Genomic DNA, 105,787 nt, shown 5'->3' with positions numbered 1-105,787 from the left:
AAATTTGCAAATTTTGCTGGATTTCTCCAGAACTAAAGTGCTCAGAAGCTAGGTACTAACTAGTCCTTATAGCCTCAAAAGTCAGCTTTCATCTGATGCCCAGAGCCTGGGCAAATGACTTCTTTTTCCCCTGCAAAATGGCCCCTCTTTGGAGCCACTCGCCCTGGCCCCCCTGACCACCCAAGCTAGACATTTCCATCTCTCCAAAACTAAAGTGTTCAGAAACTAGGCCAATGCAAGTCCTTACGGCCCCAAACACCGCCTTTCATCTGATGCCCAGAGCCTAGGCAAATGACTTCTTTTTTCTCCTGGAAAATGGCCTCTGTTTACATCCACTTACCATGTCTTTCCCTGGCCACCCAAACTAGAAATTTGGAAATTTTGCTGGTATCACGCAACCTAAATCTGATAGAAACTAGGGACAAACTTTGCCTTACTGGCGCAAACGCCAGCAGTGAGCTGATATCCAGACCCTGGTGGAGTGACTTCTTTATCCCATGGAAATTGGCCTCCATTTTTCAGCCACTCGCAGTGGATGACGTTGGGTTGCCAAGCTGAATTTCTGCACGCTTTGCTGGATTTCTCCAAAACTAATGCTGACAGAAACTATGGCCCTTAATGCCCTTATTGCCCCAGGCACCAACTCTGAGCTGACACCTGTGGGAATCCTGAAAATTAGAGGCTTTTGCAAAGGCTGCAAAATGCAGGCCTCAGTGAGAGCAGAACTGCCATTAGAGCTAAGCAGCAGCCATAAGATTTTTCAGCAAAAAAATTATATACGAAGTAGAAAAGTAAGGACAAATAGAACAATGGTCTATGTCTTAATGCTTGACTACAATAACTCCCTAAGCTACAGAAAAGTATATCTAGAATGATTTTAGGAAGTCCAAAACAATAATAGAGCTCTACGTATTGTGTTTTAAGACTTGCAAGCAGGTATTTTATTCAAAATAAGAAAGCATTATTTTAACAAAAGCTATGTGTTGCCGAGCTGCTGTCCGAGTTTTTTCTCTACTCCCCCGAGCTGGGGAGGAGTCCGCACTGGCTGAACTGTGGCACAGCAGCTGACAGCAGGGGGGCACTGCCCAGATGCGCCGGGGGCGTCCGGGGAGCACCTCAGCAGGAGGCAGCAGTGAGCAGCAGGAAGGCGAAGAAAAGAGAGACTCCTCTCGGGGGCAAAGTCCAAAAGTTTAATGTCTCCAGGACAATCCAGCCAAGAAGGGACCACGAGGTGAGGGTACAGCCGATTATAAAGGGAGCGGAACATACAACACATCAACCAATGAGGGAGAACTTGGGAGGGAACGAACTCATGAGAAACATGCCGGCTAGCCAATAGGGAATGTGACAGGGAGGGACCCTTGTTCCCTATCCAATCACCCACCTAATAGGGGAGAACTTTCTGGAAAGAGGGAAGGGGACAGTGGGTGATGGACAGGAACTCAGGGAGGGATTGACAGAGGGTAACCAGGGGAACAGGGAGGAGGGGCACTCTCAAAAGGAGGGGTTGCCAGGGGAGGAGGGGCGGGGGGAACCCCAGGACCGAACCATTATAACTTTAGGGGGAAACAGAACAAACCAAATGAACCATGCACCACAACAATGTGTGCTTATAGTGTTTGGATAGATTTACTGTCAATATGTTTTTTGTTTGTGTGATTGGTCAAAAAACTTGCCAAGTAAGTTGTAACATTATGTTCTTGGTCTGCTGCTGGGGATGTGAGGTGTTGGCATTTTGCCATTTTCATAACCACGTAATGAGACTGATGCTAGACAATAAACAGCTTAAGATCCATTCCTCAGCAGTCCCATCCCATTCGTGGTTTGTACATAGACCCCCAGTTGGCAATAGGATTTCCTTGTTTCCTTTTCAGACATAAACCTCTGACACAGAGGATTAATTTTCCTAACAAAATGGGAGCTCATTCAGGATCCTTTTCACCACCCAGGGGCAGCAAGGGAAGCTGAAGGTGCCCCTCACTCAGTTTTGGTGATCTGTTCTTTTTGGTGGAGTCCAGCACTGGGCAATTGATTGGGTACCTGATAGTGTCCATTTGAGACAATTGATGGACCAGGGGCTCCATGAAGAGTTCACAGGGAAGAACCACTGAAAATCTCACCAGTCAATGGGATTTTCAGGAAGTAAAGCTGAGAGAGCACCCATGTAGAGTAGCACAGATAAAGCCAGGTCCTGGCAAAAGGTGTGTTGTTCCCAAAATATATCCAAAGAATTGTTTGGGAGAATATTGAAGAAGTTTGTACATTCTTGCAGAGGTAATTAAAGAAAATCCACACCCGGGGAGGCAATAAGGGGAGTAAAGAAGGGGTCTCTGCAACAGGGGTCAGATGGTCCTTGTATGTTGGGAAAAGATTGGTTGAAGTAGAATGGGTAGGAACATTGTTAAGGCAAGTAGCAGCAGAAGGCATTTATCCTCAAAATTTGCTAGCTGATCCAGGGCCAGCTGCAAGGGGGCCGTGTTTGGACACTGTGGCAGGATGGGGAGGAATGTCATCTGGAGGGTGAATCAGGACTTTCCCACCCCCCTTCTCAAGCAAGAGCACCTGAAGCCACTTCTCCATGATCATGCACAGAGGGCTATGGAATATGCCCAAGGATGGAGCCTCCATGGGCTCACTCAGTAGTCTCTGCTGGTGCTCGTCACACTTTACACTTCCCTTTTTCAACTGCAAAGGACCCTTGCCAGCCTGTCTCTCCAGCCTGCCTAGATCACTCACGGACAGCAGCACAACCCCTGGCCTAAGTGCTACTCTTCCAGTTTGCTGTCATGTGTCAATTTGCTGAGTATGTCCTCTGCCCCAGAAGACAGACCATTAGTTGAAGAAGATGTTAACGAGGATCAATCCCAGTGCTGATTCCTGGGAGACAGTGTTTGTTCCTGGCACCACAATAGACTTTGTGGCACTGAGCAGCACCCTTTGGGCCCAGCCATCTAGCCTTTTTGAGTCCCTGTCACTGTTGGCTTGTCCAATTCATGTCCTTTTGAGTGACTTGAACTCCACATTTAAAAAATAAGAGATTGCCAGTTGGGCACACGCAAGCATGCAGCTTTCAAAATCCCATTATACAAACATCCCACAGGGGGCATTTCCACTAATTGCCCCAAAACCTACAGAGAAGGAAACACCTTGTAAATTACACACACAAGACTAACAAGGGGTTTTAATTCTGGCTTTGTCTTTTCTGTCTGTTTGTTCCAAATTAGTGTTTTCTCCTCCTCTTTGCTGACTGGTGGTAGTCTGTGATCTCCACAAACCGTCTGCGGAGATTATAGCCCAGCTGTGGTGATCTTCCCTGCTCTCTTTGTCTTGGCAGATGTTGCACCCAAGTAGCACTGGGTACAGGAGCCCACTGACAGCTTCTGCTGAGGGGCCTTGAAGCTGTGCCATCCTTGACAGCATGGTCATGACCTGGAGGAGTACTTCTCTTTCTTTTCCTCCCTGCTGAGTTGGAGTCAGTGCTGTTCATGAACCAGCTACAGTGATCATTGCCCCACTGCAGGGATCTACTCTGGATGCTCTCCCTGGCACTTGTCCTCTGGCAGTGCATTGATATAGTCCTACCAGGTTGACCATATGTCCCTGCAGCCTGGTCATTGCTGGCCCCCCACTGACTGAGGAAGGAATGGGCATAGGATGGTGTCAGAGAGGAAGCCACCATTCCTCCCGTTTTCAAATCAGAGCATCTGGAGGGGAAAAAAGTGATCTCTGTTTAAGACATTCCTTGCAGGCTCCTCTGGGATTCGATCATTCTCTAGGAGTGGTTTCTACAGCAGAGAGAAGGTTTCACCAAGGTCACCAATGGAAAACTTGATGGGGGTCTTTTCACTAAGTCTGCCCCTGTCAGAACAAGTCCTTATCTCTATTCTTCCTACAGCCTCCATTTCACAGAATCCTAGAAAGGTTTGGGTTGGACTACCAAACCAAACTACCATCTAGTTCCACCTCCCCCTACCATGAGCAGGGACACCTACAGGTTGCTCCAGCCTCCATCCAGCCTGACCTTGAACACTTCCAGGAATGGGGTAGCCACACCTTAGAGAAGCTCGTAGACAACTTCTGCCAGTGCCTCAGCATCCTTGCATGCAATAATTTCTTTGTAATAACTAATCTAAATCTCTCTTTCACTTTGAAATGTCTGCCTCTTGTCCCATCACTGCATTCCTTGATAAAGAATCCCTCTCCATCTTTTCTGGAATCCCCTTTAAGTCCTCTCAACATCACTTAGTTTCAGAGAGCATACAAGGACACAAGGTGCAGCTTACACAGGCCAGCACCCTAAATCCCAGCAAGAGAAGGACTGATATGTAGTTCAGAATTGACAGCACTGAAGTAAGCAGGGAAGAATTGTCTCCTATGACAGAAACACCCACAAGGATGAGAAGACAAAGATCAAATCCAGGAAAAGGAAACATATTCTGAACACATGACCCTGGTTATTACCTGGCATAGAATAGCAAATAGGCTTGCTGCCTGAGAACTGCATGGATGCCACAATTATCCACAGACTCATCATCCATCTTGTACCATTGTCCATTGCTGGCCTGCAAAGAAGGTCATCCATTTCTGGAAAGAACTGCAGATTTTCTCCATAACACCAAAGAGAGAGACCAGCTGAACAAAGAGTACACCAAAAAAATCCAAATCAGCCCTAAAAAAGACCTTCTCTCCCAAAAGCCTTGAATACCTGTAACACTGACAAGGAAGTTTGTTTTCCCAGCACATGTTGCTTTATCAAGATAGAAGTTGCTCTTTACCTTTGTATAGCAGAAGAAGTGTCCATCAAGACAGGTGTCACCACTGTGCACCACAAGAGCATATAAGGAGTAGAGGAGGGGTTCTCCAGCTGTGTCAGACATGTATGGCCGAAGATCCAAGTACTCAGGATATTCAACAATCTACAGAAAGACCAAGTGGACTTTTATTATTATCCCTAACTACCCCATGGAATAGCCCTTCAGCACATAATGGTTTGGGCAGCAGGAAACTGTTCTCAGCCAAAGCAGCTCTGTTGGAGCAAAGTTCAGGTCTTCTCATAGGAATTCCCCTCTACCAGTAACAGAACACAAAAACTTCAACATGAGCAGCTTCTGAAAGAGTGTACTGCTTTGGGAAATCTCCTGCTTCAAAGGGAAAGTTGCACTGCAGTTGCATACGCACCTTGCTGATCTTTCTGCCTCTGTGATCGGCAGCCCTTTCCAGGCACACCGTGAAGACCTTGGGCACACGATGGACTGTAACCCTCTTAGAGGTGGTTACTTTCTTCTGACACCTTGAAACAAAACAGACTTAAGTGCTGAAATGCACCCTATCTTCGCCCAACAAGACCAGACAAGATTTGTGTCTCACATATCCTTAGAGTATTTCAAAGCTATTCCATGCCATAAGGTCACATAAAAAAAACCCATGTCTCATTATCGCGCTTTAAACCTTCATGAGAAGATGATTCTGCTCAATGACATACAGCTTTTTCCACACAGAATCAAGTGTTAATAAGTTGTTAGAAATCATCTTACCTGCTACATTTGAGGCAGTATTTTCCATCCAGATTCTTGGGTGTCACAAAGTTCTCCAGAGCTTTGGTGAGAGATGAGGGTGCCTGGAGAAGTGAGAAAGGAGCCACTGAGCTGTGGGAAATACCCATGCTTGATCATTTCCAAGGAGTCAACAAGAAGATCCAGGCAGCTGACGCTGAGGAGACACAACATGACCCTGGAGGGAAGAAAGGAGGAGGAAGAAAATGGAGGGGAGGGGAAGGGAGGGAGGGAGGGGAAGGAAGGAAGGCTGAACTAATTTTTTTTTTTTTGTCCCAGGAGCTGCTGGGACCATCCCAGAGCTTCCTCTGCAGAATGGAGAGATGGGTGCCATGGTCTCTGCAGAAGGCATTCTCCCAACCACCCACCACCAAGTTCCCTTGTGCTCACAGGATCCATTGTTAAGACAAATGCTTTGGATCAGGAAAACTACAGTGGCCTTGGGATGTCTTGAAGCACAACTGCAAGCCCTCTTACTTTGATATCCAAAAGGACATGCAGGAAAGCCTTGTAGGAATCAGAAACTGCTTGGCATCTCAAGCATGTGACTGGAAGGAAAATCAGAATGCTGAGTGAAGATGTTAAATTATGGTGACAGTTTATATGTGACAGCTCACGGTACCAATTATGCCAGTTATAGGACCAGCCATTTTTCACAGACAGACGGAAGGGTGAAAACAATGCCAAGGAGATCAATAGATGTGGAAACATTACCTCTGGATTTCAGAAAGCCCCCAAATATTTGATGGATGATAGTAGTTGTTTGAGAAGAGATGTCCACTCTAGAAATAAATGGCAAGGGAGAGTTATCCCCTCCTCCAAGAGTTTAACTTGGAAAGCCCTGGGCATAGGTTTTCCTTGATGGGAGCACATCCAAGAAGTCCAGTGGGCTTGGGAACATGAAAAAGGTATTTTACTTATGCTTACTCGCTGCTTCCATTCAGACAAGCTCTCTGCATGGCCTCAAGAGCACAGCGAGGGAGGGAGGGAGGGAGGAAAACTCCTCAGGTTAGCACATAATCCCTAGCATTGGGAAACCTAATGAAGATCTTGAAGTTCTAGGAATAAGTTCTCTTCTCCCAAGCTGATAATGTCACAGAATCATAGGGGCTTGGGAACATGAGAAAGGTATTTTACTTATGCTTACTCGCTGCTTCCATTCAGACAAGCTCTCTGCATGGCCTCAAGAGCACAGCGTAAGAACTCATAAGCATCTCCAGCCATGTCAGGTTCAAATTCTTCTCCTATGACTAAGAAAAAAGTTAGTAGTTCTCACCTACAAGAAAGGGAGAGAACCTATCAAAGCATCTGAAATTACTTACATTTGAGGTCCCTGACAACAGCCCTAGGCCAGATGACATTGGCTGAAGAGCACAGGACTTTCCTAACGTGTGCTTCCATGATGCACATCATGCAGAAGCCTTGCTGATGACCTCAACTAAACCATGGCACTGAGTACCACATCCAGTCTTTTTTTTTAACACATCCAGGAATGGTCAGTCCACCACCTCCCTGGGCAGACCATTCCCGATCACCCTTTCTGTAAAAAACTTTTTCGTAATATCCAGCCTATATTTACCTTAGTGCAGCTTGAGACTGTGTCCTCTGGTTCTGTCAGTTGTTGCCTGGTGAAAGAGACCAACCCCCACCTGACTACAACCACCTTTCAGGAAGTTGTAGAGAGTGATAAGATCACCTCTGAGTCTCCTTTTCTCCAGGCTAAACAACCCCAGCTCCCTCCATTGTTCCTCATAAGGCTTGTGTTCCAGATCCCTCACCAGCTTTGTTGTCCTTCTCTGGATGTGCTCAAGAGTCTCAACGTCCTTCCTAAACTGAGGGGCCCAGCACTGGACACAGCACTCAAGGTTTGGCCTCACCAGTGCCAAGTGCAGGGGAAAAATGACTCCCTGGTTCTGCTGGTCACACTATTCTTGATACAGGCAAGGATGCCGTTGGTCTTCTTGGTACAGTGCTGGCTCATGTTCAGCCGGCTGTCAACCAGTACCTCGAGGTCCCTTTCTGCCTGGGCACTGTCCAGCCACACCATCCCCAGCCTATAACATTGCAAGGGGTTATTGTGACCAAAATGCAGGACAGCACTTGGATTTATTAGACTTCATCTTATTGAACTCTGCCCACCTATCCAACTGTTCCAACTGTTTCTAACTATCCCAGGACATTTCAGTGTTGGGAAAACATTCTTCAGAAATTGTCACAAGTTTTTGGTTCAATAAGCCAAGAGGGTTTAACTTGCAGGGACAGAGATACCAAGCTTCCTTCCTGAAGTGCCTTCCTGAAGATGGACACACATCTTGTGTCGTCTGTGGACACATACAATGTCTTCTTCTTTGAACACAAGCTCATGGGGCTGACAAAGAAGGGTTTCTGTCCTCCTAAATACAGTTCCAGGTTCTGTAATCCTTAGGATGTGCTTAAGCGATTTACAAGGAAATATTCCTGAAAGTACTCACACAACTGGCTATGGTCACGAGAGAGCAAGTAGTTGGCCAGAGGGGGTGTGTATGTCAGGCACTGCAGGATGACATTGATGTAGCAAGTACTGCCCAGATTGCAAAGTCCTGCTCCAGGTCTCTGTCTTTGCTGCCAGTCCATGCAAATCTCCTCTGGGGGAAAGAGGATCCTTTGTGGCTGAGCCATTCCCTCAGCAATGCCTGTCACTGCAGAGAAATTATATTTGATGAGATATGACAATATTGTTGCTTGAAAGCACATTCAAATGTTGAGTTCTCTACAGGAGCACCAAGGACAACAGCTCTAACCGCCATCACAGAAACACTAGGGAAAGCCTAACAGCCCATTTACATCTACAGGAATATAAACAATTTTGGAAAACAGTCTGTCCCCCTGTTTTAGTCTGACAAAAGTCCAACAAACTCCCACTCTGATTTCTGGACCTCAGGCTACCTTTCTTCTCCTCTAGACCCTTGGATTGTCAATTCCTTTTTCCTCATTGTAATGTGAAAAGAACAAGTACCTATGGGTGTCAGGTCTTTCTATGAGCAATGTCCTTTTTCAAAGTCTTGTGCACTAGTGACAGAGTGACCAAATGCATTTTCCTGTGTCTAACCAAAATCACTTGGGTCAGTCTGGCTGTACTCAGGAAACACTAGTTTCACTCGTTTGTTAGCGCACTGACACTCAGGAATGAAGCACCAGCCACATTGTCTGTGGGCATTCACAAAGTTCCAGGCTGCTGACAAAACTGTTACAGAAATTATTTCCTGTTGCAGCCGTTGCTCCTCTCAGGAGCAAATAGAAAAGTTGTGGCTGACAAAGGATCCAGACCCTCCTCCAGAAAAATCAGATCAGAGCTCAACCAGTCTCCTGTTGAGAAAGAAAATAAATGTAGCTTGAAAATTAAAAAACCCAAAATGTGACCCACAGAACAGCTTTAACTGTCAGGATCATTTTGTTGGTGCTTGTAGACACTGCCAAAGACAGAGAATGCTTGAAAAAATGCAGACATGCAAGTAGCAAAGAAAGGAGCTGAGCTGTCCTGGAGACCAGCTCAATCTTTTCTGGTCTGCTCCTCAGGATACCAAGTATTGGGCAGGTGAGGTCACAATGGCTGGACAGGTGCCACATATCTGCCCCTTTGTGACACAAGGCTGCATGGGGACTTCTCCTGTTGTACCCACAGAACCCTGTGGCTACCACAACCCAGGCCCCTCTCACAAATGGAAGTCACTGGATTTCCCCTGGCAGAGTTCTCTCACCAGCCAAGCTCCTGTCTCTTCCTGGAGCTGCAGCACCTGGAGGAATTAAAGGATGCTGAGAGCTATGAGCCCAGTCACTGCTTTGGTTGGTACACTCACAGTGATGGGAGTTTCTTTTCCATTCTTCCCAGCTACTACAATGTGTCCATGTGACCTAGTAGCAAATCACCTAGACTCTTAGGATCCATTTCCAATTAATTTTCCCTGCCCTTAAGGTCAGCCTCAAGCTGACCCTGAACTGGAAATGCCAAATAAAAATCTTCAGAAACTGTGCTTGGGTGGACCTTCGATGGCTGCTAGGCACCCACCCAGCTTCTCTGCCACCCTGGCTCACTCATCCTCACTGGCTTTTTAGCACCAGAATTATTTGGAATCCACCTCTCAGGAGAGTGCATTAGAATCCAAAACCTCATTTTAGGCTCACTGAAGGCTCAAAGCCTTAGGTTCTTCATGCCAAAAGTCTCATTTGGAAACTAAACCAAATTATTTCTCGGGTGTAAAACCCCATTTTTAAGGTTATTCCTTTAGTATCTATATATTTTAATCTTGTTTTTAGGAACTACAATTTCATTTTCAGGGTCCAAAAGATTGTGGTTTAAGTCCAAACTGACCTTGTTTAGGCACAAACCCCATGACTCATGTAAAGGGCTCAGAGCATCATTTTGAAGGTTCCAAGTCATTTTTGGAAGGTCCAAAGCTTCATCTGGAGCATCCAGGGACTCATTTGTTTTAGTCCCAGAGAGGAGATCTGTGAAAGCTAAAAAGAGGGTTTGGACCCCAGAAAGACCTTTTGGACTTTCTAAAGAAGGCTTTGGACTCTACAGATGAGCCTTCACTCTACAAATGAAAATTTGAACCTTCCGAATCAGGTCCCACAGGCAATAAAAGGTAATATAAAACAGGTTGGAAGCTCAGAAATTATGGTTGTGACCCTAAAATGGAGGCTTTAGGCATGAAAAAAATTAATAGGTAAGATGGTACCAAAGACTCTTTATAACGTGGTTATACTTCTCCACCGCCAAGAAGTGAAGCTGTAGGCTGCCATGGGGAGCTACAGGCCAGCAATAGCTTTCTGTCCTGTTACCTTTTGTGTGGAAGCAATCCCTGAACATGTTCAGTTTTGGATGTGCTCTCTTAAAGGTGGACTGGGGCCTTTTAAGGTGGGTCTCTTGCTCTCTGAGGAGAGCATAGACTGCAGTTCCTCTTGCTCTCCTCTCTGAGGAGGGCAAGAGGAACTGCAGGCTATGCTCCAGGGCTATGGGATTCCCCACATCTCTGTGCAGATGAGGATATGGGTGTTTTCCTACCTACTACAGCAAGAGCTGTTGTTGGATGTAGCCAGACACTGCGTCCCAGCCAGCCATTCACTCTGGAAAGCAGAGGAAAGCCAGACTGTGCTCTGCATCTGTTGGCTCTCAACTCTCCCAAAACCCCTGGGCTGTGGGGCATTGGCAGATGTGCCACTGCTGTCTGCAGCCTTGGACGGAGACACTCACAGGACAGCTGCTGTGTCCCACAATGCTGCATGGGCCCTGGCAACAGTGCTGTGGTGTCTGCAGATGTCTGTACCTCAAGGGTGCTGTGCTGTTGTGGTGTGGTTTTTGTTTTATTAGTAGGTTTATTGTCTGATTTGTAATTTGGCATTTTCTGTGTGCTGTTTTCCTTTTTGTTCCTGCCTTTTCCCAGAACTTTCATCACTTTTCCTGTTATTAGATGCTAGTTTCTATTTCTCCAAACTAGTTTACTGAAAATGTTCTCCTCCCTTGAAAATTTGTATTGGTTTATACATATATACATACCCCGCCTGGTTTTTTACTCCCAATTCTCCTGACTTGTTAAAGATTGTACCCACCCCTGAGACTTTCCCCCACATATAAGCTCCTGTCTGTCCCCCGTTTGGGGTTTCAGGATGCAGAGGAGGGGAAGTTTTACCATCAAATAAAATTATCCTGGGACCAGTGTGTTGCTCTGTGTTTTATGCTGTGCTGTCACTGGTAGCTGGGATTCAACAGGGCTCAAGGGGGGAACTGCCGCCCCCTGCTCCGTCATCAGCTAGCCGGGAGAAACGGCACTGGGCATCATGAAGGTGGACTCCAGCCTCTTACAGAAGCCATCTAGGTCTGCCAAATGCTAGCGAGTTGATCCTCAGTGGAGAAACCCCTGGCAGCCTCTAAAATCTGCAGCTCCCTGTCTCAAGTGTCACAGCTGGTATGAAGAAATTTTTCAGCTTGCCCAAAAAGCTATTGAAGATGAGCCACCCGCGGACAGACAGTTGTAGCTGACATGCATCCCAGTGTTGTTAGCATTTAGAAACACATAATCACAGGGTGATTATATGCAGGTGCTTTTATTGAAGAGCTCTGGGTGTCAGGGGTACAGACCCAAATCTGACTCGGACCTGGGTTCGGGATGAATATGTTTTTATACCCTTATTGTTATATAACTACATATTAATTATTAAACTTATATTGTTCTATCGTATATCTTGATTTCATCCACGCATGGATTTTTTAATTTCCATCAAATCCCCGCAAACATCATTTCTCATTATTCTTGTAACGATTAAACAATAATTATATACAATTACCAAGCAATCATCACATTTAATAATCATATCATTTATCATAGTCATTAAATTATTATACAGGGGCAGTTTCGCATGATCCAGTAAAGCCTAACATTTTCCCAGGGCCTACCCTAACATTTTCCCAGGGCCTACCAGGCCCAACCTTTCTTTCCAATGCCCCCTGAATATCCCATAATTTTAGAAACATTTGATCCCTATACTATCAGAGTGACTCAGGGAACACCCACGCCATCACAGAGAAGGAAGGATGAGCACTGTCACCCCCTCCCTGCCCTCCCCTGCCCCATAGTGCCTTGGGACCTAATTTACTCATAATTACATGAGGAAATGAGTCTTTGAAATCTTAAAAGAAGGGCTGGAGATGGCCAAATTGCAGACTGAATTCTAAAGAGGGGCTTTGGTCCCAAACATTGAGGCTTTGGAAAACTAGAAAGGAAGGTTTGGGGGCAAAAATGAGCCTTTGAACTCAGAAATGAGGCTTTGGACCTTCAGCCTTAAAAATAATGCTTTGGAACCTCTAAATATGTCTTTGAACTCTAAAAGCATAGACTTTGGCAATTATTAATTGCTTTTTAGAAACTCAGCAAATTTTAGCAATCTTACAGTCTAAAAGTGTGGGGTTAGACTTTAAAATTACTATTTGTTCTCCCAAAACCAGGTTCTGATTATTTAAAATGTATGCAGTTCTCCCTCCTTGTGTGGATTGTGTCATAAAAATAGTGTTTGTATCTGAAAAACTCAGAGTTAAGTCTGAAAAACAATCAGACCTTGAAAATGTGGTGTGGGATCTAATTATTTCAATTTTTTTTTGTTTGTTCTTGGGATTCAGATTAAGATTCTGACACTAATAACAAGGGGGCTGTAACTAAAATATCCCTGTGCTATAAACCCTATTCTTAGCAAAAATCCAAAACATAGGCCCCATAAAAGGTATTATGAAGAAATTTAACTTAATTACATGCCAAACTAGTACATCTTAGGTTAGAAATAAGGATGTGTATCCTATTCCTATCTGTTAGGGGTGGGGTAGTTTTCTGTTAATTTCTGCTAATTAATTAACATGGTTCTGTTAATTGGGCAGTTTTCATTATCTCTTCTACAACTAATCCTCCCTCCAGGGAGATATCTGTTATTAGTCCATTGAGTCTCACTGCATGACTGATAAAATTACATCATCTCGTTGTGAGAAGCTCCACCCAGAAAAAGGAGCCAACCATTCCTACCTAGATATAATCAGAGATTTAGAAGACCATAAGCAGCCTTTTCCCACTAGATTCCCAAAAGAGCAGCTTTCTTCTCTACTGAATTCCCAGAGGAAGACCAGGCCCATCTAAACCACCACTAGACCTTCAGAAGAAAACTACAGCCTTCTACAGGATCACCCTTCAAGAGAACTACATCTGCCACTCCAGAAGGACTGTAGCCACCCTATAATAAGACTGTTACCAGCACTCTGACCTACAGGGTGTCAGGTCGTATTCTGACTCTGTCAGTGGTTTGTTTTTTGGGTGTTTTTTTTTTGTTTGTACTATTGAAATAGAAATTTTTGGAATACACTTGAGTTAACAAAATTAATTAAACATTTAAGTTTCGCTTGTAGAATTATGTGTTGAATTTTAACCTCTTACTTAAAAAACCTATGCTATGGTACAAAGGGCATAGGAAAATGCAAATTTCTGATGCTTTCTGCCTAAACAACTATACCAGAGGAGACCAAGGGATGCAAAGAACCCAGATAAAGACAGCTCCCCTGTCTCCAAGGTTATCAAGGCTGACAGACACACTCAGATAAGCACCAAAGGACCAAAAGTGCACGCATAAAGCAGAAAAGTTCAAAAGTTCAGTCATGAGGAAGACCACAATCTTCAGCCTCAGAGACCACCGAAAGACCCCCACATGACCACTGCAGCAAACCACGCATGCCCAGAAGAGCGTGGACCTATTTAGCATGCGAGTTGAGGACAGGCGGGGCCAGGGGTTGAATATGCATGAAAGGTTGTGCAATGTAATGCATATAGAACACTTGTGAATAAAGATGTAGGTCAGACTGCAGCTCGGGGCACAAGTTTTCACGAGAGCTATCTTGCTTGTGCCAGACGCTGATATACATACCCATTTCATAACTACATCAGGATGTGGAGTCTATTTATTCCATGTATCGCTTAAATATTGCTTTTTTTTTTTTAATTTTTCTAGTAAAGAACAGTTATTCCTATTCACATATCTTTGCCTGAGAGCTTTTTAATTTCAAAAGTATAACAATTCAGAGGAAGGGGATTAACATTTTCCATTTCAGGGGAGGCTCCTAGCTTCCTTAGCAGACACCTGTCTTTTCAAACCATAAACACAGTACTACTGTTCCCCATAATCCCTTAGGCCCCTTTAGGGAACTAATAGGACACACTTAGGGATGGATCTTGTTCACATAGGTTGCCAGCTGACAACTTCTGTTCTTTCCTCTGTAGCTAGTATGCAAAAGCTCCAGGTATGGGTTTAAGAATACATGCCACATACTCCACTCCCCTGCCTCCCCAAAATGTAAGAAATGATAGAACAGTGACAATCCAACTCTTCTGAGATAGGAACAAATTATAGCCTTATTTTTAATAATAAATACTTACTACACTGTGTACCTGTAGTTACCATAAATTGAGTGTTATGAATAAAAAAAGTTATCAATTATTTTAAGGTTGCAAAGTTAAAAAAAGTTGAACAAATTGCTGTTAAATTGAAGGTTACCTGCATGTTGCAGCCACCTATTGTTAACAATGAGTTCTTCTTCGATTACCTGTTAATGGTTGGTGATTAGCCATCCTCCCCTCTAATGCTTACCAGGGGTGATACCAGACCCTGCAGGCAGCAGGGGAAGGAGAGTGACGTCAGAGCTAGTATGCAAATGAGAATGCATTTCACCTGATGTTGTAACATTTCAGGAAAAGAAAACTCAAATTACGAGCCAACATGAAATTAAGAGACCTAAGTGACCTCTAAAGATGAGGAACTTAATCCAGTATCTGCTAAGATCCTTTTACTTCTCACCCTAACCTGGAAAGATCTTAACTAGAAAGAGGACCTGGAATGTTAGACTGAAAAAGCGGAATCTCCTAATCTCCCATGAGGATGAAGCCCCCAGCTCTGCCTGCAGACCAGCGGACAAAGCTGCATCACCCTCCTCCTCCGTGCCACTCCTGGGAGCACCAGCGGCATGGGCGCGACCCGTTGATTTCTCCCCACCTGAGCTGATTCTTTTTAATAAAGGCATTAAGAAGGAGAAAGATCTCCTGCCCTATTTATTTTAGGAGTAAAAGCAAACACAAACAATAAGCAATGTCTTCATGTAGAGTGTCCTGGGTAACCCAAAATGTTGTCGTCTGTATCGATCTGTGTCAAAAAATCACTACTGCTTCTTTAAGAGCCTGTAGGCTGGAGCAGGGGCTGGGGCTGGGCAGCACCTGGATAATTTAAAGTCGGAGCGCGCAGGAGGAGCTCTGTCTCTGGCCTCGTGGTTTGCTGCTTGGTTTTTTCCTGCTGCTTGTCAGTACTCGCAACAGTAGCAACTAAAGAAGCTCTGTTTCCCAATCAAAAAGTGTTTCAAAGTAAATTTTGCAACACTTGCCTGCAGTCGCAGCCCGTGCTCAGAGGAGTGGAGCGGCCCCTCTCTGTGCGGTCCACCGCAGCCTCCAGCAGCGTCCAGCCTACTCAAACAGACATAGAGAAGCACCAGCCCAGCTGCCTTGCCTTGCTGTGCTGTCTTCTGCTGACAGGAGAAATCCTTCCACAAGTTCTAGCTTTTGAGTATCAGCCACCAGAAGGTGTCAGCCACCTTCGCCAATGAGGCTGCTACTGCCGGAGAGATAAGGGGGGTGGCTGCCACCATTTTCCCTTTGTCTCCACACACATGGTCATTGTGGAGGCCACCAGCTGGGGCAAGGGATTACTCTGCCATGTTGAGTTCCTTTGGTTTTGAGAGTCCCTGAGACTTCAGCATCTTTTTAACTAGTGACTATTACTGTTAATTTTTGCCCATTGCTGTTTCGCCTGGTAGTAGACTGTTATTTTTTCACTTTGTGTACCTACTTGTATTCATTTCTGCTTATTGGTGGACAAGGATTTATGAAAACCCTAAGGGGAAGAAGACATTTGAGGCCATCCACCTCTTAAATTGTATTAAACCAAGACATAAAGGAAAGAGGATCTCCAACTTGGCTCTTAGAAAAATCAACCCCAAGAACAAACCCAATAGAATTGTGTGGAAAAATTCACAATGTCAGAGGTTTATGTCCAAAAAGGAGACAGAGGATTCCTGTAATTTTATTTGAATAAAGGGAGAGGCCATGAGGTATTTCCCTAGGGACTCTCAAATTACTGGAGGAGGAAGCCTCCTTTTAATCCTATTTTCCTGACCATATCATCCTCTCTCTTTCCACACTGGCTGTGGTAGTCAAGGAGTACAAATTTCTTGAATTGCTTACTTCAGGACCCCCTTAACATATTACACCATCCACCCCACACCCATTTCTTTTGTTTATCATCTTTAAATTCAGCAATTTAACATGGCCTTCGTTGAGCAATATTGCCTTGTAAACTGGTAACATTTCTTTCTTACCTATCAGTCTCTGGTTTTACCAACAAGCAGGCTTACACAGACTTATTAAAGACACACTCATTACTTTCAGAATCATCATAAAAGTCACAATTTTTAAAGTTTGAACCTCCTAAAAATTTAAGTTTTGAGAGGAAAGATGTGTGCTAATGTCTTTACAAATAGATTGGTGGGTGAAGGTTATGGGTGTTAATGTCTTTCAGATGAGTCCTAATGTTTCTACTGACTTTGGCAGGTTTGTTACCGGCCCCTGACAGTTTGGCTCCTGAATAGACAAGGGTCTGAACTTCTGAACTTTGGTGTAAAATTACAGGTTCAAGAGGAGATATGTGGCAGGCAGTTTGGGAAGGCTGTACCTTCCTAGTACCTCAGCCAATAGGGAAAGGAAGAGGGCAACAGGCAGCTGGGAGTTTAGGGAGAAAGGGAGGCTGCATCCTCTGAAACCTCGAGAGAGAAAAGATCCATGGGTGTGTGCCCCAGTGGCCTCTCTCCCTTTATTCAAAGAAAGTTGAAGGACTCCTCTATCTCTCTTCTGAACATAAACATCTGGTGTTTTTTGCATTCTCCTGACAACTGAGGGCTCAGTCCAGGATCCTTCCACTCTCTGGGTCCAGCACGTGACAAGAAGAGCTGGAGGCGTGCCTCACCCAGTTTTGGTGATCAGCTCCCTTTGGCACTAGCTAGCTGGCACCAGCTGGCCAGCACCAGACTGTAAAATCGTGTCTCAGATGGGCTGTTTGGGTCCACTTCGGCTACCTATTGACCCTTGCCCACACCATCTTACATAGACAAAAGCAAAAGATTGAGAAGCGCTCTTCTCCACATGGGAAATGTTCTCTCTTTATTCCAAGAGACACACCAGGTGGACAAACACATTGGAGAAAGAGGGCATTCCCCAGTGGCAGGGGACTTTTAACATGGGGGAATGGGTGGTGGAGGAAGAGGTCCACAGTCAATGGGATACCAGTGAGGAGTGGTGAGGGGAAGGGTAATCCCGGAAGAGACCACCAAGGGGTACTGGGGTGGGTGAGGGAAAGACCATGTGATGAGAGGAAGAACAAACCATGTGATATAACATCAACTATTCAGTGCAATATAAAGACTGCTCAGTGCAAACTCCTAATCACCCAGTGCAAAACAACAACTAAATAAACTATTTAGTGCAACACAACACTGGGCGATAGGTTAGGTACCCAAGATTGTCCATGAGACAGAAAAGAGACAGACCAGAGTGGCCCATGAAGGGGTCTTTAGGGAGAGGTTAACCAGGGAGGGTCCATGAAGAACCCATAAGAAATTTCATGGATGCCGGGATGCAGCAATAAAGGAAAGTTAAGAAGGGTCTTGGCAAATCTCACCAGTAGGTAGCATTTTGCGGTGTGATAAACACATATTACAGTTGTGGCTTTTGCTAATATTAAACTGAATGCTATATGCTGTGCATTATAATATAATGTTAACTTTTGCAGAAGTAGCTATATTTGTGAAACAATGTTATAAATTAGAAGCTTGACTAGGCCAATATTCAAGCAGCAATCAATTTATTAATTAATATGGTAAATCATGAACAATACAGCGCTGGATACAGTGGGGGAAATTTTCCCTCCAACTGCACGCCGATAGTTGAGGTTTACAGGTATTTATAGGGGTACTCATAAGCTTTCTCAGCAATTTCTATTTTTAATTTTTACTCACTCAGCAATTTCTATTCCCAATTTTTACGTCACAATTCTGTACACTATTGTGATTTAGTTTTTCTCAGGATGTATCCCAGAAAGGAGTATCCCCAGATGGTGGGGGTCCAGCTTCCAGAAAGAAGAAAGAAATTTCCCAGCTGGTGAGGTCCAGATTCCAGATGTGGGTCCACCTTTTAATTGCAAGGACTATAAAATCTCATAACAGTGATGTCCAGATTCCCTTGGTGGAAACTATCAATCCTTGAGTTGATGTGCATCTTACTTTCTCAAACTGCTTTTCACTGTTTTGTTAAGGCATCTAGATAAGCATGTTTCCTTTTGATATATTCTAAAGCTATAGTTTCAAAGATCCTTACTATAAGCAATATTCTAAAATTATACTTCAAAAAATTATTATTGCAAAAGTCTTTAAGGCTTAACACAGCTTTGTATTTCACAATAATAACTAATGCTTTTACTTTCATAACTAACTGACAATAATTAAAATAACCCAGACATATTTGTGAAGTTGATTTATATTTGTGATGTTGATTTAGAGTACTTGTGGTTAACTTGCAATGACTGAAATAGCTAAACTGTCTGCATGGTCAAATAACATTTGAAGAACGGGCACGATGAGGACCCCTGCTACTGACACTTCGACTAGCAATAGCTGTCACCTGCTGAAACCACAGAACAGGGGACCATTTTGAGGAGGTGACACACAACCATCAAAAACCACATCCAAGATTACTGCACATGATCTAAAACAGAGGATCAGAGGAAGGACCATGCTAAAAAATTCCTGGAACATGTAAATTAGTTCAAATAAATGTTTGAATATGTATAATCCTTTATGAATATGCATTTGACTGATGCAATAGAAAAAGTATATAAGAAGAGTTGTTATGGTTAGTCGGTGTGCCTCTGGCTACAGCTACACACCGAGCACTGCTATGTTTGATTTATTATTTTGTTCCCTATTGTCCTTTAATGGAAAGTTGAAAAAAGGGTCTTGACTATAGGGCTGAGAATCCCAAAATACTTCTGAAGGGTCCTTTAGGAGAATGTTGAGATGGTTTGCAGATTTTCCCCCAGAAGTAGCTATGGGGACATGGGCACCCAGAGTGAGTAATATGGAGTATGCCCAGAGGGGGCAATATGGGAAACATGGATGGCCAGAGGAGACAATAAGAGGCACCAAGAAAGGGTCTCAGCAACCCACACCCAGAGGGAGCAATACAATGTTAGTTTTGGAAAGGATTGGTTGAAGGGGAATGTGGAGAAATATGGTTAAGGTGAACAGCAGAGGGAGGCTGTGTGATAAGGAAAGAACAGTGAGGACTGGGAAGTTCCCTGCCATATCTTCAAAATCTGTGGTCTAATACAGGGCCAGCTACAAGTCGTTTTAATTTCCAGCTTCCAGGAGAGGGAAAGCAGGGCAGTATTGTCCCTACCCCACCCCTTCCCAGGTCATTATGGAGCCAGAGTGGAGGGTTTTGGTTTGTCTGCTTGCTATTCTGGACTTGAGATATTTTCTGTCCGAGGCTAGGTGTGACCAGCAATATGGGCTGGGGTCCTGCGGGGAAGGCATGAGACTGAGCTGAGGCTGTGGGACAGCTGGGGCTCAGCTCCAGGAGGTGCCCAAAGCCACCACCCCTCCAGGCAGCGACTGCAGTGAACCCCACGGGCCCACAAGGCTGCAGGACTCCCTGTGGTAGGGAAAGCCACTGTAAAATTGTTCCATTTTCTGGCTGCAGGGGAGCTTGTAGTGTCTGAAGGGGAGGAATAGGTGATGGAGAGAAAGGTTGAATGTTTAGGGCATATTTTGACTTAATGCTTGTGGTGTGTTGGCTCAGAGGGGGTTCAGGATTGCCCATGTGAGAAATGACACTCACTTTCAAAAAAATTTAAAAGGTTTGTTATGAATAGAAAATTGTAATTTTTTTAAGTTTCAGAGTTAAAAAAACCAAGCCAGACCGAGTCAGACTCCTTTAGGTTCCCTGCCGAAGAAAAGCCCTTAATCACCAGTTAATGGCGGGTGATTAACTGATTGTTTCCCTGATGCTAGCCGTATGCCAAGAAGATACCAAGGGAAACCCTCCAGGGTAAAGACAATGGGCAGTGACACCAGAGACAACATGCAAATAAGAAATGCAGTGCACCCTGGGTTTTTACCGTTTTCACAAGAAAAAACCCCTAAAATCACGAGCCAACAAGTGACTTAAGTGACGTCTAAGAATGGGAGCATAGTCCAGTACCTGCTTGGACCTTTTTATTTTCTCACCCTAACCTGAAAAGAAACTGATTAAAGAGACCCCCCGGGTTTGTAAACAAACAAACCAAGGACTCAACAACTGTCCCGTGAGGACAGAGTCCCCAGTTCTGTCTGCAGACCAGTGGACAAAACTGCATCATCCTCCTCCTTCGTGCCACGCCTGGTAGCAACGGCAGCGAGGGCGCAACCCGTCGATTTCTCCCCACCTGAGCTGATTCTTCTTAATAAAGGCATTAAAAAGGAGAAAGATCTCCTGCCCATTTATTTCAGGTTTATTAAAACCTGTTAAAGATATAGTTAGTAATTCATGCAGATAGAATTATATAAAAGGAGTATGTATAAAAGCACCTCTAATTTATAATTGTTATGAATAGAAAGTTGTATTTTTTTTTTTAGTTTCAGAGTTAAAAACAAGTCAGACCAGTCAGACCTCTTTAGTTTCACTGCCAAAGAAAAGCTCCTCAATTACCTGTTAATGGCTGGTGATTAACCATTGTCCCCCTGATGCTGGCTGCTTGCCAGAAACAAACACAGGGACAGACCCTCCAAGTACGAAGAAAGTAGCAGTGACACCAAAGCCAGTATGCAGATGAGAAATGCATTGCGCCCCGAATTTTTACAGTTTTACAGTTTTTACAAGAAAAACCCCTAAAATCACGAGCCAACAAGTGACTTAAGTGACGTCTAAGAATGGGAGCGTAGTCCAGTACCTGCTTGGATCCTTTTTGCTTCTCACCCTAACCTGAAAAGATGCTTATTAAAGAGACAACCTGGGGTGTTAGACAAACAAGTGAGGAATCTGCGACTCTCCCGTGACGACAGAATCCCCAGCTCTGCCTGCAGACCAGCGGACAAAGCTGCATCATCCTCCTTCTCCGTGCCACACCTGGGAGCAGCGGCGGCGTGGGCGCAACCCGTCGATTTCTCCCCACCTGAGCTGATTCTTCTTAATAAAGGCATTAAAAAGGAGAAAGATCTCCTGCCCATTTATTTCATCAACCATCGCATTACTCATCTATAATACCCAGGACTGAAGGGGAACTGTGACAATTTTTAGGATTATAGGGTATTGCAAGAAAATTAAAAGAAAGGCTGATTAATGCCCCAGCTTTAGCTCTCCCAGGCCCTGAAAAGGAATTGGAATTTTATATGGACTGGTTGAAAAGACAGATTTCTCCTATGTGAATTATTAATGAATGTGGAAATACTCTTTGGAAATACTGCTTTTCTTGAGGTCCCATGCCCAGACTTAGGGATGGTGAAGGAATATGCTGGGCAGAGAAAACGCATAGGCTATTTCTACTAAGTTTAGGTTATGCTAAAGGTACCCAGAATAATAGGCAGTGTGGTCCTCTGGTTGTGTGGTCCTCTTGGCTGTGCCAAAGGAATTCTAGTGCAAAAATATTTGCAAAGCAATGGGTTGGCCCCACTGTTTGCTCTAATGGTAACTGAGGCTCTGTTGTCTGCAGAGTTGTGCAGCCACAGCTTTGATGATAACTGAATACAGGATTGTTAAAGTCTGGCACCAAGTTCTAGGTGGATGACTGGCACTAGGCTGTTTCAGTGTGAAATGGAACAGGAGGATATAGACTAGAGAACCCAGCCTCCTGTTTAACTGGTCACAAGAAAGGAGCCTTAAAGGAGGCTTGTCTCTGTATCCAGGTAACAGATCTACAGACTCAAGCTAGGGAAGATTTATAGGACCCCTCTGCCAAATGGGGAAAAGGTGTTTATTAACAGATCTTCAAGGATAGTAGGAGTAGTATATCAGTTATCTGATATACTATAGTAATGGAGAGGGAATTGCAAGAAGTGGGGGAAGGTACTATGCACATAAGCAGCATAAAGCACAAAATTGTATGCCTTAATAAAAGCCTGCAAAGTGTATCAAGGTAAGGTGGTGACTATATTTACAGCTTCCAAGTATGCATGTGTGATGGTACATGCACTTGGAAAACTGGGAGGAAAGAGGTTTGTTAACTTGCAAGGAAAGACATTAGTTCATCAGAGCTCAATTACGTGCCTGTTTGAGGTGGTAAATTTACCAAAAGAGACATCAGGCAGATAGCTCAGAAGAGACAATAGGTAATCAACTGGCCAATGGAGATGTTCAGAAAGCAGCACTTCTGCCAGAGGTCACTGGGATCCACCCTTTGCTCCCTTGTGACTCAGCTGCTGCCAGGAGGAGGGGAGAAGTGGTGGTGGTGGTGCTGCTGTCTTTTCCACCAGAGGAGCTTGGAGATAATTAAAGTTGCTGGGGCAGAGGAAAGAGGAGAGAATTGAGTTACAAAGGACAGTAAACTGTAGATGCCAGGAGATTTGACTCTGCAAATATTGGGACAACTCTCAAGGATTGGCAGAGACATTCTTCACTATGAACTGCCTTGGGTCTTTTAGTTTTAGCAAAACTAGCTACTGAAGGGTACCTGCTAAAGTTAAGAGTGAAGATTACAAAGGAGATTGCTATGCAGAGAAATTACCTTGAGCTATATGTCTTTTCCAGAGATGTTGGGTGTATTTTGCTGAGATGCCTTGGGCAAGAGGACGTAAATATCCTCTAGTAGTAGTATGCCGGCTGGCAGGGTGGCCAGAGGAGCTTCTAGTTATGAAAAACCCCAATCACTTGTGTTAAAATTTTAGAAGTTTAATAGTAATAAATTAGTAATAAAAATTAGGACAATAAGAATTTGGACAATCAAAGTTAGGACAACAAAAGACAATAAAAACCAAAGAATTACAGACATCCGGGTGCTTTGCTCTGCCACAGAGCACGTTTTGCTAACGAAGGATTAACCCTTAAAAGCAATAGCCTGTTGCATATTCATATATCTGATACATGATGCAAGCATTCCTTTCAAACTAGGAATTTTTCCGTTTATTGTCAGCTTCCCCCCACTCGTCTTGTAAATCAATCACCTCGGTCCCCACAAAGTCTGGCTTTTCCTGATAAGGAGGCAATAATTCTTCTCTTGAGATCTTGGTGTCTGTTTGCTGTTATCTCTATGCGAAGAATTTCTTTATCATCTTATCCATTCCTTGAGCTAGTTACAAAAAGTATCTTCCATTACATAGTTTCTATTTTAATATTATGCTATAGCCTAAAACTATATTTACCACACTACTTAAAAGGATTAATACAGCGCTACAAAAAATTAATACAATATAACTTTCCAACATAATACATATAGTATTCATTTTAATATTTGCAAAGAGCCAATCCTATAATATGCATTTTTCACATAGTCACTTCAGCAATTATTTAATCCATTACCAAGTGATTTCTGAATATGGGATTGTGAAGGCAGTGGACATGGATGGGGGAACTATTTTTAAAGGGGGATGCTTCAAGGGATTGTGAAAAATGCATATTATGTGAGCTAGTTACAAAAAGTATCTTACATCACATAGTTTCTATTTTAATATTATGCTATATGCTAACAACTATATTTACCACACTACTTAAAAATATTAATACAGCATAACTTTCCAACATAACACATATAGTATTCATTTTAATATTTGTGAAGAGCCAAACATATTATATGCATTTTTCACACAAACAAGTTGAAGGACTCCTTTGTCTCATTTTTGGACATCATCCTCTGGCGTTTGTGCATTTTCCTACCAGTTTACTTTGGGACAGATACATTAAAATCTACCTCATGACAACAAAAATTAATAGGATTGAGTCTGAATCCTTATGTACACTACTATCCATAATAAAAGTGTGCACTTCATGGAGTATTTTTACATGTTACCAGATTGTATGTATATCTGTTGTTATTTGCCCTAATTGATCTATATAAGTAAAACAACTGGTATTTATCAACATACCAACTTGTCCTATTTGTGCTGGGTGATCATATCTAATACCATATCAAAACTGTATAATAATTTATTTGCAAATAATTCCAAATGGTTTGCAATTATTTCCATCTCTGCTGAGATGTTCACTATTGCTTTTTATAAGTGTACTCTTCCTGAAGTTAGGAGTAAAGCTCTGACAAAGCTGTGAAAGCCCGTATTATATCTAGTCTGAGGATTAGAAGGTATACTTTGACTAAATTGGTTTCTCTAAATTCCTCTAAGGATTCCTGTAATTAAACTAATATGATTTATAACTTGTATAGGTGAGACAAGATACCCCATAGTACACTGACTTGTCCAATTTCCATGTAGTTGTTTAAGGGCTATTCCATTTCCACACAACCACCAAAAGTAATCTGGTAAATCACAGCTAGTTGTGATGCTCGTGTTGGAATTGTTAGTATGACTTACAAACAAATAGTCATGCCATTGAGCAATGCTATGTTTTGTAGAATGGCAGTAATTCTTGTCCAATTGGTAGTATTATTAAACTGGCCAAAGCTTGGTCCTGTAAAGTTTGACTCCACATAATTAACATATTGATTGATGAGTGATAACCAAGAAAGGGGTTTTCCTAAATGTGAACCTATTTGTTCTCATTGTGTACTAATATTATACAAGGTACACTGGCTTAATTATATCCAATTACTAGAGTATACCCCTAAAAATGGTAAGAGTAATTGTTGTACCTCCTCACACAGCAAACAATCTCCTATTCCAGTATGATTATCTACTGCTTCAGGCAAAGCTACATACTTATTTACATCAAAAGTTACTACAATCTGCCAAAAGCATAACAAAGTATTCGTGATTTATGGCTGAATTTCAGCTTCAGTCAATCATTATAAATGATTGTTACTGTCCAAAGGTACAACAGGAAATTTCTTCACGAGGGTGTAATGAATCCAAGTAGGTTTTTCTCACACATGAATTGCAGTGAAGGTTGTTGGGAGGACTTGAAATGGTCTGTCCTGCTTCTCCTGTAGAGGATCACCTGAAAAATTCTTGACATACATACAGTCACCAAGATCAATCATGTGCAATTTATAATTTGGTTGCTTAGGTTGGTTTTCAAATACAATATTATACTTCTAATGCAACTGAGTGTTAATGGTTTATAAGTATTCATAAATATATTGATTACCAGTCTGTGCCACGTTTTCATCATGAGGGGCATTTAACCCATAAGAACTATCACACAAAATGTCAAATGGGCTAGTCTTTTTTTTGGCCTTGGCTTTACCCTGATTCTTATAAGGGCAATTGGTAATGCTTGGTACCAGTACAAATTTGTCCCATGACAGGTCTTAGCTCTTTGTTGTTTAGGCATGTGGTTCATTTTCTCTACTTGAACACTCTCTTGTGGCCTGTAAGGAGTATGGAGTTGCCACTCAATTCCCAAGGCATTGCTGACAGCTTGTACAATTTATGCACAAAAATATGATCTTCTATCAGAGGATATTTTGCTATGTGCTCCAAATCTAGGTATGATCTCATTCAACAGTACTGTTATTACTTTTCTAGCTTCTTTTTTTTTTTTTTTTTTGGCCTACAAGGGAAAGCTTCTGGTCACCCAGAGAAGGTATCAGTAAGTACCACTAAATATCAAAAACCCTCCTTTCTTAGGAGTTCAGAAAAGTCTATCAGCCATAAGTCTTCAGGAAAAGCTCCTCTGTTAATAACTCCTTGTTCTAGCCTAACTGTTTTACTTAAATTATTCTTCAAACAAGTCATACATATTAATGTTACTTCTTTAACAATATCTTGCAGGTGTGGGCCTGCTATTCATTCCCTTAGGTATTGGTGTAAGGGTTCTGCCCCCCAGTGAGTCTTATCGTGTTCAGATTTCACATAATGTCTCATTAACTTTCCTGGTATTATTAGTCTAATTGTCCTCAACCATTCTCTAAAAGTTTTCCTTTATTTTCATTAATCCATTTGTAATCAGAGGATTGGTATTTACAGGCTGCTTATTTGATACCACAGTAGGTACTACAGCTGCCACAATTGGTTAATTTCTTTCAACAATGATTATAGCTTCATAAACTGCAAATTTGTTATCTGCTTCTGGAAGAGTGTTACCTTTGGAGTGCCCTCAGCAATGTAAAATTGCCATTTGCAATGGAAGTTTCACTGCCTCAAGGGGTCTGAGGATTTCAGTTGCATGTTTGACAATCTTTTTTTGTGCAGTCAGGAGTCCTCTTTCTCTCTATAAGGCTCCATGGGCATGAACAATTTCATAAGCATATTTGGAATCAGTCCAAATACTAACTTTCTTTCCTTTTGCCAGTTCTAATGCTCAAGTGAGGGCTGTCAGCTCAGCCTTTTTTGCTGAGGTTCCTGCTGCTAATGGGTTTGACTCAATTACCTCTGAGACTATGGTCATGGTATCCTGCCATTCACACTCCCTGTCTCGTAAAACTGCTGCTGCCATCAGTAAACCAGTTTACAGCACCTGGGGGCTGCTCTTCCTTTAGGTCTGGGCAGCCAGAGTACACAATTTTAATAGTCACTAGTCAGTCATGTACTGCAAGTTCAGCTTCAGATTTTCCTTGCAGAAAAGAGACAGGGTTAATTAGCGGTGATGAAGAGACAGAGGGACGGGGACTCAGTGTGGTGGTCAAAGAATCCGAACTTATTGTGAAGTACAATTGCTTATATAATATTTTAGAAGGCTAGTAATGTTTTACTACAGTGATTGGGTTAATCATCACATAAACACATTTATATATTTTTAACATCTCTTGCTTGCAGAAGTCTGATGTAATTTTCTTTTTCCAGTAAACTTGTCTGTTAGCGATGGAGAGAGATGGGGAGCCTGACTCGGTAATCAGAATCCGATTTTATTGTGGAATACAAATGCTTATATACTATTTCAGAGAGACTAGAAATGTGTACTACAATGATTAGGTTAAAATCACATACACAAACGTATGCATATAACAACATCTCTTGCTTGCAGAGTTTAATAGGATTTTCTTTTTCCGGTAAACCCATTTGATTGAATCTTCTTGCAATCTAGGTCTAATTTTCAAAGTTCTGTTTGCTTTTGCCAAGGCATCCTGTTATCAAATCTCCTATGCTGACCAGTCCGAAGTCCATCATCTGTCTTGTGTATCCCAATAGCTAACAATATTGGTCACTTTAATTTCAATATCATCAGATTTGGCCAGGACTGCTTGATATTTTAGGAACCTTGAAGGAGACAGCCAATGACAGGCCTTTTGTTCTATAATAGCTTACACCATGTGTGACACTGTCATCTTTTGTCCTAGTGTAAACTTCCATTCCTCTTCAATGTTCACAGTCATTGCTGGTACTGCCCTAAGGCAGGTGGACCAGCCCTTACTCACAGTATCAAATTGTTTAGAAAAATTGGCTACTGCCCTTTTGGTAAAGACCCAGGTGTTGTGCCAGCTCCTAAGCCTAATCCTTGTCTCTCATTTGAGAATAACCAAAACCATTTACTTACCTCAGGAAGTCCCCAGGCTGGGGCCCTCGTGAACTTCACTTTAACTTTTCAAAGACGTGATTTGTTTCAGGGGTGCACAACACAATATTTTTATAAATTTTCACTGGCTCATATAAAGGTTTCGTCACCAGTTCATAGTTGTATATCCACAATCGGCACCAACCTATCATTCCAAGAAAAATGCAGGGTTCTCTTATGATTTGTGGCTTAGGTGTTTGGCAGATTGCCTCCTTCTGTGCAGTATCCAGGGATCGTTGTCCTCCAAAGACTTCATATCCAAGATATTGTTGTTGCACCAGCTGAGCTTTCTGTTGAGACACTTGACCAACATTTAGACCAAGAAAACTCAATAGACTTACTGTCTATATAAGGCACTCTTTGATAGTTTTTGTAGCAATTAGTAGATCATCTACATATTGTAGGAGTGTTTCCTCCCCAGGAAGAGACTGCCATTGTTCCAGTTCTTTGCCCAATTGATTCCCAAAAATTGTGGGACAATTTTTGAACCCCTGAGGTAACACTGTCCAGCTAAGTTGGTTTTTCTTGCCTGTGCGAGGGTTCTCCCATTCAAAAGCAAGTATGTTTTGACTTTCTTCTGCTAGTGGCTGACAGAAGAAAGCACCTTTGAGATCTATCACCGAGAACCAAATGAGATCATTGTGGAGTTTAGTTAGCAAAGTGTAGGGATTTACAACCACTGGGTGGTTTAGCAATCCCATTGACTGCTCGCAAATATTGCACGAGTCTATAAGTTCCATTAGGTTTTTTCACTGGTATAGAAGTATTAAATTTGCATTCACATTCTTTCAACAATCCTAGTGTCAAAAACTTGCTAATAATTGGTTTGATCCCTTTTCTGTCCTCTATTCTCAAGGGATATTGTCTCCTAACCACTGGCCTGGCTCCGGTACATAATTCATTCTTAATAGGATCAGCCAATTTTGATCTCCCAGGAGTATCAGTATTCCATACTCCTGGGTATACCTGATTCATTATTTGCTGCAAATAATTGCTATTGTTCGCTGGTTCTCTATCAATTGCCAACCCTAATATTAAAATCAAATTGCCTTTGCCTTGCTTTACATTTATTTTTTCCCTCTCTAAACTCAATTGCTGTGTTGAAATTTTCAAGGTGATCTCTGCCTAACAGGGATTTTGGCAAATTTGGTAGTGTCCTGGATTAAGGCAAATCTGGGAGAAAACCTCCAAAGGGCCCCCCCCAGAAAGCAAACCCACATGGCCCCTTCCCCCCACTGGTTCGGGAAGGATTACTCGGAGAGAAGTGGAAAGAACCTGTTCATTTAACAGGCAAAACACCCCCAGCACACAAAATGAACAATACCTATGAACATACAGATGACAACACTTTCACCAATCTGAAAAGGATGCCAAATTCAGAAAGTCTTTCCTGGGAGGGGTCGCTCGGTTGTTGCTCCCTCCAGCGCGGGGCATAGCTGCCGCAGCCATAAGATGTAAACTCTCGGTGTTTCCCAGGTCCCAGTCCAGAGCAGGTTTGAATGGTTCCAAAAAGGGAAAGGAAAAACAGCCCAGGGAAAAATCTGGACCACTTAGCTAAATTAACGAGCACAAGCAAAAAGCAAAAGCAGAGCAGGAGCAAAGCAGGAGCAAAGCAGGAGCAAGAGCAAAGCAAGCAGCAAAAAGCAAAGCAAAAAGCAAAAGCTGCACTGTGTACTGCCCTGTCTCTCTGTCCCGCCAGCCGTGGGGGAGCAGGCTGATAACAAACCAAAACAAACCTTGCTCTTTAGAGCCAGTCTTGAAGGCACAGTACATAATATCCAGCATTAACAGAACACACGATTGGGGATACAAGCATCATAACCTCACCCTGGGACAGGTAGATAGAGGAATTGATGTATTCCCATTCTTTCCCCAATTTTGTATTCTAACAATTTTAAGAAAAAAGCATTCTCTGGTTGGTCTGTGGAATCCATTACTTGGATATATTTTTCACTTTTAGGCATTAAAGCTTCATTTAAAACTGAAAATGTGACCCCTGTATCTTTCAAGAATTCAACTTCTTTAAAATTCCCTACCTGTATCTTAACCAGTGGGTCCACTAAGGAAAATCTGTGGGTCTCTGTCACTCACTGCTATCTATTGCTGCAACAACAGCGTCCTGTGGAGTGTTCAGTAACTCAGGGCACTGGCATTTCCAGTGCCAGTGCTTCCTTACAATAAACACACTGATTTGGTCCTAACCTCCCTTGGGATTGATTTGAGCAGCCTCTATTATTTCTGCTTTTACCTCTGCCTTGTCCCTGACAATGTTCTCCTTTTTGATATTGCTCTAAAGCTGTCACTAGCTCCTGTGTGTTTTTTCTTCTCTTGCTTGTCTCAGTTATTATACACCCTCCATGTTTCTTCTGTGATTGCTTCTAAATTTCTATTATCTGTCTCTTTTAATCTCTGTGATGTCTGTGCTGGACTGTCCTAGCATCAAGAAGACTAACTGCTGCTTCCCCATTTCTGAAGCAAGATCAAGGGTTGTAAACTTTCACATTGTCACTCAGAGCCTCTCTACAAAGTCAGTAGGAGACGTTGTCTCTGTTTAAAATTATACATGAATGCCCAATTCACTGCTTTCAGAATGGCATTCTCTAATCCAAATTTTACTAACTCCCACTATCTGGTTATCAAGGCATATTCACCTGGATCATTCGGATCCCACAGAGGATTTGTGGTAGGGAATAGCATGTTCACATTACCCTGTAGGGCTCCACTAGTGTCCAAGGGTGATGTTGTGATGCCTGTATCCCCAGTCTTCTGTTCTGTTTGTGCTGGATATTATGTTCTGTGCCTTCAAGACTGGCTCTGAAGAGCGAAGTTTTATTTTGGTTTGTTATTAGCCTACTCCCCCACAGCTGGTGAGACACAGAGACAGGGCAGTACATAGTGCGGCTTTTGCTTTTTGCTTTGCTTTTTGCTTTGCTCTTGCTTCTGCTTTGCTCCTGCTTTGCTCTTGCTTTTTGCTTCTGCTCGTTAGTTAGTTTAGTTAAGAAGTCTGAATTTTTTTCCCTGGGCTGTTTTTCTTTTCCCTTTTTTGGAAACACTCAAACCTGCTCCAGACTGGGACCTGGGAAACACTGAGAGTTTGCTCCTTGTGGCCTGCAGCAGTTATCCCCAGCACCGGAGGGACCAATAACAGAACGACCACTCCCAGAAGACACTTTCTGAATTTGTCATCTTATTCAGAGCAGTAAAAGAGTGTTGTCATCTGGTATTGTTCATTTTGTGTGTTGGGGGGTGTTTTGCCTGTTAAATGAACAGGTTCTTTCCACTTCTCTCCGAGGAATCTTTCCCGAACCTGTTGGGGGGAGGGACTGTGTGGGTTTGCTTTCTGGAGGGGCCCCTTTTGGAGGTTTTCTTCCAAATTTGCCCTAAATCAGGACAACTAGCAATTCATCTCTGCACATGTGCTTTAGCTGTTTTAATCAGTAATTGTTTTTCAGTTTCTGTTAATTCTGTCAGCATTAAATCAATATCACCCCAATCTGGGTCCTGGTTCTTGACTATCAAATAATTTTGCCACTTTACTGGGGTCTTCCCTGAAACTTTTAAGCTCTTCTCTCCAACTATTCAAAACACTAGTGGAAAAAGGTACTTTAATGCATCTACTTTGGCATCTGACATAGCACCTGCATTTTCAGTGGGGTCTATAGTGATATCTTCATCAGCAATGATACCTCTACTGTGAGTGGGTATCTTCATCTGCAATGGAGTCTGCTATGGTGTGTTATTTTGGCGCAGCCTGGTGTATTTGATAGCAGGGGGAACGACAGGGGTAGCTTCTATGCAAGCAGCTAGAAGCTTTCACCATGTCTGACAAAGCCAATCTCTGATGGCTCTGAAGATAAACATGCTGCTGGCCTCTTATTCTCCACTGTCTTGTACCTGTTCCTTTGACGTACCGTCCCTTTCCCACCCCCTGGTGGAAGACTATAAAAGATCTCTGAGTTAACCAAAGACTTTGAGATTCTCCCCGACGTGACAAGACGGATCTATTGGCCGGAGCACAAGGATTTCGTCTATCTGTTGGTAGGTATTTCCCCCCCTCCTTCTTTTTTCTCTTTCTCTCTATCTTTCTATCACATTTGCTGTGGGCAGTCAATAAAAAGTGCATGTGTTTTGATTAGTACTGAAATAGCTCCAGCTGAAATGATCACTAGGAGACACTCACAGCCCATATTGCATTTGTTGAACAAGCTCAAGAGAAATCCATTCATTGCATCTGACACTCAAGCAGCTTCAACATGGACCTGACTACAGTCTTACATTACTCTCTTGCAGAAGAGGATAAGGAGCCACCAACTGTTGGAATGTTGGGGGACACAAGACAGATGATGGACTTTGGGCCTGGTTAACATAAGAGATTTGATAGACAAAATGCCTTGACAAAAGCAAACAGAACTTTGAAAATTAGATCTAGAGAGCAAGAAGACTTAATCAGACAGGTTTAGCATAAAAAGAAAATCCTATTAAACTCTGCAAGCAAGAGATGTTGTTATATGCATACGTTTGTGTATGTGATTTTAACCTAATCATTGTAGTACACATTTCTAATCTCCCTGAAATAGTATATAAATGTTTGTATTCCACAATAAAACCGGATTCTGATCACCGAGTCAGGCTCCCCATCTCTCTCCATCGCTGACAGCCAACAACTGCAGTGGACCCAATGTTTGTATCTCCAGACCCCACTGGAGAACATACTCGGCACTTGCTTTTTGCAGTGACACCACTGCTTCAGCAGTGGGCAAACAGATGTGAGCCAGGCAATATATAAAACAGAAAAAACAGAGGCAAGCCAGTCTTACTTATCAGCATGCTTCTGCTATCTTTCTGTTACTAAATGCCCCAACATCATCAGGATAAATAAAACCCGCTAACACTGTCTTTTCAGTGTTAACAGTAAGGTATTACTTTATCCTTGGTCCAGAGGTGTGTGTATGGCCAACAAAATCCCAGCCTCCATACAGACATCGATGCAAAACTTTTTCACTTATTTATACATTGTTAGCAAACAAAGAATTTAATGATAATTGATTCTAAATTGGATAACTCTCATAATTAGTATTCTATCTTCTATTGGCTGTTGAATTCTTGCTTCTTATGCTAATTAGTCCTTATTTTTAGTCTTTTTTGTATCTTTTTCCTTCGTAGGGACTTTCCAACACATATACTGAGTCTTTGTTAGCCCTTTATCTTCTGGTTTCTGAGAAAAGGTTCTTATAGTCCATAATTTCTGCATTCTAGATGTCCAGCTTCAACAATATATCTCCCTGTCCCCAGTTTTGTTCATTGAAGTATATATGAGTTAGTTTAGCAAAATGTAAAGTTTCAGTAATTTTCCAAAACTGTGTTCCCATAAAAGGAGCATATGACATCTTTACAAAATGCTGGCTAAAAGTGATTTAAGACTAACACACTACCTATAACTTACATACTAGTTATTATTAATTTTAAAAAATAATTAGAAGATAATTAAAACCATTAATTTAAAAATTAGAGAAGTTATATAATTTCCAACATTTGTGTCTAGGAAAGGGAGCAGCAAAAGCACACAGGTGTATCTGACTGTAAAAATGAAAAGCAAAAAGAGGAAAAAAGGCCTGGGGAATCAGAGGTTCTAGTTAAAATGATACCTCCTGTCTCAATCCTCAAAGACCCTGTCCATGTTTTCTTTGTTTGGACAAGGGAGAATAAAGAAAAAAAATAAGAGAATTAAAAAAAAAAAATTAAAGAGGGCAAGAATATTATTAAGAACAACTTATATTCTGAGCATAGGTAACTCGTGTTGTAGGCAGACACAGATGCCATTGCAATTACTGTTGTAAATGTAGGTATCATTTCAGACTCCATTTCTTCTGCAGACATCATTATAGATCAAGATTCCATGGTAGAGGGAAATGCATCTGCAGATGAATACCACAATGCAGTTACCATCACACATACCATTCATAACTTGTATCTAAGCTCTGTCTTCCAGCAACCAGGCATGTTGTGTGACCACCTGTACAGGTTGAAGACATTCCTCCTACCTAACTCCCAAAGCAGAATGGTGGACACTCCTTTGAGAGCAAAGGCTACAACTCCAACACAGAGGTCTGCACCATCTACCCTGGCTGCTGCCAGTTCCTCCATCCAGATAGAGCTGCCAAATGGAGAGACTGCAGTGCAGATCTCTCATTGTAGGAAGTGAACAGATCTTTCTCTAGGACAGGAACAGGCAGCAAACCTAGCTGCAAAAAGTGTGTCCAGGTGGAGGACCACCTGTTAAGAAAGGCAAGAGGCAGTGACAGGGCTGTATAATATCAGGAAGGCTGAGAAGGAGTTCTTTCCCAGGAAGGAGAGAGTATGCTGATTCCAAGCACAGTTTGCAATAGACCCAAAGCCTAACAGCAAGAGACTTCCCCAGTGACACACACACAAGGGAAGAGAACACACAGAAAGGAGGAGGGCTGGTATGGAAGAATGGAAACTTAGAACAGCAAGGACCTGCAGTAAGAACAGTCTTCCCCCAAAGCTACAGGTGCTCTTGTAGAACCTTTCCAGAAGACAGAGGTGCCCTTGCAGAACCTTTCACTGATTTGTAGAAAAGACTCAGCAGGAGAGGCACTGAAGATGAGTAAGACAGCCTCATCTATTCCCCATATAACAACCAGTAAGGCAGCATAATTTGTTCCCCATATAACAAGCAGCACAACTAAAAAGAGGGTAACAGTAGGAAAAGATTCTCTTCTGAGAAGCATGAAGGCACTATTTACTGGTCTGCTGCACTCTCCAGATTATGCTGCTTACCATGGACTCATAACAGAAGTGTCACTGAGACTACCATGCCTCGCACAGTCCACCATTATCTGCTGCAGCTGTTTCATGTGGGTGCCAGTGAGCAGCATCAAGAAGGATTACAGATCCCTGGCAGCAGCAGTAGCTGCTGATTCTGGAGCACAGATAGTTTTTTCATCAACTTTTCCAGTCAAAGCAAAGGTGTCTGAAACAGCCAGTCTAATCTGGGGAATCAACAAATAGTTACAGGACTTGTGCCACAGCCAGGGGTTTTGTTGCTTAGACCACCAGACTTGCTTTGAACAACCTGGTCTACTGAGGGCAGATGCAGTCCATCTGTCAGAAAAGGCAAAGAACATCTTCACTCACAGGCTTGCCAAACTGGAGAAGAAGGCTTTAAAATACAGCTGCTGAGGGAGGAGAGCTTCAGTCCATCCCACTCCTATCACAGACAGCAAGAGATGTCCTGAGCCTCAAGGCATCAAGGGCTTCTCCAGCATCATGGGCATGGAGTCATTTGTTACCATCTGAGCCCCTTACAGAAGCTGCAGCCAATGTTCCTGCCCCTTTCCTCTCCAGAAGCCAATGGAATGATTTTCTGCAAGCACTCCTGCAAGTCATAAGGGGAAAACTGGCTTGAGCAGCAGAACAAGCATGATCCAGTGCAGACTGCAGTGGGCCACGACCCTTTGCTGCTGAGGCAATGCCTGCTGATCTTTGACATTTTGAGAAGAGAGATGGTGATGTAGCAGTACAGCCAAAGTAAGGGCGGTGTGAAAGGACAGGAGATGGGTTTGGCTGCTCAGGAAACCACAGCCCCCTTCCCACAACTGCGGGTGCTGATAGAGGGCTGGGCAGCTCCCCACTAGCACTGTCCCAGAGCACTGCCTGGTCTGTGAGCAGGAGGAAGCAGAGCAGCAGGAGAGCAAACACTGGAAGATCTGCAGGTGAGTCAGAGTGTTCACAGGGGCCTGGTTGCTAACGGAAGACACATCTGTACACAGAAAGCTCCTTTCTCATGTTTCATGCTCCTACCCTCCAAATCTAACAGAGGGCTTAGCTGGTGTTGGGTGAGAGCATATTCAAGGAGATTCTTCCAGCACATGATTTGTCTGGGTTGAGCTGGGCGTGGGTGTGCTGGGACACAAACACTGCAGAGGCATGGCTTTTACGGTGTTGAGGGCAGCAATGCTGCCCCAGTGGAGAAGGCATTGCTGTGAAGAGGCCCATCAGTCAGATTCTCCCCACTATGGAAGAGAATGGAGAGACCAAAAGGGCCAAAATGCCATCTGCTGGCCTCCAAGGACAAGATGGCAGTAGGTATGGGGCTCATTCCTCCCTTCCACCATCCCAGGGAGGAGCTGCAGAGCTCAAAGGGTGCCAGAGGGTCTGTCAGGGGATACCCGTTTTGCTGCAAATGGTGCTTGTGTAGGAAGAAAAGCAAGGTGTAGATGTATGCCTGCTTGCACCCACATCCCTCGGTTCTCCCCCTCCAGGTCATGGAGGTCCTTGCCCTGACCCTGGTTACTCTTCTGGCTCTGCTGCCCCCAGCCGAGCCCTGCTCCTCAGAGATGAACAAGGTCAAGGACCTCCTGGAGGTGAACTGCACGGGGCAGGCTCTCAGCGCAGTGCCCCCAGACCTGCCTGCAGACACGGGCATCCTGCTGCTGAGCGACAATCGCCTGGAGTCCCTCTCCACCACTGCCTTTCTGTCCCTCGCCCAGCTTCAAGACATTGACCTGGCCAACAATGGGCTGGTGGCTCTGCACACGGGGGTCCTGCTGCTGTCCCTGAAGGAGCTGACCCTCTCCCACAATGCACTGACAGCCCTACCTGTCCTGGAGGGCCTGCCTGCACTCACCCACCTGGCTGTGGCTCACAACAGCCTGGAGACATTGGTCCCAGGGGCTTTCCGCACAGTGCCACAGCTGCAGCACCTGGACTTGCAAGGAAACAAGATGCAGCAGCTGCCCCAGGAGGCCTTTGCAGGGCTGAGGGCACTCAAGGAATTGGACCTCTCAAACAACCTCCTGAAGGAGCTACCCAAGGAGTTGCTGCAGGACCTGCAGAAGTTGGAGACCCTCTGGCTCTCAGGGAACCAGCTGCAGACGCTGCCAACTGACTTTTTCCCAAAGGGGCACCTCTTCATGTATGTCTTCCTCACTGAGAACCCCTGGCATTGCAACTGTGACCTGCACTACCTCCAGACCTGGATCCAGAAGAATGCTGACATTGTTTATCAGCCGGAGCGGGGTCTGGAGGAAACAAAGGTGGAGGTCGCACCTGAGAAGGTACTGTGCCACAGCCCTGCTGAGCATAGGCAGAAGCCCATCATTCACTTCAAGCTTAACTGCAGCATCATGGAGGATGAGGATGAGGAAGGAGGGGATGAATATAATTATGGGGAAGAAACAACAGAGAAAGCTACCATGACAACCTTCCCCCTACATCCATTCATCTCCAAAGAGCACACTACCATGACCTGTGCTATTACCTCATCTTGCCTTTCTACCCTTACTACCACAAGATCTCCCCTCACCAGACCTTCCCTCAGCACCCCTTGTACCACCACCTTTTCCCCAAACACTTTGCTTGTGGTGCTGACAAGCACCAGAGCTCCCAGCACCACTATTCCTGTACCAGCCACTCTCACCATGACACCCACACAAACCCCCAGCACTGCCACTATTCTTACAGCTGCTACCACCATCACCCTGCACAGACCTGCCACCTTTGACAATGTCACCTCACTGCCAACAACTATGAGCAGCAGCCCTTCTAGCACCAGTGGCCATCCCCAAACCACCCCTGCTACCAGCAGTATCTATGGCAGTCTCATGGGGTCCACTGGCACATTTCCCACCACTTCCACAGCAGTGCCTTCCACTGCCATGCTAGAGGCCTCTCCCATTGTCAGATCTACATGTCCTCCTCTGATGTCAGCCAACACCATGCTTTTCACTCATGCACCAACACTACCACCTCCTCTGGATACCACACACTTCATGCAACCTGCATGTTCCCCCCTACCTGCTCCTCCTCCCCTCTGCCCATGCTCTATCCCAGGACAGGCTGTACCTGTGCTGCATTTGCAGACAGGTGGGGAAGCTCTGCAGTGGGGGCAGTGGGTGCTGAGGCACTGCTGCCTGTTGCACTGCGTGCTCTACCTGGCTTCCTTGACTCTGCTGGTCTTGACTATGCTGGTTCTAGCAGGCTGGCTGGCATGGATGTGTCTGGTGGGACAACCCTCCTGGCACCAGGCTCTGCAGACCCTAGAGGTGCGGTATCCACTGCTGGAATGGAGAGACTCAACAGGAAACCCTATGATGCATCTCAGCAGCTTCAAAATCCCCCTCCAGCAACCTACATTCTGTACAATCAAGGAAGTGGACTTGTGCCCTGAGGTTACCTACTGCACAATTAAGGATCTGGGGATACAGCGCAGTCCTCCTGCAAGTTACTCCTTCTGCACCACAAAGGAGTTGTGGGTTCACCACAGTCCTCTGCATACGTCAGTCAAGCCTTTCTCCAGGAAGCTGATGGTCACAGACTTTAGCTTCCTGAGGACCCCATCTGCTTACAGCCTAGATAGGGGTGTTGAGGCCATCGGTGATGTCAGAGTGAAATATGCGGGTAACACCATGTAAATGTGTCACACACATGTGTACACTCAGAGAAAGAGACTGAGAGCCATGGCTTTGCTTTATATGCTTTGTTTTAAAAGGGAAAGATCTACTTGCCTAGGAGGAAGCCATCCAGCTCCTTCCTCTAGTATTCTCAAACAGCCTGAGGTTTCCAGAGCTCGGGTATTTGGCAGAGGAAGATAATGTCCTAAGCTGGTCAATGATAGTCTAGGGCTGCCACTGCCTGGTTTTGGGGTGAGGGCAAGCAGAACATATGTTGTGCTCTGTCGCAACTGCTTCTACTCAAATTATGCACACAAAGATGCAATACACTTTCCACTCAGTGCCAGGTTCTTAATCGCATAATAAATATTCTGTGCCTGAATTTAAAAGAGGTGCTGGTTTGATTTCATTGGACCTGCCACAAGTCCTGGCAGGGCAGTGAATGAGAAATTTGTCTTCAGTATTTGGAATAATGAAGACAGGGAAGAAAAGTCCAAGGAATCCCAGAATCCTAGAATATCCTGAGTTGGCAGGGACCCCTGAGTATCAAGTCCGGTTCCTGGCTCTGCACAGACACCACAACAATCCCACTCTGTGCCTGAGAGCATTGTCTAAATGCTCCTGGAGCTCTGGCAGCCTTGGAGCTAGGACATTCCCTGGCAAGACTGTTCAGTGCCTGACCACCCTCTGGGGGAAGGACTTTTTCCTAATATTGATCCATCCATTAGGATGCCTCCATGAGGGGGGCACATGAGGGTCCTGCCCAAGGTCCCAGAGAGCAGAGATCAAAGCTGGCCTCTGTCTCCCCTCAGGAGAGGTCTCCACGATGAGGTCTCCCCATTATGTCCTCCAGACTGAATATGTCAAGTGCCCTCAACTGCTACTCATACCCTTCCCCTCTAGACCCTTCCCTATTTCTGTGGCCTCCTTTGGACACTCTTTAAAAGATTTAGATGCTTTGTGTATTCTGGCATTCAAAACTGCACACTTATACTCCTATTCCTGCCTTTGGCCCCAAACACGTGATTCTCCCTGTGGTACTGAATCACACAGGAAAAAGCATTGCACTGGCAGGTAATAAGGAAAGTGCAAGTGTTGATGCTTCTGCATGACCCCTTATGAGATGGCCAGATGTGGAGGAGTAGGGTGGGAGGCTTTGAAGGGGAACAAATATGACCTGTAAGGGATTATATTAGGACAAAGCACTCCAGAGCTGGCTAAACTTTGTGACCACCTGTCTAGATGTCACTCAAATATTTTGGGAGGTGTGAGAACAAGGCAATAGTCACCATTGGTGGGGGTCGAATGGCTTGCTCCAGAAGTCATGCATAAATGCAGCAGCTGGATCATATGAATCATTTTTCCAGCTTGAAATGCAGTTCAAGTTCTAATTGTCCCAAATGTATTGTCAAACTGCTGTGAGTCAGCGTGGCCTTCTGCTGGATTAACTACTGGAGTGTCCACAGGTGGGAACATATGCCTGTGCTTGGCCAGCATGAGTACGTCTGCTGGTGAAGGTCTGGTGTGCAAGTGTGTCTGTGGACATACACATACTACGTTTGTAAGGAGGCACTTGTCTGACTGTTGGTGCTGTCCTCTAACCACACCATCCTCTCTATCCCTGTTTCCTGGGAAAACAATGAGGCAAGCAGCTCCAGTGCTGGCACAGTCTGAAGGCCCCAAGAGTGGGGCACAGACATCTGGGGAGCAGAGCTGTGGAAAAAAATCTGTGTATCTTGGTGGACAGAAAGGTGAACAAGGTGAACAGGTGCACCTGGCAGCAAAGGGAGGTCACCAAAACTTGAACTGGGTTAACAGAGACAGTGCCAGCAGGCCAAGGGAAGTGATTATCCCCTTCTCCTCAGAACTCTTTAGACTACAATTTTTTGTCTTCTACACATCTGAAGCCACCCAGTTCTTTCCCCACAGGCACTACTGGTATCCCAGTATTTCTCAGAAACCCATTATCTTTGCCTCTCTTTGCAACTCCTCCCTGGAATTCTTCCACCTCTTCACACAACAAGCACTCCAGGAATCCAAGACCTCTCAAAACCACCTAGAGCCCCAAAGCCCCCAGGACCCCTATTCTACCCCACCATCAACCCCCACAAATCCTGGCACCCCCAGGACTTTATTCCCTCTGGATCCCCTCTACACCCCAAGACCCCTCTCAGTCCTGAGACACACACATACACCCTCATGTCCAGTGAACACAGGCACACAGAGCCCAGTGGCCAGCATCACCCACCCAGGACACTCAGGCCACTGGTCTCCTACTCTCCTCCTGTTCCTTGTGAGAAGCACCTGGATGTCTGGGTTCCCCACCAGAAACAAGACCCAGACAGACAGTTCAGTAAGCACTTTTATTCAACCCAAGTGTGGGGGGAAATTGGGGGATTCCTACCTCCCAGTGAAGGGCTCAGACAAGGGGATTGAGTATTCCTGGAGGCAGAGGGCTACATGTGGGGAAGCTTTATGTTTCACAGGTTCACAACAGTCTATGTTCATGTACCCTGAGGGTGAAGGGTTGCTGGAAACCACAGAAGGAACCCACCCACTCTGGGAGAGGGATCTGGACACTTTTGTCCCTTAGAGTTACCCATGGATGCTACCTGTGTATCCCATGGGGTGCAGAGAGTACATCCTAAGTGCTATTGGGAGTTTCAGTTGATCTCAAGGGGTCCTTAAGGCAGCTGGGGGCACGCAAGGCAGGGGGTACAGTGAGAACACAGGCTTGTAGGTCAGTATAGGCATGGGGCAAGGTGCCTCGGGTGATCCAGCGCCGGGTACCTGGCTGGTAGGCGTGGATCAAGTGTGTGTCCTGGTAGGTCTCATGACTGTATCCTCCCAGTACAAGCAGCTCCCCTCCCAGCACAGCTGCACCCCCAACTACATGTGCACGGGGGAGAGGGCTAAGGAGGACCCAAATGTTCTGCTTGGGGCTGTAGACCTCAAAGGTCAGTTGGTCCCTGTAGCCAGTCTGCCCTGCCCGCTGACACAGGCCCCCAGCCACATAGAGCTGCCCACCTGCCTCCTCCATGACATGGCCAGCTCGGTGGCCATTCATGGGGGCCAGGAGTGTGACAGGTGCACCGGGGACATAGCGGAGCAAGGATGCCTGACACTGGTATGCTTCATCACACCCACCCGACACGTAGAGCTCACCATCCAGGGCACATGCCGCATGCCCACACAGAGCCATTGGCAGGGGCTGGCACCTCCTGGGCAGGGAGAGAGGGAGAGGTGAAGGACAGGTTAAGCAGGGCTGACCTGCAGTGACTGATTACCTAGGGGTTCCCTGGTGAGCCATGGCTTCATTGACCACTCAGCAGGCAACACTTGCTAACACCTAATGAACTCCAGTGGACAACATCATCTAACATAGAATGGATGTCCCACAGATGGAGCCATCACTGTTCAACATTTTGTAGTCCACACCATTGGTCAACCACAGTGGGCTCCATTTAATGGACAACATTGGCCATCACCCCATGAATATTATGCTTATGAGAGGAATCAAACTACTTGTCTCATTAGCAGATGGCAAACAAGACCTGCAATGAACACACTGCTGGCCAAAAACTCATTTGCCACCCACTAGGCAACACTGGCCAGCACCCAGTCACCAAAGGACATGGTTGTTCAACACCCAGTAGACCTCTCTCAAATACCACGGTAGGTCCATTCTCCACTGGAGGCTTAGTGACTAAGTAGGCACCATGCCCAAGACAAGGGGCTCTGAGAGAAAAGGAAAACTAGGTGTCAGCTGGAGCAGCCTCACCTCCAGGTGTCATTGGCCAGGTCGTAGCACTCCACAGTATCTGTGCAGTAGAGCTCCCCTGAGCTGCCTCCCAGGGCATAGATGAAATTACCAAGTGCCACAGCAGCAAAGTAGCTCCGTCCACATGTCATACTGGCCAGACGCTCCCAGGAATCATCCATAGGCTGGTACCTGGGTTTGAAAGGCAAAGGGGCAAGAGACTACCTGTTACCTACAATGCCATGAGCTATGTTGGCACCTCTGAGGGCAACAACCCACCTACAACTTGCCAGTCCCATAATGCCTTGGGGTCACATGGTCACCTTGCATGGAAATATCCCTTCCTTCTGGACAATATCAAACCCATAATGTCCTGGGGCATCTCCAGATAGAAGCTTCCCACTCCTACTCCCAAAAAGCCTGTAACACCCCAGAGTATGAGGGCAACTCTGAGTCCTACACCCAGCCCTTCCCAGAATGTCTTGGGGCCACTTCACCAGCTACAATGTCTTGGATCCACGGGGCATCTCTAGCTCTAGCAATATGTCCCACAATGTCCGAGTGCCACATGCAACTCCAGTCCTCTGTAGCTCTCACCTGTAGACACTGGCTAAGGTGTCATGGACCCCATAGTAGTGCTTTCCACCCAGGACGTAGAGGTTGTTTCCCACCACAGTTACAGCATGACGGAAGCGTGGGCCATCAGGAAAGTGTCCCAGTGCCCGCCACTCAACCTGCTTCACCAGCCCCACAGCACTGACATAGCGGTCTGCAAACCAGAGGTGTCTGCTGGGCTTCCGGGCAGCCAGGTTGTCCTTTACTTTGTCTCCACCACAAACCACCAACACCTCTTGCAAGGAACGTACCCGGCACGGCAGCTGGACCATGGGAGTGAAACTTGCTACCATGAGCTCACGAAGGACCTTTGGGTCAGCTATCCCTGCAGTCACAGATGGGACCTTCTTCAGCTCCAGGCTGGACATGAGGGCAAAGCGAACAGATGACAGGATCTCTTTGGCTAGATCCTCCTGGCCATCTCCATTGGCCATAAGCCACCGAGATGCTGCTTCCAAGGCTTCCAGTTCATGGAGGACATTGAGACCATCAGAGCGGAGGAGGCGGATGACAAGGTGTGCAGGAAGATCCAGGAAGGCCGGTTTAACCACCACACAGGGAAAGGTGGCCAAGATGTAGTTCTCTGCTACATGGACCACCTCATCCAACCCATAGGCCACAGCAAAGGCCAGCACATCAGGGACAGTTTCTGGGGTCAGGCCATGGGTGAAAACATCCAGGCAGAGAGTGAGGAGCCCCCAGGCCTGGTAGCGCAGGGAGGTCTCAGCTGCCTCCAAGACCATGGGCCATGGCCCTGCTACAGCTCCTGTGTACGCAAAGGAGAGGAGGAGATGCAGCTCGGCTGGGGACAGCCCCGTGACCAGCGGGTCGGCAGGGTCATGAGTGGCTTCTCGCATGGGGCAGGTGAAAAGGGCCCGGAAGAAGTCACAGGAGCAGCTCAGGGCCAGTCGCTGAACTAGGAGGAAGGAGGAATAATGGTGGGAAGCAGCAGGGGACACTCTGCAGTTGTGCAGCCCCTAGAACTCAGGTGTCCTGGTCCCATGCCCATTAAAGTCCCAGTTCCACCAAAGGGAGCAGACCTGCAGGCACCTCTAGAGCCCGATCCCCACCTGGAGCTGCAGTCATCATCCCCACCAGAGGACCTGGCTGTCCCAGAGCACCCTCTCTACTCCTCAACCCCTCATAGGGACCCCCACCTCCTGCCCACCTGGGATGACCTCGTTCCCTGCCTGGAGCTGGAGATCACAGCCCACACCATTGGCATGGAGCTGCTCCATGGCTCTTAGTGTCTCCCACTGCTCCTCCAGGGGCTTAGGACCTTCTTCCTGGTGGTCAATCTCCAGACGCAGGGCACAGGCAGCCACCAGCCGGGGGGCACCCAGGGCCCGGGCAGTCTCCTCCACCTCTTTCACCTGGCCATGGGGCACAATACCCCCATAGGCAAAGGTGAGCACAGCCCGCCAGCCCCACAGTGTGGCCCCAGGTGGCAGGGGAACATGGGGTAGAGGATCTTGGCAGAGTTGTCTGGTCCTGCCCTCCAGGAAGCGCTGGAAGAAGGAGCTGACAGAGGCCAAGACCACAGCATGGGCCATGTCACCCTCTGGGCCCACGGCCACATCCACCAGCTGTCCTGTGGTGCGGAGATGGTCAGCCACAGCCAGGAAGTGTCCAGCATGAGCCCCATCCTTCAGGCTCCATTGCTCTGGGGCCGGCCCCTCTGCAACCCACATCTTGCCTGTGGAAACACATGGAGCAGGGTATCAGGGAGCTGTCTCCACAGCTGCAGCCTCTGGCCCATGGCAGGAGTACTGGCCGGGGACATGGGGTCTTGCTACTGGCACTGCCACACAGCAAAGCCACTGGATCCACCACCAAAGCCAGGGCCATCATGCTCTGCTACTGCTCCATTACTGAATTTGATGCTTCTTGGCAAAACTGCAGCTCCATAGGTGAGAACAACAGCCCATTTCACTGCCCCATAGCTGAGCCTGATCTCACCTGCCTCATCTCTGAACCTTTGGCATGAAGCTACTGACCCCCAGCCAACGCTGCTGCCCCACATAGCTCAGGCCACTGTCACCACTCAGACCTTCAGTCCTATAGCACAAAGAACCACACCCTTCCTCAGCCATTGCCCCATAGCTGAAGCTACTGATGGTCCCACAAGCAACCAAGCCACTGGCTCCCAGTGAAGCACCTGCCACACCTGCTCGGTGCATGGCATGCCTGCTGTGCACTGCCTGTCGTGTGTCACACTGCCTGCCTATCACACATTGCAATACGTTATCCTGCTAGTTGTCTGCAATGTTACGTCATGCTTCCCTGCACTGCATACTGTCGAGGTGTGCTATCATGATATTACTGCCACCCCTTGCCCCCACCGTGTTGTTTGTCCTTGCTCAGGCCATGCACTGCAGCCCAGTGAAGCGCTTGCTGTATGCCATGCCCCTGCATTACTGTGTGGCCTGTTATGCTGTGCCGTGCACTTGTCCCCCTTACCGCCTGCCGCTGCTCTGCAGAACTTCTGTGACCCCCTAGGAATGTGCCTGGGTAATTATAGACTGGACAGAACACGTGGCCCCAGCCAGGAGCTGGGAGAGGCTCAGGCAGAGGGAGGTCCAAGGCCCCAGAGTCCCCAGGCTGGGACAGTGGTCACTGAATTCTCTGAGGACAGGCTGCATAGCCAGCTGAAGCTGACAGGAACTCTGTAAACCCCGTGCTACCCTGGGCAGGTACTGCTGGGGATCCCTGGCCCCTCAGGCCCCTCTCTAAACCTTGATCTTCTCCAGAACACAGGGTGAAGCAGAGCCCCCCCCCAAGCCCTCGAGTAGGAAACAATTGCCTCCCCCCCCCCCCATTAGGGGGCAGATAGGTCCACCACCACCTGCTGTGCTCCTGAGAGCTGTGCTGTGCTACTGACTCCCAAAGAGCTGAGGGTCTCAGGTCCAGGAGGATACCAGCCCCTTGGCTCAGCCTCAAGTGCCCCCAGGAGCACCCCGCTAACACCCAGGACCCTAGCAGCCCACACAGAGCACATATCAGAGAAACACAGCCTGCCATGGCTGTGACTGTGTCCCAATAGCACCGTCCCTCCCTCTGCTGTCCTCTAGTGTCCCAATCTCATCTTGTCCCCTCCCCTTGTACCCCATGTTGCCGTCTCCCACGCACCTGCATCCCCCATGCCCACATTCCCCATCTCTAACTCAACACCTATGCCCTAATGTCCCATCTCTGTACCATACGGTTTCCCACATGTCCAGTTGAATTATGTGTCCCCAAAATGTTCTCACATCCTCTATAAGTCCATTTTTCAGCACTCACCTATCCTGCTTGTGAATTTTTTTTCTGTCCAGTTAGAATTTCCCTATCTTGTTATTTCCCATCCTTCACTGCATGCCTCAGCCTCCACTTTCTGTAGCCACTAAGTAGTGAAAAAGTGCTATCACATCAAATCTTGACCTTTTCTCCAGGCAAAATGATCCAGTTCTCACCTCTCTTTGTGCATCCTGTGCCTCCATGCTCTCCATCTCTGTAGTGGGTTTGCAGGACACACTTGTTTGTTTATAGAAAAGTCAACCAGATATAGCTATAAGCAACCTGCTCCAGTTCTCAGCTGGCATTCAGGGGTCCTTTCCAGCCTCAGACATTCCTCACTTTCAACCCTGAAGCACTTAGCTCTAGACCTCATGAAATGCTTTTCACAGAAAGACCCCAGGCTCCCAAACACGTTGTGAGCAAACCATGACTTCTTCCCTACCCCACCTTCCTTATCTTCAGCTCAGAGCCAAGCACTTCTTCAGAAGCTTTGGCTCCAGACCCTCACTGATAGGCTCAGTGCAGTGTAATCCCCACATTTTCAAGAAGGCCCACAGGGCCCACTCAACTTCAAGAACCTCACTGAAGCTACAGTGTAGTGCTCACACTTGAGCACACAATACTGAGACATGGAGGCAAAGTAACTTGTGCACAGAAATCACAGCCAGACCAGAATATGCTGCTTCCTTTTCAGCAGCTCCTGCTTTCTGCACCTCAGCCCAAATGCCAGGAAACAGCCGCATGACACCACCATGTTGTGACAATTGCTGATTGGACCAAATCTTTATTACATGACATCCTAAGTACATACAGCGTTTGGAAGCCAGCTCACAGAGGGAAAGGTGACATTTACAGCTTGGGAGGTCCGGTCAGCCTCCAGCCCTCCTTGTTACCGATCTTCATGAGAGCTGCAGTGATTCCGAGCCCCAGACATGCTGTGGTGCCAGTGAGGTAACTGTGAGCTGAAGAAAACACATCAAACCAGAAAAGATCCATTAAGGCGCAAGTCCTTTGCAATAGATTTTGATAGACTGGCATTTTTCGTAAGTCCTTTGACCATCAGCAACATTGTGTGGCCAGAGGAATTGGAAAAGTGACCTTTTTATAAAACTGAGTTCTCATGCTTATGGCTTGCAATTTGAAATATCAATTTCAGCAATCCACTGCCCCATCCCCTTAAGTGGGCAATCTTAAATGGCTCATTTGAGTGACAAAAATAATAACCACTGCTTTGAAATCTCATCAGCTCAGCAACTAGGACAAGTAAACATTAATTATATTTCACCACAATTACAACTTTAAAAAAATCCCTCACTTCTTTAGGTTTGAGGATGAATGTCTACAGAAAACAGATTGTGTCAGTATCTGCAGGAGTGCTTAAACCTTACAAAGGGCTATAGGAGCAACAGCAGCAAGACACAGCTTGTCCCTCAGACTATGCAACAAATTCACAAGGCAGATACTAGATTGCACTTGCTGTCTAAAATTAATCACACTTGTTGCCAAGAAAACATGGATTTCCACAACTATATTTTTCCTATCCTGCAATTTTAAGGTCTAATTGGTAGCTCTAACTGGCAGTACTGAGTGAGCTCTCTTTTCATTCTGTATATCACTTCATGTCCTATTTGGTATTCTCCCCTCCTGCAGTTGTATTTATTTTAGCAGGCCCACACAATGCCAATGAAACTGGCATGAATAGAGGCTGAGATGAATCATTACCAAAGAAGCCTAACATCAACATTCTTTAACATTTTTCTCCAATTGAAAAGTTTCTAACACCAGCAAGGGCACATTTCAATGCAGGCATTGTCCACAGTTACCTCTCACTCCCAAGACAGCTCCTGCTGCACAGCCGCCTACGAAATAGTTCAAAGGATCCTCTGGTTCCTCCCGGACTTGGGCACTGAGACAGGTACTCAAGCCAAACACAGCTCCCAGTGTAGCTGTAAAGAAGTGAAAAAACAAAACCAAAATCCTCAAGGACCAGAGAATTCACACTTCAATATTCACAGTGACTACAATGGCAAATGAAGTTCTGTTTCCCATTTCTTAGGGACATCCTATCCCAGCTGCTACAGTGAGACTCAGCATTCACTCAGTCCCACCCAGCTTCCCCGGGTTTCTCCCCCTGCACCGCTGTGAGCTGGAGCCTCAGAGCACCCCACACCCACTGCCACCAAACAGCACCGCATGCTGATAGGGTACCACCTAACAGCCCTTCCCGACAAGGCATGGGGCACCCCTGACAGCTGGGGGTACTGGAGGGGAGCAGTGCTGTCTGTGCAGCCACCTCCCCAGCTTTGCCTGGACTCTGCACTGTAACTCAGCCCTCAAGTCCCTGTGAAGCCACCTCACAGCACCAGGCAGGGCAACCCCAAGGGCTCTGCTCTCCCTATACACTGCTAGTCCTGGCACTTTCCTCCTCTGCCTGCCTGGGGCTCACAATGATTACTGGATAGTAGGAAAATGAATTGAGTTTGTAAATTGTTCTTGTTTGTAAACTGACTTTGAAATGAAAATTTTTGAATTGAACTAAGAAAGTGCAAAGTAGAAGCACCCTGTTCACTGAATTACACACTTCGCCCCATCAGACCCTACACTGATATAACTGCAAACTTTGGCAAAGAGCTGTGTCAAGAAAAGCTGGGTTTGTATCTAATACAAACACTTGATCATGAAACATGAACCTGTCTACCAGGCAGCATCTGCAGATTTCAATTCATCTTTCCTGGGAACAACAAGAATGTCCAGGTTAAAAACTTTCAATCCCTATATAAAACCAGCAGCTCCTGTTACAAACCTATGCAGAAAATGAATTAAGCTGATGCCAAAATCAACTGAAAAGAGCACTGCAGAAACAAAACCCCCACACCTAGGACTGCATTGCAACTTTCCTGCTCTCCCTGCTTTGGACCAAGGCATCTGTAGGCAAAATGCACAACTTGAGGCCATGAGGTGTGGTTCCTGAATGGCAGACAGGACAAACCCTTCCTCAGGTGTGAAACTGGTAAGAGGATCCAATATGCCTGTTTAGGATTAAGGGATTTATTGAAATCACAGTTCATTACATGATCCAGTGCCTTCGTAATGACCTCAGCTCTTTAGAGGAGATGCCAGATCCTGGATTAGAGTCAAACTACTCACAAACACAAACCTGGACTGACTGTGCCCCATCTCAGAGCACCAGCACTTGGGGAGAGGCAGAGGTGGAACAATCATTGAATTATACTGAAAAGCAAAAGTCTGCTAAGAGAAAAAGTGCATTTGACAAGCGACAGAGTGAGCTTCAACCATGCAGCCCCTTCAGCTCCCTGCTTCGCTCTTCAGCATCCACTTTCAAAGACAATTCAAGACAACTGCATAGTTTCTCCTTGTCTATAGAACACGACGGGGAAAACCCCACGTTTGTTTTCCCTTTGCCACCAAAAATATTGCATTGTTCTTCAGCAAATGTACTTTATTAAGTACAATGCCTAAATATATTAAGCAAAAACCTAAATTTGCTTATACTATGTTGTTGCCCACAAACTTAATGTTCTAGAAATAAAAAAAAAACCACAATGTACCTTTTACTCTATATTGCAAAAAATATGTTACCTCACCTGCAAATCAAGGATATGTCTTTCCATTTCACTGCTCTGTCTCTCGGCTAAACAACGACCCAAGACCGGTGGAAGAGAGAACCACCGAAACCGTGCAGGGGCGGAGGCAAGGGCAAAAGTGAGGGCGCAGCCACACCGGGCACAGGCAAGGCTGGCGTCCCTGCGGAGTTCCATCCTACAGTTACACTGCCGAGGGGCCCGGCCCTTACCCATCGTGACACTGTCCGCCGCCGCCGTCTGCAGTGCGGCCAGAGCCGAGCCGGGCCGCAGCAGGATGATGCGATACGCCGCTCCGACCAGGCCTGCAACACAGCACTACGCGTCACGGCCCGGGCCCGGGCCCGGGCCCCGCTCGGCCGCCCCCCGTGCGCCTCCCGCCCCCCGGCGCCCACCCGCGGCCGCGCCCACGCGCGTGGCGAGCCAGGTGCGCTGCGGGCACTGCTCGCCCTCGGGCCCGTCCCAATAGCCCGCCATGGCGACAAGGGCACGAGCGAGGTATCGCGAGAGGACGGCGCGGCCCCGCCCCGCAAGGGGGTGAGGCCGGGGATGGGCCCGCGGCCCCGGCGGTGCTGCCTCACGCTCCCGGGCTGTTTGCCTAATCCCGGGCTGTGACCCTACCGCCTGTCCGTGCTGGCTGCTGCCGGGATGGGGAGATCACTGTGGCTTTGTTTTGTTTTGTTGCGGGTGTTTTGCATTTTTGTGGGCCAGGGGTTGTGGTTTTTTTTCTGGTTCGTTTTTGGTTTTGTTTTTAGTAGGGTCTACAACTCTTACTTCTTGGCGCTTGAAATATTTTTTAATGAATTTTCAAAGATTCTGATTTAATTCTCTGTGTCTATACTGCTGTATGGTTCCTATTTCCTTCTGAAATAATAAAGATGCTTTGACATAGGTCATAGAGATGCTGTATACATTGATTTTTCCAGGTGTTCATAGTACACTAACAACAAGACAACTCTCTACTGTGCCTTCTTGGTGATGTATGGAAAATCACACAATGAAAAGCCAATGTCTATAAAGGAGACTGAGGAATCCTGCAATTTTATTTGAATAAAGGGAGAGAGTCCACTGGGACACATGCCCATGGCGTTTTTTCTCTCGAGGTTTCGGAGGACACAGGTTCCTTTTATCCCAAATTCCCGGCTGCACGTTCCCCTCTTCCTTTTCCCATTGGCTGCGGTACTAGGAAGGTAGAGCCTTCCCAAACCGCCTTACCACATATTTCCCCTTGAACCTGTCATTTTACCCCAAAGTTCAGAAGTTCAGGCTTGTCCCCCACTTGTCTGTTTCAGGAGCTGGGCTGTCTGGGCTCGGTAACAAGCCTGCTTGAAGTTAGTAGAGACTTTAAAGACCCATTTCAAAGATGTTAACACCCATACTCTCACCCATCGAATGGGTTTGTAAAGACATGCATCTCCCCTATCAGTGACATCCCTTCAAGCAAAGCTATTCCAGTTGTTTTCCTGACTCTTGAAATAACTCCAAGATCTGAGTGAAGTCTACAACTGTATCCTTGTTAGCTCAAGCTTTGTCACCTCTCTACCTCTTTTCCGTGTGTGTGAAAAGCATATAAAATACTTGTTTTCTGCATTTTCCGATATGCTGAGTCCCCCACAGTATCTCTTTCTGATAGGAGCTCAGAACAGCTGGAGTTGGATGCTACTGCTCCATTATCCAAAGGAATTTTCTGTAGTGCTGTATCCTGCCAGCAATAAAACTGGAGCTTCGTGAGCCCAGCAGGAGAAGAAGGAGAAGGAGCATGGCCAGGGTTCAGTAGCTGCGCTGTGCTGTATCACACCGGAGATGCTGGGGTGCGCTCACAACGCGGCAGGCAAACCACCTCCCTTCCAGAGCTGTCTCAGTGCCAGAAGGAGCGGGTGTGGAGGGCATTCACAACGCAGGGCCTTCCACTGGCCTCCAGCTTGGTCACTGCTTCCTCTGCGTGCTGGAGAGCTAGCTGTTCTTACACACAGAACCAATGCCACCATCAAGCACTCACTGGTGCTTTAATAAAGGACGCAGTTTTTAGAACAGCTTTACCCCTTCTCCAAAGCTCTTCCTCAGCTCACCAGATGAAGGGCTGTGTGACCCTTCCAGACAGCAGGACAGAGAAATCGGAGAAAGCACATGCTGCAAATGTTCTCTCCCCAATAAAAACCATACAGAAGCCACTGAATCTTGCACAGGGCAAGACTCTACACCATTAAGTAACAAATAGTTTTCTGGGATCCAAGCAGCTGTTAAAAGGTCTTCTGAGACTATATCCCATGCAGCAGATTCGTAATACATCTTCTACTGACAAAGGAGATGGGACAGAGAATTCACATATCTCCTGCTTTGCAGCAGGTACAATGCCTGTAGCTGCAAGACTCAGCACTCTGGTGTCTACAGCTTTCCACTTGCCTCGTGGATAGACTGCAGCTCACCTGCTGCACACTGCTGGTAGTGGTTTATTCAGCAGATACAGATCCTTGGGCTGCAGACCCTCCCCAGGCATTCAATGCTGTTAAGAGAGCTACAATAAGAGAGAACTTTCCTATAAACGGACAAGTTCCAGGGAAAGCAATGCATAATTAATGTAACATTACTCCTAAAACACTAACTTGGCTCCAAATGGTTTTACTGCTGATACAGAATATTCATTCCCTTAAACAGGGAGAGGGGTTTCCCATCGTATTACAAGCTGCAGATAACTGTGTTATAGATGAGTAATGCGATGGTTGACTCTCACAATTAAAGAGCAAATATGATGTATATGTTAAGAGAAGTTTTGTAGATGTATAGCTATGTTTCTCCCCCCTTGCATTGTTATCACAGTATGGCCTGGATAGTCAGGACATTTGGGAGGGTCAGCTTGTTACTATGTGTGAAAAATGCATATTATAGGATTGGCTCTTCACAAATATTAAAAGGAATACTATATGTGCTATGTTGGAAAGTTATATTGTAATTTTTATTTTTTGTAGTGCTGTATTAATCCTTTTAAGTAGTGTGGTAAATATAGTTTTAGGCTATAGCATAATATTAAAATAGAAACTACGTAATGTAAGATACTTTTTGTAACTAGCTCAAGGAATGGATAAGATAATCAAGAAATTCTTCACACAAAGATAACAGCAACAAGACACCAAAATCCCAAGAGAATAATTATTGCCTCCTTATTGGGAAAAACCAGACTCCTTCCACATCCTTCCAGACTCTGAGGAGCCAAACAATGATTTACAAGATGAAGGGGAGGAAGTTGTCAATAAACAGACAAATCCCTTGTTTGCAAGGAATGTTTGCATCATGTATGAGATATATGAATATGCAAGGAGCTATTGCTTTTAAGGGCTAATCCTTTGTTAGCGGTTATGCTTTTTGGGGGCTTAATGCCCAGGAAGCATCCAGACATCTGTAACACTTTGCTTTTTTATTGTCCTTTATTGTTCTAACTCTGATTGTCCAAATTCGTATTGCTCTAATTGCTATTATTATCTTATAATCATTTTTATAACCATTTTATTACTATTAAACTTTTAAAATTTTAAAACAAGTGATTGGCGTTTTTCACACTATGGTAGGTACCTGACCTCCAATCAAGATGTAAGAAAATTATCTCCACCACTGGACAGTGAAGGAGGAGTCAATTGACAAAATGTTGGGAGCGGCTAAAGGGTTAAAAGACAGAACAATCCATCCATTGTGTGGATGAGCAGATGGTGATAGAATCCTTTGCTCCTGGCACGCTGTATTATTTTCTTTATTCAATCTTCCGCTGTATTTTTTAATAAGGTTTTAATAAACCTCCTAAATTTTTTGAAAGTGAGTATCATTTCTCACAATGGGGAGTGGTCTGGGATATACGCCTTGCACCAGTGGCCCTAGGACTTTTCAAAAGAAGCACGCCCCTCCCATAAGTTTGGCAGATTCTGTCACATTTTCCCAGGACTACCGGTGGTTGCAGGTTGGAACCCTGAAGACACCAGGCGACTGAATAAAGAAAAAAGGGGAAGGGGAAGTGAGTATCATCCTCATAACTATTTTTGCCCAGATTGTAATTCCGTAATTCTAATGTATAAAAGTCAGCTTCAAACAAGTAATACATAGGACCTCTCCTAGTCTGTTGAAGCCTCAGGATATTGGACAGTCAGAAGGAAAAAACAGTGGTCCACGCAGGGGGAAGAAAAAACAGCAGGACACATGGGGCGAGCCCATGGAGAAGAGCCCTGAGGCTGGTGGGACACGTGAGATTGAAGGATTTTGGGGACTTGGGAGCGGGGCAGCCGCTAAAGGGTTCGCGTCAGGGGATGGCCATCAGGGAAGACTGTGCTCGTGTCGGGACGGGGCTGCAGCTGAGCGGAGCCAGACGGGGCAGGGCTGCAGCCAAAGCCGGATCAGGCCAGGAGTGGGGCCGCAGCTGAGCTGAGCCAGGCAGGACAGGGAGCAGAGTGCGACTGTGGGACCAGAGCATTGAACTGAGGAGGAGAGGAACCGCAGGGAGCAGTCTGGTGATACAGAAGTCCCTGGATCATAGGTGTTTCTTCTACTTTTTGGAAGAGAGGTTAGGCTTTTTCTCTCTCTTCCCTTTCCTTCTCTTTCCTCCTTTCCTTGTTTCCTTTTTTTTTCCCCCCTCCTTTCTTTTTCCTTTCTTAGGAAGGTGGGCGGGACTTGCTGGGAGGGCCTGTGGTTACCTGTTGAGATGGGACTGAGAACAAGCAGGGAATTCCCCAAGGAGCTAGGAAGAAGTGAGGAAGTACCAATAGGAACACCCCCAGATAGCCCACTGGGAAGGAAACTAGGCCAGTGGAAATATGACCCCAATACCAAGATAAGGACAAAATCAAAATGATTCAGTACTGCATGGTAGAATGGACTGAAAGAGAAATTAGGAGCAATCATGCATACTGGCCGAGATATGGATCAGATGAAGGAAAGATAGTGTGTTTTGTAGTGTGTTTTTTGTTTTAGTAGTATGCTTACTGTTTGATTTGCAATTTTATAATTTCCTTATGCTGTCTTTTTGTCTCTGCCCTTTTCCCAGAACTTTCCTTACTCCTCCTTTCATTAAATGCCAGTTTCTCCCCAAACCTGCCTTCCCTTGAGAAACTTCCCTGTCCATTTTGTATTTCTCCAAACTCTATTAGTTCACTGAAACTGTTCTCCTCCCTTGAAATTCGTTATTGGTTTATACATTACATTCCCAGCCTTGTTTTTCACTCCCAATTCTCCAGATTTGTTAAAGATTGTATCCTCCCCTGAGACCTGCCCCCATATATAAGTCACTGTCTGCCCCCAGTTCAGGGTCCTGGGACGCTGAAGAGGGGAAGTTTTACCATCAAATAAAGTTACCCCAGGACCCGTGGTGCTGCTCTTTGTTTCCATGCTGCTGGTAGCTGGGATTCAGCGGGGCTCAAAGCAGGAGTCTGTCGCCCTCCCTGTCACCATCCAGCCAGGACAAACAACAGGATATATCGGGCATAAAACATCTATATAAGAGCTAAGAAACCATTCAGTCAGGAAGAGAGTGACTACGCTGCCTGCTGGGAGGGGGAGACTTCAACCTCAAAGGTGAGCATGTTTAAGGCATCAGAAAATAAAGAATAGGACCCTTTAGAAAACTTGCCCTCTCCACCTCCAGTACCCGCAACTACACCTCCCTTGCCTCCTGATGGGTCTAGCCAAAACACTAGGAACAGAGTGGCACAATGAGAGGAAAGCAGATCAGGAGATGGGAACCAAGCAATAGTATTATATCCTTTGAGAAAAGTACCACTGGGTGGGGTGCAGGGAGGAATTGGATTTGTAACAGTACCTCTCAATTCCTCTGATGTGAGAATGTTCAAGAAAGAATTAAAAGGATTATTAGAGGACCCCAATGGATTAGTGGAACAGTTAGGCCAGTTTCTGGGGCCCAATATTTATACATGGGAAGAGATGCAATCAATAATGACCATGTTATTCACACCAGAGGAAAGACAGATAATCCAGGCGGCTGGGATACGGGTAAGGGAAAGGGAGCACGTGCAAGGACCTCCTGGGGACCTTAAAATGCCTGTAGTGTGCCCCAACTGGGACCACAACAGCACTGGGGGAAGACAAGACATGGAGGAGTACAGAACATTAATTATAAGAGGTATCAAAGAAGTAGCTCCATGAAATCAAAATGCTTGTAAAGCTTTCGACGAGGAGCAAAAGAGGGAAGAAACCCCAACAGAGTAGCCAGAAAGATTGGGGAAAAATATGAAGCAATATTCAGTTGTTAACCTGTGGGAATCCTTAAAATCAGAGGGTTTTGGGAAAGCTGCAAGAGGCAGGCCTCAGAGATAACAGAACTGCGATTAGAGCTAAGCAGTAGCCATTTGTCAGCAGAAAAATTATGTAAGAAGTAGAAAAGTAAGGACAAATAGAACAATGGTCTGTGTATTAATGCTTGGCTAGAATAACTCCCTAAGCTACAGAAAAGTCTATCTAGCAAGATATTAGGAAGTACTACGCTTAATAATGGAGCCCTGTGCATTGTGTTTTAAGGCATACAAGCAGGCATTGTATTTGAAATAAGCAAGAACTGTTTTAACAAGAGGTACGCATGCTTATAGTGTCAATAGGCTTTATGCACTACGTGACTGGCCAAAAAACTTTTGAAGTAAGTTGCAACATTAAGTTCTTGCTGCCAGGGATGTGAGCTGCTGGCATCTTCCCATTGTCATAACCATGTAATGAGAGTGATGCTAGAAAATAAACAACTTGAGACATGTTCCTCAGCAGTTCCATCCTGTTCATGATTTGTACACAGACCCCTGGCCAGCAATATGACCCTGATACAATGGCCAGACAGATCTTACTGAAGATAAATTTTGTCAGTCACACTTGGCCAGATATACAGAGGAAGTTAGAAAAGTTAGATGGTTGGCAAGAAAGGAGATTAGAGAATCTTTTAAGAGGGACACAGAAGGTGTATGTAAAGAGGGATGAAGAGAAGGCCAAGATGAAAACCAAGGTAATGGTAATCACCATTAGGGAAGGACACCAGCATGTAAAGAACAACCCAGGTAAGGGAGGAGGACCCCAAATGTGAGAAGACAGATGGAGAGGGGATGTAGCTTCGGGGGACTGGACACAATAAAGAGGGTTTGGGAGATGGGGGAACCTAGGACCAGTTTGCTTTTACTGTAAAGAGAATGGGCATATCAGAAAGAATGGCTCCCAAAGGGGAAAGGACCTGAGGGTCTATGAGACTGAGCAAAAAGGAGAAGCAGAAGACATAGGGTGTCAGGGGCTCTACCTCCTGGGGACAGAATACAATCAGCAGCCCTTGACAACTTTAAAAATAGGTCCCCAGGAGGAAGAATTGGAATTCTTAGTAGACACGGGCTGAAAGAACTTGAGTTTGTAGAATTCCAAAGGGGTGCAAAAAGGGTCAAGATACCATACAAGTAGTAGGTACAAAAGGGGAAGGGTTCAGAGTCTCATTTATAAAGCAAGTAAAGTTTGAAGGGACAAATAAAATAGGGATTGGGAATGTCCTATTAGTTCCAGAAGCTGGGTGCAATTTATTAGGACAGGATTTACAGGTGCAATTGGACATGGGAGTACTCCCCGAGGAAGCAAAAATGGTAGTTAAGCTTGTTCAATTAAGGGAAGAAGATAAAAAAATTCATAAAATGGTATGGGCAAAACGGAAAAATCGAGGTAAATTAAACATTAAACCTATGGTAATAAAAATAGTTAATGAAAACCGTCCAGTTCAGGTACAACAATATCCACTCTCCCTGGAAGGGAGACGAGGACTAAGGCCAGTGATCCAGGGCCTACTTGAGGAGGGGACCTTAGAACCATGTACATTCCCCCATAATACACCCATATTACCAGTAAAGAAGTCAGATGGGACTTATAGGCGTGTCCAAGACTTAAGAGAAGTGAATAAAAGAACAGTGAATCGATACCCAGTAGTGCCTGACCCCTATACACTACTGATATCACACCAGTGGTTTAGTGTGGTAGACCTAAAACATGATTATTGGGCTTGCCCATTAGCAGGATAAAGTAGAGATATATTTGCCTTTGAATGGAAGAAACCTGATTCAGGGAGGAAGCAACAGCTTTGGTAGACTAGGTTACTCCAAGGGTTTTCCAAATCCTCAAACCTATTCAGTGGTCAAGCACTAGGAGAATTACTACAACATTTCTCCATCAAATCTGAGATAAAACTTATCCAATATGTAGATTATTTGTTTCTCTCAGGACAGGAAGAAAAAGAAGTTTGGGAATGCACCATGGCGTTAAATTTTCTGGGGGACCAAGGACTTCAGGTATGAAAAGGGAAACTCCAATTTGTAGAACGTGAAGTAAAATACCTAGGACATGTGATTTGTCAAGGGAGCCGGCAACTGAACCCTGAGAGAATTATGGGCATAGTCTCACTCCCACAGCCAAAAACTAAGAAGTTAGAAAGTTTCTAGGCTTGTTGGGATATTGTAAGCTATGGACTGAAAGATACTCGCAGGCCATCAAGTTCTTGTATGAAAAGTTAATAGAAGCGATTAGGTGGGAAAAAGAGGATAAGCAAAAGTTTGAAGCTTTAAAGCAAAAATTAGTGCACTGGCACTGAGTCTTCCTGCCTTAGACAAAGCCTTCTCTCTGTAGATATAGAGAAAAGGGAGCTCATGAAGTACTAGCCCAAGACTAGAGAAGATCCAGGTGACCAGAGGCCTATTTATCAAAATTACTAGACCCTGTCAGCTGGGGGTGGCCAACCGCCATTTAGGCAGCGGCAGCAACCACCCTACTTGTAGAAGAAAGCAAAAAATTAACCTTTGGGAGAAAATTGAAGACATATACCCCACACTGAGTTAGGAGTATCCTGAGCCAAAAGGCTGAGAAACGGGTCACTGATTCCCAAGTGTTAAAGTATGAAGCCATTATTAAGAATAGATAATGATTTAGAGCAAATCATCAGTAACCAAACCCTGCCCAGTTTTTGCATGGAGAACCAGATGAGGAACTAATGCTTAATTGCCTAGAGGTTATAAACTATCAAACTAAATTAAGAGAGGACCTAACAGATCAACCACTCCAAGGAGGGAAATGATTGTACATCGATGGATCTTCAAGGGTAATCCAGGGGCACCAGGTATCAGGGAACGCTATAGTAGATGAAGGGTTGGTAGCCATAAAAAAGGGAAAGTTACCTTCCAACTAGTCAGCCCAAGCTCATGAGCTATATGCCCTAAAACGAGCTCTGGAAATATTAAGACAGCAAATAGGAACAACATATACAGACTCAAAATGCACTTTTGGAGTAGTGTATACCTTTGGAAAAGTTGGGGAAGAGAGGGGGCTATTAAATTCAAAGGGAAAGGGACTGATTCACAAGAAACTCATTTAAGAAGCATTAGAAACCTTACAATTACCAGAGGAAATGGCAGTAGTATATGTTAAAAGACATCAAAAAGGGGTGACTCAAGAGGTGCAAGGGAACAATTTAGCAGATTGAGAAGCTAAAAATGCAGCCAAATCAGGGACAGGAAAACTAATGATGATATCAGCCCCCATGAGAGAAATGCAAGAAGTCCCCGTATTCAGTGAGACAGAAGAGGAGGAACTCCTTAAATTAGGAGCCAAGCAAGATAATAAAGGGAAGTGGAGATTAGCAGATGGGAGGCAAATGTTAATGAACCCCTGGCCAAGAAAATGCTAGAAGGCATGCACGGTACAACACACTGGGGTACTCAAGTGCTAAGTGATCAATTTCTCAAGGACTGGAGCTGCATAGGAATTTTCGGAATAGCTAGCAAGTAACTGAACAGTCTGTGATATGTCAACAAGTGAATAAGAAAGTCATGAGGAAAACACCCCGAGAAGGGCAAGAACTAGCCTTATGGCCCTTTCAAAACATCCAAGTAGATTTTATTGAGCTTCCCCAGGTACCCAGGTGGAAGTTTTTGCTAGTGACAGTAGGTCACTTAAGTCATTGTGTAGAGGCAGTACTGACTGTTAAAGCCAATACCAATGTTGTGAGTAAAACACTTCTAGAATCAATCATTCCCTGATATGGGATGCTAAACAGGATTGATTCAGACCAAGGAACTCATTTCACATCTAAAATATTGCAGAAAGTTGCTCAAACCCTGGGAGTAAAATGGGAATTACACCCTCCATGGCATCCAAGGATGTGTTGAGAGGATGAATCAAACTCTTAAAAGAACTCTAGTTAAACCGGTGATTGAAACCCAGATGTCATGGATAAAATGTCTCCCTTCAGTCTTGTTAAGAATTAGAACCCAGCCCTGATCAGATCTGGGGGTCTCAGCTGATGAAATAATGTTTGGGTTACCCTTTTTGACATTGTCCCAGAAGGTTGCCACATATGAGGAAGGGGAAGCCAATGAAGAAATATGTCTATAGCACAAACATTAGAAGGGCTAAGACATAAAGGGGCAATTCCTCAAATACCACCCTGGATTTCAGAATCCTTAATATTAATCCTGGAGATTGGGTAATGATCAAGTCATGGAGAGATCAGCGCCTAACTCCTCAATGTATCAGCCGTGCAAATTGCAGAGCGGGGATGGATTCACGCCAACAGAGTTTAAGGCCCAGTAGAAGAACCCAAAGAATGGACTATAACATCCAGACTGGGTGAAATAGGATTGACTCTCAAGCAGATACAGAGAGATAACCAGAACAACAAGAAGATGCCCAAAAAGTAGAGTCAAGTTTCCACCAGCCAGCTTGAGAACTGTTTTCCTGTTTTAATGGGCAAGAATTATAAGCGTCTGTTGAGGGGAAGTACACAAGGGACTGTAAGAGGTAATGGGGCAGCTTCCTTAAGAACCACAAATAAAGTAAGACCAGGAATGGAGGGCAAGACCAGGTTGGTCCCTTTGTTTACTACCAAAAAGATTCCATAGCCCTGCTGCGGGAAGCAACCCCATAGGCATGGTAAGGTAGGGGTAAAAAAGGCCATACTGGACCTCTATTATTCCTCAATTGTCTTTTAATACAAAAGGGATCAGAGGGCAAGACCAAGTTAGGCTCTGTAGTCAGCACTAAGATTCACCCACTATGGGTAGTAACCCCATAGGCAAGGTAGACAGGACTCAAAGCCATACCGGACCTCTGTGATCTCCTTTTGTCCATTCCAAATAAGTATGTCTAGGGAAAACCTGAGATTTTTTCCTTCGGTTTCCACTGTCCTTGCCCAGATCAACAGATGTTAGTATGACTCATTCAAGAGAGAAAGATTTTTTTAGTTAATTGTTCGAGCCAAAGGACTTATAAAAAGGAAATGGGGGGGGGGTATTATAGATGAGTAATGCAATGGTTGACTCTCACAATTAAAGAGTGAATATCAAGTATATGTTAAGAGAAGTTTTGTAGATGTGTAGTTATGTTTCTCTCCCCTTGCATCATTATCACAGGATGGCCTGAGTAGTCCAGACACATGGGAGGATTGGCTTGTTACTATGGCAACACCTAACCTCCAGTCAACATGTAAGAAAATTATCTCCACCACTGGACAGTGAAGGAGGAGTCAATTGACAAAACGTTGCAAGTGGCTAAAGGGTTAAAAGACAGAACATCCATTGTGTGGCTGAGCAGATGGTGATAGAATCCTTTGCTCTTGGCGTGCTGTATTATTTTCTCCATTCAGTCTTCTGTTGTACTTTTTGATAAGGTTTTAATAAACCTTCTAATTTTTTTAAGTGAGTGTTATTTCTCACAATTGGGCTTCCTTCCATCTCAAAAACCTTTTCAAAAATGGCAGAACCATCCATCAGCAAACTGCGTTCAAAACATTACCCCATCCTTCCCTCAGCTTTTTGTAGGGCCTTGTCCAATAGATCTCCTGGCTGCAGCAAAATTTGTGCTCTGAGTTCTCTGGAACAGGAATTTATCTTGTCTGCTAAATGGACTACAGACAGCAAGTTGCTTTTCAGAGGACAGTTTACAGTCAGCACATGAATGCTCAGTTACCAGCAGCAGGCACCCTGCAGTGGGGGGGCTCAATGATACTTCCTGGTCTCCAGAACAGGAGAAGGAAATCAAACATAACATCACCACTTGGCTTTTCCAGTTCCATTAGAAGCTGAAAGAAAGCTACCAGAATTTGGTCAGGAGTAGTTAATTTAAAATAACCCCACATTTAATTCACTGATAACCCTGGAAAAAAGGAATTCACTCCGCACCCATGCAACAAAATTACCAGTGTTCTCAAATGACAAATTCAGCTTTTGTATCTTTACAAAAGGAAAGTTTTGGAAAGGAGTCGTTGAAAGGAGGTAACCAAAAGGGAGCTCTAAATACTACCTTCAAATGAGACTTTTATTTACAGAAATTATCTGTAAGCATTTCTTAATGAGATACCTGTACTTTCACCTAGCAGAAAAGAATCAAGGCTGTCTGATTTAGCAATTCTCTCTTGCACCTATGTTGGTCTGTGATGATTTCACATGAGGGAAAAAAAAGAAACCCTTTAAAAAAAATTAAACCATCTTTGTAACATCCTGTCTGAAAATCTGCTACCCACATAATGGACTAGAGTTCAATTTAAGCCAGTCAGTGGACAGAAAGACCAAGTTACACCGGGAGAAAAAGCACACAGAGAAAAGTCAGTTTAATAAAATCTTGTATGACAAATTATAGCAATTATAACTGGAATTCCTAAAACTAGAGAAGATTATGGGAAACATGGTAAATTTTGAAATATGTAACATGTTTCTAGAAAGTAAATTAATCATTTTCTACACTCACTGGGAGAGCAAGATACCAGCTGAACTGCAGAATGGGATGTGTTAGGAGCAGTCATTTAATGGCAGTAACACCCAAGCAATGGCATCAATTGATACTTCAGGGAACAGAGAGGACCCATTACAAAGTTGGACATTTTTTATTCCTGCAGGCTTCTAACAATCTGGTCACCTCCCACCTAGTTCGAGTGCAGGATGGCTGAGGATTCATTTATTTAGATAATTTCCTGCCCTGTCTTTTCTAAAGCAATGAACCAGGAACTGGACTACAGAAAGATGTTGTAATGACAACATTCTCTTACCTTAATGTTTGTGTTTCCTGTGGGTGTCAGTTTTTTTTTCTTTTTTTTTTTTTTTTTTTTGCTATTTTATGGATAAGAGGCTTAGTTCTGGTTTCAGTGACATCACCAATCTAACATTTTCATGGAATCATAGACCACGATGAGGTGGAAGGGGTCCATCAGGATCATCAAATTCAGCTCCTGGCCCTGCACAGGGTACCACCCCACCCTATGACTGAGAGCACTGTCCAAATGCTTCTCAAATTCAGGCTTAGTGCTGTGACCACTGCCCTGAGGAGCCCATTCCAGTTCTAAAATCACCCTCTGGGTGAAAAACTTCCAGATATCCAAGCTAAACCTCCCCTGACTCAGCTCCACGCTGTTTCCTCATGCTCCTTCACTGGTCAGCAGTGTATAGACTGGTACCTTCCCTATACCTCCCATCATGAGGAGGCTGAAGACTGCATTGAGGTCTCCCCTTAGTCTCTCCTTCTCCAGGCTGAACAAACCAAGTGCCCTCAGCAGCTCCTCACACAGCTTCCCCTCTAGACCCTTCCCCATCCTTGTGGCCCTTCTTTGGACACTTCTCTATTAGCTTAATGTCTTTTATACTGTGGTGCCCAAAACTGCCCCCAGAACTCAAGGTGAGGCTGCAGAGCAGAGAGACACAATCCCCTCCCTCACCCAGTTGGCCTGATGCCCCCCATGGACATGGGTGGCCCTCCTGGTTGCCAGAGTACACTGTTGAGTCATCAGCAAGCATGTTCAACTTCACTACACTCTTCAGTATTTTTTCCCACTTGGAAACCTGAAAGGCTGTACCTGTGTGGGTCAGCAGCCAACAAGCTATACACGAATTGTCAACACCACACGAAAGTTAACAAGAGGCCTAAGGGGAAAGATGGAGCACAAGCACAACCAAGAGGAAGATTGCTGTAAGGCAGCAGAGCTGGTCACCATTACCCTCCCCTCAAACAGCTGCTGCTTGGTACAGGAAACACAACACAGGGCTCAGGGTGTTTTGTTTGCTTGCTTGCTGACACAGGTTGTAATGTAATTCCCATGTACATTTTTATATGACAGTCTTACATAGATCTTTTGAGACATATGGGCGTTACCCAGTTTTGCCTGTCACTGGCTAACGAAGGCTTAAAGCAGAGAGCCAAGTCAGGGTTTTGCTTTGGCTAACTGTATCTCACTGGGCAGGGCCTGAACTCAACCCACTGCCAATTCTGTTGGGATGCACAGCAACACAATTCTGTCGGGATGCACAGCAACATTTCTGCCTTCACTAGAAAAATCTATGCAAAGCTTCTAGCTAAAAATAAAATCTGCATCAGTAAATAGTTGCCAAAATTTTTGGAAAGCTTTAGGTGATTGTATACCATCAAACCCCAAAGCAAGCATGCTTATTCAATATTTCTGAATCTTCATGCACCATCATTTGCATTTTAGGTAAAACACTTCCAAGTGAGACCTAGCATGGACGCCATAGAGCCTGGGACCAGGAAATAATGCCTGTTTTCACAGAAGTAGGCCGTGTGGGCCAAGACACCTTATTAATTTTCTTTATGAACAAGCTGCTGACAATAAACAGCTTTACAGTGCAAGGGTTTTTGAAAAGAGTAGTTTAAATCTGAGTATCTCAACAATGTAAAAAGATCCCAGATCCAAAATGCAGATCACTTACTCTAAAGTCCCCAGACCTTGTGATGCAGAAACAATTGTGTGGTGGGTACTAAGGAATCTGCCACGTTCCTGTTGAAGCATGCCAAGAGTAGGGGGTGCAGTAACAGGTCTGTTCATTGGTAAAAACCCCTGTTAACCCTAAGGAGCAGAAAAGAAAACCAAAATGCAAGAAGGCATGAGCAGACAATCCAGAGAGATCAAGACGCAGTGGCACAGCTTATCATTAGCCCTTTTCAACTGCCAGAAAAGTAATCACAGATGTTCCTTCAACTGGCTATCAGGAAAAGGGAAAGCACAACAACATCAGTTGCCCAACAACTGGGTGAGGGAGGGGATTGTGTCTGCCCCAACAACATCAGTCTTCAGTGATGATTAACAACAGAAAACAGGGGAAGACTTGTTCTTGACTGCCAGTGGAAAGTGTGTTTCATTAAAATAGAGGCGATATGGACCGTTTTGCTATTTGAATACTAAATTTCAAAGTTGATTCTGTGCTATAACCTGGGTTTCTGTTTTCAATTCATGCTACATCAAATGCTTTCTTCCCCTTTCATTTTCTTTTAGGTGATGCATTTTAGATCATTAACCTACAAAAGAGTAAGATAATTTCTGACTTGTATCCTATCAGCAAACTATTTATAAAGGAAATAGAACAATTTGGGGAATTAGAAGTGAAAGTGACCTGGTGACTACCAAATTCCAACCTTGCTGGACAAGAACATACCATGTTTCAATAAGAAAATAAAACTCAACTTACACACAAAAGGCTCAAATGATTAGAAAACACCCAAAGGAGAAAAAAAGGGTTATGGTTACAGTAGGAGTACTTCAGAATTGCACACAGAAAACCACATTTTTGCTTTTATTTGTGGTGGAACAGAATACAATAACCTTCAGCCCAAACTACTCAAGGCTGGCAGTATTACCTTTTTCTTCATGCTGCAAGACTTCAGGAAATGGAACAGGGACAGGAAGGGTTTAGAAGTTAAATTTTCTATTTAAGGCCATTAATTCAGCAAGATTTTTAAAAATGTCCTCAACTTTAAGCATGAAGAGTTGCATTGACTTCAGTAAGATTATTCACATACAGTTAAGTCAGGCAAGTGCTTAAATGGCTTGTTGAATCAAGCCATTAAATGAGAGCTGCTTTATTATACAGATTTATTTTAATGGCTGGCAGAGCTCACTACATGAGCCTATTTTATTCTTCCAAGGGCTAACAGCTGTTTTGTCATTAACTGTTCTGAAGGTGTAACCTGTATGCCTCCTGCACTTTACTGTAGCCACAGAAACAAAATTTTCTAAGAAAAATGGTATGCAACATCTATTATATATAGTGGCTTAGCTCTCCCTTAAATAGTAACAGAAAAGAACAGTACAAAACAATAGTTTCACTTTTTCAACACACAAGAGCATCTTATTGAAAAACTAAAATAAAAAAGTCTCACCACAATATAAATCCCCCAAAAATAATAATGAAATGGGAAGAAAAAAGGAGTTAGCAAAACGTCCTGCAGACTTTAAAGTCTCTTATCGCATTAAAAAAAATCTTCTCTGGTGAACCACAATGTTTTGTTTCTTTCTGTTTACAAACCCACTAGACAGCAAACAATGGTGTCCACATCCACAACCTATGTTGGGATTAAAAGGTAAAACATAACCTGCCCCATCTACAGTCCAAAAAAAAAATAAAGGAACCCAAAAGGGCAGCCAGTGAGCATAGGAGCTAGTGAGGACTGGGTTTCCCTGCGTAAAGGAGAGTAGGGGTTATAAAAGCAGAATTCGAGTTGGAACCATGTCGAAAAGTTCTATCTTGGAGACCTGCAAGACATGAACTATTGAAGAAACAGCCAAAAGGTCCCAATGAAAAGCTGTGACAAGCTGTAATGTGCCATTTTAATAACAAGAAAGAGGGGAAATGGTATGGGGTGGTTGCATTTTGTGTTTTTGTTGTTTTGGGGTTGGATTTTTTGTTTTTTTGCTCATCAATATGATGAGCTTTCAACGTCCCAAACCACATTCAGGTAGTTTCCAAGTCTGCTATTTTTTTGTGTGGAATCTACTGATCCAGACCAAAAAACCCAAACAAACAGAACAGAGATGCACAGTTCTTAAGTCCTGGAGCTTTCAAAACTGCCTGAAACAATCGCTGGCCTGGGGTATCCAGAGATGCCTGCAAGATGGTGTTCATAGCAGCCTTGCAAGCAGATTGGCTCACATCTGCTATGTGCTGCCAACGTTCTGCCCATCAGCTTCATCATTAGGACCTGAAACAATAAAAATAGTTCTCGGTCATAAGAAATATCTTTTGTTTCTTGCCTTGCAGTAAGAGACCCATCCCAAGTAGCCTACATAAGTCTCAGATTCAGGTGTTCAATGAGAGATGAGAACTGTAGAATTCTACCTCCCCCACCCTGCATATGGCCTTCTCCAGATTAAGATCTGTCTACTGTAGAATTTTATGTTCTTGACTAATCTAGTACAGGAATCCCAGAAGCATCCCAAAACCTAAAAGTTCAGTTTCCAAGCTCTTCAGTCTTCCCACTGCTTTTGTTCATATTCATTCCTCTTTTTATCCCCTTCTGTGAATCAGGATGAAGGACTGTCAAAGGCTCTATGTTCTCAGCCACAAGAAAGCAAAGCAGAGATGACTTCCAAGTTGAGAGTACAAAAGGAAGCCTTCCTCAAACTGAAGTCTTCCTCAAACTGAATTATTTTTCTTTAATTATGGTCTCCTCATGCACAATAAAAAACATTACACTCCTTCCATGCCCCTTTATAAACCTTCTGCTTTCCAAACTGAAAGGTCAGTCTGGATGCTGTCTACTGATCCTGAGTCATCTCAGGTTTTATATGCAAGATGAAGGCAAAAATGAAACTCAGAACCACCCTCAGAAATCCTGTAAATGATAAAAAGCACAGAAAAACTCTGCTAAACTGTGGCATGGCTCACAGGCAGCACAGGCACCTTTTACCAGTTTGAAGAAGAAGCAAGGAGTAGTTGCATTCAAAAAGAAAAGCCATGCAATAGTCCTACTCCATAGACATACACAAGGAGCGCAGACTACTTTAAGAAATTACACAGGAAAATGCATGGAAAACAGGAAACATCATTGTCTTTCTTACTTACCACTTCCCGCTGATCCTGAAGGTGCAATGACATCATCATCATCACTGTCTTCCTCATTTGACTGCGTTACCTCTGGCTCAGGTGCTACATTCTTAACTTCTTGCTCTTGTTCCACTCTACTGCGCAAGGCCAAGATCCGATGGTGCAATGCAGCATACAACTGCCCTGTATCTTTAGAGCTTGCCTGCATTTTTTTAATATTCAGAAATAAGAAAAAGGTGCATGGAATTATAACACGATAAAGCACTGCTGACATAATACACACCAGTCATGTCAAATTTCATAATACACTTCTGAGTTTTCTCATAAAGGATTTTTCAAACCAGTCAAAATGGGCTGTGGTACACACAGAAGGACATTAGATATACAGAACTCTGGTGGTGAGTGTATATTCCTCTGCTTAGTTCCAACTTTCTTTTTTTTTTTGGCTAACACACCCAGTATTTGCTGATCTCATATAGTCTTCTTCACACAGAAATCATATAGCTTTCCTGAAACCTCCCAAAAGTTCATATTAAAAAGACCTTCAATTAAAATCTTGCAGATTTTTGCTGGCCTGTCAATAATTCAACTTCACACATTAGTTAATCATAATCAAGCCAATTGTTTCATGAGGCACTGGCATAAAATTTCAATATGAGATATAATGAGAAAACTGCATGTCTGTTCACTGAGTTATTTAAAATTTTTTGAACAGTCTCTCTTTAAGAGGGAATAATTTTTGACAACCTGTCAAATTCTTTCATAAGAAATAGTTTCCCCAAATTCTTTCATAAAAAATGCTTTCCATCCACCCCATCTGACATTTGAGTGTGTCAGTTCTGTATGTGCAAAATTCCCCTGCAATAAACTGAAATGAAAAAGTAATTCCAAAGAAGATACTTTTTATCAATATTAAAATCAAGAGTGAATAACCTGATGACATATTAACTCAAAACTTTCAAAACTACAAAAATATGGATAAAAACTTATCCAATAATTTCACTTCTTTTTCCTCATCAATGCATATTTGGTATTATTAAGTTCAATTCTGAGACTCCAGATCCCAGCCCTACAAACCTAATATCACAGGGAAAGCCAACCATTTGCTGATGCTCTCAATTTCTGATCCCTAGGAAAACAAATTCTTTTGCAAGACACATATTCTTTTGCATCTTGTGTAAAACCAGTCTAAATCAAAATAATGTTCTCAGACCTCTCCAATCTGTTAGTGCTTTAGCAGGCATTAGGGAGTGACCTTTCTCCCTTGCTGACTGTATGATCAGATCCCAAGTGTTTTAGTAATTCTGATTGCGATTGCTGTTCCCCATTTAGTAAGCACAGAAATCACTTTCACTATCCTGTTACTGCTTTAATACTCTGCATCAAAGGAAAATCAAAGTTAAAATGTGTAAACCTTAAGTACTAATAAGATGTTCTTGACAGTTTTAGTGTTTTCTTCTCAGTGGGCACCTATTCATCCTCCCGCACTGCAGACAATGAGAGTTTTCCTGTGCTGAAAGTTCCACTAGATCTAATTTTGGTTAAACTACTGCATAAAATCTATTAAATAATGCCAATTTTCTATTAAATAATGCCAATTTTCTTTTTTTTTTTTTTTAGATCAGAAAAGTATCTGCATGAAACACTATAGTTAGAGTCTCAGTATGTGTGGAACAGATCCCATGACTCCATGAGCAATGCTTTGAAAAACATGGCCTCCTAGGGCAGCTTTTGATGTGGCATTTGTTCACAACTAGCTAGAATTTTAAACAAGCAAATCTGCCAAGTGTCTTGTCTTTGGGGCAGGGATGATGTTAAGATAGTGTAGGGTGCAAATAAAAATGGAATGCTACCTCAGCTACAGTTTAAGTAAGCACCAATTCTAGTAGCATGGTTAAGACATAAACAGTACTCACTGATATAAGAAAAACTTTAACTCCTTGGTCCTCTGTATCCATGGCTGTGATCCGGATACTCTTCTCACTGGCTTTATCAATCTGCATCTGAGCCCAGAGCTTGGTATTTAAGATTAACCTGAGACTCCCCTGAGTCCTCATCACTAAAGCCAAGTTACAAGATCAGTTAGGTGGAAGAAGACACATCAGGAAGCTAAAAACAGTCAAGACACTTGTTACTGTTCAAAGGTTTCAGTCTTTTTACAAACAAGCCCTCTTAGGCTTTTGTCACAACTGTAAATGAGGAGAATGTAGGCTTGTGTGGGTTTTGGCTGGGGTAGAGTTAACTTTCTTCCCAGTCACTGGTATGGAGCTGTATTTTGGGTTTGTGCTGAACATACCATTGATAATATAAGAGATGTTTTTGTATTGCTGAGCAGTGCTTGCACAGAGCTAAGGTCTTTTCTGCTTTTCATACTACTACACTGATGAGGATGGGAGTATGTAATACGTTATGGTCATAGGTTGGAGAGAGATACGACAGAAATTACCAATGCTCATGTGACAAACAGCTCGGGTTATTGTTTGGTGTCCCATTTTACAGGGGGTTCCTGTGCTTGGACAACTGATTGGTCGGGGCCTCTGCACTGCCTTGCTCCCTGACCAATGATACGTCTGCATTCAGGATGGAATGGAATTGGCTGGGGTTCTTTGTTTGAGTTCAAATCTATCCTATCACTGCTCACCTAGGGACTTTACTTCTTTTCTCTAACAAACTAGTCAAGCCAAATTGGATCTCTGTTTATGGCCAGATTTATCTGTCCAGCTACATACCAGCTGTGCTGTGACAAGTATTTGGGAGGTTAGGGGCAGACACAGCTGGAACAGGTGACCCAAACTGACTAAAGGGATATTCCAGACCACAAAACACCATGCTCAGAATATAAAGCAGGGATAAGAGGAGGAAGGGAGGATATTTGGGGTGATGGTGTTTGTCCTCCCAAGTCACCATTACGCATGATGGGGTCCTGTTGTCCCAGAGATGGATGAACACCTGCTTGCCCACAGGAGGCAGTGAATTAATCTGTTTTGCTTTGTTTGCAATTTGCATGCACAGCTTTTGCTTTCTTCATTGGAACTGCTTTTATCTCAACCCAGGAGTTTTCTAACTTTTATACACTTCCAATTCTCTCCCTGATCCTGCTGGAGGAAGAGAGAGCAAGCAGCTGCAAGGGGCTTGGCTGCTGGGCTGGGCTTAAACTGCAACAAAGCTATTAAAGATTATGAGTCATATCTAAAGCTATTTAGTCTGAAGCCTTAGACATTAATACATTAAAGTTCAGCAATGGTATCTGAGCAGATAATCTCAGGCTAATGCACATTCCTGCCAGCCTAAACAATCATGCACTATTCAGACTTCCCTCATCACAAGCAACCCATCCAAACAGCCAGATCTGAATGATATTACCATAAATTTCTAGGCAAATATTCTAGTTACTAAACATGGCTTGCTTTTATTGGGGGAAGAAGTAACTAGAACATCTCCTGCAATAGAAGGGTATGAAGATACTCTCTTTGGAGGCAGTATTCATTAACTGAAGCAAAAGAAAAGGTCCAAACTGCTTCTGAGTTGCTCGAGCTAATACAAACTTAAGTGAATGTTGCTGTGTGTCAAGGAAGAACCTTATGAAAATAGCATGACTGTCATCCAGTATCTCATTTCCCCTGGTTCCTCTTACCCAGTCGAGACTGTAATGTTCCATCATCTGTTGAGGCCATATCATTGAGTCTCAGGAGCCCTCGACCTCTTTCCACCCAAGACTGAGAGCTTTTATCAAATACAAACAGCTTGCACTGAATCTGTAACAGAAAATATCTTTATGGCATAGTAGTTGATTGATATTTCTTAGTCACCTACAGTTGATTAAAAAAAATATTCAGATTTCATACTGGAATTTTTAATTGTTTATAGCTGTGGAAATCAAAACAGTCATCCTCCTCTCTTTTGCAATAAATTTCTCAAAATACGCTGTTTTCATCAAGTTTTATTAAAACAAGCTAGATATTCTTGAAGAATAAGAAGGTTCAAGATCAAAACAGTAATTTTCAGGCAAGATATAAATTTTCACAGAGGAAACTTAACATCCTAAAAGACTGCCTTATATCAGTCAATTCTTTTAAAAGCCTTAGGTACACACTGCACCACTGAATATGTTATTTGTTGCTGGGAAGACCCAGCATAATGAAAGCAAAGCAAAATTCCTCCTGTAAGGAAGCAAAGGATGAACAAACATGCTAACTCATTATCAATTAATTATCAAAGCCTGAACAACACAAAGTCATTAATAACTGAGATTACTAACTGAGGGTTCAGAGGTTATAAAATTCAAAAGGTGTATGTATTTTTTTCCAACAGTAGGAATACTGAAGGATTTGACCTACAAGCTCCCTTTTTCTTCCATGCCATCTCTATACCACCCTCTCTAATCCAACTTCACTGTTACTGCTGAGGCTTTATACCTCAAACCATCACCCCTCAAGTTCCCCATAGATGAGCATGCACTAAGTGGAGAAGATACTTCCATTTTTATTCCCTCCATTTCTCATCTTCTTCACGCCAAAACATCTAGCTGTGTATGTTTCTGCAACATTAACATAGTTCTGTCTGTACAAGTCCCATTTGGAATTTTAATACATTACATTTCACAAGAAAAAAAATTGAAGTTAGGCAAGAGGTCTGTTAAATTACAACATATTCATGCAAGTCAGTCCTCTATTAAGTATAAAACTGCCAAAAGTTGTGGGTTTTTTAAGTGAAACAGGATTCTTATCTCTTCAGTGTCTTGTTCAATTATGTGAAGCACCCAGACATTTCTGAATTACACAGAAACAGAGACATACCAGAAGAACCATTTAAAGACCATTTATGTCTGGTAAAAGTCCAAGAAGATAAACATTATAGAGTATCATTTTGTAAGGTAATACAAGTGTAACTGATAGGCATTAGATACTGATAGTGCAACTGTTTGGTGTCAGAAGAATAGTGCATCCTGTCTGTAAGAACAAAAATTATCCTTGAAAATAACACAATTCAAATGCTGAGAAACAAAATATGTCAAGGAAAAAAAACAAACTATAATTGGAGTATAAAGAGAGATGGAAAAAATACATATACCACTTCATTTTATATGAAAACCCTGCATGTTTTTCTTAAGAATACACTGGAGTTAGTAAGTATATGTAAGTTAATTAATAACTACAATGTTAAATATATCACTACTAAAATCAGCAGTCCAAGTCATGACCAAATATCCTTCTACAACATCACTAATTCAATTAAGTATCTCAAACTAAATTCCTGAGTGTTTGTGATACAGTTTCTGTTTTGCAAGAAACTAGACTGCTGGCATAAATAGCCCATTCCAAATTTTAGAAAATTTTTAGTAGTACAACAATTAAAGAACTTAAAAATATTTAATTAATTTAAATTTTCTTCAAATAATTGTCTCACAGAAAATAGAAGCTTCTATGTGATAGATTCAGGAAAGTATGCTTAAGATACACCTGGATGGCTTATACACTAAAATTTATTCAGAAAAAGGAAATTAAAAACAATGGATAACAAGTTAATAAATAAGGATCTGACATAAATATCTATAAAGTTTGCATTTTAACACAAGAAAATATATTAGAGATATAGAGAAAGGCTGAATTGTAGGGAATCAGATGGTGTGCATTCACTGGGCATCTGTTACGTGGGGTCAGAGACAGGGATGATACAAACTCTCAGAGATCCAGGCAAAACAGCAACAGTTTATTATGGAGGCCTGCTTATACAGGGGGTTTGAAACTTCCTGGTTTAAACAGCTGATTGGTTAGGCTCTCTCTCTGCCCAGATCTCTGGCCAGTGGTGTGCTTGCATCTAAGCTTGAACAGGGCTGGCTGAGAATACCCTGTATAGATTTATATGGACTTGTTACTGTGACAGACATCCATATGAATCCCCACAAACTCAAAGCTCCTCCATCTGTTTCTTACCTGTAACACGTTACTTTCAGCTTCCTCCCCAGTAATCACTTCTACCTTCGCTAATAAACACTTCCTTGCTGTTGCTTTAGTATAGGCTGCTGCAGACTCTGCCAGTGATTCTGAAATATTATTAGCTGAACAACATTTTGAGAGTCTGAGAATGATTAGCATAAAATTTTGTAAGATATATAAAAGTCTCACACAAGTACACCAGAATTTTGAGACCTTTTGAAATGTATAGAAAACAGAATTTAATAGAACACATAAAAAAAGACTGAAATTTAAAGCAGAAGTTAAAGCTTTTCTTTTACTACTTGTGTTACAAGCATAAGGAACAAAATAGATGAAATTCTCAAGAAGTTTTTTCCATACACGCAATAATTCAAAACCTTTGCATGGACACCTGCTTATCTGTAGATGCTCCAGCAGTACTGATACTCTTGTCAGCCATACAGCTGTGCCTACACATGGACAGTGCATTTAATTTTCTACTTCCATTTGGGCTTGCAAGCACTTTACTGAAGAAAACCCATGGTTCCCAGAATTTCTGTAATATCTTGACAATTTGAAGTCATAGAATCCAGCAACCAGTTCTGAGTTCAAGCAACATGTGGGGCACTCACTCAATGCAATACACATTTGACTCAGAAATTCAGTCACTTGAAATAAAATAGAATTGTTAAAAAGAAGTTTGCCACATTTCTCCTACGTTCTCTACCAAGTCCCACTACCAGTTCAGTTAACTCCCTCTAATTTAATTCCACTGAAGATACTCCCACAACCACAGACTGACAATCAAAAAAAAAGTGCAGCCTGCACATGTTTACTATTAGAGGATCTACAACACCCAGCAACTTCCACACCCAGCCTGTATCTTTGGTTACAGGAGACAGTAAAGGCAACATAAAAATCTTATGTTTTTGAGAAGTAACAAGATATTGAAAAATACAGTTATTTAAAAAAAGGATTAACTACCATTCCTAATACAATATTTTGTTTTTCACCTTTCTCTGGTGTGGCCTCCTGAGAAGACGATTCAGACCCAGACTCTGTAGCAGCATTCTCCTTATTACTCTCTGTACTACCTTCATTTGATTTTGGCGGACTCTATCACAGAAATAAGAGAAGGTAAACAGAAGGGAGAAAACATATGCCAATTCTACTAAACAGGACTAGTGACCAAGTACTGAGGGGTAGCTCCAGTATTTATAAATCATATGGCGGAAAAAGAATCTCATGGACAACATGCTTTCACAGTTAAAACTATCCTACTACCTTAGCTAAGGAACTGAATGGAGTGTGGCCTAAAGAACAGTTTGAATTATTTTCCCTTGAACTGATACCAAATTTCAATCCTTAATTTGAAACTTTTTGACTTGCTTTGTTCAACACAGCAAGTCAATTTCAGCTACAACTACTCATGTCATAATTGACTGAACTCCTGCTTAGTAGCTAGACAGGTCTGAACACTCAACATTAAACATTTCCATTTTGTTCCAGCACAGGAATAAAAGCAACAGCAGGAAACGGTGAGGTACTAGAACCTATTCCTTAGGTTGGTACATCATAAACAGCATTTCCAGAATCATACCTCAGTCCTGAGGCAGCTGCTTTACTGCTGGGCTTGAAATCCCATCTGAGGGGAGTCACATTACTGAACTGCTCTCAATTTTGAGGACAAACATAAAATACCCTCTAATACCTATACTCCAATAGCCATTTAAAGCAACAAGCTGTGCCATAAAATACTTGGATACAAGAACCACATGCACTACAGAGAGGGCACTGAATCTCAAACACTGAGAGTTTGAAAGGGAAATCCTGGAAAGTATTGCTGAGCAGACAATAGCTCATAATGAACTTCCCGCATTGCATTCAAAATAAATTACCTTCAAGGGAAACCACTGAAAAAAACCCCATACTCAAGTGAGAAGTATAATTAAAAGCTCTCAAAATTCCTGAGTGAGAATCCATAACAAACTGCTGGCAAAATTACAACATATGCATAGTGGATACTCACTAGGACTCGCTCACTCATGTTCTGTCCAAAAACAAACTTGTTGCTAGACGCATCTGCACTGTTCGTAGAGTTCTCTACACTGAAAAAAAACAAGAAATAAGCCAGGTTTTACAAGACAGAAAATAACACCTCTTTTATTTTCTACTAATAAAATTTCTCAGAAAGTGAGTGATTGTCACTGGCTTTAAGAAAATAAGTACTGGTTGACAAAAACATAGGTAAAAATTAATCCAACTTAACATGAGAATATATTCTAGTTTTACAGAACAAGAATTCTCTCAGAATGACCACAAAATATTTTTTCTCTGTAAAAATCTTCCCCTTCAGATAACTATTAACATACAAAGCAATGCTGAATGCTAAGTGAGGGCTTATTGTCTAATCATATAACATACTTTTTTTTTAAACAGTATTCTACATGTACAGATTTAAACTACTACACATCTTTAGGTCAATTCTCTCAGAAATTGAAAGAACAGAAACAAAAGCACTTGCAAGATCGTAACTGAACCAAAGGTTGCAGGGATAAACGATGCCGTTTATCAGACTAGCTGCAATTCCACAGACTCTCCAAGAAGTTTCACAATCAAATATCATCCTTTACTTCTTCCTTACAGAATAAACACCTTCCCCCCATTAGAATTTTTATTAACAGATTTTTAATCCTATTTAGAAAGAACAAGAGTTTTATTCTTTTACAGACTCAAAAGACTTAACAAGTCATTGTTCCTATCCCTTCCCATAAGGCATACCTTTCTAAGGCTCACAAAGTGAGCATACAAAAGCAACCATTCTGAATCAAGCCTATGTGCATTTCACCAGGTTTGGAAAATGGGGACTCACATCTATATGATTCAAGTGAAACCAAACAAACCTTTAAACTGTACATGTAGAGTTGCTACTTCTGATTAAGGAGATTTCTAGAACAAAGGACATCCTCAGTGGAAGATAACTTTACCTCCTAAGGGAATTAAATACCACAGTTCTGAGCTCCAAATGTTGACAGGGAACTCAATGTGGCCTACCAATATCTGCCACACCACCTAGCATATTTACAGTTTTTAAAGAATTGACAGTGTTACACAAAGGGAGGAGCTTCCTTTTACAAGTTGATTACCATAATTACCATAATGCTTTGCCATCTCAGCAGAAAACCAGAGCCAACTCCCCTTAGAGATACTATTGTTTTTAAGACAAGTTCAAACCTAGGTTTCTTGCAATTGAGTCACCATGAATAAATCTTCCCAACGTAAAGACTCAAATAAAATGACAGTAGGTGCCATATGAGTTGAGAAATATGAAAAAATATTCCAGTGTTTGAAGGCCACATATTAGTAGTTACTGTCTGCCAAATCTGATCGAGTAAGTCTGACTGTGTCTATTGGAAAGGCACTGATCTGGCATCAAAAGGGCAAAGGTGTTCTCTACCTCTCCAGTGCAACATCTGAAAAGTTCAACATCAAAAGTTCATTGACTGCAAAACTGCCTACTGCCTCCTTCATGGTGAACAACAAGATTTTAAAAATGCCAAATAAAAAGATAAAGAAAGCATGCATTGGTGCTTTTCCTACAATTATTTCCTTGCCCCAGACTCAATTTCAGCTTATGCCAGGAGCAGAGATGTTGCTCTGCTTCATCACTCTTGGTGGGATTTCCCCCGACATTTTTCCATGAATTCACAGCTCTGTATCTGTTTTCTTAGTCTTTACACTACTGAATTTTTCTGACCACTACTAAGCTAGCATTTTCACAGAGATACAGATTTCGTGTATCACTACCTTAGCCTCAAGTGAAGGCTGTCAGCTCAGAGCTCATTACTACATAAGACAGGATTAGCAGTTTTCTCCTGGCTGCCTGCTTTACCTATACATCACGTTTCTTCTGATGCTACTGATGTTGTTATTCTTTAAAAGTTCTCTCAAAAACCTCCCAATAGTTGGGCTCCTATTTATTTATACAGGCCACTCTGAAAAGCTTACTATCATGAAAAAAATTTAACTATTCTTTCTTTTATCTGCATCATATATGAAACTTACTGAACAACACAAATACAGTGCAGATCTCCACAAGATTCTACTGGCAGCTCAAATTTAGTCCACCACTGTTTCTGATCAGTCATGAGAAGAACATCATGCTTTTTAGTTTCATGCTTCTCATGTCATGCTTTTTGGTTTTTTGAAGAGGCTTTGGTGAGGATGTGGTCAAATAAATAGTGTCAAAGGCATCTCCCTTGAAGAGATGATTGAGGATTTCCCCAGATCTGAAGACTGCCATCTCATTCTTCAGAAGTCTGGGTCCCCAAGTCTAGACCCAGTCTAAGCCCTGCATCCAATAAAGAGCAGAATCATAAAGAATTTTCAATAAAGAAAATAAAGAGTAAGGAGAACTGTTATATTGGTTTCCCTGTAATCTCACCTGGAACTGATGTACTGTAGAAAATAGTTTGTTGCAGAAGGTATATCTGATGTCGGAAGGCCAGCATTCTGCACATCAGCAGTTTCATTGCTTTCATCTCCTAGCTAGAAAAAGAACAAGTATATATCAATAATTTTAATTACAAAATTTTCAACTCATTCTACCTTAAGACAAAGTTTCATCCATAAATGTTTTCTACAATAAAACAAGATATGTCCCAATATTAAACTTTCTTTTACCATGCTAGGAAACCTGAGCAAATCTGTCTTCAACAGGAGGTACTAACAATCCAACTCAGTTATTCTACGCACAAGTTTAAGCCCAGGCTGAGCCTATTTTTCCATATTTTCTGTGAAGTCTTGGTAGCATGGGAACAGGTTAGAGCCACATTTCAACTTTATTCTAACCCAAAAAGTAAGAGAAAACACTACATTCTACTGAGCTTTAGCTGTTACTCATGATTGCAGTAGATGCCTTTCTTTAAAAAAAAAGTTTCTTATGTTACATAACAGTCCCTTTATTAAATGTTCAGAAGACTAGTTTTATTAAACAGACAACTCTGCTGTGTTCATAGCTTTTCATTTTACATACATTTATGAACTCCTAGTCAAGAGAACAAACATGTGTTTACCTTAACTCTATCTCGTAAATTTTGCCCAAATACAAACACTTGCTGTGCATTTAGTTCAGCCTTCTCAGAGCTGTCATCATCTGAAGTATTGTTGGACTCCTTTTTCTGACATTCTGCTGCCTAAAGAAATGAAAAAATGTAGCCAAAGAAGTTGAGTTTCTTTAAATAAAAACACCTTATGACGAGATGAGTCACACATTCATTTACAATGACAAGCCAATAACACTCAGATCTACAAGGCACGTTTTACATTTAAATAACATCTCTGTTGTTAAGTGTTTTTCTTAGCAAATCATAGAATAGTTAAGGTTCAAAGGAATTTCTGACAATCTCTTGGTCCAAACTCTGTTCAAAGCAGCACCAACTTCAAACTTATATTAGGCTGCCCAAGATCTCATACCAAGTTTCAAAAAAATACACGTGACAGTTTTACATTTTGTTAGTCTGGTTCTGAATCATGATTTTAAAGGGTTCAGATTCTAGCTGAGGGTTAGAGCCAATTCATACTGAAGTTAGATACACCAATGACAGGTTAATGATTATTAGGTGCTTAAGCTAAAGCTAATTGTTATATTACAAACAAGCTCATTTGTAGAAGGAAGTGAAGCTAGTGAACCATTATAGGAACATATTGGAACCAGTAAAACAATGCCCAGCACTTGGACTCCATGTCAATCCATCATGAAGCAGGAGGCCTTGGATCGTGCCAGAGGGTCACAGAGACCTGAAGACTTTCCTGACTTCATCCCTGGGACCACTGACCCAATTCGAGACCACCAACCCAATTCAAGACAAGAATTGCTCATGCGTGAAGGACTAATAAACTCATTTTAATACAAAGCAGGGATGGGAGGTGCTGGGGTTATGCATATGTATGATTTTGAGAAATAAACAGAAGGCAAAAATCATTGTGTGGTGCGGTCATGCATTTTGGGGACACCCCACCCCGTGCCACCTGCCAGCGTAATAAACGTACTGATTTCTAACTTTAATTAGTTAGAGAATCTTTGTCTGAGATTTTTGGTTTTAACAATTCAGTTCAATGTTCAACTACAATAAGTATGACAGTTATGTTCTAAAACCCATCTGAAATCCACTTCGTACCACACCTGCAGCTTCTCACCTTTCTGATAGACACATCCTAAATTTATTCTCATCTTGACACTGCCTATCCCTTGAGAGCTGAGAGCTCTCTCCAATTCCCCGGTCCTGGTCCAAGCAGAACATACTTAGCTTTTTCATTCTCTCATCACTCTTCCTGTGCTCCAGCCACTAGTCACCTTGGTGATTTTTAAGTGTCTTTCATGTACTGTCAAGCCCCAAACTATAATATGGTATTCTTGATGCCATTCATCAGTGGCACAAAAAGAGAAAAGATCACTTTCTTCAACTTAATGCCTGCAGTTTTAGTAAAGTAGGCCAAAAATCTTCTTAATCAATAAAAGGATACACTACTTATTCATGTTCAGTCTATTGTTCATCACTGCTGCACAGCACCTGAAGGTTCTTGAGCTTTTTGTTCTCCTAAGGACTTTCTATTTTGCACCTCTGCCACCTGCTTTCCACAAGTGGCTTTGTGACTTCTCCCTGCACACACCGTGGAAGCATATTTCCTAATTATTCCCATACTATAGTTCTTGTTCCACTATACTCAGAACCCTGCACTTAAAAAACCCTAAAGTAGTGTTGGAAAGCAATTGCAACCTGCATGGGAATCACTCCCTCCTGCTTCTGTCCTAACTTCCTACTCCATAGCTTTTAACACTGATGGGAAGACCCAACACTATGCACGCACAAAGCCTCAGAAGTGACCCACATACAGCAGTTGCCTCTCAGCAAAACACACTTCCATCAGCATCAACAGCACCATAAGCAGAAAAAAACCCCAAAACCACAGGAAGTCTGAGCATTATGAAGAAAACTATATAGTTGCTATGGGAACTTAGTTATTAGGGGGTACCACCTGCTCCACTGTAGAGGACACTCAGGGGGAAGATGCCTATCTAGGGAACCCATTACTAGTTCTTATGGCTGGCCAATGTGAAGTTTTCCCTTTTCTTTCCCTTTTTGATCTCCCTTCCTCCAAAACAAAATAACTATCACCCTTAGAAGCGGTACTATCAGCTATAGATCTGCTAATAAATTCTGTCTCAACATTTTTCATGCAGTATCAAGACCTCCAAGACTTGCCTGCACAGCTTCTTTCTAGCCAGTCCCTCTTCAGTCCTTGTGACACATGGGTTCTTTCATCCCAGATACAGAACTTTGCATTTGCTAACCATCACCTAGTTTTTCTCAGCTTGTTTTTCCAACCTCCTGAGATCCTGCTGAACAGCCCCTGCCTTCCAAAGTACTGACCATTTCCCCTTGTCACAGTATACTAGTATCCACAAACTTAACAAGGCTTATTGCACCTTGCCAAGTTGTTTGTGTATATGTTGAACAGTCCTAAGGAATGCCTCTAGTGATTGTCACTTGTCAGACTTCCAATCACTGGCTGCTACCCTCAAAGCTCGCTGCTTCAGCCAATTTATCACCCACTTGTAAATTCCACACAACCAGTACACCTCTCTCCATTTTGGCTATTACAATGATACTTCAGACCATACAAAGATCTTGCCTAAAGTCAAAATCAACAAGCAGGGCTATCTGCAAAGCAAATAATCTCAGAGGATAAAAACCCCATCAGGTTGGTGTCTGTTTTATCTATACTGACTGTTCTCATTCCCTTTAAGGTGCCTCATATCCTAGGACTCCTTCACCACAAAGGGAGAGAAGGGAGCTGAGCCATTTCTACTTTCCTGGAACCTCTTTCTTACCATTTATGGAAACGTGTGACATGCTCTCTTCCTTCCCAGGAACTGCGACCCACCACAGTACCACAACTCTCTGAGGACAGGTAGTGGTCTCACACAAGCACCCCTCAGCTCCCTGTCCTGAATTCATTTTCTTCCCAGTACAACACGGGCACAACACCGTATTTTGGATCCAGGATGAGAATAATCTTGATCGCACACTGATATTTTGGTTGTGGCACAGTTGTGCTCACCCCAAGTCAAGGACTTCACAGAATCTCATGCTCTGCCAGTGAGGAGTTGCATAAGAAGCTGGGGGGGAACACAGCCCGGACAGCTGACCCAAACTGGTCAGAGAGATATTCCACACCATAAAACATCCTGCCCAGCATGTAAAACTGGGGGGAGCTTCTGGTGAGGGGCTGCTGGGAGACAGGCTGGGCACAGATCAGCAGGTGCTGAGCACCTATACTGGGCATCACTTCTTTTCTTCGTGTTTTATCTCTCTCTCCCCTTTTTATTACAATAATTATTATTATACTTTACTCTTTTTCAACACTTAAATAACTGTTCTTATCTCAATCCACTAGTTTTACTTTTTTCCTGATTCTTCTCCCTATCCAAACTGAGTGGAGGGAGTGAACAAGTAGCTCCATGGTACTTACCTGGCAGCTGGGGTTAAACCATGACTCTCGCTCTACACCCACGGATATATCTTGTCTGGTCCTATGGACCTGTGTACGTCACACTGTCTAAAAGAGTCCTTAATCAAATTTATTGTAATAATTTGCTCCCTCAAGCTTCCCCTAAAAATAGGATTTGGTGGACCTAACAGCAGACCTCTTCAGTAGACAACAAGACAAAGGCATTGAGTACCTCGGATTTTTTCATTTTTTTCATCACTAGGTTCCCTTTAACATTTTGCAGAAGGCCTATGATTTTCTTTCATTTTACCTTTGCTGCCAGTACCAGTGGAAGCTTTGCTGGCAGCTTTTCATTCCCTGTAATTTCCAACTCCAGCCAAATTTACAGTTTCCCAGTTCTGCCACACATCCAGGCAATCCTTCTGTATACTTCTCAGGTGGTCTTGATTGCTTTCACAAGATATATGCACATTCTCTTTCTGGATTTAAGGAGTTCCCAAGCCCATATGCACTGGCCTCCTCCCAAACTTGCACAGTTTCATGCACTTTGGGATAAATTATTCATTCTCTGAGGTGTTTGTCCATGGAGGTAATGAGCTCTCATGAGCTCTGCTGTCCTTGAGAATCCTATCAACCAGCTCAATTAATATCCTGAAGTCTTCTCTCCTTAAGTCTGGATCTTTATTCTGCTACTTATTAGCTCCCTCAAGATCTCAAACTCAACCTCATTGATGTTGCAATGACAGCTACTCTCAACCTTTGCATTTCTAGCCAGTTCTTTGCTGTGAATACCAGGTACAGCTAAATACCTCCCATGTCAACTTACCCAGTGTATGCAAATATGCTCATCAACTTATTTCTAAAATCTCCAGGAGTATTCTGGAGGATTTCTACCAGGACATGTTTCCATTTTACCAGGTGTTCAAGTACTAAAGTTCTCCTTCAGAACCAAGGCCTGTAATTGTGAAGCTCCTAATACTTCAAGGGCATTAGTTATTTCCTCTACTTTATTAGTCCGAGTCTGGTGAAGGTTCACTTTGATCTCCCTCTTGCTGGCTTCCCCTCTGATCTAAAGCCTTGACCAATTCAGTGCCTTCCCAAAACAAAGCATCTGCATTCATACAGCTTCTTTAAGCATAGCAGAACCCATCCCTATCTGTCTTTCCAGCTTTATTTCCTAAAATATTTAGGTCTGTCACCTTGAGTCTTCTTCTCCAACTTACCTTGTCTTCAGAGTCTGAACTTTTCAATGTTGCATCACTCGGTGATTCTGATGTGGCTGCAGAATCTGGAGGGATATTTACACCATTGGTGCCACTGCTGAGAACTGCAACACAGAAACAAAAACAATACACAAACTCGCTAAATATTTAGACTGTCATAAAAGTTTTCGTATGCAAATTGCATGCAGTTTTCTTGCTTAAGTCCATTAAATGTTGCAATGTAAACTAAAAATTTCCCATAGTATTTTGCAAGAGACATGAGGACCCCAATTCAGCAATTCTTCGCAGAATCAAAATTCCAAATGCAGAAAACCAAGTCAGCAAATTAATTTATATGAATGTTGTAAGAATTTCAATATGTACAACTTCAAGCAACCATCCTTCTCCAGTCTAATACTGTTCATACCCAGCAGGGTTTGTCCTCAGATTGATCTACCTGCTCACATACTGAACTCTCACTGAAAATTTTACCCCAATACTAAGTCCTCTGTAGAGTCCAATCTGTGTCAGGAGGTATGTCAAGAAATCAAGCTAGAAATATTTGGTTCTATGCCAGATTCTGCATTAACTGAAGTTACTCCTGTTGCTGTTCAACTAAACCTCCACATAACAAATGTGCTGGGGAAACATGGAGTTTAGGAGACAGGGACTTTAAACAGTTTTTTTGCATTAACTTCCACATTTTTATCATGTCTATTTCCATCAGCTACGTCAAATTCCATAATTCCATAATACAATAAACATTATATGAATGAACAAACTTAAAATTCTATGTTCAAAATTAAATTTATATTCAAAGCCCCAACTGCAAAATGGTCCCCCACCCAGAGGCACCTCTCACTGATTTAGATACTTTACTGTTGATCAATTACCAGTAATAGCTTATTACACCATGGTCAATGCTGTCATTTGAGATTGACTGCTATACCACACTCTTTAAAGTCTTTTTATTTCAAAACTCAAGTATGGATCACACCAAAGTTAGAGGCCTGGCAATATCAGACAGTCACCCTACACAAGATCTGAAGGTTTCACTATGTTATCTTTCATGTAATACAGATACACTTACTATTTAAGATGTTTCTTTTCTGAAAGGAGAAAACTAGAAAAACCAAGGTGGGTGTTGAGTAAAAGCAAACCACCACACTAAACAAATTTGATGGTTTTGTTCTCTCTCCACTGTATTTAGAAAGCAAAAGCATTACTTACCCATCTGTGAGAAAGCTTTTGGCTGCGGTGCCTGTAGTACTGCTGGACGGAGCACACTTCGCTGCTGTTCCTTTGGCTTCTGGCTAGGGAGACCTACAAGTGCAAAGTTTTTTCAAGAAGTATAAAGTTTTAAAGTTTGAAAATTCAGCTTCATCTAATCTTCTCCAACTGCTTCCAACAGAACACACAATTAAACAACAGACACCAGAATAGAAAAGCTTCTACTCGCTTATTTTCCATCCCTACTTACTCAGCCTCAAAAGAGAGTTAGTCCCAAATAGGGAAGACTATTTCCTAGCCTAAAAGACACTTTAAAGTATACTGTCTACCTTATACAGGAAAGCACAGAAAGAAAGTGATCCAGAAATAAGAGAAATAAAAGCCAATATGTAAGAGAAATGAACAGTACACCAGTAATCCTATTTATGCACTGACATTTTATTCAATACATATTACAAGTCTTCTTTTCTCCTTCTTTTACTTTTCTAGAAAAGTAATTTCCAGATAGTAGCAAAATATTTTTTTATCCATGCAATCAAACATATTGGTACTATAATAGTTGTGTTGTGTCATTTAACAACCTTTTGGCTTTTTGAATTAACCTGGCCTCTTTGGTTGTTATAGTAAGATGCACAGCACTACAACTCTAATTCTGCTATGATTCAAAAAGATAATTAACCTTAACCTAATAAAAAACCCCCAACACTGTAACATCAACTCCAGGTTATGGCAAGCCCAGAAAATTCCGTTTTCTTCACTGAAAAAGGTCAAGATGAACTCTTGATCCAACAAAATACTACAACAGAACTCACTCATAGCAATTAGTTCTGTTTCACGTCACCCATATTAAGAGGGCATGACATCAGATTATAAAGCTATCCAAAGTTCAAACACTCAAAAGCTCAAAACAGCTTGTTCCTTTCTTAAATTTACCACCCTTCCTTCAAGTGAAATGAAGTTTCCATATAGTTATGCAATAATAGCTTTCATTACCTATATAGTTTTGGGTTTGTTTTTTCCCCCTCAAATTCCTAAGGAGCTGTAATACTAATATCTTTCTGATAGTGGCTGAGTCTACATCAGTAAACAGAAAACTTAGTCACAGTCAGCCTGTAGTGCAGAAGAGGCATGATCAAGGACCTGCCACTTACAACTTCCACCAAAAGCCAGGGAGAGCAGAAGTGGGCACTCTCTTGACACTTCCAACTGCCCTGGCCTGGTCACAGACTAAAGACTCAGCAATGGCTGGAACTTGCTCAAGGCACTCAGAACACCCTTCTTCTTATGGTTTGCTACCAAAGGAATCAAATTCACCCTGTGTAGGATAACTCCAAGCACAAACAGGAGCTTGCTAAGCAGCCACAGCTGGGAGATGCACTTCAGACATGCACAGCTGATCCAATGCAATACAAGGATGCACCCGTACGCATTACACAGTGAATAGGGGCACAACCACCCCACAGAAGACAAGATTTTTTGCTGCAGACACATAGATATTGCTACCTTCTATTTACCACCTTCTATAGCTGATTGATGAAACCTTCTATAGCTGATTGATGAAACTACCAACTAAATAAAATGCTTGAGCTATTTTCTTTGTACTGTCACAGTAAACAGTGAACTCACCTGCACTAGGTGCCTGACCATGGATAAGTATTGGTGGCTTCAGCCGGAATCCACTGCTCTTTTCCTCTGGAAGTGAAATACAAAATTACAAGGACAAAGCTATAACTTATTAGAAATAGCCATTCAGTCATGAAATTGCTCAGGTTTTCCCCACTGTAACAACCCACAAGTTCTATAAATATGCAAAGCTATTAGGAGTTTTCCACAGAGCAAATTCTCTTCTGAAAGAAACCAGAATTTCCAGTAAGCATCATAGCAAATATACATCTCAGACAAACACATGGTATCACAAGCAAGAAGTTCAAACTTTTTTTCAGAAGAAACAGGAAAAAGACTGTTCACCGGAGAAATGGGGCTCCTTCTGTGAAGGACTTTATATAGATAATAAAAGTTTTAAGTGAGAATCAAACTAAAGAAAAAACAATCAAAGTTATGACTGAACATGACAGCTGCTAACAAGTATCTAACTGCTAATGATCATAAACTAAGTTAAACTTAATTGCTTAATGTTAGTTTATTATAATAATAAGTTTTTACTCATGCTTTTGTAGTATGAAGATAAACTTCTTTGCTCACACTCACTACAGTTATGGTTTTTTAATTAAATACCAAAATCTCAAAAAAAAATTTATAAATCTATACTTTATACTATATATCTATAATCAATCTTAAAAATTGAATTGCTTACAACTTACAAAGAATAATTATACTTTTTTCCCTTTAAGGGGCTCAATATTTGTACTCAGAATAAGACAACTCAGCATCTTACAGTCTCACTGTGCTTGGTTATAGGCATATGATATTGATGTGCACTGCAGTGATACCAACACAACCAAACCAGAACGATGGAGACTAACAAAATCAGCAGTTCTGTCAACACACGATTCACAGGTCACAGATTAACACAATCATGACCATACCTTACGGTTGTTTTGCTTTCCAATATATAAGAATATTTTTATGAAGTAGATATATGAGGCTTTCCCAAAGATTTTGTTGTGAGGCTAGCAGAAAAGGGTCATACTGCAGTATTCTACCATCACTCCCAAAGCATTAAACAACTTTGATATTATTTTAATTACCTCCAGCAATGGTGACGTTGAACAACAAAGTGAGCAAGAGAACAGCTCTTAGATCAGAACCATCATCACTTCTGTTCTCACAGATAGGATCTTACTTCTGAAGTATCAGAGTACTTTAGATCACGACAAATTAACAAACATTTTTTCAAGAAAAATGCAGAAAAATGAGGAAGCTCACCTGGTTCTGAGTCAGAATTGCCCGTAGAGGGTTCACAAAAGCTTGATGGCATAAAGACGTTGTTCTTTGTTACTGCAGTCAAGGAAAAAGAAAACAAAGGGAAGCTGTGAAGCTGTGCATGTTGTTCTTTATTATAAACCTGTTCCCATACTTCAAACTGAAGTATTTTTTCTAGTAATTTGTTTTATTTTGGTTTTATTACTTCTAAATTAAAACAGCATTACAGATGAAGTAGCAAACAAGCTGTTGCCCATAAAATCCTCTCAGTGTCTCCTTAAAAAGAGAAAGGACAAATTTCATTTTTTTCTGAATCCCGTATAAATACAGGATTCCCAATGTGAATGGTATCTGAATTAGGAATTAGAAGTGCTGTTGTATATATAATAGCACTGCAAAATGTGTAATACCATTTCAAAAGGCCTCTGCAGAGAGAAAGCAGAAAGGTGTGTAATGCCTGCTAGAGAGTAGGACTGAACATCTGGACTCTGATGGACTGCACTGTTTTCACCAAGAGGCAACTTACGTTTAACTACCCTGCAAAGACAAAACTCCTACAGAAACAGAGGAGAGCACATCAGAGTACTGTCAGATGTCACCTCAGCAGCATAATAGTCAACCAAAGGGAAAAAATGTTTGAAAAAACAGGCAAAGGACAGCGCTTCTTTTCCACCCTTTGCTGGGTCCTAAAGAAGCAAACAATAGGGAGTTTGGTTGACACCCTGTGCACTAGTTCTAGTACTTTTGGTGTTATACAAAAATCACAATCCAGTTTATCAAATAGGACAGTCAGAAGGAGACAGATTTCTCCAACAGATAATTTTGCATGAAGAAAAGCTTAACAGTATTTACTGGCTCTTTTAATTTTTATGAGGCTGTAGAAAAAGTTCAAGTATGTTGAAAAGAGAAACAAAGCTCATCTCTGAACACCATTGTACTAAAAAATACGGCATTTGCCTTTTATAATTAAGTCTGAACATTTTTTCTTATTTCCTTTAATTCCACCTTCTCTCTTTTTATTATTGTCTGCCTTAAGTTTAAACATGACACAGTTTTCCTCTCAAAATTCATTAGCTAAGCAGAGGCTTTAGAAAGGATACTGTACTCCTGGAATATCCAGTATTTAACCAAGGAAGAGCTGAGTAAATTGCTTTCCTCCACTTCTTAACAGAGGTTAGCATAGAGATTCTAATCTTATACGGCAAAGACATTGTGGAATGCAAGTGTTAAGAGATTATGGGGAACCTGGGTATACACATACTGTTATTCTAACAGAAAATATGCAAAACCCCATATTCATTATTATTGTGCATTCCTTTACTAAGAGTGGCTGGCAAACAGACAGCAGTAACACTGATCACCCAATTCATAGGATGATATCTGGAGATCCAATGAGTTGCACGCCAGAAAACCAGGATCTGAAAGACAAAGAGCTTCTTCTCCTGATTAGCACTAGTGCACGAATTTAAAATGCTATGCCCATAAAGTATCAGCAACTACATTTGGAATTTCACAGTAATTTGTTTTTTCAAATTAAAATCAAAACCAGGCTTTCACCTTATAGTCACATCTCCAGAATGTGCTGCATAGGATAGGAACTTTTTTTTACTTCTTTCCTTCAAGGTTTTTCATCTTCCTTGGTTCAACTTAAGACAGTAGAAATAAAGTAGCAGTCTCAAAATCTGCCTCAAACACTGACATATCTCAACTAAAATAACCGCTGACCAAAGCTAAAACCTTCATATGATCTGTGAGGAGAGACGGCACAAATCAAGACTGTTCCTGTGAGTGAACAAATATCAAACGTAGCCATTCCCATGCAAGTGAACTGAATGAATTTACCCCAGTGAATTCACTGCCCTGACTTGTACACCCACAGGCTGTGGTCATTCTTTCTCGCATATGTCCGGTGTTTAAGAAATGCACTGAATCCTCCCCATTTTAAAAGTAATGGGAGGAGAGAAAAGAGGACTAAAACACAAGTTGTGACTTGAAAAACTTCCCTGGCAGCAGAGTAACTAAGAAACAGGTAGGACTTATATAAATCTGGAAAGAAGTGACCTGATCACAACAAATCAAGATGATTTCTGGTTAATTCTGCAATTTAACAGCACAAGAGTAAAAGGTGAAACTACAAATACACATAAACTTACAGATAAAAAACATTTTTAAAAACTATCAGCTCCTTTGGGCTTCATCAAATTTGCTAATGTGAGTACATGGCTGCTGTGGTCTTAACCTAAAGCACAACAGACAGTAATAAGACTGCTTACATAACTGGAAAAAGAATGTCTAGGTAGGAAAACCATCCCTCATATATAATACTGTAGCAACATTTACCTGACTGAGAAGGAGGGAACTGAGTCAAAGATGAAGTTCTCTCTCGTTTTACAGGTGGACAGTAGCTTCCATCCTCTCGGTCAGATTCTGTAGAAAAAAAATATTAGAGAAAACGCAAAACATCCCAGCAAGACACACTCACAGCTTTTAATTTTACAATAAAATCTCTTACCGTCTGCATCTTCTGGACTTGATCCATCTGCAGATCTCTGAAATCAGATTACACTGATCAAAGAAAGATCACATACTGAACATTTCAGTCTCTTCAGCTTGATCCAAATGTTTTAAACATCACTTAGGAGAATTTTTCTTTAATGTCAATGATACACAATGCGGTAATCTTCCATGACTTATATGTGGGCACAGCTTCATACAGATACTATCAAATGCAATTAATTTACAATATTTCATGTACAAGTAAGATTCCTGAAGATTCCCAAGCACTAATATCTTTAGGGACTGTGTAACAATTACTACAGTTACATTTTCTATATACTGAAAATTTGAAAATGACAGTTTTCAAAATTGGTTTCATTTTTAAAATATGAAGTTTCAAGCTCAACATAAATATACCCATTGTTTCGGAGTTCATTCCAAAGCACTTTACCTAATTACTAAGTGACATTAGTTCCTTCAACACAATCATAGCATTAGAGGAATGTCTTTCAAAGCATGCTCTATAAACCAGTACGACAGTATTTTTATTGGAATTAGCCATGGATAGTCCCCTAATATCTTCCACAGTACCAAAACAAAAGAAGAAGCACCACAAGCTACCAACTATCATAGATATTAAAAATGTCTTTGAACAAAGGTTTTTTGTATTTTCTGAGGATTTCTATGGCTCCTTCCTCCTACCTCTCTGCCAGTTCCTCAACTAATATAATCTCCTTCGCTCCTCCAAAAAATAACCACATGGCAGATTCCTTTCACTGTGGAAGGTGATCACGGCTGCATCAGCATTTTCATCTCACCACAAAACATCTTAGAATAATTGAATTGCTTAGGTAAGCAAGAACCTTTAAGATCATCAAGTCTAAGTGATCCATCAGAACTGCCATGCCCAATGCTAAAACATGTCCACAAGTGCCACATCCACATATCTCACAAATCCCTGCAGGGAAGATGGCTCCACCACTGCCACGGGCAGCCTGTTCCATGGCTGCAGAAAACTTTTGTGGAACATGCTTTTCCTAATATCCAATCTAAATGTTCAACTACAGGCCGTATGCTCTTGTCCTGTAACTTGTTACCTGGAGGAACAGACCAACCCCCACCTTGGCTACACCATCCTTTCAGACAGCTCTGACGCACTGGACCATCTACCTAGTGCAACAGTATCCTTTCATCCTACTCCTGCCTCAGGACATGCATGCAGATAGACACCTCCCCTTCACACAGTCTTACTTCAGAGATTGGCTGATAAATGGAAGAATGGCAGCTCACGGGCAGAGCCCACTGACGCCCCAAAACGCCTCCTCCACCATGATTCAGCCCACTGAGAGCAGGCAGGCACACAGAAAGCCTGCACAAGTCTGCACAGGACTGACATCTGAGGCATACCTTGGGTGTAAGAATACCAGAAAGTAAAAAAACTTTCTATTTAGCATTGCATACCTTTAGAACTCGGATAATACTGTACTATCAGTACTCCACTAAATGCTAGTAAAAAACATTTACATCGCACTCTGCCTATTTAATTACCTTTAAGGGCTTTTCTGTTTTATGTTCATAGAAAAAAATAGCTACCTCGCTAGCCCCCTAGTTGAGTACTTTTGAAACCTTTAGCATCAGGAATAAGAAGCTACTGACAGTTCTGGAATGCAACTCCCTGCATTCACACACACCTATCAGCCCAGCCATGTTAATACTGCACTTGATGATCCATGGCTCTTTCCACATAATTAGTCAAGTAGTCCGTGGTACTACCAGAGGGTGGTCTTATTAGTCACACACAACACTTTCCCAAAAGATGAGGCTAAAATGGAAAACCATGATATCACGTATTTCAGCAACCAGCATCTGAAGTCAAAATTATTCCATTTTGCACATAAAGTGTTGTCACATATAAAAGCAATTTGTTTCCACTTCTATCAAAAATCCTGAAAGTGAAAACACTTGGTAAAATATTTGCATGAGTGGAACTGCAGATCTCTATATGCAAAAAATCCTTAAAAATAAACAAATTATTTCCACCTGAATGTCAAAAACTTAACATATGCTTCATTCTCAATGCTCAAGTAACACATCCAAAAGTCAAACCAATATGATTTGAGGCACAAGCCTCAAATCATCTTATCATGGTAATTTTGTAACTGACAAGCACAACTAAAATACCATCACCGTGTTTAGTAGGTAACAGGCATCACTATCCAAAAGCAACTCTGTGCTCTGCTGAGGGCAAAGCAGAACAGAGAATCTGCTCCAAGTTATTTCCATGCTTCCTAGCCCAAGTTTTGGGAGAGTAAAGCTGTGTACCTGTGGACAAATAGATGCCAGGTAGATTCCATGAGGGTACACAGATCGACTGTATTAGCATAAGCTTCACTTTTCTATGAAGCCACAGATAATTCTGCAGCCAGAATCACATACCAGTGCTGCTTCAGAGGAAGCTGGGTACACTAGACAAAAAGCAGGGGTATATATGCATGACAAACCTGACAGACTGGAAAAGCAGCACAACGAACAGCAGTCCAGCCTCTCCATTTTACACTTCTCAACCTACTCAGTCTGTACTTTACAGCAACACCTGCTTTACATAAGTACCCCACAAAATGGAAACAAAAGCAAGGACCAGCTCATCCTGTAAGAAACAACCAAGGTAATTAAATTTATTTCCATTCAGCTCTTTGGACTTAGATGCTGATGAGGCACAAACTGGTAACAGCAAAATCCAACCTAGAATTTTCTCATTTAAGAGCAGAAGCCACTTTGCACTTACTTCCTCTGTCCCTAGCTTTCAGAAATCCAGCTAGAGAAAGGTTACATATATGCCTCTATTTATAGAGGCTCCTACAATTAAGACACATTTCTAGTTAAGGAAATTAGCTTCTTAAAGGTTACCAACTGCTTCTTAAAACCGTAAGTCACAGTAGTTAACTAAATACAAACATTAATTCGTCACACAATTGTTACATCAAGCTAAGATAAGAACTTCAAAACTTTAAATTGTCAGTTTTTGCTTATTTACACTAGTGAGCAGAAACAGGGAGAATTTGGGAAAAGCAGAAAAGGTCAGTGCAATTCAGGGAAAGCTCTAAGAGTACACTTTCAGTGTTTATCTTTGAAAATGCATTTTAAGATGCAAAAAGTCATATAAAAAGGACTTCAGAGCACAGTAATGCAAGTCTTCAGTCCAGACACTCTGCACATACACAGGCATTATTGAACTGCCATGGTTTTCTTAAAAACTGTTCCAGAACCTCTTAATCAGCAGTCTTGCTGGGATGGCCATGTGCTGCGGGAGGTTGGTGTGGGTTAGCAAAGAGTTAAGACACAACCATCAGCTCTGCAAGGGGCCGTACCAGAAATATCTGTGAGTGTGTGTACAAACAAGTCAACAAGAAACAAGCAGTGCCTCTTCTTCTGTCTTAACTCATCCATCTTTCCAGGCCCTGGGAAGACTGCATGAAAACTGACGCTCCAATGAACCAGTACAAGCAGTCTTTAAGATGCATCAGCCTTCTCTAGATTTCAAGGTAAGGGATGGTTTTACTGTAAGACACTGGGACAATTTGAAGAGTACTCGCCAGTGCATGCCAATTACATGCCCATACTGGCACCATACAATTCAGTACATTTAACTGAATAGAATCAAGAAGAATGCTGAAGCAGATGTTCTGTACAGCCGCTAATTTCTGCATATGACCCCCAACAGCATTTGTGGGTTTTAAATTTCTTTCAGAACACGGTTAACTGGGGCAAGATTTTCTGCTCTCTAAGAACAAGATGAAGATAACCACTTCCTGCTGTGTTCCTGAAAGTCTGGTTAACACCATTCTCTTGGACAGTTCTAGTAACACTGCAATTTCAAATGACAGAAAACTGAGATAAAAGTCTGTGATTATGTCTGATAGGAAAGATGTGTGATAATATCTTTACAAAGAATTCCATGGGTGAGGGTATGGGTGTTAACGCCTTTGAAACTGGTCTTACTCTCCCCTAACTTCAAGAAGCAGGTTTGTTATGGAGTCCAGACAGCCCAGCTCCTGAAACAGACAAGTGAGGGACTCAGCACGAGCCTGAACGTAGGAACTTTGGGGTAAAATGACACTTTGAAGGGGAAATATGTGATAGGCAGTTCGGGAAGGCTCTACCTTCCTAGTACTTCAGACAATGGAGAAAGGAAGAGGGCAACATGGGTTGGGATAAAAAGAGAAGGGTGCACCCTCCAGAACCTCAAGAAAATCTGGTGGGAACTTGTGGCCCAGTGGACCCTCTCCTTTTTTATTCAAATAAAGTTGCAGGACTCCTCTGTCTCCTTTATGGACATTGGCTTTTCAGAGCGTGATTTTCTGCACATGTTTACCAGCTATATTTTAAAATATTAACCCTTGAAAATCTAAACCTTCAGAAAAGAAACTGAAAGAGTTCTGCAACAGTTAATCAAGCAACAATCTGAACACTGAAAGGTGCTTAACCTACAGCTATTAGCACCTTATAATGACAATCCATTCAGTACTGGGTTTACTTGAAATGGCCAATTCTTGGACAAAAAAACCCCAAACCAACTCGTGCAAGAAAAGGGTCCAGGTATTAGGTAAAGCAGCTTTAACAAAGCTTGAGCAAAGAGCACATGCTTAGGATGTGATGCCAGAATGAACAGTGACACCCATCTGCACCAAGAAAACATGGTTCACCAACCAGAAAGATTAGGAACACTTCAAGTTGCTCTGAAAGACTGTATGGTAGGAGTCATTTAGTCATCCAATCTTTCAGAAAAGATTTTGCCACATCACCAGAAGAAAAATCAAATTATGAGCACTGACAGTTTGTCCACAAGATACTGATTTCCTACCCACTCCAAACACCCAAATCCAAAACTCTGCTATGATGCTTGGTGCTTTTAATCTGTTAAATACCTTACGGGTTGGCATGACATATACAGTGGAAGCAGCATTACCTGCTCACTTTGTCAAGCTGCAGTATTATGGCCCATAGAGGGAACAAAGAGTCCTCCTCTAACTGCCTGAAGCAAATCCATCAAATATAGACCCATTTTCTCATTTATTTAGAAGTGCTTTTGCCCTTAGCAAACACACAGTTTACACTTTAAATTTTAAAATACTTGAGGTGTCTTCTACAGTTGCGCTACTAGGGAGACTCACAAATTTCATTTCTTCTAATTGGAATGAGGGTTTAGAGAAGACTAATACTTGCGATCAAAGAACCAGACAGACTGTGATTTGCACTACCTACAGTGAACAGTAACAGATTCCACCTAATGGAAGGGACTTTCTTCTCTAATCCCCTCAGCAGCAGAAGTACTTGGTAGATTGTCACTTACCCCTGCCAGTTCTTGTTGAATAGGAGCAAGCTGGGCTTCAGAAGCAGGACTCAGGGTAGCACTGACTGAGGCCACAGCAGGAGCAGGGTGCTCAGAGTCGCACTCACCAGCTGGTTCTGTGTGACCCAGACCATGGTAGGGGGGCTCAACCTCTCCCTGGGGGTCCTCGCCTGAATCCGACAAAGCTTTTTGCTCTGCAGGGGACTGTGAGCAGAAAAGACAACGTCCCTTCAATGCAAGGCTGCAACATGAGATTGGTCGTCCTAGTGAGAGGATCCATTTGTTTAATTTTCACTGTTTTCACAGTAGGGCAGAAGGAGCTGCTTGTTCCTGAGACACCAATTAAAACACATAGAAACTCTGTAACAGAATGTGCTGACAGAATTAGTTCCCATCCTTGAGAAAAGCCTTAGTTGGAGCAAATGCACTCTTTTGAAAGTTACCAAAACCACCTGCATCCCCAGCAAAGAGGATTTCGCCAGCTACAGGCTTGTTGGGGTTTAACCCCTCCCCTCTCTCAAGGACAGTTGATACTTTTTAGCTTCAGATTCAGATATAAAAATTAGACAATTTCTCTAAATAAGTGTCCTTCACTGACTCTTCAGCCAACTTTTGAGGGAGATGAGGCTGGTTATAAAATTTTCACAGAAACTAATTATTTTAACATGCACACAAGACACATGATCCTTTCATATTTACATGATGGTGAATTATCTGAAAAGCAACACCAATGTTTTTTTCATAAATTAGCAACTTTCAATCTATTTCAAGGAGGGAGGTGACTGGATAACTGCACCCTAATGGGATTAGTATTTACTGAACTTCTGCCACAGACTTTTCATTCCTTCACATCATTTAATAGTGCACATCCCTGCCTGTACAACAAAAGGTAGCATTATCATATTCTGTACACATTTGAAGAATGAAAAAGTTCTAAAAAGGCTTTAAGCACAAACAACTGTATTGTGATTAAGGACTGAATTATAGTCTACTGGTTACGTGCAGGCAAGGATGCGCACTTGCAATCTGTGGGCTGAGCTTCCCTGCATCTTATATAGGAAGTGAAGTATCTGAAGAATTAAGCAGTAAGGAAAAGATGGCACTCAAAAGGACACAACCTCGGCTTGCTCCCAGAAAACACTTGGTAGAACCAAGTGACTAAAAATGCTCATCATTGCCCAGGTCTGTGCAAGAAAGTAAGCAAAAGCCTGAAAAATAAACAGCAGCACTCAAGAGCCAAGTTCTTCAAGTAACACTTGCCCTGTCATAGTAACAAAAGCCAGTGATAGGTGAAATTTTATATGCAAGAAATTACTATAATTTGGCTCAAAATAGCAAAAAGCTATTTATGGGGATATTACTATGGATACCAGGTAAAAGTTCAGGGTGCTGGGTTTTTGTACTGTCAAAACTATGTAACATTTTAATATTTAGTTGTTAATAACAGACCCAAACACTAACTTAAAACCCCACAGAATGAGAAGAGTTAAAGAAACATTTTTTTCACCAAACATTTAATAAAATCTAGCAGCCTAGTCACCTATCCTTACCTTTTTGTCTGGGGAGAACAGCAGGAAAAGGCTACCTGGAACTGGCCATAGCACTTACAATATGTGTAAAAAAAAGAGCCTTACCAAAAATTTAAAGACTTCTAGGTACAGTTTAGAAAATTGCTCGTAATGAAGAGGCAGCAAGAACATGCAATGCACACTTGTGCTAAGCACTTAAGATTGGAAATGACAAAATATTTTGCAAGTAATTGATATCACCACTGTTTAGAATATCCTAAAGAAGGCTAAGTAAATATCCAAGAGATTTTAATAACTCCGTAATACTTGAAATATTTGCTGTCAAGCATTTTAAAAAGTGGAAATAAGTATAAATCTGACTTCTAACCCAAGCAAGACTGGAATATCTGCTTCAAGACCCACAAAAGAAACAAACAAAAATAGCTATTGCAAATCACGACTTCTGTGAAGAAAAATCTGAATCCAAGACAAGAATTTCATGGCCAATATACAAACACATTTAAAAAATCAAACTATGTTAGAAAAAGTATATTCATCAAAAACTACTGTAAGTTTCAGAATTTTGTGAATAGTATATGGTTTAAGTCATGGAAGACAAAACCAACAAAGGACTCAAGGATTTATTTATCAAACCAGAACTGCCTAGGCAGATGTTCGTACAGCTGCTTTTTTGCTCTCAAAAAAGCATATCCAAAGGAAACTGTAAACTCTTAAAATTAATTTTAATCCTTAGTCATGCATACTATTGAAAGTTTTTCCTAGTCTCTTAGCTTCATGAATTCTGATCTAAGATCTTTCTGGAAGTTCTTTGGAGCTGGTGAACAGTTCACTCTCTTCCATTTTACTGGAATATTTTGTTTGAGAAATGTGTCCCTCCTTGAGCCTCCTCTCTCTAGAGAAAACATTCCCTATAAAATACAGTTCTAGGGAGACCTTGACAGAATCCTGTTCCTGCTTCTGAAACACTACGGCAAAGATCAAGGGAGCATTGAATAATATTAGGAAGCCACCTACACAAATTCACCTTGCTCAGCCAGATCAAACAACTTCTATTTGTTTAAAACTAAAAATAACACACCCAGACTAAATACATCTATTAGGAGATTTTGCTTCCTCCATATTGTAGAAAATAAGGAGAGACATGAAGGAATAATTAAAAGCTAAGACTCAAATGATACTACAGTCACCAAATACAGGCAAAGAAATAATGCTTTTCAATAAAGACTGGAACAAGCACTCTTGGACCAGCTTTTCCTCCCAATTCCAAGTTGAGTTATTTGCAACACCCTTCCTCATTTTCCTCACTCTAGCACCTCTATCCAATGGCCTAAAAAGACTACTCTCAGTATATCGTTTCACATTTTTTACCTGCTTAAAGCCAAGGACAACTCTTGCCTATATGCCTAACACCTTTATGAGCCTCTCTATATTCCTCCAAGCTTTTTCTGCACAACTGTCTCTCCAAATACCTTCATGACTGTTCTTTAAGTACAGCAATATATTCACAATTATGACCTCTTAGGCAAAAATTTTAACTCCTTAATCATACTATGGACTTACAATTCAGTTCCACTAGGTATCCATGCTAACAATGCTGAAACAGCCTGGGAAAGGAAATGCTCTGCCTCTCTGTACACAAATTACTTCATTCACTCTCCCACTAACAGGTTTAGGATAGTGGCAGTTCTCTCTCTGCCAGTATCCTAAATCTGTAAGTCATGGCCACAGCATGAAGAATCTTTTATAGTCATCTGCCTCCCCAAACCACCAAAACCCAAGCATTTCCAAATAACACTGCATCAAAGCAGGACTTCAACTAATTTTTTTTAATTTTTTTTTTCTTAAATTAACTCATGATTTTGCTCTGCAGGCTACCTGGGAATGCCATCTTCTAATCACCTACATAATTTTTACAACACTATACCTAGTTTTAAAACTCCATAGTTAGGAGCACAATGACAGCTAGAACAATTTAACAACATAACTCCTTATTCACTCTAGAAGCTTTGCATTTAGGATCCCCCAGTTACCCGTTAAAAAGAGTACCACTTTGGTATGGAACATGACCCAAGTATCACATAACTTACCTTCTTTCAGAGTTAATCTTAAAAGGCCACCATTATCAATTCACATATGGAAAGCAGTACACTGACCAAAACTAGTTATACGGCAAACTAGAAATGAAGCGCTCTTTTCTATATTCTCCGAACACCCCAACACAGGCTGATGGAGGGAGGAGGAAAAGATGCAATCCACATCATAAACAGTGGTGTTTTCAAGTGCAAACATTTTTTTAAGCCAAGTGGAGAATCTACCTTTTCCTATACTTGTGACTAGGGAGGTCATAATGATTTTATGTGATGACAATTAGTAACATCCAGTTCATACTAGCAGAACAAATGACACTACTTTAAAAACATTTTTGGACAAAGTGTTTCTTTACTCTACTACTGATTAAATTTGTTTGAGCTAATATACTTGCTTTTAAAAATGTGTCAATCCAAAAATGACAGAATACTTTCACCTCAGAAATGCATGTTAAAAGCTAACTTCAGAAAATTACTACAAGTAACCTATGGCCAGAAACTTGTCATGAAATGGTTTTATGGCAGAAGCTAAAATCAGTTTCAGAGCAGAAACACCGAAGTGTCTAATATTAAACACAGATATATGTTGTATCCAGAAAGTGCTATGAAAAGCACAGCTTACCTCATAAGGAAGTTATTTGGAGTAACAGAAATACTCCATGCCTAACATAGTGAGGTTCAGACTTCATGTTGCTTTCAGATATCAGCAGTTTGAGCCTTAAGCTGATGCAATTTTCCAACTGGTGTCAGCCCTAGGAACTCTGCTTGTCAGAAACTCGAACAGCAGTGCTACTATTCAGATACTTGCAAGATTATATTTCACACTTTGTAAAAATAGTTCTCAAATAGTTAATGAGACAGAAAAATCATGAAAATAAAGACTCACTCATATTTAGTAACTACAAACTTGACATCCACCATTAATTGACATCTAAATCGAAAACCAGGACAGACTAATCCTATCTTTTCACAGAATTTACAGAATCACTAGGTTCGAAGAGACCTTCAAGATCATTGAGTCCAACCCATGCCCTAACACCTCAACTAAACTATGGCATTGAGTGTCACATCCAGTCTTTTTTTAAAGACATCCAGGGGTGGCAACTCCACCACCTCCCCAGGCAGGCCATTCCACAATTTCATCACCCTTTCTCTAAAAAACTTTTTCCTAATATCTAACCTAAATTTCCCTTGGTGCAGCTTGAGACTGTGTCCTCTGGTTCTGTCAGTGCTGCCTGGTGAAAGAGACCAACCTGACTACAACCACCTTTCAGGAAGTTGTAGAGAGTGATAAGATCACCTCCGAGTCTCCTTTTCTCCAGGCTAAACAGCCTCAGCTCCCTCAGTTGTTCCTCATAGGGCTTGTGCTCCAAGCCCCTCACTGGCCTCACTGCCCTTCACTGGACATGCTCAAGCGTCTTTAACTGCACAAGAAAATTCAAACCTCCTTATGTAAAGTAACATTAAGGGGCAGCATTATGAACACTATGCATTTTTTGTCCCATCTAAATAAACGTGTCAAATTGCAAGGTCTGATGTTTTATTCAAGTGTATACAACCTTAATTGGAAGATGCAGTTAAAAAATTAGTTTCCAGACTAGTATGAATTTTGTCCTACAACATCCTGAATATTACCCAATTTCTAGTGGAGAAAAAGACTGTAAAACCATAGAATTGTTCAGGTTGGAAAACTCTAAGATCAGAGTCAAGCCATTCCCTCAGCACTACCAAGCCTACCAGTAGCCCACATCCCCAAGCGCCACATCCACACAGCTTTTAATTCCCTGTAGGGATGGGCAGCTGTGACTGGGCTGAACAGTGAAGAAATTCCCAATATCCAACCTTAAACACCCCAGCGCAACTTGAGGTCATTTTCTCTCATCCTGTCCCTTGTTCCCTGCTAGCAGAGCTCGACCCCCACCTGGCTCCACTCTCCTGCCAGGGACTTGTAGAGAGCAAGAGGGTCTCCTATAAGCCTCCCTTTCACCAGGCTGAGCCCCTCAGCTGCTCCTTATCAGCCTTGCGCTCCAGACCCTTCCCCAGCTCTGTTCCCTTCTCTGGACAAGCTCCAGCCCTTCAGTGACTTTCTTGTCATGAGGGGCCTAAAACTGAACCCAGGATCTGAAATGCCTCAGAAGTGCCCAGTCATTGCCGTGGTCCTGCAGGCCACAGTGTGGCGGGTACAGGCCAAGTGCCATTGGCCTTCTTCTTAGCTGCCTGGGCACACCTGGGCTCAGCTTCAGCCGCTATTGACCAGGACCACCACCAGGTCCTTCTCCACCAGGCAGCTTTCCAGCCACTCTGCTCCAAGCCTCAAGTGCTCCATGGTGTTGGTATGACCCAAATGTCAGACACCTTCCAAGCACAAACTTATGTCAGGATTTCTAGAAAAAGAACATTATTTAACTTAAGAGTAGACACTACTGTTAGTTCCAGAAAAATCAGTAAGACCACTGAATTATATCAACCCAGATGTAATACTGAGAGGATCTGTAGAAACTGCAATGAAATAATTCTGCTCAGGACATCCAGGTTCATGTGCAAAAATAGTAGACAAATATAGAAACAACCATCACAAACAGTTAGCTGAATACACAATGCAGTGCTTTTTCTTCCCCTCAGCTTATTGTCAGACTGCTGTGTCAGCACAAAAAAAGCCTCCACTAAAACTTCTGCTTACAGAAAAAAGTGACTTGACTAGACAGACATTTTGCTAAATTAAAATTATAATTTACATTAAGAAATTACATATTCAAGTAGTGTGTTTTTTGACAACTATTTTGAAGTTACATTTGCATTTTCTTCAAAACAGTGCTCAAGGAAAAACTCCTCTGTTTACAGAATTTCCCTGATAACTTCAAGGAGAATAGTCTTTTGTGGTAGACAATGCACTTAACCAAGCACCTTGTACAGAAACAGTAACAGAGTTTACCCGTCTTGGGAACACTTAGCTATTAAGTCTTTCTGAAAATACAGTGAAAGATCTCAACCAGTATGTAACCTGATACACTTTTCCTTAATTAAGTTGATTAAAACTGCCTGAATGCTAGGTTCTGATATATACAGCATAGTATATATGCTGTTACCTTGGGCTCACAGCATCATGTTCTGACTATACTACTACTGTACCTATACTACAAAAACCAACTACTGGCACAAGCAACAAGCTCTTAATTCAATCAAACTGCAAGAAGCACAGCACTGATGCTTCTGTAAGTCCTTCTCTGCAGTGTCAAATCCACCACAATAAAATCTAGTAAAATTATTAACCACTCCCCCTTCCCCTTTAAAAATCCTACATCTCCACACAACACACAGTTTAGCATAGGCATTTATGTTTGTTACTACTCTGAAAATTGGCAACTAACTGACCGATGCTACCACTAGACTCTCTCTGATCTGTTTCAAGGAACAGGCCCCTATTCCCCACCCAAACCAGACTTATTCCATGCCCAAAGCCACAGTGACTAGCCCCAATGACAGCACCACCACCACCTGGCATTTAAATAAATGTCTAACTTATCTCTAACTCCTGTGCCTTCAAGATGCTCAGGAACCCACAGACTCTCTACCCAACAAAGCCAGACTTTTGGCCTGTGCCGAGGCAGTCCTGAATACAGCTATCTGCTCAGCACCACCTCAGCGCCCTCAGAGGCAGCTGGGTAGATTAAAATCACAGATGTCCCTCCCTAGATCATCTCTGCTAGCCCCAAAACACATTATCCCTTTAATTAATATATTTTTATAAATATTTTAATGAGACCTATCAGAGTGCAACAGAACTGTCTCACAGCAGGAGTTTGCACAGCTTAATGCTGACGGCATGCAGTATGGAGGCTGCTGAAGGGGTGCAGCGGCAAAGGCGCATCATGAAGGAACTTGAGAGTACAAGAACTACTATCTTGGCATGTAAGGACCAGGCCAAGCAAAAAGAACACAGGACCGTGTCACTCTGCCTGGATTGCACACTGCTATGATCTCCACCAGGATAAAGGACGCCTGCAGAGAACACTCACCATGATGCAACTCATAAGGGACTTCAGAGCAGTCTAAGCAACAGTGGGTGACTGGGAGCTGTTTCCTAAAAGGAAACATGATCAAAATTGGTAGTGCCAACACTACCACTCCCTTCATTCCACAGCATATGTAAACAGTCACAGTAAAAAATATTATTAAAAGAATGTCTTGAAAGTACTTACTCTCTAGCAGATTTAATTTGATTAGCTAATATTAGGAGGACAGCAGACAAATCCTTTCCAAGCTCAGAAACTATTTCAAGCTTCTGCTGAGGAATATGCCTACTGAACCTGTGAGAAAGCTTTTCTTTAGTTTAGAACAAGTACCAGACTCAAGCTATCAACTGAAAAATGACTAGGTATTTAAATTCAAACATTTCTGAATCCAGAGACAATAAACCAATCCAACAGAAACTGTATCACATACTTCTCTTGGTTCCCACCATCTTCAACAGAAACAAGAGTAACCTTGATTTTTTTTCCCACATAAATCTTACTAGCCTTTACCATTAGCCAGACAAAATTAAATGCCATATTGAGATGAGGGAACAGAATTACCATTTCCCAAGGTAACCAGACACTTCACAGCATAAAAACCAAAGATATTAGAGACATTTAAGTACACTGAGGTGAAAAGCAATAATCTGGACCAGTTTTCTTTGCTTTATCTTAACCCTATTATCAGAAAAACATATTTTGTAGCTTTGTCATGCTAAGTGTGTCAGCACTCCTCTGACACATGTTCAAGATACACCTTCACCAAACTTCCTTCTTCCACATTGATCCATCTTCTGTCTGAAGAGCTACCTGTATTGTGAAACCACCATACATCTTCCCACTTTTAGCCCTTCTGTACCTGCTTGCCCTATACCCATTAATGATGTTAATGCTCTATTGGCCACTCTCAGCTTCACAACATACAAAAGGCTGATCACCATGGAAAGAAGGAGTCAGGGCTAAGAACAAAATGAAAAAAAGTATCAATATCTCCTTACCTTCTGTGCTTTATCCTTCTGAAATACAAAGACAGGTGGGGCAATGGCAGGTTTTTCTGTAAAAAAGAGAAATCATTGGAGTTTTTTCCAACCACATTTATATTGACTATTATGAAAATATGTGACTACATGAAAATTATGTTCTATGATGCCTTTAGCAACAATGAATCCCTAAGCCAGTTAAATCTCAGTTACACATATTGTTTCTACCAGTTCCTGGTAATAGATGTTTATAAGGACTTGATCTTCAAAAGCAAAAAGGAGTGTTTTAAGGCGAACAACACTACTAATGTCTAAAAGCTATTTGTGTTTCCCCTCCACATCACTTAGAAGCTAGTACTTGATACTTTACATCCAAAGGAAAAGACCCTTTGCTGCAGCAGTTCACTAGCTGAACAGATTCTTTTCCTTCCCCATTGACATGCATTAATGAAAAGGGAGTTTGTTGTACACCCCCACATAGCCCTTTCTTAAAGGTCCCCTAACGCTGACATTTGATTACACCTGTAGTTCATTATCATTGAAAACTTTAGAAAGGTCCTAAATCAATATTTGCAGGTCTGAAATTGAAACCGGGTATATTACACACTACAGAGGAACCAGTCTTTTCTGCATAATTTAAAAACACATATGCTTTCATCTTAAAGCTCTGAATCAACTATTAGCAGGATGCCGTTTTCTAAATAAGCCCATCAGCATCTAGTCTACAAGAGTAGAATTAATGTATAGAATGAGCATGCATTTCCATTGTCCTTTGAGATTTCACAACTACTTCAGAATAATAAAAATATACATACACGGGGGAGTGTGTGATAAAGCAGAGGTGAGAATTCCTGAGAGTCCAACAAACTGGTGCATCTTGTCTGTGAGTTATATTTGAAGAGAAGCTGCACACACACTATGCAGTCAGCAGCCCTCCTGTATGTTTGTATATAAAGATGAGTACAATATTTCAGTCTGTCTCTCAGTCTGGAAATGGGATTTATGGACAGCTAGAAATTTGCAAAGAAATTAAATAAAAAAGTTCCACCTTTGCAGTTATCCAGTCTTACAAACAAGTCCAGACATCTAAGAAAATTAAAAATTTAAAAACTTTCAGAGCTTGAAAGGCTAGCATAAAAGAAAAAGGAAATATAAAGCCATCAAGAAGAACTCCCTTGAAGCAAAAAAAAAGAACAGTATCCCAAAATGTTGCAGGACAAGTAAAGTACTTAGATCACCATATAAGGAAAAAGGGATTAAACTGTCAACTTGGGAACTGCTATATTAGATCCGTTTGGCTGAAAAAGTGAAACTTTAGTTGACGTAAACAAAATTATGAAAATTATTACCAGAACTGTGAATTTAACTGTGAGGGTAGAAGATCCTTTTTCTATTTTTTCTATGAATCTAACTCAAAGGGATAACCCAGCAAAACCAAAAAACACTGCAAGACTGATCTAGCAAGACTGGCATAATTTGTTCTACAAAAGGTGAAATTAATCAAGAAATTAAGCTACTTATGACATCATTTTGCCTGATCTCTTTCCCCCTTTATTTTTTAAGTTCACCTATCCATCAAATACTGCTGAATCTTAAAAATGCTTATTAATAAGAGCAATGTGCAGACAATCCATTTCAGAAGTGAAAACAATACAGACCCTTGTATGTAATACCTGTCCCAAAACCCAGAGTCTTTTGAAACAAGCCAGGGATCCATTTTCATTCCCTGGGCCTCAGTATAACCTGCCTGTGGGAGTCTTCACTGAGGCAAAGGCCAAGCTTTTAAACCTCGACTTCAAAGTGACGGTTATTTCTTAATACCATGTGTTATACTTGTCTTAGGTTGGAAATGTGGGTGTGTATTCTATTCCTATCTGTTAGAAGTGGAGCAGTTATCTTCTGTTATTTGGGCAGTTTTCCTTATCTTTTCCACAACTAATCCTCCCTCCTGGGAGATATCTTCTCTTAATGGGCCATTGAGTCTCACTGCATGACTGATAAAAATTACATCATCCCATTGTGAGGTGTGCCGCCCAGAGGGAGGAGCCAAGCATTCCTACCTGGATATAATCAGAGATTTGGAAGACCATAGTCAGCGTTTTCCACTGGGTTCCCAGAGGAAGACCGGGCCCATCTACACCACCACTGGATCTTCAGAGGAAAACTACACCTTTCCACAGGATCACTGCTTCAACAGAACCACACCTGTCACTGCAGGAGGACTGCAGCCACCATTTAACAGGACTGCTACCAACACCCTGCCCCACAGGGTTTCAGGTCATATCCTGTGTCCTGGCTGGTAAAATAAGCATGTATT

At 42.6% G+C, this 105,787-nt stretch overlaps 4 protein-coding genes across 4 annotated transcripts; 1 reads left to right on the top strand and 3 right to left on the bottom strand.

Moving 5' to 3' along the window:
• Positions 1 to 34,880: 34,880 nt before the first annotated feature.
• On the top strand, positions 34,881 to 38,594 carry LOC120504150 (platelet glycoprotein Ib alpha chain-like). Its single transcript, XM_039713331.1, has 2 exons — positions 34,881 to 35,526; positions 36,076 to 38,594. Exon 2 carries the CDS (start codon positions 36,079 to 36,081, stop codon positions 38,224 to 38,226), a length of 2,148 nt encoding a protein of 715 aa, XP_039569265.1. The 5' UTR covers positions 34,881 to 35,526; positions 36,076 to 36,078; the 3' UTR covers positions 38,227 to 38,594.
• A 1,960-nt stretch (positions 38,595 to 40,554) lies between these two features.
• KLHL33 (kelch like family member 33) lies at positions 40,555 to 44,276 on the bottom strand. Its single transcript, XM_039713333.1, has 4 exons — positions 43,749 to 44,276; positions 42,563 to 43,496; positions 41,987 to 42,157; positions 40,555 to 41,426 (listed from the first exon to the last, which is right to left on the bottom strand). Exons 1-4 carry the CDS (start codon positions 44,269 to 44,271, stop codon positions 40,850 to 40,852), a joined length of 2,205 nt encoding a protein of 734 aa, XP_039569267.1. The 5' UTR covers positions 44,272 to 44,276; the 3' UTR covers positions 40,555 to 40,849.
• Positions 44,277 to 46,611: 2,335 nt separating this feature from the next.
• Positions 46,612 to 50,007, bottom strand: NDUFA11 (NADH:ubiquinone oxidoreductase subunit A11). The gene is made up of 4 exons (XM_039713334.1): positions 49,854 to 50,007; positions 49,671 to 49,763; positions 47,680 to 47,802; positions 46,612 to 46,818 (listed from the first exon to the last, which is right to left on the bottom strand). Exons 1-4 carry the CDS (start codon positions 49,933 to 49,935, stop codon positions 46,706 to 46,708), a joined length of 411 nt encoding a protein of 136 aa, XP_039569268.1. The 5' UTR covers positions 49,936 to 50,007; the 3' UTR covers positions 46,612 to 46,705.
• Positions 50,008 to 62,030: 12,023 nt separating this feature from the next.
• On the bottom strand, positions 62,031 to 103,544 carry RANBP3 (RAN binding protein 3; the record flags this gene model as incomplete). The annotated part of the gene is made up of 17 exons (XM_039713332.1): positions 62,031 to 66,426; positions 67,290 to 67,473; positions 69,188 to 69,330; positions 70,906 to 71,026; positions 73,205 to 73,329; positions 74,200 to 74,302; positions 75,216 to 75,294; positions 77,631 to 77,734; positions 78,262 to 78,381; positions 82,924 to 83,027; positions 84,133 to 84,225; positions 85,759 to 85,824; positions 87,019 to 87,090; positions 89,356 to 89,442; positions 89,528 to 89,564; positions 94,862 to 95,065; positions 103,489 to 103,544. Coding segments are annotated over 17 exons (1,742 nt in total), but the record flags the coding sequence as incomplete, so codon positions are not given.
• Positions 103,545 to 105,787: the final 2,243 nt, after the last annotated feature.

This window comes from Passer montanus, unplaced genomic scaffold, assembly GCF_014805655.1.
Source record: "Passer montanus isolate IOZ18808 unplaced genomic scaffold, ASM1480565v1 scaffold285, whole genome shotgun sequence".
Classification (NCBI taxonomy): Eukaryota; Metazoa; Chordata; class Aves; order Passeriformes; family Passeridae; genus Passer; species Passer montanus.
The sequence above is the reverse complement of the archived record's forward strand: the minus strand, read 5'-3'. Positions and strand labels throughout refer to the sequence as shown.

What these genes read in the sequence shown, in the direction of transcription:
- LOC120504150 (XM_039713331.1), top strand. Translation starts at nt 36,079, where the DNA reads ATGGAGGTCCTTGCCCTGACCCTGGTTACTCTTCTGGCTCTGCTGCCC.
- KLHL33 (XM_039713333.1), bottom strand. Translation starts at nt 44,271, where the DNA reads ATGTGGGTTGCAGAGGGGCCGGCCCCAGAGCAATGGAGCCTGAAGGAT. An exon ending in AGGGAACGAGGTCATCCCAG is followed by an intron (nt 43,497 to 43,748) that starts GTGGGCAGGAGG and finishes CCTTCCTCCTAG; the next exon opens with TTCAGCGACTGGCCCTGAGC. An exon ending in CTGGCCAATGACACCTGGAG is followed by an intron (nt 41,427 to 41,986) that starts GTGAGGCTGCTC and finishes CTCCCTGCCCAG; the next exon opens with GAGGTGCCAGCCCCTGCCAA.
- NDUFA11 (XM_039713334.1), bottom strand. Translation starts at nt 49,935, where the DNA reads ATGGCGGGCTATTGGGACGGGCCCGAGGGCGAGCAGTGCCCGCAGCGC. An exon ending in GCGCGTGGGCGCGGCCGCGG is followed by an intron (nt 49,764 to 49,853) that starts GTGGGCGCCGGG and finishes GCTGTGTTGCAG; the next exon opens with GCCTGGTCGGAGCGGCGTAT. An exon ending in AGCTGTCTTGGGAGTGAGAG is followed by an intron (nt 46,819 to 47,679) that starts GTAACTGTGGAC and finishes TGTTTTCTTCAG; the next exon opens with CTCACAGTTACCTCACTGGC.